The 125,276-nt window shown below is 40.0% G+C and overlaps 1 protein-coding gene, 1 long non-coding RNA gene and 4 pseudogenes across 2 annotated transcripts; 1 reads left to right on the forward strand and 5 right to left on the reverse strand.

Annotated features, from left to right (window-relative positions):
• Positions 1-17,188: 17,188 nt before the first annotated feature.
• On the reverse strand, positions 17,189-25,955 carry LOC124079004 (uncharacterized). The gene is made up of 3 exons (XR_006847117.2): positions 25,743-25,955; positions 19,586-19,652; positions 17,189-18,650 (listed from the first exon to the last, which is right to left on the reverse strand). It is a non-coding gene; the product is annotated as an uncharacterized LOC124079004 (long non-coding RNA).
• A 251-nt stretch (positions 25,956-26,206) lies between these two features.
• On the forward strand, positions 26,207-100,165 carry LOC124079022 (antigen WC1.1-like). The gene is given in 16 exon segments (XM_058572553.1): positions 26,207-26,326; positions 45,624-45,941; positions 69,171-69,479; positions 69,570-69,887; positions 87,411-87,503; positions 87,581-87,895; positions 89,051-89,113; positions 89,116-89,364; positions 95,692-95,733; positions 95,823-96,137; positions 96,356-96,388; positions 96,777-96,914; positions 97,293-97,388; positions 98,725-98,813; positions 99,721-99,785; positions 99,884-100,165. Coding segments are annotated over 16 exon segments (2,553 nt in total). The 5' UTR covers positions 26,207-26,256; the 3' UTR covers positions 99,924-100,165.
• LOC124078947 (NADH dehydrogenase [ubiquinone] flavoprotein 2, mitochondrial-like) lies at positions 32,339-35,255 on the reverse strand (annotated as a pseudogene).
• LOC124079023 (elongation factor 1-alpha 1-like) lies at positions 42,259-43,892 on the reverse strand (annotated as a pseudogene).
• On the reverse strand, positions 64,647-66,002 carry LOC124079024 (dnaJ homolog subfamily A member 1-like; annotated as a pseudogene).
• On the reverse strand, positions 73,048-83,969 carry LOC124078990 (telomeric repeat-binding factor 1-like; annotated as a pseudogene).
• Positions 100,166-125,276: the final 25,111 nt, after the last annotated feature.

The following is a 125,276-nucleotide window of genomic DNA, read 5'->3' on the forward strand; positions in this document are numbered from 1 at the left end:
ATTAAATAAAGAATATAAAATGCTTTTGAGCTCAAGGCTCGATTGAAAAGTTATACTGAGTTTCATGCAAGATTAGAAAAACTGGGCTCCCTAGTATCAGGATATCAGGGTTCTGGAATAGCAAAGGCTGTGTAGAGAGACACCTACCCCCCAGAGCAAGGTGGGCTTAATTACCGTAATATATGGTAAGCCTGGGTTGGTAAATAGGCACCTTGACTCATTAAGACTATTGTGATGGGTTAATAGACCATGCTGTTCCCAAGAGTGAGAAAGGTGGGCAGCCAATGAAGGCATCACGAAAGGCTGAAGTCAGCACCACAATGGAAAAAGTGACCCTTTGCCCAGATTCAAGATCTGGACCAGTTATTGATTGAAGGGCAGGCTAGCTCTCTTTGAAAAGAACCAATAGAATAGAGGAAGAAGGGGATTGAGAAGGAGAGATGAGGGGAGGGCATGTAAAGTACTGGGGAATGAAATTTATCAAATTATGTGATGTCCATGTTGAATATTGCTTCTATGAATAATTATAATACACTAATTACAATAATAATGAAAGAAGGGAGATCAGTAGAGTAGGGCCAGAAGACCAGGGGAGGGAGGAGGAGTGGGAAATGTTGATCAAATTATATGCCTGAACTTGCGATCCTCCTGACTCAGCCTCACTCAGCCCCTGGAGCTGCTGGGATTACAAGCATAAACCACCAGCCTGCCCAGCTATTCATTTGTTTTCCTTTGGAACGTCTATTATTTTGTACACAAGGTTTCCCAGATCTGATCTCCTAATCCATTTTTTTTAACCTCAGTTGACATCTGTTTTTGTTCTAAATGTGTATTTTTTTTTTTAGAACATTAATGGTACTCATTATTCACTTTTTGTCTTACTGATTTTTTAACTAGGAAATCATGTTTATTCATTCTAGAATGAATATGGCATAATGTAAATATGGCAAAATGAAACCCACTTGTGTATAATTATAATACACCAATTAAAAAAAAAGAACCTGTGATACCACTAGGATATTCAATAAACACTCCTCAAATCTTCTCTAAAGAGACCTATGGCCATATAGCAGAGTAACTGACTGGGAAAGGAGATGCCCAGGTCTTCAAGGAATCTAAAAGTCCATTTTGACCTTGCTTAATATAGTAGGGACTGAATGGAAGCCAGGAAGTTAATAGAATCCTGACTCAAGTCCTTCTTAGTGTGGTTGTTTCTTTCAGCCTTTAGCTTTTTCTGATTAATACAATGAGTTATTACTAAAAACATTGTTCTCTTTCAGTTTCCCAGACTGGAAACCTTAATTCCCAACTCTCCCTCACTCCCACATTCCATCCGTGATATCAGAACCTTTCAAATTCATTGTTTAATGTTACTATGTAGCTTTTGCTATATATCAATAATAGATTTAACCTAACATGTCACTTATAAAGCACAATAAAGAATGCTATCAATATAACAATAAACAAGAATGTTATCAGTAACATTGAAACTGTGCTTCCCCTGTTTGTCTCTGTGCCATTTTCTTCAGAAGTCACCACTCTCTTGCTTTTTTATAAAATACTTTTATTATACATGTATACTTCCCACATTTATCTTTGAGTTTTCTAAAAATGGCAGTATTCTGTTCTTCCCTGGATTTGCTTTTATTTATTTGAAATATTTCAAAGACTCATTCATATTTTAATGTACAGCTGGAGTTCACAAATATACCACGAATTATTTGTTCTCCTATTGGTAACATTTAGGTTGTTTCTATTTTTGGCTATGATGAGCAAATCATTGCTATGAATATTTTTGTAGCTGTTGCCTAGTGCACATGTGCAATAGTTTTTTTGGAATATACTGAGGGATGGAATTGTTTGGTAGTATACCAATTGTTTGGCTATGTACCAAGGGGAGGCATTGTTAATATTTAATTTATTAGGTGATGAAGATTTCCAGAGTGAGTATGCCAATTTCCATCCCTACCATCAGTGTATAAAAATCTCCATTGTTATATATCACTCTGACACCTAGAACTATTGAGTCCAACTTGTTATCTGACTTGGTATTGTTGGACTTACTAATTTTTTCATTCTAGTGACTTTAGAATAGGTTTTTTTTTTCATGTGTGATTTTATTTTATACTTCTTGAATTCATAGAGACTGAGCATCCTTCCATGTTTATTTCCTCATAGACCACCTTATTTCCTCTTTATTATTGCCCTTTTTTATTGAGTTGTGATTTTGTTACTAATTATTAGAATATTTTTATATATTCTGGATACTAATCCATGTGAATTACAAATAAATTCTCCCAGTTTGTGGTTTGTATTTTCATTTTCTTATCATTTTTTTATTTAAAAAGTTTAATATAGCTGAATTTCTTACTCTTAAAAAATGATTATGGCTTTTTTTGTGCATATATCAAAAAGTAAAAGTCCTTGCTTTTTTCAAAGTCATAAAAATACTATCCTATTAATTATTCAGTTAATTATTTAGCTCTTACATTTAAAACTTTAATCCATGTCAAGTTGATTTTTATTTATGATGTGAGGTAAGAATCTATTTTCTATACCTCACATTTTTTCATATGGGTAATTGTTACAGAATTATTCATTGAAGAACTTTGCCTTTTTCTAGTGCTCTGCAATGCCACCTGTATCATTTATCAAGGGTCCCAGGGTTTCTGGCTTTTTCTTTTGTATCATTTATCTTTTTTTTCTATCTTTGTGCCAATACCACCCTGCTCTTTTTCATAATCCTTGGCCTCTGTCAGAGAAAATATCTTCCCCACAGTTTACTCACTTTCAGTTAAACATTCTTTTTAAGCATATGTGTGTGTGTACACACACACACACACACACACATTTATTTGCAAAGAATTTATAAATTCCATGAAAAAGCTGAATGTGATTTTAATTGGAATTGCATTTAGTCTGTAGATCAATTTGGGGAGAGCTGGTATCTCTACAATGATTCTTTTTTTTTTTTTTAAATGTTTATTTTTTAGGTGTAGATGGACACAACACAATGCCTTTAATTTTATGTGGTGCTGAGGATCGAACCCAGGTCCCACCCGTGCTAGGCACGTGCTCTACCGCTGAGCCACAATCCCAGCCTCTCTACAGTGATTCTTATCTTCCATGAAACTTGTATATATATCTTTCAATATACTTAGATCTTTGTTATTGTTTTCATGTAAAGTTTTATAATTATTAAATTTTTTTAGGAATTTATATGCTATTATAAATTCTGTCTCTATTATATGTTAAGGTTGTTTCTTTCTGGCATATGAAAATGAAATAGCTTTTCTGTATAATATTTATATTCAGTTTCTAAATCCTTTGACAATAAATTCTTTTGGATTTTCTACATGGACAATTATATCACATAAAAACAATAGCCTTTTTACTTTGTCCTTTCTAACCCTTATATCTATTGTCTAACTTTTTTGTTCTTTTGTTTTTTGTGGTACTGGGGATTGAACTCAAGGGCACTTAACCAATAGGTCATATCCCCAGCCACCCCCCCACCTTTTAAAAAAAATATACTTTTTAGTTGTAGATGGACACAATACACCCATTTATTTATCTTTATGTGGTTCTGAGGATCAAACCCAGGGCCTTACACATGCTAGGGGAGTGCTGTACCACTGAGCCACAACCCCAGCCCCAGCCCCTCCCCAGTCCTTTATTCTACTTGCTCAGGTCATAAGTCCCTTATCCTGAGGAAGTGCTGCCACTTTGGGCCATATCTTTTTGTTCTACTCTGCGCTTAATGCTAGTGAAGTTTTCTAGTAATCTGAAGCTCTTATCCCTTGATCCTTGCCAAATAAATTCAAAATGTCACAAACATAGTTTGGGTATGTAGCTTGGTGGTAAAGCATGTGAGAGGCCCTGGGTTCAATTCCCAGTATTGGAGAAAACAAAAATTGTAACAGAAATTCATTAATATGTCATAAGGACACTTCCTGCCTCAAGTTGAGCTAATGTATCTAGCTTGTTTTTTTTTTTTTTTTGTGGGGGTGGGGTGGAGTGGGTACTGGGGATTGAATTCACTCACCACCGAGCCACATCCCCAGCCCTATTTTGTATTTTTATTTGAGACAGGGTCTTACTGAATTGCTTAGCACCTCGTTAAATTGCTGAGGCTGGTTGAACTCATGATCCTCCTGTCTCAGCCTCCCAAGATGCTGGGATTACAGGTGAGCACCACTGCATCTGGCTAATGTAACAAACTTGATAAAATAAAAACTTAAGAGAAAAATAGTAAACAATGTTTCTTTATAGTTTGAATATATGGGCTTCATCAGTTCAAGAAAATTTTGTGCTTAGTCCCCTAATAACATCTGGCCACTGCTAATAGGCTGCAAAACCTGCCAATACCACTATTATATATTTACAGTTCTCTTGCTTTTTGATGATTCTCAAAGCCAAAATATCCTGATTTTAGGGGCTGGGATTGTGGCTCAGTGGTAGAGTGCTGGCCTCACATGCATGAGGCACTGGGTTCGATCCTCAGCACCACATAAATGTAAAATAAATACATTGTGTCCCCCTAAAACTAAGAAATAAATATTTAAAAAAAAATCCTGATTTTGTACCATGTTAGAAGCAAGCACAAATCAGATAATCTCCAACATTCAAACAGAGGTGAATGCCAGTACTGTCTCATTTCACTTTAATTAGCCAGTTCAATACACCATTTTTTTTTAGTTTAAATTAAAAGCATAACCTAAATTTCTTTGTTTGAACAAATGATCCAACAACGATGCAAATATCATATGCGTATATTCCTATAAGAGGAACCAAAGTGCTTGGAACAGTTAACGTTGGACAAACAGAAGATGGCGCCATGATTCCTGGTTGTCATGTCCTGCACTGTTTATCTCCTTGATAACCGCCATATTTTTCTGCCTTACCTTGGACTCAGAGGTATGGAGCCAGCCAACCAGGGACTGAACCTCTGAACCCATGAGCCAAAATAAATGTTCCTCCTCTCAGTTGTATTTGTTAGGTCTTTTTGTCACAGCAACACAAAACTAACTAAAACAATCATTATATACAAATTGAAATAACAAAGTTACTGCCTTCTCTATTAATGACCTATTTGCTCTACTTTTTCTTTTTCTTTTTTTTTTTGAGACTACATTGCCAAAATGTCTTGAACTCCTGGGCAGAAGAAGCAATCTTCCCATCTCAGCATCCTGTGTGCTAAGACTACAGGCATGTGCCACTGTGTTCTCCTCCACTTGTGTGTGTGTGTGGAGGGAAGAGAGTAGGGAGCTCATGAAAATCAAAGTGACATCTGTTGAGAAAAGGGACCAAGGGGTAGGAAGCGGGGAGGGTAGAGGAAAGTGCTGGGAGTAATATTGGCCATATTATATTATTCTTTTGTGTGCGTGTATGAAAATGTAACAACAAACCCCATCATTATGTGCAACTACAATGCACCAATAAAAACATGAAAAGGAAAAAAATAAAAGTGAGGTCTTTAATGCCATAAAGTGTGGGTATGAATTCCAGCTCCACCATTTACTAGCTGTGTGACCTGGGAAAGTTACATAACTTCCTTGTGTCTCAATTTCCTCTTCTGTTAAACTGGGGACTCTATGCCATGAGTTTTGTGAGTATTAAAGGAGTTAATGCATGTAAAGTATTGGTATGTAATATATTGTATTATGTGTTATTATTAATGTTGATGCTGTTAATTCGGTTCCACTTCCAACACAGGTTGGGTATCCTAAACATATGGAGTTGATGAAATTTCCAGTATAAATTCAAATTCTTTATGATCTTGTCCATAAACTTTTTCCCATAGGAGTATGCTTCCCAGTTTGTAATGTTCCACTATTTCATTCCAGCAGGAGGTTCTTGACATCAGAGGTTCTCATGGTGGTTCACTCATGGACCGGAAGATTTAATATGGCAGATATGTCCACTCTCCTAATATTGATATATTCAGTACAGTATCAATAAAAATCATAAAATGTTGTTTTCATAAAATGTAACAAATGTATTCTAAAATTTATATAGAAATTCAAAGGATTAAGGATAGTAAAGATGTCCTTGGAGGACATAGTGGGAGGAAAGACTTATACCTATTCACTTTATTATAAAGTGATTGTAAGGAACACAATGTGGCATTGACAGGAGGTGGATAACAGACCAAAGAAATGGAAAAGACAACCCAGAAACAGAGGCCCTGGGCTTTATCCCTAGTACTGGAAAAAAGAAAAAAAAAAGTACCAGGCACACAGTAAACTTTAAATAAATGTGCTCTTAATTTCACTCTATGTTTCTTAAAGTAATTTATACTATTTTAGAAAATTAACAAATATATAAGCTGAGTGTGGTGGTGCACGCCTGTAATCCCTGTGATTGGAGAGGCTAAGACAGGAAGATTGCAAGTTCAAAGCCAGTCTCAGCAATGGTGGGGCACTAAGCAACTCATTGAGACCCTGTCTCTAAATAAAATACAAAATAGGGCTGGGGATGTGGCTTGGTGGTTGAGTGCCCCTGAGTTCAATCCCTGGTACAAAAAAAAAAAAAAAAAGAAAAGAAAAAAAATAATTTAGACATGAATTCCGATATTTTGAAATTTAAAATTGCCAGTACCTGAAATTCTTTTTTTTTTAATTTTTTTTAGTCAAAGATGGACACAATATCTATTTATTCATTTTTATGTGGTGCTGAGGATCGAGCCCTGTGCCTCACACTTGTTAGGCAAGCACTCTACCCCAGCCCCATGAAATTCTTTAAGAAAAAATAAAAAGATGAATGCATTTCATGATGAAAATAAGTGGATTTTTTCATTATAAGACACCATAAAGGGAATTAAAGGGCAAGATAGAGTTATTTGCAGTACATGGGAACCACCATTTGACCCAGCTATTGCCCTTCTCGGACTATTCCCTGAAGACCTTAAAAGAGCGTACTATAGGATACTGCTACATCGATGTTCATAGCAGCACAATTCACAATAGATAGACTGTGGAACCAACCCAGATGCCCTTCAATAGATGAATGGATAAAAAAAATGTGGCATTTATACACCATGGAGTATTACGCAGCACTAAAAAATGACAAAATCATGGAATTTGCAGGGAAATGGATGGCACTAGAGCAGATTATGCTTAGTGAAGCTAGCCAATCCCTAAAAAACAAATACCAAATGTCTTCTTTGATATAATGAGAGCAACTAAGAACAGAGCAGGGAGGAAGAGCAGGAAGAAAAGATTAACATTAAACAGAGACATGAGGTGGTAGGGAAAGGGAGAGAAAAGGGAAATTGCATGGAAATGGAGGGAGACCCTCATTGTTAAACAAAATTACATATAAGAGGTTGTGAGGGGAATGGGAAAATAAACAAGGAGAGAAATGAATTACAGTACATGGGGTAGAGAGAGAAGATGGGAGGGGAGGGGAGGGGGGATAGTTGAGGATAGGAAAGGTAGCAGAATACAACAGTCACTAATATGGCATTATGTAAAAATGTGGATGTGTAACCGATGTGATTCTACAATCTGTATTTGGGGTAAAAATGGGAGTTCATAACCCACTTGAATCTAATGTATGAAATATGATATGTCAAGAGCTTTGTAATGTTTTGAACAACCAATAAAAAAAAGAAAATGATTTAAAAAAATATTTAAAGAAGATTAGTTGCCTTTTCTATGATAAATCTTCTTTTAGCTAATGTTGGGAGATTGTTCCTGGGAAAGGAGAACAGTAGTTTAAGTATGTCATTGACCAATTTGTGCTTTCTTGGAGCAGGAGGCCAAATATGGGAACATCTGGAAACCATGTCATATGTCAAACGGACTATTTCCAAGGTGTGTAATTTAGAATTAGGTTTTTTTTTCTAAATAATTTTTTTTCACACGTCTGCTGCAGAGAAATGGGAAGAGATGAGTTCTGAGCTCCAAGGGGCAAAATGGTTGACTAAAGGATGGAGGTGCCGGGGAGGTTTGTGGTCAAGCTGAGTTGTCAAGCAATTTCTTCTTTGCAATGCTTTCAGGGAATGAAGAGATGGTGTTTGTAGAGGCCCTCAGTCTTTGTGTCTATCCTAAATATGCCAGATCTCTTTAGGAACTGGAGGTTAGAGAAGAGGCTGTTCATCAGCATTATGCTCACAAGGATGTTTCCTCATGGTTCTGTTCAATTCCATCTTGGTGAGAGGCACAAGGTTTCCCTTCATGCCTCAAAACATTCAAGACTGTTGAGTTGATGGGACAGATAGAGTATCCATGTCCAAGGACATCTTGTCCTTGAGAGCCTTCAACTGTGGCTCTAAATTCTTTCCTGCCACTTTGAATGGGCCTCTTCTTTCCAGGCCCTTCTTCCTATCCACTTCAAGTACCTCTTTCTTTTTCTCTTGTTCTTCTCCCTCCCTCATCAGAGAGGTAGATCAACAGAAATGAGTCTATTGAGGTATAACTCTCTTCATCTTCAGTAGGGTGAATGTTCCCTTCTTTTTGTTTCTAATTCCGCATATTTAAAATAATATAAGCGGAATAAAATTGATTTTTTTTTTTTTTTTTGGTGATGCTGGGGATTGAAGCCAGGGCCTAGTGCATGCAAGGCAAGCAGTCTACTAACTGAGCTATATTCCCAGCCCTTGGAATAAAATTGATACCATTTACATGATCTGGTAGATTAATCCACTAATATGGATTAACTAGGTGGTAACTGCAGGCAGGTAAAATGTGGCTGGAGGAAGTAAGTCACTGGGAATGTGCCTTTGGGGTTTATATTTTATCCCTGGTGATCTTCCTGGCTCTCATGTACTGAGCTGGTCCTTCTGCCGTGATGTTTTTTGCCCCAGAGCAATCGAATTGGCTGACTCTGGACATAACCTTTGAAACTGTGAGAAAATAAACTTTTCTTCCTCTGAGTTGTTTTTGTCAAGTCTTTTGGTTACAGTGCCAGGAAGCTGACTATTAATAGAGGCCTAGTTCACAGTCCTGGAAATTCAAGAGTATTGCACCTGCATCTGCTTAACTCCTTTGAGGGTCTCATGGCAGATGGCATCACAATGGTGGGTCCATGTGTGGAACAGAGGGAGAGGTCACATGGTAAGACAGGAAACAAGAGACTGGGCAGAGGTCAAGCTCTTTCTTTTTAACAACCTGCTCTTAGAGATCTGACCCACTCCCTCAAGACCACACTGTTCTGTACACAAGGGTAAAGCCCCTTGTGTACAAGGTCCCACCTCTTAAAAGTTCCACCATCTCTATACCACCACACTGGGGACCAAGCCTCTGGCACATGAACCTGTAGTGGACAAACTATGTCTACACCTAAGCAACTGTCTTGTTCATTCCCATATTTCCAGGTCCCGGAACACAGAGAACATGTTATGCTCGAATTCAGGACCCTCAAAAGACTACCAGAGACCAAGATGGATGTAAGCAGCAAAGAGGTATTTATTGCAAGCTAGCTCGGTCCTCCACTCACACACAGCAACTGGTGTTGCTGAGAGGCCCCGAGCCCAGGGTTTGCAGCAGTTTTATACACTCTTTGGGGAAGGCAGGGACTTCACATACATCATAGCATCTCTTAGCAAATCATCACATACCAGAGGAAAATCATAAAACAACTCTAAAACATAATTAGCACATTCACTGGCGGGAACAAGTTGGGCAGGGGTGATTGGTTTCTACAAGAGGGGATTCATTTGAACTGATTGGTTTAAGCCAAGAGGGGTGTTCATGCTGAACTACATGGTTTCCCAACATCATAAACTACTGGGAGGGTCATCTGGAATCCCAGGTATTTCCCTGTCTCATGCTGATTGGTGGCTGCTAGAGCTATGGGTCTCCACCTAGCCTGTCTGAGTCAGGGACACCTGGTGCAGCAGATCTCTCCTGTTATTTGTAGATAAACAACTTAGCAGGGTGGAATGTGCCTAGGAGTGCTCTGTGGGTCTTTCCAAGGACAAAGGTCTTGCCCCTTTCTTGGACAGGCTTTGCTCTGAGGTAGAGGCTGGTTTTTCAAACACTCTATAGATATTTGCTCAATAAATGAATAAGTGAAGAAAACCAACTCTTAATTGCTAGGCCCTTTCTTAGATGTTAGTGGTGAAAAAATTAAGTTGGTCATAGTGACTTAAAAGTCTGATGCTCTTACTTTAGGAACGAGGCCAGCTCTAACGTCTGGGGAAAAGTCAGTTTAGCATAGATGATATAGCTTCAAGGTTTACAGCACAACAACTAAATTAGCAACATTTTAAAACATTATATAGATTTTTTTCACTCAGAAAGAATATTTAGTTGCTAAAGAGCACCAAATTAAGTAAGACTTCTTATGCTGTGAACTCAGAAAACTGGAGAGAATAAAAGGAAAAATTCTCATCTTCTAGCACTTGGGAACTCTTAAATATTTTACCTCCTTAGAGCCCAGACTCAAGGGTGAATCCTAACTCTGTACTAACTACAGTCCCTGGACTACTCCTTAACTTGTCTGAGCCTCAGTTTTTCTCATGTGTAAGTGGGGCATACTAATCCTCAAGTTGCTCTGCTGTTGTTAAGATTAAGGGAGCTCAACATAAAAAACAATCACCATAAAGCCTGTCACTTTGTAAATGCTCAATAAATTGCAGCAATTACTAATAATGGTCACCAATAAATATTAACTCCCTGACTTTGTTTCAAGTCTCTTGGGCTTCTCTAGTCCTCCCAGTTAACTCTGGCTTCTCAAAAGAGGGACCAAGTTCAAACCTGATTGCCAAGATTGTGCTGGCTGACAATAGTTGGACTCAGTAGCTGGTTCATTTCCTGGGACAGGTGTTGCCTTTGTTCAGTCTCTACATCAACCCACTTATTTTCTGCCATTCTTATAGCACATGCATGTGCACTTGTACGTGTGTGTGCGTGCACGCAGTCTTACAGGAGAATTGGTAATAGTGAGGAAGTACATTTCTTATTAGTTACCAGAATCTTTTTGGTATTACCATACTTGAGGTGCTGTGAATGTCCATTTAATTTCTTTTCTGAATAACGAATTTCTTTCCACTTTGAGACAGTGATTATTAAGTTATAAATACATCAGGGAGGACCAGATTTGCTGAGCCACTGAGCCTCCTGGGAAAATCCTTAGAAATCCTTATAGAAATCTTATAGACACACACACACACAACAGAGAGAAGAGGATCCAGAAACCTGACTTGGATCCTCTTCTCTCTGTTGTTACCTTTCCCATAATTTATTGTGTAGAATGCTTTGGTGGTCCCTGTCTAGTCTCTGCAGCATCCTTCAAGATTCACTTAAGATGACTCTGCTTTCACAGCATGAAAGACCAACGAAGCCATTTTTCCTAAACAAAAGGGCTCTTTCTGTGTCTCCTCTCCATCATTATGTCATACAGTGTTGCCATACTTTCTAACTAGCTATTTTTCTTCCTGTTTTATTCCTCTGTGGTTTTAATCGAAAAGCAGCCAAATGATAAATTCATTGATAAGCTTCCTGTCTCCTCTGGTGTGTCTGATTAAGACTCACTAAGAGGCCCCATGTCTCCACCTGGTAATATGCTGTGGTTGTCTTGTGTATCTTTGGAGACACAGAGAGATTTGCAGCATGTATACATTTGTTGGAGATAAACTGCTTCTGTCTTTGAAAATTGGAATTAGCTTTAGTAATTCTGAAATCTGATGCCTTTGAAATGAAAATGTCAACTGCTTAAATAATGTTCTCAAGACTAGTTTTTCTTACATAATTTCCCTGAAATGTCTGGCACAGTGACATTCATTCAATCAGTAAACATAAGGTAAGTATCTATTAAGTTAGAGACACTGGGAATATAAAGTCATATCTTTCATAATGTTTAGGAGAGTAAGAGGCATATACATAAACAATTTAAGAATCCTAAGCTCGAGGGGAACAGTGTTGTGTTAGTCAGCTTTTCATCCCTGTAGACAAAATACCTGACAAGACCAACCTAGAGGAGGAAAAGTTTATTTTGGCTCACGATTTCGGAGCCTCAGTCCATGGTGGGCTGACTCCATTGCTCTGGGCCCAAGATGAGGCAGAACATCATGGTGAAAGAGCATGGAGGAGAAGCCCTGCTCTGCTCAAGGCAACCTAGAAGCAGAGAGAAAGGGAAGGAGGAGCCAGGGAGACAAGATACAACCCCCAAGGAGCCACCGCCTGTAGCCACACCCCTCCAAGTGACCAGCACAGTAGTCCTTTCAATTATTAATCCATCAAATGTGTTAATCCACTGATTAGATTACAGCTGTCATATAGAATCGTTCCACCTCTGAACATTCCCACATTAATACAAGAGTTCACATTTAAACCATAACTTGTAACACCTCATTCCAAACCATAACAAGTGTCTAGGAGGTGAGATGGGGCATAAGGGTGGTAAGGAGGTATAGTTTCCTTTAGTTTTGGGTCCTGCCAGAGCCTCAGCTGATGCCTGTAACCAGCAAGGGTATAGTGGGCAATGCCCAGATTAGGAAGGATCAATAGTAAGGGTAAAAAGAATCTGTTTACAGACTTTTTAGATGTGAAAGAGCAGATGCTCACAAAAATGCTTATTTTGGGTGTTTTTAAGCAAGTTTTCAGGCAAGATTTTTAAGTGTAGAAAAATACCACATATGGAAGACATCACCTATGAGGGATGTCTCGCTTTGAACTCTGAGTGCCAATTGTTCGTGGGCAACCTTGGGCTAGCTGGCCCAAATCAGTTCCTTTCTTATTTGAGGTTGAGCCATCTTCTGGGCTAGAGAAGGAACTCTGGTGGTTCTAATCTTGGATTTAAATACCTTAAGGATCACCAACCACAAGAACTCAAAATTCTTTGCGGTTGGTTAATAACATAATAAGCTTCTGACCAGAGATGGTTTAATCATGCAACTAAAGCAGCACAATCTTCGTGGCCCCTCATTGCAGCAGCTGCTTCCTAACACAGGGAGGAGCCCTAACACTGTGTTCACAAGGTGTATGCTTTTTGTAAACTGCAAAAGGAAGCTGTTTTAAATTCTGTCAGCCAAGACGCTTCTTTCTTTCCACTCCAGTCTCCTCTCTGCCATTCTTTCTCTTGCACTGGAGAGGGTCAGATTAGTCAAGCCATTTTTTAAATATATATTTTTAGTTGCAGATAGACACAATACTTTTATTTTATTTATTAATTTTTTATGTGGTGCTGAGGATCAAACCCAGGACCTCACATTTGCTAGGCGAACTCTCTACTGCTGAGCCACAACCCCAGCCCCCAAATCTCTTTATTTTGTTTACTTATTTTAATATGGTGCTGAGGATCAAACCCAATGCCTCACATGTGCAAGGCAAGTGCTCTGCTACTGAGTCACAACCACACCCCATGCAATGTATTCTTGATAGCAATGCTGTCAATTTTTTCCTGCCTTGGAGAAGTTTAATTTCACACTTTAGAGTTCTGTGATTGGTGGGATGGGATGGGGGAAGATGCTGAACACTGCTTTTTTTTTTTTTATCATGCATTACTACCAGCTAGCACATATATTACCTCCTAATGCCAACTCATGTAATCCTCACAAGAATTCTGTTTGTTAGGTTCTATTGTTACTCTCACTTTATAGACAGGCCACGGAGATTCAGAGAATTTAAGAAATTTGCTCAAAGTCACTCACCTAGAGTGTGACAGAGCTATGGGTCAAGGTAGGGTGGATCTGGAATCTGTTCTGACCACCAATTGCAGTGTACTCTCCCAAGTTCACCATGGGACCCAGCTAAGTTGGTGTCCTCTCCAAAATCTTATCTTTCATATATTTAATGAGGTTGTACAATGACATTTCCTTATGTGTCAAAGGTCTTACCTTTATCAAAGGAGCGAAGGGATCGCTGGACTCTGGCAACCATATCTATGTCTCACGTGTCTAGATGAATGTGTTTTTGATGATGATATAGAATCCAAAACTGGGTAAGAAATGGTAAACCAGGACCCCAGGAGGACAGTATCACCTCTAAGTGGCTGAGTAGATCTTCATCCCAGCTCCAGCACCTGGGTTCAAATTCCTGCTGTTTTTTTTTTTTTTGGTAGGTACTGGGAATTGAACCCAGAGGTGCTTAACCACTGAGCAACATCCTCAGCCCATTTTATTTTATGTTTTAAAATTTGAGACAGGGTCTTGCTAAATTTCTTGCTAAGTTGCTGAGGCTGGCCTTGAACTTGTGTTCTTCCTGTCTCAGCATCCTGAGTCACTGGAATTACAGGCATGCTCCACCATGCTCAGCTAAAATTCCAGTTTTATAATCAAATATTATAATTAATATGTTAACATTATAGCTATAAAGGAGACAGGGTTCATGGATGGCCATGGAGCTTAGGGGTGCAAGGAACAGATGACAAGTTGATGATTCTTAGAAAACTAATAGGTAATATTAGAATATATAGGGGGAAAATGCATGTGTGCAGTTGTTTTTTCTTTCTTTTCATTTGTCTGATTCTCAAAGAGAAAGACATGGGCCTGGCAGTAATGGAGAACCTGTAACTGCTGACGGGGACAATGTGGCCCCTACTTGTGGGGAGTGGAACAAGGCTGTAGGTTGACTCCAGCCTCCTTCAGTGTGTGTCCCACTGGGAACTCCAGGTGGGGGATGGGTCAGTCATGAAGCTATCTCCAACTCTGGTGGGGATCCTCTATATGAGTGTGTGTCACAGATGCTTCCTTCCTATAGCTCTCTGCTTAATTAAGTGCTGGAAGCCAGGGTGAGTGCCCTTGCCAGCAAAAAGCAATGTGAGGGCAATGTGCAAGTGCTGGGATGACTGGAGGGAAATTGTGGGACTCTGCCCTGGCTCCACCTCTAATCCAGTTCCTGGCAACTGGGTTCGATCCTCAGTTTAAATAGTAAAGGGTGGCTGACTCTCCCTCTGGAGATGGTCTGCTTTCTCCCTTGAATGCATCTCTGATCTCTGCTTTTCTAAATAAACCTTTGTCTGTGTCTTCCAAAAAAAAAAAAATAGGGAAAGGAAGCCAGGAAGAGGATGCCATAAGATGGTTTGTGTGTACTGCAGTGGTACATAGTGGGGACACTGAGTTTGAGAGGGTTTGAAGAATAGGGTGATAGCAGGTGTTGGTAATGTCGTTTTTTTTGAGGTGGAGGGGGGCTTACCTTGCATATCCTTACTTCCCTTCTCACTCTATATCTAGAGGAGCATCTGGAGGTGTATTATTTTTTTCCCATTGCTATAAAAATACTTGAAGCTGGGTTCTTTATAAAGAAAAGTTTATTAAGCTCACAGTTTTGGAGGTTCAAGAGCATGGCACTGCTGAGGACCTTCTGGCTGCATCACAGCATGGTGGATGGCTTCGTGGTGAGGGTATGTGTGAGGGGGAGAGAGCAGTCATGTGGTGTGACAGGAAACCAGAGAGTGGGGAGGGGTCAGTCTTGGTCTTTTATTACAAACCTCTCTAAAGAACTAACCAGGGTGCTGTCAAGAACTAAGTGAATCTCCTCCGAGGTCAGCACCCCCACTGACCTAATGGCCTCCCACGAGGCCTCACCTCTTCTCACTTCTTCTTCATGTTATTGCACCGAGGCCCAGACTTCCAACACATGAACCCTTGTCAGACAAACCACATCTAATCACTGCGGGCAGCCTCTCTGACCAAAGGAAACCAGAGTGAAGCAGCACTGGCCAAATTGGGCATATGTTCTACCTGGCTTTGGCCTTCCGCCTCACCCAGCCAGTCTGTCATTTTTGCCACCCACCCTTCCTCTTGGTGTTGGAACTAAATGGGTAGGTGCTGATGGTTTTGGGCAGCATCTGCTCCCCTCTCCTTTCTTTGTCTTCAAACCTACAGCCAACCTTTAGTAAAAGACTTCTACTTCTTTTGGTCTGGGGATGTAGTTCCTGTAACTTGTATTTTGCTTTTTCTGTAGCAAGGGCTTATAATACAATTGTGTTCTGATTTCTACCAGACCAAATTCTCAATATATAAAGGGGTTAATTTGAAAAGAAATCCCAGATTTTCAAAAGTATTTATTTCGTTCTTCTTCCTCCTCCTCTTCTTATTCTTTTTTTGGTACTGGGAATTGAACTCAGGGGTGCTTAACCACTGAGCCACATCGTTAGCCCTTTTTATTTATTTAAAAAAATTTTTTAGTCGTTGTTGGTACAATATCTCTATTTATTTATTTATTTGGTTGCTGGTGGATCTTTATTTATTTATATGTGGTGCTGAGGATGAAAGGAAAGTGACCACAACACTCAGAGTGACCAAGAGAGCTTTATCGTAGCAGTGCAACAGAGGAGAAAAGAGAGAAAGAGAAGAAGAGAGAGAGAGAGAGAGAGAGAGAGAGAGAGAGAGAGAGAGAGAGAGAGAGAAAAGAGGAAAGAGGAGAGATGAGGAGAGATGGAGAGGGAGAGAGCAAGAGCAAGAGAGAGAGAGCGCACACACGCAAGAGAGACAGAGAGAGCAAGAGAGAAGGCAAGAGAGAGCAAGAGAGAGAGCAAGAGAGAGAGGGGTCCAGCAGGAGGGAGTTTTTATAGCCCAAATCTAATGGAGTCTCTGGGTCTGCAAGCTGCCTTGTTGGCACAAGGGGGTTAAGAGCTTGGCCTTGAGCAAGCAAGCAGCGGGCTGAGTGTTCAGCCTTGAGCAGGGGGGTGAAGTGCTCAGCCTTGAGAGGGGGTGGGGGCTTGGGCGTTTGGGCTTGAAGCAAATAGGTGATAAAGAACCAGACAGAGAGTTTGAGTGACCAGGTCATCCTGGAGCTAACTTTGTTTGGCATGCCCTGCAGACAGCTTACTCAGCCTGTCTTGCACCTAACAGAGGATCTAACCCAGTACCTCACAGGTGCAAGGCAAGTGCTTTACCACTGAGTTACATCCCCAGCCCCCTTAGCCCTTTTTAATATTCTATTTAGAGACAGGGTCTTACTGAGTTGCAAGTGCCTTGCTAAGTTGTTGATGCTGGCTTTGATCCTCCTACCTCAGCCTCCCAAGCACTGGGATTACAGGCCACCACATCTGGCTTATTTTCTTAAGACCCCCAAATCCTGTTTTGGTATGCTAGACCTTAATGTTGACTCCTTTCTCTTTATTTCCTGGAATAATAAACTCTTTTCTCCCAATGTATCATTTGGTGACTGTCTGAAAAGGGGAATTCACATAAAACAAAAATGCAATAAAAACAAAGGATTTAGAATATTTAAAAATCCCCTCATATAGCTGTAATGGAAAGCTCAGTCCTTGTCCCTAGTGCCAATTAATGCCAATTTAATAATGAGGACACAGTTTTGAGAAAAAGGAAAAAGAAGTTTTATTGCTTTGCTAGCAAAGGAGAAACACAGGGGACTCCTGTCCAAAACACTGTGACTTTCCCCATCTGGAGGGACAGAGGGGGTTTAAAGGAACCTTAAGGGTTACATATTAGGCAAGAGACCATCCTAAGATGTTTAAGTGTGAAATAGGTATTAACTGTGATTTTAAAAAAGGGAAAATCAAAAAGAACAAACAACAATAAAACAATTAAAAAAAGAAAAAGAAAAACCAGGCAAAATTATACTTTGGCTCCTTCAGCTTCAGAAACTTGTCATTGAGGGTGCTGCCATCTTGTGGCAATCCTATAAATTGCACACCCTTGCAGCCTAGAACCACTAATTCTATAGACACAACAATTACAAACTTGTGCTTTCAGACATTGGACAAGTCCACTAATAGATTGGATTACAGTTTGACCTTGAATGTTCTTTGTAATAATTAAGTCTTTGAGCTTTTGGAACTCAGAAGTAGAACCAGTAAGGGGCTATGTAAAAACCCTATGTTACTTGAGCCCTGGGAAAGAGGGCAGAGGTGGGGATAAGGCAGAAGTCAACACAAGAATCTCCTTTGCTTAGACACACCACACTACACACCCCTGACTGATAGTGGCCTAGGCCTGGAGTGGGATGAAAGAGGCAGGTTTATTTTTTTATTTTTGGTACTGGGGATTGAACTCAGGTGCCCTGAGCAACATCCTCAGCACTATTTTGAATTTTATTTAGAGATAGGGTCTCACTGAGTTGATTAGTGCCTCACTGTTGCTGAGACTGGCTCTCTACTTGTGATCCTCCTGCCTCAGCCTCCGGAGCCGCTGGGATTACAGGCGTGGGACACCACACCTGGCTGAGACAGGATTCTTTTTTCCTCCTTCAAGATGAATCAGCAGTTCAGAGGAGAATAAGTAGATTTTCAGGTACCTAACTACATGGCCATATGATTAAAATACAGAGTTTTTGTCATTTGACTAATGGAATTTATATTTCTTCAAATAGAATAATAATAATTACATTTCTGGGTATGTATTACAAGAAATTCTGAAATATGTACAAAATTGATGTGAAAAGATTTTTATGGTAACTCTATTTATATGAAAAAGAATATAATGAATTTCCCTTTCTACCTTCTTCCTTATTCTCATTTTCTTCTTCCTTTTCCTCTCTGATAATTACTGATCAATTGTTACCTTGAGGAAGCTAACTTTTAACATGTTCTTATTTTCAAAAGGATATGAGATGTCTACAGACTACCACTTATCAGCAAATTTAAAACTTAAATCAGAAGATTTGGTAATGCACTCAAACCCTGAACACTTGATGCAGGCTGATTCAGAGAGAGCAACTCATCGTCTTGGTCCAGGGATGGGCATGAGACCGAAGCTGGGCCAACCAATGTCTTCTTCCGGATTTATTGAACTGGAGCTGGAAGAGAGAGCTCTTTACCTTTTGGGGCAAGGAGGAAAGAGAATTGGTCTGCAGTAGGAAATGTGGCAGCCAGTCAGGAACAAGGGCCACTTGGCAATGGCTATTTCTAGTTTCCTTGGCTTTACAGGCCAGTGAGTTGCCCCAGTCCCTTCAAGTAAGTCTGGCATTTAATTCATCTGCCTACAGGTGGGTTTTTGACCCTGGCAGCTCAGAGTTCTGATAGATAAAAGGGGTAGGACAACCTGATTTCTCCTGTCAGTGTTATCATCGGACAGCAAGCTTTTGCATTACCCTTCATTAGTGATTTTCTTCTTTCTATTGGCTTTATCTTCTTTCACTGAGAAAAGTATGTGTAAGACTGTGATTTAATATGTTATGTTCTTCCTAAAAGTGTTTAAAGCTGAATGCTAGTTTTAAGGTTTGAATGGTTAGTCAGTGTCAGTTTGAAATATTCCTTGACCTCAGTACCAGTTCTTTTTTATTGTTCTCATCTGCTAGAACAAAGAGGGTTTTTCTTCCATCTCGAGGTCCAACCTCTCCCTCTCATTCTAGATCTCAGTTCCCTTTACCTGAATCACCAAGTTCTGGTAACTATGACCACACCTCCCCCTCATCTGAAAAATCTCTTCTCATCTTCATCATTAACTCTTACTTTCATGTGTGTTTGGTACAGGGGATTGGACCCAGGGCCTTGCATATGCTAGACATGTGCTCTACCACAAGCTATATCCCTAGTCCCACCTGACTCCTACTTTTTTTTTTTTTTAAACTCAACTCTGAGATTAACTTTTCTTAGGAGCTATGGCAGAAACCAATAGTGGTCCTCCAAATGTTGCTTCCTCTTCATTCTTTACTATCAGAACCCCCTTCCTGTTCAGGGGCAGCAACATGCCCAGTCAAAAACACTGTGCTTGAATCCCAAAACTCCTTACCTTGAGGTTGGTCCCAAGATACAGTTCTCTCCAACAAACAGCAAGCGGAAGTCACAGGATGTGAGTTCTGAAAAAGAAGCACTCAGCTCACAGCACTTTGCTGTTCACCCCTCCCCTCTCTTTTCTTCCTTTCTGGAATATGCTTATGCTAAGAATGGCAGGGAAGGCAGAAATAAGCTGCCCAGATCCTCAACAACTTTCGGAATAGCTATACCAGTCCTAGGCTGTCCACATCCTGACTTGTTATGTGGACATAACAAGTTGTTGAACTAAAAAGAAAATATCAATTGGACAAGTTCACTGAAGTCAGGTTCTGTTACATTCAGCCAAATGCATTTCTAATTGAGAGAAAGGGTTTGCACCCCCCCCCCCTTTTAGTGCTTGTAATGTAAGTTCACTATTTGTATGCATTTCAGTCTGCTCTACTGATTATCATGCCCCTGTGATCAGGGGTCTGATCACATCTTAATTTTGTCTCATGCAATAAATGACATCTACTAGTTGTTGAATCAATGCTTATTGAATAAAATGAATGAAATCCGAAAGGACACCCTAGAGGGTTCTCACATGGGATTGATTTTCCCTGCAGAGGGTATTTGGCAACATCTGATGACATTTTTGATTGTCTTAACTGGGAGATGGAAGTTACTAGATTTCTTAGACTGCACAGGGCAGCCCTTCACATCTGAGAATAGTCTGGTTCATTAATGCTGAACTGAGAAGTCCTGCTGCATGGCAGTGCACCATTAATATGTATGTTATGGATTGGAATTTCTCTACACAAACTGCTCTCAGAAAGTCAGGGAGAGGTGAGGAGATGTTCTACATATCCACACAATAGCATATTTCTTCACTCTATTGATATACAATTTGTGGGGCTGGGGATATAGCTCAGTTGGTAAAGTATTTTCCTTGCATGTACAAGGCCCTGGGTTCAATCCTCAGCACTGCAAAAACAAACAAAAAACAAAAAACAAAAACAAAAACAAACAAACAAACAAACAAACAAAACCAAAACAACAACAACAACAAAAACACACAAAACCCCCACAATTTGTAATGTGATAAGTACCATTTGATATTTAAAGTTGGAGGCTGGAGGATAAAAGGATTTTCCTTTCTTTCTTTCTTTCTTTTCTTTTGGTACTGGGGATTGAACTCGGGTACTTGACCACTGAGCCACATCCTCACTCCTATTTTGTGTTTTATTTAGAGACAGGGTCCCACTGAGTTGCTTAGTGCCTTGCTTTTGCTGAGGCTGATTTGAATTCACAGTCCTCCTGTCTCAGCCTCCTTAGCTGCTGGGATTACAGGCGTGCACCACTGTGCCCAGCTATCAATAGAAGGATTTTCTTTCTTATTCTAGAAAGAAAATCTTTCTCTAAGCTAGGATTATGCACTTATTTTTTTCTTCTGCTCAGGGCAGAGGATGAATGCTGAAGAATGCCTGGAAATGCTTCTGAGGTCATGACTGACCTGAGAACAGAGAATGTGAAGCAGTTAAGGAGGTCACAGAAGCTTGAATGTGAAGGAAAAGAATAACCCTTCCCAACGCTATCAGCAAAGTTAGAGGTGGCCCATTTTCCTTCCAGGTACGTTGAACTGGTCAGGATTCTCCAGAGAACTAGAATTGATAGGATACACACACACAAACACACACACACATACATGAAGGGGCTTGCTTTGTAAACTGGCTCACATGATTATGGATGCTGAGAAGTCTCATGATAAGTGATCTACAAGCTGGAGAACCAGGTCAGATAGTGGTAAAAATTCAGTTTATGGAAGTGAGAGAACCAGATGGGGGTTAGGGATAGGGGCTATGTAAATTCAGAATCCTGAGTGATACTGATTCAAGTGCTAAACTTTGCTGGAAACATCCTTGAAGCCACACCCAGAAATAACATTTTTTTTCTAGCTATGTGAGCATCTCTTAGCCTAGTCAAATTGACACACAAAATCGACCATCACATGCTGCTCTTGACCTGAAATTAGTCTCTAGGTCTTCATGTCCCTACCCATCATTGGGAGGAGGCAAAATCACTGCAAGTTTGACAACCAGAGAAGGGACTGGAAAGAGAGAGGAGACTGGGTCCTAGGGGTAGGTGCCACCTCCTACATAAACCAGGCACTCAACCCATCAGGCCAATGATATCTTCTCCTTCTTTCTCCTGGAGTTTAGTTCATGGGGTTTCTAGTCACTTTTCATTCTCACATTTTGTTTTCTTTCTGGGTTTCTGCACCCAACAATGGGTCTAAGTTCTCAAGGGAATGGTTATTTTAGCCAGCAGGGCTGTTTTGACCAAGACTTTTCCTGTCGTAAATCACCTTAGTGACAGGTAAGTGGTTGGGAAGAAAAGGTGGTATATGAAGAGCAGCATTGCTAATTCTGTAGTGCTCTGGGCATATGCAAACTTGCTGTGGACCCCATCCTCAAACGAGCATATCAGTGGCACTTCACAAGAGCATCATCAGGTTGACATGGATGTCCAGGGCTGGGGCAGGGAGGGTAGACTAGATGGATGTTGCTGTGGGGGATTGTGTGCAACTAGAAAATCCCCTAAGGTAGTTCAACAGTATGAAGTGACCCAGGCTAATATGTGGATATGTGTGAGGCATCCTTAGGGATTTCCTGAAATACAGAGGCTGTGGAACTTTTTAGGATGAGGAGAACTTGTGTTGGGCGTGTAGAAGATTCCCTGCTGAAGTTAAGTTTCTGACTCGGGAGAACATCTCGGAATCCCTTATCCCTCCCCCTCCTCTCCAAAGGGGGCCAAGCCAAAGAGCGACAAATTCAAAAGTTTTCCCAACCAATCCCCACAGGACACAGCGTTTGCTTGCTGTTCCTGAGTCACCCTGCCAATCAGCACCTGCCACGTCACCTACCAATTCTTCTTAAGCCAAAGCTTGCAAGCGGACGCTCTCTGCCCTCTTCCTCTCTGCCCTCTTCCTCTTTTTTCTCTCCTCTCTCTGCTCTCTGCCTCTCCTTTTCTTCTCCTTCGGGAAGCCCCCCAATAAAATCTCTTGGTTGAATCTCTTGGGTGAGTCACTCTCCTTTCAACTTGGATTAATATGACTCAGGTATGATGTGAATATCTCTAGCCTCTTACTTAGATGTCTCCATTTCTCTCCAGCCCAACTATTACTCTCAGTGTCTAGATAACCACCAACTCTTGCCTGAGAACCACCTCCCCATCGTGCTGCTCCACTGTGTCCCCCCAAGTCCACTCCTGTCATTGCTGCAGAGTGATTCTTCTAGACTGGGCCTCCTCAGGTCAGTTCCAGCTTAGAAGTCTGCAGTGCTCAAGATGACACCCAGCTCTCAGCTCAGGAGGACTGAACTGTCCTCTGCTTATTTGCTGCCTAATTGTTCATCTTTCCCTAGCTCATACTCTATGATCTAGTCACATGAACATCCTATACCTTGGAATATGACAAGATTCTGTTCTTATTTTGGAACTTTCTCCTCTTTCTACCCTTTCTCACATGACTGTGTGGCACATCATTATAAAATAAGAACAGATATGTTTTTTTGTTTTTTTTTTTCCTTTTTGGTAATGCTGAGGATTGAACCCAGGGCCTTGTGCATGCGAGGCAAGCCTTCTACCAACTGAGCTATATCCCCAGCCCCAGATAACTGGGAATTTTTCTATGAATTTCTTTGTTACTTAGGGATATCTCATCCACAAACCTCCTTTTTATAGTGTTTTTTTTTTTTTTTTTAGTTTGTAGTAGACATCCCACTTTCCCACTTTATGGTAGGAACTGTGTTTGAAATTGTGTCAGCTATTCCTTGCATAAGATGGATACTCAATAAATATGTGTTGAGTGAATCATTAAATAAAGAAAAGAGAAGCCAGGCTGGATTACAAAAATCTCCTCTTCTAAAACCCAATGAAATGAATATTAAATGAAAGACTAGCAAAGCATTCACCAGCAGCAAACAAACGAGGAATGAAGGCTAACCCAATGCAATCCACTCCACAAAGGTAGATAACACAAGAAGCAGAATGTTCTGGGCACAGTGTGGGACCCTATCTATCCCATCTAAGGAGTTTAAAGATATTAAACATAATTATTTACAAAGACTTTAGAGTTTTCACTAAACCTCATTTGGTAGCCTTATCATTTACCTCTCCCAACTGGGCATAGGAAAAAATGGCTGCTGAGGAAAATAGTAAAAATGTACAAGAGAGCAACTGGGCTTTTCTTTGACTAATGAAATTGAAGGAATTGGAGTCCACCCTGAAATCTGTGAGCCAGAGGGAGAGGGAAGGACTGCTATTCAGATGGGTCAATAGAGTGGAGCCTTTTTGCTTTTTGACCCAAATTTGAAAGTGAGCCTCTGCAGGCAGGCTTGTTGGCTTCAGAGGGACCTAGATTAGTAGTGGTTAAGACCAGCTAGTAAAGATTGAGAGGCATCTTTGTGTGGGGTGGGGGTATAGCAAAATGGTCCAGCTAGAGTGGGCTGCAGGAGTGGTGGCCCCAAACACAACTCTGATTAATCTAGAAGGACATAGGCTGGTCCCCTGCACCCACCTCAGATTCTGGAGCATGAGAGAACATGAATGGGACCTGAGGTTTGTAGCTACCTGTGAAGGGTAGCTCTATATTTTTGGACTGATGGCATAGGATCACTCCTTGTGGCATTTTTCACTAGAACCATGAAGAAGATGGCAGCTTCAGTGTCTCTCTTGCTCTGTTTACTCTTTTCAACAAGTTCAATAATGGTTTTGTTCTCTTAGACTCTGGATCCTCTGAGGATGTATGCCCCAGTTCACTAAAATACACCCCTCAGTAATTAAATTTCTAAATTGTCTTCCAATTCTTAGCACATTTTATTTCACATAGAGCAAGAAACTCAAGGAGTAAAGGTATTGATAACCTGAAAGACTGGTATGGTTGAAGAAAGAAAAGTAACTAAAGAGAATAGAATTTCAATATGTAAGAGTTCAGAGGGAGCAGTTACCAGACACGAGAGGGTCTAGGGAAGGGCCATAGGTATGAGTTGATGCACTTGAGTTTCCTCATAAACTTCAACTCATCAAGCAGGTATCAGCTTGAATATCTCTTCTGAAAAGAAGTTTCCCTTACTGGGTTTGCCCTCCCACTTCCCCCCCCCCTCACCCCCCCCCCATTACAACTTCTCATTACCCACTGTGTTTTGCCTTTATTGCTTTTTTACACCTATTATTAGATAATTTTTATATCTGATGTTTTGTATAACATCTTTCACCGCAAGCTAGATTGTGAACCCCACAAAGTTAGAGATAGGGTCTTTTATTCTCAGCCTCGGCGCAGTCCTTATTCGCACCTGTGTAAATGTGGTAAATGGTGGCTGTGTTGAATCCTGTTGGTGTGTTATGCATGATGCCCTGAAGCTCACGAATTTGACCCCAGTGAACATTCACACTTTGTGAGTACTTGTTATTTATATCTTCCCATGGTGTAAGACATAGTTTACTAACGTTTTATGTTTTACATTAAACTTTACAATGTTTTGTAAATAGTAAAATAATTAAAAATAAGAAAAGGATGAGTACATGCATCAGAGATAGAAAGGATAAAATGGGTTTTGGGGGGTCAGAGTTCATGATATACCAAGGTATGAATTAAGAGAGTTTCCAAAAGGTCAGGAGGGCAGAGGCAGGAAGAAAAATGGTGCCAGAGAATCAGCCATTTGGAAGGAGCAAATGAGAAAGAGGTGAAGCCCAGGGACTGGTGTGGGATGAAGAAGAGGTTGGGGAGGGCAGGAGTCCATGGACTCTATGATCCACAACCACCAGCCCAGCTTTCAGGGCAGGGACCCTGGTCCTGGGCAGCTCTACTGAGAGGAGATTGGATCTTTAAATACCCAGTAGATATAGCCCTATCCTCATCTGGATCAAGCCCCAGGTGACATGTGTGCTGCACAGCATGGTCTTATTGGCTAAGAAAGATCCCCGTGGGGCAAAAGTTAGATTCTGTCAACCTGCTCCTTGCCCTCCACGCCTCACTGTTATGAGCCCCCTCTGTGCTCCAGGTTCTTGGCCTCAAATCATTATGAGAATGGGACAAAGACCCCCTGCCATCACCTAATGATTCCCACCCTCCCCACTCTGAATTCCCCTGTGGATTCTTAAGCTATTGGCTCCATTGTCTGCTGACTGGTACTTACTCTCATATTTCCAGCCTCCTCATGGTTCTCTGCTTGGGCCATGAGTTCAGTCATAACAGGCTATCATCAAAGACATCCTCCCATAGTCCAAAGGGATGAGGGTAACTGATTTGCAGCACTCTGACCTTGAATGAACCTGTAGCCTGAGTCAATCAGCCAGAGAGTTTGGCCCTTGGGAGCAAGAAAGTCACTCATGCTTTTGAATGCAGCCTTTCTGCTCTGGCCCTGATCTTTTCCGGGACCTGAGAAACATGATGTCAAAGGGCTGCGTTGCTCATATAAGGAGATATTGAAGATTCAGAACCTAATTGGTGTTTGAGCTTCAGAAAGTGGCAGACGAAGTGTCCCCGAGCACCAGAAATGGTAAAAGGTCTCTCTATTGGCTCTCAGTAAGGAGGATGTAGGGGATGTGTCTGTGTATTCCCCTCCCATTGCTGTAGACCTTGTCAGTATCTTGATGCTCACAGAGTTATTTTGCAGCTGAGGCTGTGACTTTGATGACAGGGGAGGCAGGATGGCTTTAAGCAGATATCTCATTCTCCAGGGACTATGTTTTCTCTTTAGCACCCTGGTGGGTGCTCTAGGTAAGACTCACCTCTCTTTTCTGGGGCCAACAGCAAGTGAGTGAATACCTTGGTTAAGGAACAGGTCTCTGGAGTGATGCAACCAAAGCTTCAATGTAGATCATATGTGTATGACCAAAAAGGAACTACTGTGATTGTGAATATTGGTCAGCTGGTAAGAGTGACAGGTTTTTGTAGAGAAGTGATATTTGATTTTAGACTGAGCTCAGTCAGTTTCAGTACCCTCCAATGGCTTCCTTTCTCAGGGAGCGTTTGGTCTCAGTGGCTCCCAGTTACGTGAGAAGGATCAATGACTGGCCCCAGCTCAGACTCCAGGTTGCCCCTTGCACACTGCATCACCTGGCTGTTTTTCTGATGCTTTGTAAAGGACTGTTCCATCAGGATTTCTATGTTTTATGTATTTATGCTCCTTTGGGCTGTGTGCTTGTATGTGCATGAGTGTCGTAGGTGTGGGGTGTGTGTGAGAAGTGTGTGAAAGCTTTTGTGAGGGAGAAGCGGGGCCAGAAGTGGTTCAATTGGTTGGTATGTAAAGTAAACGGTGTTCACCCCTTAAGGGTTGTGTGTGTGTGTGTGTGTGTGTGTGTGTGTATGCGTGCATGCGTGCTACTGTATGAAGATAGGCAGAGGTCCTCATGTCAGCTCTAACCGGATTATAGATAACCTTGCACCTGCCTGCCTCGTTCTGGCTCCTCTCCTTCAATTCTTCAGTCTCCTCCGCTGCAGTATAGAGCACAATTTTTCATATCTCAGTGCAGGCTCTGTGAGGAGCTTTGCCTTTGGCTTCATCTCATTCCCACCATGTCTCCTTTGTAGAAGCACCTCAGCCGTAAGATGGGACTTCTTGTTTATAGAGATGAAGTGACAGAGCATGGATTACATAAATTTCTTCCATTCCCTGCCCCAGCACTTGTGAATTATTTCCTGATCTTGCCTGGGTCCTGGCTTTGTTGCTTCCCTCCCCTGGATTTTCTGTGTTCTGTGGGGTACATTTTCTCTCTCATGCGTTCCTCTGTTCCTTTCTGTGCCGAGTCTTTCATTCAGAATGACTGCAGGCTAGGGATTGGGCTGCAGAAATTCTAGGATTTATCCTGGAGGAATAGCTCTTTCAGATTTGGGTATGTGTCCAGGCTGAGACAATTTTTTTTTTGGCTTTTTGATAACAGGGATTGAACCCAGGGGTGCTTAACCACCGAGCCACTTTCCTAGCCCTTTTTATTTTTATTTCAAGAAAGGTCTCACTAAGTTTCTTAGGTCCTTTCTAAGTGGCTGAGACTTGCAATCCTCTCGTCTCAGCCTCCCAAGTCTCTGGGATTATAGGCCTACACCACCATGCCCAGCTGACTATTCATTTTTTTTTGCACATTAAAATATTTTATTGTCATATTACAATATAGACTATTAAAGACTAATAAAGACAATTTTGATTCAGTCACCACATGACTGAAACTCTATACTTGCCTGTGTTGGACATTTTATTGTTCTTGCTATTATGAAATAGTTGCTCTGAACTTCCTTGTATTTAAATGTAAGGATCATTAATGATTGTTTCCCATAACAATACGCTGTTATAGTTTGGATATGAAGTGTCCCCTAAAAGCTCCTGTGTTAATGAAGGAGTGTGGGAGGTAAAATGATCGGATTGTGAGAGCTGTAACCTAATCAGTCCATCCTAGTTTGAAAGGACTGACTGGGTGGTAACTGTAGGTGTGTGGGGCATGGCTGGAGGAGATGAGTGACTCAGGTGTGCCTCGGAAGGGTTGTTCTTCCCTTTGGCCCCTTTTGTGTCTTCCTCTCTCTCTGCTTCCTGGCTACCATGTCCTGTTCAGTTTCTGCACTATACCCTTCCTATCATGATGTTGTGCCTCACCTTGGCCCCAAAGCAATGGAGTTGGCTTGGCCATCTGTGGACTGAGACTGCTGAAACCATGAGCCCCAAATAAATGTTTCCTTCTCTAAGTTGTTCTTGTCAGGTATTTTGGTCACAGCCATTCAAAGCTGACTAAAACATATTCTTAAAGTAGAATCACTGTTTTGTAGAATGTAAATAATTTTAGGACTTTTGATTCATGGAGATTGTCTGTCAGACGTGTTTATTCCAAACTTTACTTCCACTAACATGGTATTAGTATTTTTCACAGATCCTCATCAATATTTTTTAAACCAAGTTTTAAAATTCAGTTTATTAGGCAAAAACTGGTGCAAATTAACTAATTATTAATTTGTGAATTACTTGCTAATGACACTTATCCTTTTTAGTTGAGATGTTTATCATTTTTGTCATGATTTATACTGGAGCTCTTCATTCTACTACTATTTCTTCTTTTTTAAAAATTTTTTATTCTAATTTGTTTTATAAGACAGCAAAATGCATTAAAATTCATATTATACATATAGAGCACAATTTTTCATATCTCTGGTTATATGAAAAGTAAATTCACATCATCTGTGTCTTCATACATGTACTTAGGGTAATAATGTCCATCTCATTCCACCATCTATTTTCTTGCCCCCTCCCTTCCTCTACCTCCCTTTGCCCATGCTCCCCCTCCCAACTTCACTATTAATCAGCCTTCTTATATCAGAGAAAATACTTGGCATTTGATTTTTTGGGATTGGCTAACTTCACTTAGCGTTATATTATCCAACTCCATCCATTTACCTGCAAATGCCATGATTTTATTCTCTTTTATTGCTGAGTAATAGTCCATTGTGTTTATATACTACATTTTATTTATCCATTTATATACTCAAGGGCATCTAGGTTCCACAGTTTAGCTATTGTGAATTGTGCTGCAATAAACATTGATGTGGCTGTGCCCTGTAGTATGCTGTTTTTATGTCTTTTGAGTATAGACTGAGAAGTGGGATAACTGGGTCAAATGGTGGTTCCATTCCCAATTTTCCAAGGAATCTCCACACTGCTTTCCATATTGACTGTATCACTTTGCAGTCCCACCAGCAACGTATGAGTGTGCCTTTCTCTCCACATCCTTGCCAGCACTTATTGTTTTTTGTATTCTTAATAGCTGCTATTCTGATTGGAGTGAGATGAAATGAGTGAGAGTAGTTTTGATTTGCATTTCTCTAATTGCCTGAGATGTTGACCATTTTTTCATATATTTGTTGATTGATTGAATATCCTCTTCTAAGAAGTGTCTGTTCAGGTCCTTGGCCCATTTATTGACTGGGTTATTTGATTTTTTTAGTGTTAATGTTTTTTAGTGCTTTATATATCCTAGAGATTAGTGCTCTATCTGATATGCTTGTGGTAAAGATTTGCTCCCATCCTGTAGACTCTATTCACCTCATTGATTGTTTCTTTTGCTAACAAGCTCTTTAGTTTGGAATCCATCCAATTTATTAATTCTTGATTTTAATTCTTGAGCTATTGGAGCCTTATTAAGGAAGTAGGGGCCTACTACTACTATTTCTAATATAATAACAGAAACAAGTCTCTGTTATGTAAGTGTATATAATTATAGTAGTATAATTGCATCCACTTATACCAACTCATTTAGTTGAGTGCACAACAATCCTTTGAGATAATAATGTGTTTTTTTTTTTGTAATCTCAAAAAACTGAGGCAAATTAAGTTAAATCACTTGCTCAAGGTGAAATGGGTATAAGTGGTATAGACAAGATTTTATTCTATCTTCTTTTCTTTTTTTGAGTCTGGATCTAAATATAGTCCATGTGTTTGTTAACTTTATGCCACTATGATAAAATAACTGAGATAATCAACTTAATGTGGGAAAATTTTATTTGGTTCACAGTTTTGGAAGTTTGAGTCCATGGTCACTGGTCCTTTTGCTTTTGGGACTGTGACAGAAGCACATGACATAAGGAAACTGTTGACCTCATAGTGGCTGGGAAGCAAACAGAGAGATAGGAAGGGTCCAGGGTCCCAGTAGTCCCTTCAAGGGCACATTCCCAATGAACCTAACTTCTTTCCTTTAGGATCCACCTCCTAAAGGTTTCCCTTCCCATGTACTGCAGGCTGATGACCAACCCTTTAGCATATAATTCTTTGGAGGGGGGACATATTAGATCCAAACTATAACATTCATAATTCCAATCCCTTGATAATCCAAGACTCTTTTTTCCTATAGTTTGCATACTTTTATTTCCTGGCATTTAAAACAAAATTGAAATCAGATCTATCGTTTATGTGTTCCTGTAGTATGGGTTTTGGTAATTACACCATTTTGGTGGCAATTAAAATGTTTCTTAGTCTCTTGTAGATTTTGCAAATTGGTAGCTGGTCTAGAGTCTTGATATACTCATGTAACACTCAACCATATTAAAATTCACAGCACATTCTATCCATGCAGAAGACCCCTTTGGAGCTCTTCCCAGTCATTTCATCCCTGCCATAATCTCATTTCACTCACAAAAGCATATTTCATATTTAAGTCTTACCATATTTAGTTTTTCCTGTTTCAGAAACCTTTTCAAATGGAATTATATACAATATAATCTTTTGAGACTAGCATCTTTCATTTAGATAATATTTTCAGACTCATCTATCTTATTAATGTATGTTGAGCACATCCTTACTCCTTTTTTTCCCCCTGCTAATTCTTGGTTTGATTTAATCTTTCTTTTTTTCTTTTGTAGTTTTAGATGGACAGAATGCCTTTATTTTATTTGCTTATTTTATGTAGTGCTAAGGATTGAACCCAGTGCCTCATGCATACTAGGCAAGCACTCTGCCATTGAGCCACAACCCCAGCTTAATCTTTTTTCTTATGTTGGATGCTTAGTTAATTGATTTGGCCTTTGGTTTTTTGGAATTGGCTTATTTCACTTAGCATGATAATCTTCAGTTTCATCCATTTATCAGCAAATGACATATTGCTAATTACTTTCTTATAATAGCATGATTTTTTTATTGTAATGTCTGTTGTTTTGTTTACATATCTAAGAAACTACTGTCTATTTCAATATCACAAGTATTATTTTATGTGTTTTTTTTCCTAAGGATTTTATAGTTTTAGGCTTTACATTCAGTCTATGATCCCTCTGACGTTAATTTTTTATATCATGTGGTGAGGAGTTCCAATTTCTGTATTTTGCATATGGATATTCACTTTTACCATAATAATTGGTTGGAAAGACTATTCTTTCCCTATTGAATGGTCTTGGCACACCTGACAACTTTTTCTCTAATTGTTCTTTCTCGAGATTGTTTTGGTTGTCCTGGTTCACCTGCATTTTTATGTGAATTTTAGAATCTGCTTGTCAATTCCTTCACAAAAGAAAATTGAGATTTGCACAAGTATTGTGTTCATTCTTAGATAAATTTGGCTAGTAGTGTCACTTTAACAGTATTTAATTATTAATAGTCTTGAAATTCATGGACATGAGGCACTTATTTTGGTTTTCTTTAATTTATTTCCATAATATTTTCTGGTTTTTTTTAGAGTACAAGTTTTGGACTTCTTTTGTTAGGTTTATTCCTAAGTGTTAACTTTTTTTGATACTATATTAAATGAAAAATTTCCTTTAATTTCATTTTTAATTACTCATTGATAGCACATGGAAGCTCAGTGGATTATTATGTGTTTATCCAGAACCATACAACCTTTCCAAACTCAGTTTTCAGTGGATTGCTTATGATTTTCTATATATAAGATCATGTCTTTGAATAGAGAAAGTTTTGCTTCCTTTTTCTCGGTATAGATGTCTTTTATTTCTTTTGCTTGTGGATTGCCCTGGCTATAATCTCTAGTACAAAGATAAGGATTCTCTTTTTTTCAGATCCTCACCAACTTGTGATGTTTTGTCTTTTTCATATTAGCCAGCCATTCTAACTGGAGTGACTGGGATGAATTGATATCTCTTTATTTTTTTAGATAGGAGATTCATTATTTCTGCAGTGACATTTTTGTAGTTGAATATAAATTAAATATCTTGGTGCTTGCCCACCAAGAGATAGCTTGAATAACCAAGACTTCTGTTACCAAAATCTGTTTGTTGTGTTTTTTTTTTTTTTTTTGTCCTTTGGGTAGTTTAGTCAGAGGTAAGACATTTAACTGGTTCACGACAGAAATGCCCACTCCTTGGTACAGGTTTTGGAATTTTTCCTGCTTTAAGCTCATTTATAATTTCTTCAATATCCTTAGGTTTGAAATCCTCATGGTAGTTATTATTTATCGGTGCATTTACACAGACCACTAAACATTCCACCGCTATAAGAGTGAAACGTTTTTTGAGTGTAGTCTCTCCAACTTATTCCAAGCTTCTTCTAAATGGCCTCCAACATGCTCAGTTTCAAAGTATGCAAGGTGTGGTAGTGCAGACCTAAATGTGATGGTTTCCAACGGGCTTTCCTTTGTACATGGTATAAAAAGTCGCTGCTTCATATGTTCTCCTTGAGGTACTTGTAAAACTTCTGCAAACTTGTTCATAGCAGAGATGGGGAACCACACATTCTGCCTTTGAGTTAAATCCAGGACTGGAAGCAGAGTTGCTGCCCTTGTGTATAGTTTTTTTTTTTTTTTTTTTAAACAATTGCCTCTATCCTCTGGTGTGAAATCAAATGGAGTATCTGGGTTATTCTCAGGAATCTCTCTGTGTACACATAAGGGTGGTCCTCTCGCACCATTCTGCACAGCTGTCTTGTGAAAATTCCTTATATGTCCTCCCCACAGGGTGGTGAAGCCTGCCCCCAGCCTGGAGCAACAAGGAAAAGAGTCTTTATGGTTTTGACTTGCATTTCCCTGATGATTAGCAATTCATGGTTCTGTAACTCAATGATTTCCCAGTTTTTCTTCACATTTAGCTTAATTTTTTATATTATCAGGTCTTTAATGTATTAAACAAAAACTTTTAGTATATTTTATTCTACTTTTTATTTTTGGCAGGAGAGATAGCTTGAATAACCAAGCCTGCTGTTACTGAGAAAAGTCTTCTGGAACTTTCTACAGTAAAGAAAACATCTATTTCCATGTCTGTGTCACCAGCTAGATATAAATTCCATGAAGGCAAGAACATTGTCTCATTATGTTCTGCACTTCTATCACTTAGCCTAGGGCCTGCCTCTTTAACAGATAATTTTAGTATTAATAAAGTAGTTTTGTGTGAACTTTCAGAATCCCATTCATGTCCATCTCAATGTCAGATTTAAAAAAAAAAACTCTCCTAGGTTGTCTCCTATTCTACTATCTCCTTAACCTCTTTCCATTTATTTTTATTTTCTTTCTCAAATGGACCTGCCTAAGATCCATTTTTCTTTTCTTTTTTTTTTAATAGTGCTGAGATTGAACCCAGGGCCTTGTGTATGCAAAGCAAGCACTCTATCAACTGAGACATATTCCCAGCCCTCCCTAAAATCCTTTTTAAGTTCCGCATCTTCCTAGAAGTTTCCCTCTTTTGATGTTTCAATTGTTTTCAGTGCAAGCACACAAACCCAGGCTGAGGCCTGAGCAGTGTGAATGGGTACAGTAGAGACCAAATTCTTGCTTAGATTTAAAAAAATTCTCATTTTGCTGATCCTAATGGATATGATTCTCAGGAAAACTGACTTCTCCATTCCTGGCAGGGAAGCAGAAACCTAGGCTACCGGATAAGAAAGTGAGATGGCAAGAGTTAAGTTGTTTGGATCCTCATCCCAGGCTAGATTAATGCAACAGGATTTTTGTCAGCCAGAAGTCTTATTTGGATAAAACAATTGAGGCAGGAATATAAATCTCTGTTATGCTGTTCTGCTACTCTGGAGAAAGCCTTTCAATTAGTTATGTATTGCCCCCATACTTGACAGTTTCTGGGGGTCAGGAATCTGGAGATGGTTTAGCTGGATCATTTGGCTCAGGGTCTCTCATAAGTCTGCAATCATTTAAATTTTATTTTATATTGGTTCTTTTTAGTCCCACATAACATTAGGATTCATTTTGACAGAATTACAAAAGCATGTAATTTGTTCTAATTCAGTCCCCAGTACTTTCCCTTTTCACCCCTGTGGTGAGCCGCTTCTGCCGTTTCTGCAGATTATGGTCGCCATTACAAGATGACGCTGGCTCCGCTGTGGTCTGTGACAAACAACTCCTTATCTGGGAAAGTTGGCACATAATTTTTCACCACCCTGTGAGAAAGCTCCACGCGGCAGCTTTGCATTGGGGCTTGGGATGCTTTATTAAGGCTGGGAGGGGCATCAGAGAGAGAGAAGAAGAAATATCAAGGGCCTGAATAAACTGTTGAAAGAAGATTCCCGAGTTGCGTCTTCCTTGCGGGCAAGGGGTCGCGACACACCCCCTACCCTCTCCCTATTCCCTTTCTTTTATTCTACTAATCTTTTTGCTAATTACTTATAGTTTTTTAAAAATAGTGTCTTATGGCCAGTTGTCATGGCTCAGGCTTGTAATCCCAGCAGCTTGGGAGGGAGAAGCGAGTTCAAAGCCAGCGTCAGCAGTTTAGCGAGGTGCTGAGTGCTGCAGTCCAGCTAGGCAAAGTAACCGAGAGGTGACAAGTAACTGTGAAGGTTGAAGCAGGAACTGCTTTATTGCGGAACAGCAATATCTTACTGATTTACATAAAGCATGACTCCAAAAGCATCATCCAATCATAGCATTGCTCCCCTACAGATACAGCAATCAGCCAATAAGGAGTCCCCACCATCTTGATGGCTCGGTGGCATTGCCTCACAAACCACTCCTCCTGGCAAACTTCCAGGCGCCATCTTGACTTGGTTGTGGCCTCCAACATCTCCCGCTTTTTGTTTTATTAAACAACAAGTATGTGGTTTAGGGACCGTGCCTGTCTTAGGTTGTCCAATACTACATATGGTCCTTACCTGTCATTGGATGGTCTGACCTCAAATCGTCAGCGTCCTGGCTTAGGTTGGTACCATTGTAATTGGATCTTACCCGTCTTTGACTACCGGCCCAACATATTTAGCCATACTTGTGGATCTTGCCTTTTCTAGGGCCATCATGGCCTGTTTAATGACCATATGGTTTCTTTTTGTTGTCTGTGTAATCTACACAAACACCATAAACAACCTGCCACAAGCAGAAGGAGGAGGATACAAAATGCCACAATACCAAGCCATTGGTAAAATTGTACCACCGATGACACCGTTGGCAAAGACACCCTGGTACTATTAAGAGTTACAATTTGTTGTCTCAATAGATTAGTTAAATTTTGAAACTTTACATTCCATGTGCCATTAAGCATGGCTCCTAGTTGTCTGGAAAGATCTGCTGCTTGAGAAATATTATCATAACGCATAGAAGTGATACACAGTTCAGGTAAGTTCTATAAGTAGCTTAAAGCAGAGGAATCCATTAATATGTCTATTTCTTATTGAAGTAAACCGACTCTTTGGTTGAGCATCAGAATTCCATTTCTAAGATGATCATTAATAATGTTTTGTGTTTGTAAAGCTTTTGCTACTTGTTGAATTACATTCTTTATTGATGCAGCAGTTTGTACAGTTTGTGTGATAGCTATCGCAGAAGCTGTAGTAGCAGCAGCAGAAACAGCAACAGCTGTGATGATGGCAGCTGTAATTCCAAAGTTTCGTTTGGTTCTCAGTAATACTGGAAATTCTTCTATTTTTGTCTTCACTGGCACTGGGATGAAGGTAGGAATTCTGGCAATGATACCTGCATTCCAGCAGGCACCAAGAAAACAATTTTTCTGAACAATTTAATACATTATCCTGAACAGAATTATTAGATATAATGAAAAGGAAAGGTGAAAGTAAACAAACAGGAGTAGCTTTGAAATCTATATATTTAGTCTTATTTATCTGTACATTGGTCTCAAATGTAGTACTAGTATTATAATTGTAAGACCCATTAAACATTGATCCTCCTTTTATAAATCCTACAGGTGAAATATCCATACAAGCCCTTTGTCCACAAAGTGACCAAATATTAAATGGATCTGATGTAATGGCTTGACTAGGATTTTGATAAGTAAAATTGTTTCCTTTAAATGTTTCATTTGAAAAGGTGTTAAATCTAGGAGTAAATGTAAATCCAGGAGTTAAGTAATGGGCGGAACCTTGTTCCAAGCAACCTGACCATGTCGGTGGCCAGGTTTTTTCTGGGCTCCAACATCGCTGAGCCCAAGATTTTTGTACTGGCTCAGTGTGAGTACTCTTGCTACTAAACCTAGGAGTAACTCCTGTAATACCAGTTACATTACCAAATCCAGCATAGGTATTATTTATGGGCCAGAACTTTCCTACAGTTTGATTCCCTAATCTAATGCAAGGCTGGGTAGTATTAATAACTGTGCAATCCTATCTCCTGGTGATATTACTGAGATAACCCTTGGAGAACTAGCTATAATTTTTATCTCACCTTCATAATCGGGATCAATTACCCCAGGACTTATCATAAGTCCTTTTAGTGTAGAAGAACTGCATTCTAATAATAAGCCTACTGTTTCTTGGGGAAGAGGTCCTTTTACCCCTGTGGGAATTATTTGAACTCCCATCTCTGGAGTTAGTACTGCTCTGGTGGAGGTGCAGATGTCCAATCGTGCGCTCCCTCTGGTATATGTGCTAAGGGAGTTAATGGATAATGTGTCCTGGGCACTACCCTGATGGTGTTGCTGGGTTCCTTCAATTCCCCGTATATTTGTGGTTGTGGGCTCCGGGGCATTGGGCCCCCCTGTCTGTTTTTTGGCAACGGAGTACCCTCTACAGTAGTCTGAGAACGGCATTCACTAGCCCAGTGTTTTCCTCTACAACATTGTGGGCAAACACCTGGTATTTTTTTTTTTTTGATCATCTCCAGTTTTGTTACTTGTTTTAAACCCTCCTCCTATGGGGCAACTCCTTTTAAAATGTCCTGCTTGACCACAATTATAACATGTTTTTGGCCTGGCACCTAAAGCCTGTTGTACTCCTTGGGTTACTGCAGCTGCCAAGACTTGCCCCTGTACCACTGACTCATTAATATCTCTACACAATTTAATGTATGCATTTAAGTCTTTATGTTTCCAAGGTCGAATAGCCTCCCTACACCATCTATTGGCTTGTTCATAAGCTAGCTGTTTTATTAATGGCATTGCTTGTTCTACATCCCCAAAGACTCTGCTTGCTGTTTGCATAAGCCTATCCACAAACTCTGGGTGCGTAAAGCTCATTGGCTCCTTGTATCACCTTAGATAGCTGACCTTGTAAATCCCCTTGTCTTTGTAGGGTTTTCCATGCCTTAACTGTTGCTGAAGCAACCTATAAATATATAGCAGGATCATATCCAGCTTGTTGTTGTTGACCCTCATAAGGTCCTTCTCCTAGTAACATGTCTAAATTTCTCTGTGGATACCTGGCTGCTGCATTTTGCTTGGCAGTCTCCACACACAATTCCTGATTAGTAACTTTCCATAACAGATATTGTCCTCCACTTAGCACAGCTTTGCACATGCTAGCCCAATCTGCTGGTGTCAAGTTTAAACTTGCAATGGATTCAACCATGCTTACGGTAAAAGGGGCTTGAGGACCATAGGCTGCTACAGCTTCTTTTAACTGCTTTACAGTTTTAAAACCCAAAGCCTGGTGATATTGTTGCCCTTCCACATCCTCAGGTACAGGGCATGCTAATCTTCGAGGTCCTGTCTCAGGATCCCATCTATCAATTGCAGAAGGTGGGGGGCCACCCAGCATATGTTGTCCCCATATACATAGGTGGAGCTGTTGGTTGAATACTTATGCCCTCTGGTGATAGAAAGGGGTTAGTAGCAGCCTTTTGTTGTAACTCCTCCCCTGATAGTCCCTCCTCTTCTGAACTTTCTTCCCCTTTCTGACTAGCTCGAGAGATTTCCTCTTTTACTTGGTCTAAGATGTCTTCTTGTTCCTCTATTATAGTCTGAACTGAAGGCTTTGGACTAAGCAAACAAGATCGTATCAACGTCCATAATGTAATGTGCCAACTGGCAGAGTTCCTGGGCTTTTCTTTTCTGTCTTTTTAAAATCTTCACCATGATGGTCCCATTGTGGTATATTTAACAACCCCTCCTCTAAGAACCATGAGCTACATTTTTGTATCGTGTCAACATATGCCCTAACTGTTCTTGGTTTTACTGGGGTGCCTCCTTCCTTTAGCAATTTACTTAACACCCTTTCGGTTTGATTTTTACTAACTTCTGATCCCATATTTTCGTAACAAAGACAACACAACACACTAAGATAAAACGAAACAAAAACACACTGTATCAATTTTTTCTATTTTCTTGAAATGGCCATCTGTCCTTTTACCCTATCTGCTCCTCAGGGGTGAGCAGCTTTCCTCCCGTCCTATCTATTTCTAGGGACAGGCAGCTTACCTTGTCACTTACTCCCGAGCATCCCAGAGTTCCCTGTATGGGCCACCACTTGCCACAGTCCAGCTGGGCAAAGTAACCGAGAGGTGACAAGCAACTGTGAAGGTTGAAGCAGGAACTGCTTTATTGCGGAACAGCAGTGGTATATATATCTAACTGATTTACATAAAGCATGACTCCATTAGCATCATCCAATCATAGCATTGCTCTCCTACAGATACAGCAATCAGCCAATAAGGAGTCCCCACCATCTTGATGGCTTGGTGGCGTTGCTTCACAAACCACTCCTCCTGGCAAACTGCCAGGCGCCATCTTGACTTGGTCGTGGCCTCCAACAGCTGAGCAACTCAGTAAGACCCCATCTCTAGTAAAATACAAAATAGGTCTAGGGATATGGCTCAGTGGTTGAGTGCCCCTGAGTTCAATCCCTGGCACCTCTCCACCCCCACAAAAAGTGTCTTATGGATATACATGATGGTGAGATTCACTGTGGTATATTCATATATGTACAGAGGAAAATTAGGTCAGATTCATTCCACTGTTCTTTCCTTATCCCATCCCTCATCCTTCCTCTTCAATCCCTTAATTTATTCCATTGATCTTTCTTTTATTTTTTATAACTCCTTATTTTAGATTAGCTTTTGCATATCAGAGAAAACATTTGACATTTGACTTTTTGGTACTGGCTTATTTCACTTAGCATGATAGTCTCCAGATCCATCCATTTACCAACAAATGCCATCATTTTGTTCTTCTTTATGGCTTATACTCCATTGTATTTATAAACCACATTTTCTTTATCCATTTATCTATTTAAAGGCACCTCGTTTAGTTTCATAGCTTGGCTATTGTGAATTGTGCTGCTATAAACATTGAGGTGGCTGTGTCACTGTAGTATGCTGATTTGAAATCTTTTGGATAAATACCAAAGAGTGGGATAGCTGGGTCATATGGTGATTCCGTTCCTAGTTTTTTGAGGAGTCTCCATACTGTTTTCCAGAATGGTTGCACTAATTTGTAGTCCACCAACAATGTGTGAGTGTACCTTTCCCCCCACAACCTTGCCAATATTTATTGTTATTTATATTTTTGATAATGGCCATTTTGACTAGAGTGAGATGAAATCTCAATGTAGTTTTTATTTGCATTTCCCTATTTTCTAGAGATGTTGAACATTTTTTTCATGTATTTGTTGACCATTTGTATTTCTTCTTTTGAGAAATTTTTGCTTGGTTCTTTTGCTAATTGATTGATTTATTTGTTCTTTTTGGCATTAAGTTTTTTTGAGTTCTTTGTATATTCTGGATATTAATGCTCTATCTGAGGAGCAGGTGGCAAAGATTTTCTCTCATTCTGTAGGCTCTTCACATTCTTGATTGTTTCCTTTGCTATGCAGAAGCTTTTAATTAGATGACATCCCACTTAGTGATTTTTTAGTTTATTTCTTAAGCTTTAGGAGTCTTATGGAGGAAGTCAGTTCCTAAGCTGACACGTTGGAGTGTTGGGCCTACATTTTCTTCTAGCAGTTGCAGGGTTTATGGTCTAATTCCTAGGTCTTTGATCCACTTTGAGTTGATTTTGTGCAGAGTGAGAGATAGGGGTTCAATTTCATTCTGTTATGTATGAATTTCCTGTTTTCCCAGCACCATTCATTATAAAGGCCCCCCTAATGTATGTTTTTGGCAGTTTTTTCCAGTATGAGATAACTGTATTTATGTGGGTTTGTCTCTGGGTATTTTATTCTATTCCAATTGTCTTAATGCCTGTTTTGTGCCAAAACTGTTTTTGTTTCTATAGCTCTGTGGTATAAGTTGAGGTCCAGTATTGTGATGTCTCCTGCTTCACTTTTCTCCTTAAGGATTTCTTTGGTTCTTCCTCTTCTTCTTATTCTTTTTTTTCAAATAAATTTTATAACTGCTTTTATAATTCTGTGAAGAATATCATTGGAATTTGATGGGAATTTCATTAAATCTGTATAGTGCCCTTCATAGTGTGGTTATTATGACAAAATTAATTCTGCCTATCCAGAAACATGGGAGTCTTTCCATCTTCTAAGGTTTTCTTCAATTTCTTTCTTTAGTGTTCTGTAGTTTTCCTTTGTAGAAGTTCTTTACCTGTTTTGTTAGATTGAGTCCCAAGTATTTAGTATTTTTTTGAGGCTATTGTGAGTGGGATAGTTTTGATATATATATTTTAGCAGATTGATCATTGGAGTATAGGAACATAATTGATTTATAAGTGTTGATTTTGTATTTTGTTGTCTTGATGAATTAATTTATGAGATCCAGAAGTCTTCTGGTGGAGTTTTTTGGGTCTTCTAAATATAGGATCATGTCATCAGCAAATGGAGATACTTTGAACGCATCTTTTCCTATTTGTAATCTCTAATTTCCTTCTCTTGCCTATTGCTCTGATAGAGTTTCAAGGACTGTGTTGAATAGGAATGGTGACAGTGGTCATCCTTGTCTATAGAGGAAATGCTTTCAGTTTTTAGAGGAAATTCTTCCAGTTTTTCCTCATTCAGTATAATGTTGGCCATAGGTTTGCATATAAACCTTTACAATGTAGAGGTAAATTCCTTCTATCACTAGATTTTCTAGTGTTTAGAACATGAATGGCTGTTGTACTTTGTCAGATGTTTTTTTTTTTCTGGATGTATTGAGATAATCATGTGATTCTTGTTTTTAATAAAATCTGTTGATGTGGTGAATTACATTTATTGATTTCTGTACATTGAACCAACATTGCATCCGTGGACTGAAACCCACTTGATCATGGTACAATATATTTTAAATATGTTTTTGTATGCAGTTTGTCAATATTTTATTACGAATTTTTGCAACTATGTTTATTAAGGATGTCGATCTGAAGTTTTCTTTGATGTGTCTTTGTCTGGTTTTGTAATTGATGACTGGTTTTGTAGAATGGGTTTGGCAATATTCTTTCCTTTTCTATCTTATGGACTAATTTGAGGGGAATTGGTGTTAGTTATTCTTTAAAGGTGTGGTAGAACTTGGCTGAGCTCATCTGGTCCTGGGCTTTTCCTTGTTGTAAGGCTTTTGATAGCTGCTTCAAGTTCATTACTTGATATTTATCTCTTTAAGTTTTCTATATGTTCCTGGTTCAATTTGAGTAGGTCATATGTCTCTAGGAATTTGTCAATATTATCAAGATTTTCTAGCTTATTGGAATATAAATTTTCAAAATAGTTTCTGATGATCTTCTGGATTTCTGTAGTGTCTATGGTGATTTATCCTTTTTCGTCTCACATTTTGTTTATTTGAGTTTTTCTTTCTTTTGGTTAGTTTGGCTAAGGGTTTATAAATTTTGTTTATTCTTTTAAAAAACAAACTTTTTATTTTATTGATCTTTTGTATTTTTATTTTTATTTTTTATTGGTTGTTCAAAACATTACAAAGCTCTTGACATATCATATTTCATAAATTAGATTCAAGTGGGTTATGAACTCCCATTTTTACCCCAAATACAGATGATCTTTTGTATTTTTTAAATTCTCTGATTTTAATTATTTTCTGTCTTCTACTAATTTTGGTGTTGGTTTGTTCTTTTTCTGGGGCCTTGAGATGTAATGTTAGATTATTTATTTGTTATTGTGCTATTCTCTCTCTCTCTTTTTTCTCATTAAACTTTTGTTTTAATGGGTCTCAAAATTCTGTGACAGATTTTTGGTCAAGTTGTTTCCATTAAAAAGTACAGATTTTAAAAACTAATAACTTAAAACTGCCACACACAAAAAACCAGGATAGTTCACAAAACATTTTCCTTTCCTTCTGAAAGTTTTATGATGCATTGTTATCATTAACCAGTCTTTTACTATTAAACTTAAATGGCCAATTGAGACAAACAGTTCTGAGACCATTCTTCCACCACTGATTAAGATTGGGGTGGCAGGTATTAGGGGTAATATTCATTTAGTCTTCTGAGCTTTCTGGGCAGACTTGGTGACCTTGCCAGCTCCAGCAGCCTTCTTGTCCACTGCCTTGATGACACCCACAGCAACTGTCTGCCTCATATCATGAACAGCAAAATGACCCAGAGGAGGATAGTCAGAGAAACTCTCAACACACATGGGCTTTCCTGGAACCATATCAACAATGGCAGCATCACCAGATTTCAAGAATTTAGGGCCATCTTCCAGCTTCTTACCAGAATGGTGATCAATCTCTCAGCTCAGCAAACTTGCAAGCAATGTGAGCTGTGTGACAATCCAGTACAGGAGCATAGCCAGCACTGATTTGGTCTGGATGGTTCAGGATAATCACCTGAGCACTGAAACCAGCTGCCTCCAATGATGGGTCATTTTTGCAACATTGCCACATCGAACATCTTTGACAGACACATTCTTGACATTGAAGCCCTCATTGTCTCCAGGAAGAGCTTCACTCAGAGCTTTATGGTACATTTCAACAGATTTTACTTCAGTTGTGACATTGACTGGAGCAAAGGTGACCACCATGCCAGGCTTGAGAACATCAGTCTCCACTCAGCACACAGGGACAGTACCAATACCACCAATTCTGTAGACATCCTGGAGGGACAGACGCAAAGACTTGTCATTTGGATGAGTTGGTGGCAGGATGCAATTTAAAGCTTCAAGCAGTGTGGTTCCACTGGCACTGCCATCTTTAAGGGTGACTTTCAATCCCTTGAACAAAGGCATGTTAGCACTTGGCTCCAACATGTTGTCACCATTCCAACCAGAAATTGTCACAAATGCTACTGTGTCAAAATTGTAGCCAATTTTCTTAATGTATTTGCTGACTTCCTTAACAATTTCCTTATATCTCTTCTGACTGTAGGGTGGCTCAGTGGAATCCATTTTGTTAACACGAACGATTAGTTGTTTCACACCCAGTGTGTAGGCCAGAAGGGTATGCTCACAGGTCTGCCCATTCTTGGAGATGCCAGCTTCAAATTCATCAACACCAGCAGCAACAATCAGGACAGCACAGTCAACCTGAGATGTGCCTGTAATCATGTTTTTGATAAAGTCTCTGTGTCCTGGGGCATCAATGATAGTCACGTAATACTTGCTGGTCTCAAATTTTCACAGGGAGATGTCAATGGTGATACCACGCTCACGTTCAGCTTTCAGTTTATCCAAGACCCAGGCATACTTGAAGGAGCCCTTTCCCATCTCAGTAGCTTCCTTCTCAAATTTTTCAATGGTTCTTTTGTGGATCCCACCACATTTGTAGATCAGATGGCCAGTAGTGGTAGACTTGCCCAAATCTACATGTGCAATGATGAGAGTCTTTTCCTTTCGCATTTTGGCTTTGATTTAGCGGTGGTTTTCACAACACCTAAGTTCTGGCAGCAAACCCAATGCGAAAAAGCTCATTCTATTCTCTTAATGTGTGAGCTCCATGCTATGAACTTTACTCTTAGAACTACCTTAATTCTATCCCAGAAATTTTGGTATGTTGTATCCTTAGTCTTATTTACTTCTAAGAATTTTTAAAAATTTCTCTCTTGATTTCTTTTGCTATTATTCATCATTCAAAAGTGTATAACTTAATCTCCATGTATTAGAATGGTTTCTGTCATTTATCATTGAATCTAATTTCATTCATTGTGATCTGATAGAATGCAAGTATTATCTCGATTTTTTACAATCATCTTAAGGTTCAACTACCGGTGCATCCTACTCAAACTCAGTCACATTGTTATTGATAGGATTTAGGCCTTCATGGGTTGTTGAACTGAGAACAGTTCCTTACTGGCTGTTGGCTAGAGACCTCATTCAGTTTTTTGCCACAAGAATCTCTATAACACAACTCACAACATCACAACTGGCTTCATCAGAGTAAGCAAGCAAGAAAGCAAGATAGGTCAACAAGAGAGAAGCCAGTCTTCTTTTTATTTTATTTTAATTTTTATTAGAGCATTGTAATTATACATATAGTTGGGCTCATTCTGACAAAATCATACATGCATGGAATTTGATTTACTCCATTCCAGTCCCTGGTATGCCTCCTCTTTTCTTCCCTTTCTTCCTTCCTCCCCCTATTCACCTTCCTCTACTCTACTGACCTTCCTTTTACTTGTTAATTGGTTTATTTGTGATTGGTAGTCTATCCACATACATAAAGTTGGAATTCACTGAGGTATATTTATACATGCACATAGTGTGATTTTGTTAAATCTATTCCATATTCTCTCCTTTTTCCTGTCCCTCCTCCATCCCTCTCCATCACCAGAGTCTTTTTGAAGCCTAATCTCTTATGTGAAGTCTCATCATTTTTTCCAAATTCTATTTGTTAGAGTCAAGTTATTATTTCAACCCTCACTCAAGGTGGGGATTACACAAGGGCATAAATACCAGAAGGCTGAAATAATTGGGGCATTTTAGAGGTGGCTGCTAACTACAGTCTATTTGTTTCTAAGATAAATAAGAATGCTTCCTAAGGGATTGAAGAAGAGAGAGAAGATTCTTCCACTGGCCTGATGACTGTGTGATCTGTAACTAAGATGGGGAGGCTGGACCCTTCCCAGCTTTAGACACATTTATATCCAGAGTTTTCAGAAGGTCTGTTCCCAGTGGTGTGTCCAGAGCTGGGTCCTACCAGCTAATGAGATATAATTGTGAGGTCTTTCCAACTCCATGTTTAGTGGTGCCATAAATACTTAATGGCCACATTATGGGCATTATGGCTCATGCCTGTAATTTTAGCTACTCGGGTGGCAGAAGGATCACAAGTTTGAAGTCAGCCTTGGCAACTTAGTGAGACCTGGTCTCAAAATGGAAAAAAAAAAAAGGATTGGGGAAGTAGTTCAGTGGTAGAATGCTGTTGGATTCAATTCTGAGTATCTCTCTCATTTACACACACACACACATACACACACACAGCCACAGTGGGGATATTTACACCCCCCCCCCAAAATAAATAAATGATATATGTCAGGAATTCTTTTTTCCCCAGAGTTAATTTTAGAATATTATCAGCATACCACATATGGTCTCCTAACCTTATGCACTGTGTCTGTGTCTGTCTTGCAGGTATGGAGCTGAGGTTGAGTGGAGGCCACCGCTGTGAGGGGAGAGTAGAGGTGAAGCACCAAAAAAAATGGTGCAGTGTATTGAATCTCCAGTGGCACTTGAAGGAGGCAACTGCGGTGTGCAGACAGTTGGGATGTGGAGCTGCTGTTGAGGTTCTTAGAAGGGCCCATTTTGAGCCAAGTGTTGGGCCCATTTGGCTTCTAACTCTTCGCTGTCAAGGGACAGAGCTAACTATCAATGATTGTGCACACTTTCAATTGAAAACCTCTGATCAATATATCTTATTCCGTGGTATGGAAATTGGAGTCATCTGCTCAGGTAAGGCCTGTAAGGTCTGGTGGGGATCCTGAGTGGGAACGCCTGTGTCATTCTTGGGAAGACTATGGAATATAACACTGTTGCCTTTTGAGTATACTTGAGCCTTCTGTCTCAGAGTGATTCCTAGAGCATTATGGACTCAAAGGAACATAAGGACTTACTTAGCCCTAGATAGTAAAGATTTCAGAACTTAGGGTCACTCCCTCCTTCAAATCTCTGTGATGCATCTTAAGAGGCAGGGAGGTGGGGATCACAGAGTCTAACTTGGAAGCTAGATGATCTGTGTTGTGAAGCTGCTCTACAACTATCTACCTTAGGACATGGAGATCTCTGTGAGTCTTTTTTCCTTAGTTATTGAATGAAGCTCTGGGCCTCAGTTTTCCCTAGGGTACTTTGTAAGCATGAGGATCCCTGATTTATGGTCAAGTCATGTTTTGGTAGAAGTATTCATGGTTCTGAAATAGAACTTGTTCAGGAATATTTAGAAGATTGGACATAAAGTCATGTCCAAGCCCTAAGAATCCACAAAGGATTTATTTTATTTTTTTAATATTTGTTTATTTTTTTAATTGTACACAATACTTTATTTTGTTTATTTATTTTTATGTGGCACTGAGGATTGAACCCAGGGCCTTGCGTGTGCTAGGCAAACGCTCTACTGCTGAGCCACAACTCCAGCCCACACACAGGGTTTATTAAAATGCATTTGGGGTAATTCCTAAACATAATCAGAAGACTATAGGACATCCCTCATATCCCAGTCCTGCTATAAAACTTGTCTGTCTTCAATTTCCAGAATCATAGGCAAGAGTCTAGAGCCACGAACTAATCCAAAGATATTAGTTTTCTTTAACTCCACACATCTGAGCCCAGATAAGTAGGATGGGCTTCTGGAACCCAGGGCTTCAGGTAAAGGAGTATCTCTGTCTTTTCTAGGTTATCTTACAGGATGCAGCCATTTTAGCTTTGTGGGTATTGTTGGTAGTGGGTTCTCAGATTTAACATTTTAGGGAGTTATAGTGAAGTCAATTTAAAAGGGACAGTGTTTTTTTTTTCCTTCCTGATCCTTTGGTTTCTTGCTACATTGGCCCATTTGAGTTCCTGTAAGTGTTATGCTTGAATTCGGGACCCCCAAAAGACCACTTCTGCAGTCTGGCTGGGCACAAATCACGAGCCACTGAAGCAGGAACAAACTTTATTTCTGAACTCCACCAGCACACTCCACACACACTCCCTGGAAACTCTCCCGAACACCACGCAGCTCCTCCAGGAACCAACAACTGGAAATCCCTCTTCCGGAAATCCCTCCTCCTGCACTTCCCCAACCAATGGGAACTCTCTGGGAATCCCCACAAGAACTCCAAAGTAGCAGGCCGAGGCAGACAGTAAAAGTCTAATATACAACTGAATCAATCCAGCATCATCTTAATGGCTTGCCTCTCAACCAATACTACTGGCAAAATGCCAGGGGCCATTCTGACTTGGCTGTGGCTCTCAGCATCTCCCCCTTCTGTTGAATTAAACAACAAGCAATGTGGCTTAGGGACCGTGACTGTTAAGTTGTCCAATACACATATGGTCTTACCCATCATTGGATGAGCTGACCTCAAGACGTCAGCCTCCTGTCTTAGGTTGGTACCACTGCAATTGGATCTTACCCATCAGTGACTACCAGTCCAGCATGCAGCTATACTTGTGGATAGGCTTATGCACCAGTGTGTGTGGGGGGGTGAGGTTCTTTGCCTCACCTCTGTTGGCCCCCAAATTTGGCCTTGGTGCCAGTGGGGGGGTGAGGTTCTTTGCCTCACCTCTGTTGGCCCCCAAATTTTAGACCATCACTTGCAGAAGGGAGGAGGATACAGAAATGCCACGACACCAAGCCAATTGATGGCTCCTATGGAAAAATTGTACCACCAGTGACACCATCAGCAAAGATACGCCAGCACTACCACAATTCGCTGCACCAACAGATAGTTCACAATGCATACAAGTGATTCATAGTCCAGGCAAGTTCTGCAAGCAGTTCAAAGCAGAGGAATCTATCAATGTGTCCATTTCCTCCCAAAGTAAATTGACTCCTTGATTGAGCATTACTTTTTGAGTTATTATTCATTGATTCATCAGTTTATATAGTTTACTGTGATAGCTATCGAAGAAGCTGTAGTTTGGTTTTATCTTTGTCTTCACCAGCACTAGGATGAAGATAGGAATTCTGGCAATGATGGCTAAAAAAAAAATTATGTAACATTCCAACAGGCACTAAGAAAACAATTTTCTGAACAATTTACATTATCCTGAACAGACTTATTAAATATAATGAAAAGGAAAGGTGAAAGTAAACAAACAGATCTGTTAACCTCCTTATTTGTTCACATATTAAAACAATACTCAACAGCTGTTTACCCAATTTAAATTAAACCATTTAAATCACATGAATAAAAAAAATTTGGATCCATTTTTTCATGAGCGTTTCTCATATATGATATATGGACATACACACATACAGACATACAACACAAAACACAAGTGTGCACACATAACATACAACAATAAGACAATAGTAAAGGGCTTGTAGCTTTACACAGATGAAATCTCCATTGAAATGTTTAAAAACTCCACAGTCAAAAAATAAAACTGATCAGAAAAACATTAATCTAGGTCTGTATGAGCTCAAAAAATAAAATCGAACTTTATGATGTAGGAAAGGGCAATAATAAAATAGATATTAAAGAAACAATAAGAGAGGTAAATAGGGAGCCTACACCCTGGGAACAAATCTTTACTCCTCACACTTCAGATAGAGCCCTAATATCCAGAGTATACAAAGAACTCAAAAAATTAGACAATAAGAGAACAAACAACCCAATCAACAAATGGGCCAAGGACCTGAACAGACACTTCTCAGAGGAGGACATACAGTCAATCAACAAGTACATGAAAAAATGCTCACCATCTCTAGCAGTCAGAGAAATGCAAATCAAAACCACCCTAAGATACCATCTCACTCCAGTAAGATTGGCAGCCATTATGAAGTCAAAACAACAACAAGTGCTGGCGAGGATGTGGGGAAAAGGGTACACTTGTACATTGCTGGTGGGACTGAAAATTGGTGCAGCCAATTTGGAAAGCAGTATGGAGATTTCTTGGAAAGCTGGGAATGGAACCACCATTTGACCCAGCTATTCCCCTTCTCGGTCTATTCCCTAAAGACCTAAAAAGAGCATGCTACAGGGACACTGCTACATCGACGTTCATAGCAGCACAATTCACAATAGCAAGACTGTGGAACCAACCTAGATGCCCTTCAATAGACGAATGGATAAAAAAAATGTGGCATTTATACACAATGGAGTATTACTCTGCATTAAAAAATGACAAAATCATAGAATTTGCAGGGAAATGGATGGCATTAGAGCAGATTATGCTAAGTGAAGCTAGCCAATCCCTAAAAAACAAATGCCAAATGTCTTCTTTGATATAAGGAGAGTAACTGTGGTGAGCCGCTTCTGCTGTTTCTGCAGACTATGGTCGCCATTACAAGATGGCGCTGGCTCCGCTGTGGTCTGTGACAAACAACTCCTTATTTGGGAGAGTTGGCGCGTGGTTTTTCACCACCCTATGAGAAAGCTCCACGTGGCAGCTTCGCATTGGGGCTTGAGATGCTTTATTAAGGCTGGGAGAGGCATCCGGGGGAGAGAAGAAGAAATATCAAAGGCCTGAATAAACTGCTGAAAGAAGATTCCTGAGTTGCGTCTTCCTTGCGGGCAAGGGGTCGCGACAAGTGGTGCCGAAACCCGGGAACCAGAACTTTCAGCAGTCAGGGGTGGTGCACCAGTTAGTCCCAGGATCGCACGGAACCGTTGTGGGTCCCTGAACGCCTGACAAGAAGAGTCTTGACATCAACCGACCAGCAACAAGAGATACCACAGCAATCCCGTGATGAGGATCTTCACTCTGCTACGTGCTCTGGTTCTGGTGCTGGTGCCGATGGCACAGACGACACCAATGCAGTGGTGGGCAGTGGCACGGGCTTGGCCAATGCTGATGCCGGTTCATGGTAATTCTAGTGTCCTCCCCACTCTTTTCTCTACCTCATGTGAGATGTCTGCTCCCTGTGCCTCTCCTAGAGGGGACATGGAGAGCATTTTTATCAATCTCAAGTTAATCTCACAGGAGTTTTTTGTTTCAGCCTTGGAAACGCTAATTGCATCAGCCTTAAGACCAAAAATTTGACTAACTGGGAGGACCCATTGTGGTCCAGTCAGGTCTCAGGGAGCATTATCAGTGCCGTACTTAGCCAAGTAGTTTCGGGGAAGCAATCAGGCTCAGGGACCCCCGCAAATAGCTCTGCTTTAAACATAACTACCTTGGCTATTATCTCCAAGGTACTAATCCCAGTGCCTCCTTCTTCTAATAGTACTTACAATGCCACTCATTTCAAGGCCTCCCCTTACTGTACCCCTAATCTTGGTTTCCCCCCAACATTTACACCTTGTCAGGATCATTCTTGGGAGAAACATCAAGTTGCTAAAGGTTTCTCCCTTTCCCCCTCTCTTAAGAGGCATGTTTATAACTTTAACAACAGTGCCAACTCCTCTATAGGAGTAGGTTGGTCCTGGTTTCAATGGCTGATTTCCAATGAGAAGGGGGCTTCAGCCGATATTTCTGCATTGGCTCAATTGCTGGGAGGGAGCCAAAAGCTGGCTGGCTAATGTTTCTGGCACTGTTAGGGAGAGTGAACGAGGTAATAGACTTACATCTGTTTCGTTCAACTCTCTGCTATGTAATGCCACATTGCCCCCTGCAATGGTCTGTGTCCAATCCCCGTTCTTGCTCCTTTTGGCTAATGACACCTCGTCGGGGATGCTGGATTGTTCTAGTGTTACCTGTCTCTTATCTGAGTGTTGGAATGGTTCTTGGACTGTAGCAGTGGTTATGAAAATTCCAACTTTTGTCCCAATCCCAGTCACTGCGGACCCAGATAAATTCCCCATTGTTGAGCTACTTAGAGTCCGCAGAGATTTTGGAATTACGGCAGCTATAGTGACAGCTGTGGCAGTGTCTGCTGCTGCAGCGGTTACGGCCGGAGTGGCCATGGCCAGTCAAGTACAAACTGCTGCCACCATTAATCAAGTTGTTCAACAAACTTCCACCATACTTGAATCGCAAAATACAATTAATCAACATATTTTGTCAGGGATTTTAGCTGCCAACCAAAGAATAGATTTACTCCAAGCTCAGGTAGAAGAATTGGCTGACTTGGTGCTTTTGGGTTGTGTTGACCAACGTGCACATTTATGCATAACCTCTGTCAGATTTAATGATTCCAGGAATGCCTCCCGCATCATTGGCAAATATTTGGCTGGAAATTGGTCCATGGCAGCGGAAGACATGATCCAGTCTCAACTAACCCAGATAGCTGTCTTGAACAGTACTCGTGTCGATCCTGTGACTTTGGGTCAATTCACCGATTGGATATCTTCTGCTTTTTCCTTATTCAAAGAGTGGGTGGGGGTAGGCATTTTTGGTGCAATGTGTTGCTTCGGTATGTTCCTCTGTTTGTGGTTTCTCTGTCGCCCTAAGGCCCGCAGTGCTCACGATAAGGCTATGATCATACAAGCTCTTGCAGCTTTAGAAAATGGCAACTCACCTCAAGTCTGGCTTGCGCATCTTAAACAGTAAACCTTTGATATGGTCGTTACACCCCAAGTTATTATAACATTGCACTGGGATCGACATGACTTTCCTTGTTATTCTCTTAGTGTTGGAAAGCCCTTGCACTCTGCCGGTCTTACTGCCATTGCACGCAGATGGGTTTCCACACTAGTGCTTTTCTATCACCTTAAAGTCCGTGCCTTTCTTTCAGGGTGCTGTCAACTTGTTTGTCGTTATAAACAGCCACAGTTCAGCCTCAGCTATCCCCCTTCGTCCACCATCGTCACGATACAGGATGCGAGGCAAGGCACTACACTTGAGTGATCCTTGACGTGGACCTCAAGGAGAGCATGTCCTATTGCATGCGGGTTAGATGCGTCCACGCCCCGCCCCACGAAAAAAGGCTTCGGCTGATATGGCCTCAGATCTGGGGAAGGGCCCTCCTTAGGACTGAGCCATACTATGCAGCCACTTCTGCACAGTGGGATAGGACCTCTACTCTCGCCTGTATTGTTTTAAGAAAACAGAAAGGGGGAACTGTGGTGAGCCGCTTCTGCCATTTCTGCAGACTATGGTCACCATTACAAGATGGCGCTGGCTCCGCTGTGGTCTGTGACAAACAACTCCTTATTTGGGAGAGTTGGCGCGTGGTTTTTCACCACCCTATGAGAAAGCTCCACGTGGCAGCTTCGCATTGGGGCTTGAGATGCTTTATTAAGGCTGGGAGAGGCATCCAGGGGAGAGAAGAAGAAATATCAAAGGCCTGAATAAACTGCTGAAAGAAGATTCCTGAGTTGCGTCTTCCTTGCGGGCAAGGGGTCGCGACAAGTAACTAAGATCAGAGTAGGGACGAAGAGCAGGAGAAGAAGATTAACATTTAACAGGGATGAGAGGTGGGAGGGAAAGGAAGAGAGAAGGGAAATTGCTTGGAAATGGAAGGAGACCCTCAGGGTTATACAGTGGAGGGGGTAGAGAGAGAGGAGGGGAGGGGAGGGGAGAGGTGGGGAGGGGGGATGGTGGAGGATGGGAAAGGCAGAGGAGCACAACAGACACTAGTATGGCAATATGTAAATCAATGGATGTGTAACTGATGTGATTCTGCAATCTGTGTATGGGGTGAAGGTGGGAGTTCATAACCCACTTGAATCAAAGTGTGGAATATGATATGTCAAGAAATTTGTAATGTTTGAACAACAAGCAATAAAAAATTAAAAAAAATAAAATAAAATAGATATTGAAAAAAGACATCCTAGTTACCACCTGGGTTTGACTCTTTTTTGGATATCCCATCCTTTTTTTTAGTAACTTGCATATGAGTCTGAAGGTATTCCCACAAGCAAGCCTCAAGGTTTTTTACATTTGAAATAGGCCTTAATGGTGTTCATTATTCATTAGCCTCCAGGTGTGGGAGAATCACTGTTGCAGATGTAAGAATAGTCAAGCTGGAGCTCAGGATATCAGCTGTTATGGATTTGAGTCAAATCATCTTCTTTTTGGTCTGTAGAAATCCCTTTGGTTAATCTCTCTGGAATCCAAATCAGCTGCTGTTCTCCCTGTGGAAATACACAAACAGACCCTCGACTCCAGACAATCACTGGGTCAGAACCTTTCCATTGTCCTGTTAGAATATCCTTCCAAAGTACCTTGGGCTTATGTACATTTTTTGGACACATATGCCTTTCTGCAGCACTAAGCCCTGATGAATCCAAATTTAAAAAGTTTAGAGTAAAAAGCGTTATTTTAAGTTTATCTTTGGGGGATATATACCCCTTTCCAATTCCCTCTTTTTGCTTTAATAAGTACATTTTAATAGTTTGATGAGCTCTTTCAACTATGCCTTGTCCCTGTGGATTGTATGGGATTCCTGTTATATGAGTAATGCCAAATGATGAGCAAAATTGTTTAAAAGGGGTAGAAGTATAACCAGGGGCATTATCTGTTTTTAACTGTTTTGGAATGCCCACAGTGGCAAAATTTTTAAGCAATGAGCTAAAATATCTTTAGTTTTTTCTCCAGCATGAAGGGAGCCCATCAAAAATCCGGAAGAAGTATCAACTGTAACATGCAAATATTTTAATTTTCCAAATTCTGGCAAGTGTGTGACATCCATCTGCCAAATATGGTTAGGTATCAGTCCTCTAGGATTGACTCCAAGATTAACTTGTGGTAAAAATGTCACACAATTTTGACATTGTTTTATTATTTGTCTAGCTTGCTCCTTAGTTATTTTAAAATGCTTTTGTAAAGTATTAGCATTGACATGGAACCTTTTATGAAAATTTGTAGCTTCTTCTAGTGTAGAGAAAATATGTATGTCATGTGTAGTTTTATCTGCAAAATCATTGCCCAAACTAAGGGCTCCAGGCAATCCTGTATGTGCTCTGATATGTCCTATAAAGAATGGATCTTTTCTGTCCCAGATTAGACTTTGTATAGTGGAAAACAAAGAGAAAACAGTAGAGGAAGGGGAAATCCTATCAGCATCTTCAAGGGATACTATAGCATTAACTATATACTGACTATCAGAAAATAAATTAAATACAGAATCTTTAAAAATCACAAAAGCTTGTAATACTGCATTAAGCTCTACCTTTTGAGCTGATTGTTTGGGTACCAAAAATGTAAAAGTTTGATCAGGTGTAACTATTGCTGCTGTACCATTATTTGACCCGTCAGTGAATATATTTGTTTTTTTTTTTAATTTGTGACCTAACATTTTATTCTTTTTTTTATTGGTTGTTAAAAACATTACAAAACTCTTGACATATCATATTTCATATATTAGATTCAAATGGGTTATGGACTCCCATTTTTACCCGAAATACAGATTGCAGAATCTCAGTGAATATATTTGGAGCATTCATGATAGGGGTTTTTCTTGTCATTTTTGGAAAAACTACAGGATGTGAAGACCAAAAAGACAATAAAGGATTAGATGGTAAGTGATTATGAAATGAAACATTAGATTTACACATGATTATTGCCCAAGTATTTAACTCACTAGCTAACTCATCAATTTGATCCATAGTATATGGAGTAATAATTTTATTGGGAGAAATTCCAAACACTCTCTTTGCTGCTTTTATTCCTTTGAGTATTAATTGTCCTACAGCCTCAGGATACCTAGTAAGAATAGTGTTAGGAGAATAAGATAAATGTATCCACAATAATGGACCTTCTTGCCAAAACACTCCTGTAGGAATATTTTTTGTTGGTATTACAATAAATAATAAAGGCAAACTTATATCAATTCTATCCAAATGCATATTTTCCATATATTTTTCAATAATTTTTAATGCCTTTCTTGCTTCAGGCATCAACATGTGGGGTGAATTTGGGTCTGATGACCTTTTAGGATATCAAGTAAAGGTCCCAACTCTCCTGTTGGTATGCCTAGATAAGGCCTTATCCAATTTATGTCTCCTAATAACTTTTGAAAGTCGTTAAGTGATTTGAGTTGATCTACTCGTATTTGAATTTTTGGTGGACGGACCATGGTTGAGGATAATAGAACTCCTAAATAATTAATTGGAAAATTTAATTGTACTTTATCTATTGCTATCTCTAGATTATAATTTTTTAATAAGTTTGTAAGTGTGGCATAACATTCTAGCAATGTGTTTTTATCTTTGTGTGCTAATAGTACATCATCCATATAATGAAATATTTGTAGTTCAGGATTTTGATTTCTAAGTGGCTGGATTGCTTTGTTAACATAAATTTGACGCATAGTTGGGCTGTTAGCCATCCCTTGAGGGAGTACTTTCCATTCATATCTCTGATCAGGACCTTCATGATTCAGTGCAGGGATAGTAAATGCAAAACGTGGACTATCCTCAGGATGAATTGGAATTGAAAAAAAAAACCAATATTTAATATCTATAGCTAAAACATACCAGGTTTTTGGTAACGCAGACAATTGAGGAATCCCTGATTGAGCAGGTCCCATAATAACCATCTCATTATTAATGGCTCTTAAATCTTGCAATAATCTCCATTAACCACATTTCTTTTTAATGACAAAAATGGGAGTATTATAGGGAGATATGGAAGGTTGTATATGTCCCTCCGCTGATTGTTGTTTGACCAGGTCATGGGCTGCTTGTATCTTTTCTTTAGTCAGGGGCCACTGAGGAACCAATACTGGTCTTTCTGATTTCCAAGTAATTTTTATTGTCTCAGTGACCCCTTCTGAAAATCCAATCCATGTCTATTTATTCCTTGATCTATTTGAATTGGTGCTGCTATACCTTGTTCTTGTTCTCCTAATCTTTTTTCTTTCCTAAAACCTTGTCTAGCCATAATAGTGGGCGCATTTGGATTGATGTTATTTGTTAATGTCAAACCTAATTGATCTAGGACATCTCGTCCCCATAAATTTATAGGAAGATGATCCAATACATATGGCTGTATAGTTCCTTCACATCCTTCAGGATCCTTCCAATCTAATACCATTGCACTTCTATGGGGATTAGTTGCCACTCCTAGGCCTCGAAGCATTTGAGTGGCTTGTTGTAATGGCCAATGTTTCAGCCATTCTTGTCGAGATATGATGCTAAGGTCTGCACCTGTGTCCAGTAGCCCATTAAATTCATGTCCTTGCATATTTAGTTTTAGCATTGGGCGAGAATCTAAATTTAAAGACCACATAGCCCAATCTACACCTGTGGAGCCTAATCCCCTGGAACCTCTTTCTATAGTACAACTGGAAAATTTATCATGTAGGCTGGGTATTATTAATAACTGTGCTATTCTATCTCCTGGTGAAGTTACTGATATACCCTTTGGAGAACTAGCTATAATTTTTATTTCACCTTCATAATCGGGATCAATTACCCCAGGACTTATCATAAGTCCTTTTAGAGTAGAAGAACTGCATCCTAATAATAAGCCTACTGTTCCTTGGGGAAGAGGTCCTTTTACTCCTGTGGGAATGATTTGAACTCCCATCTCTGGAGTTAGTACTGCTCTGGCAGAGGTGCAGATGTCCAACCCTGTGCTCCCTCTAGTTCGTCTGATGAGAGATCTGATGGATACTACCCTGATGGTGTTGCTGGGTTCCTCCATGTTGTTTCTGGGTTCCTCCAGTGCCCCGTATATTTGTGGTCATGGGCCCCGGAGCATTGGGCCCCCCTGTCCGTTTTTTGGCAATGGAGCTCGATGCCTTTCTCCATAATATCGTGGGTAAACACCTGGTCCTTGTCCATTTTTTGATAATGGAGTACCCTCTATGGTGGTTTGAGAATGGCATTCATTAGCCCAATGTCTCCCTCTATGGCATCGTGGGCAAATACCTGGTATTCTTCTCCTTTGATACCTAGCTTTGTTAAACCCTCCTCCTATGGGGCAATTCCTTTTAAAATGTCCTGTTTATTCACAATTGTAGCATATTTTCAGCCTGGCATGTAAAGCCTGTTGTACTGCAGCTGCCAAGACTTGCCCTTGTTCATTAATGTCTCTACATAATTTAATATATGTGTTTAAATCTCCATGTTTGCATGGTCTAATGACCTCTCTGCACCAACGATTTGCTTGCTCATAAGCCAGTTGTTTTATTAATGGCATTGCTTGTTCTGTATCCCCCAAAACTCTGGTAGCTATTTGAATAAGCCTATCTACAAATTCAGCGTAAGGTTCATTAGCTCCTTGTATTATCTTAGATAATTGACCTTGTAAATCTCCATGTCCTTGTAAAGTCTTCCATGCCCTAACTGCATCTGCAGCAATTTGTGAATATATAGCAGGATCATATTCAATTTGTTGCCATTGACCCTCATAAGGTCCTTTTCCTAACAACATATCTAGATTTTTTGAGGGTAACTGGCTGCTGCATTTCGCCTAGCTGTCTCCATGCAAAATTCCTCATTGGCAACCTTCCATAACAAATATTGCCCTCCATTTAGCACAGCTTTACACATGCTAGCCCAGTCTGCTGGCATCATGTCTAAGTTGGTAATGGATTCAACCATGCTTACAGTGAAGGGTGCTTGAGGACCATAGGTTGTTACAGCCTCCTTTAACTGCTTCACTGCTTTGAAATCTAAAGCACGGTTAATTCGCTGCCCTCCTGCCTGCTCAAGTACAGGGCATGCTAATCTTTGAGGTCCTGTCTCAGGATCCCACCTATCAACTATGGGGGTTGAGGGCCACTCAGCTGTCTCCATAGGTGGAGCTGTTGGTTGAATTATGCCCTCTGGTGATAGAACAGAGTTAATAGCAGCCTCCTGTTGTAGCTTCCCCCCTGATAGCTGTTTCTCCTCTAAGCTTTCTTCCTTTAAATTTTCTTCCTCTATCTGACTAGCTCGAGAGACCTTCTCTTTTGCTTGATCTAACATGTTTTCTACCATAGTCTGGACCTCAAACAATTTACTTAACACTCTTTCAGTTTGTCTTTTAGTAATTTCTAATCTACTATAAAGATAATGCAATCCAACAAGATAACACAAAACAAAACCAAAACAGAATGAAACAAATACGGAACAAAAAATCGTTGTATCAATTTTCCTATTTTCTTGACATGTGCATTTGTGGTCTATTTCTATCTCTTCCTCAGCGGCGAACAACTTCAAACCTTGAGTCAACCATTTTTCCCAGTTTGCCTGAGAAAGTTCTAGAGATATGCAGCTTGAAACAAAAACAAAACAAATCAAAACAAGCACACATTGTTTTTTGAAATGGTCACACATTCTCTCGCCTTCCCTCAGGGGCGATCAATTTCACTTACCTCCAAGCTTCAGGCGTACCCCATACGGGCTACCAAATGCCGCAGTCTGGCTGGGCACAAATCAGGAGCCACTGAAGCAGGAACAAACTTTATTTCTGAACTCCACCAGCACACTCCACACACGCTCCCTGGGAACTCTCCCGACCGCCATGCGGCTCCTCCAGGAACCAACAACCGGAAATCCCTCTTCCTGAAATCCCTCCTCCTGCACTTCCCCAACCAATGGGAACTCTCTGGGAATCCCCACGAGAACTCCAAAGTAGCTCGAGAACTCCAAAGTAGCTGGCCGAGGCAGACAGTAAAGGTCTAATATACAACCGAATCAATCCAGCATCATCTTAATGGCTTGCCTCTCAACCAATACTATTGGCAAAATGCCAGGGGCCATTCCAGCTTGGCTGTGGCTCTCAGCAGACCACCAGAGACCAACATTGATGTAAGCAGCAAAGAGGTGTTTATTTCGAGCTAGCTCGGTTCTCCACGCGCACACACAGCAACTGGTGACGCTGAGAGGCCCCGAGCCCAGGGTTTGCAGCAGTTTTATACATTCTTTGGAGAAGGCAGGGTCCTTCTCCACATACATCATAGCATCTCTTAGCAAATCATCACACACCACGGGAAAATCAAATGACAACTCTAAAACATGATTAGCATGTTCACTGGCGGGAACAAGTTGGTTAAGGGTGATTGGTCAGTACAAAAGGGGTATTCATTTGAACTGATTGGTTTAAGCCAAGAGGGGGGTGTTCATGCTGAATTACATGGTTTCCCAACACGTTATCAACCACCATAAACTACTGGGAGGGTCATCTGGCATCCCAGGTATTTCCCTGTCTCATGCTGATTGGTGGCTGCTAGGGGGTTGCTATGGATCCCCACCTAGCCTGACTGAGTCAGGGACACCTGGCAGGGTTTTAGAATCTCTTAGCAACTATGAGATGTTAATGCAGGTATAAGTGGAGCAGCTGCTGAAAAGGTCTCTAAAATGTTATGGTAGTAACAAATGATAGATAGGAGCTGTGTGGCAGTTTCAGGGGTAAATCCCATTGTGTATTCCTTTACCTGGAGACTTTTGCCAATTCTTAAATGAATCCACATTAAGTACGTCTCTCTGGTTGGACAGTTTGGGCATGGCTGGAGGAAGTAGGTCACAAGGGTTGTGCCCTTGGGGACTATATCTTGCCCTTGATCCATCCCTTCCTTGTTTTTTTCCTTTTTGCTTCTTGGCTGCCATGAGCTGTAAAGCTTTCCTCTGCAATGCCCTTCTTCCATGACGTTCTGCTTCATCTGTGCCCATAACAATGAAGCCAGTTGATATGGATTCAAATTTCTGTAGAAATGAACCAAAATTATTTTTTTCCTCCTTTAAGTTGTTTACACAGGTATTTTGGTCACTGTGATGAGAAGCTGACTAAGACATAAAATTGGTACCAAGAAATAGGGTTATTGCTGTGACTGTACATGAACATGTGTTTCCAAAGCCTTTGGAACTGGTTTGTGGGAGGAATTTGGAAACTTTTGGATCTGCAGGCTAGAGAGCCTTAGAATGTTGTTTGTGGGTGGAGCTTATTGAATGATTCTGGCGTGAGCTCAGAAGACCAGAATGCTAATAGGAATGCAGATAATAAAGATTGTGCTTACAAGGTTTGAGATGGAAATGAAAATTCTAGTGGGAATAGGACTAGGCTATTTGTGTTGCATTCTGGCAAAGAACTTGTCTACATTTTATCCATGTTCAGAGACTATGTGAAACTGAATTTAAAGGTGATGGATTAATTAATCTGGTGGGGAAAATTTCAGGGCAGCAAAGCATTTGGACAGTGGCATGGATATTTCTGGAAAATTTTAGTCATATTTAAAAGGAGAACTTGGAGCAAAAAGCAGATTGGAAAGATTTGGAAAATTTGCTGTTTGGTCAGAAAAGTGGGTGTAAAATTTGGGCCAAGGAAGTTGTGGTTGCTGAGGAGATTAGAGCCATTGAAACGAAAGGATTATTTTGCACCAAGACAATAAGAAAGAAGCCCAAGGTTATCTAGAAATCAGCGAGGGCATACCCATGGAATGCTTAAGGGCCTAGAAATGAAAGTTCATTTGAAGACTTTACTTTGACAAGAGAACACTGGGTCACCCTGCTTGCACAGGCCTGCATTGGAATATGTTTCTGTAGGAATATTTCATCCATGCTCAGCCACTCAGGCACTCAGAGACCACTGCAGCCATGCCCAGGGGGACCTGGACACTGCTTGGGTTGGCAGTGGATTATCATTCATATGGTGTTGGTTTTTCAGGCATGAAGAATGCAAGAGTTATGGGATCATGGAAGCTTCCACCAAGATTTCAAAGGAAACACTGTGAGGCCAGACAGTTTGTCCCAGGGTCAGAATCCCTGCCAGGCAGCCCCCAAAGAGGGTGATGCATGAAACTATGAAAGTGAAGCTGTAATGGAGATCCTAGGGTGTTAGCAATGCCAGGAATGAGGAATGTCTGCTCAAGAAAGCTGTAGAGAGCAAGCAGAGCCAGCCCAAGGGAGAGGCCTGTGGACTGCAACCAACAGGGCCAAAGGCGGCAGAGTTGGTTAAGCCCCTTGGGATCACATCTTGCCACCAGCTGCTTCAGATGCCAGATGTGGAGCTACAGGATTTATTGTTTGCCTTGCTGACTTTTATCTTGCTTTGGTTGCATCCCTTCCTTGACCCCATTTCTTTCTTTGGAATGGGAATGTTTACTCTGTGCCATTGTAAATTAAAGGTATTACCCTTTGATTTTTTTTTGTATGCTCTCGCTGATTTCTAGATAACCTCAGGCTTTCTTTTTAATTATATATGACAGTAGACTGTATATACATGGGGTATAACTTCACATTTTTATGATTCTACATGATGTGGAGTCACACTGGTAGTGTATTCATATATGAACATAGGAAAGTTATGTCTGATTCATTCTACTGCCTTTCTCATTCCCATCCCCACTTTCCCTTCAATTTCCCCTGTCTAATACAGTGAGCCTCCACTCCTCCTTCCCTGCCATCTATGTTCTTTATGTCAGTGTCTGCATATCAGAGAGAACATTTGGCCTTTTTTTTTGGGGGGGGGGTTGGCTTATTCCACTTAGCATGGTGGTCTTCAGTTCCATCCATTTACTGGAAGATGCCATAATTTCATTCTTCTTTATGGCTGAGTAATATTCCAAGTGTATATGTAACACATTTTTTTAATCCATTCATCTATCTGTTGAAGGGCTACTAGTTTGGTTCCATAGCTTAGCTATTGTGAATTGTGCTGCTGTAAACATTGATATGGCTGAGTCACTATAGTATGCTGATTTTAAGTCCTTTGGGTATATGCCAAAGAGTGGGATAGTTGGGTCAAGTGGTGGTTCCATTCCAAGTTTTCTGCGGAATCTCCACAGTGCTTTACATAATTGCACCAATTTGCAGTCTCACCAGCAATAATGTATGAATGAACCTTTTCACCAACACCCTCGCCAACATTCATTGTTACTTGTATTCTTGATAATTGCCATTCTGACTGGAGTTAGATGAAATCTCTGTGTAGTTTTAACTTGCATTTCTCTAATTGCTAGTGATGTTGAACATTTTTTTAATGTATTTATTGACTGATCATATTTCTTTTTCTGTGAAGTACCTGTTCAGTTCCTTTGCCCATTTATTGATTGAGTTATTTATTTATTTATTTTTTCTGTTAAGGTTTTTGAGTTCTTTATGTATTCTGGAGATTAATGTTCTGTCTGATTAATGTTCTGTTTGATTTTTTTACTGGGAGATCATAGATAAGAGCTTGTCTTGAGTCATAGAGGAGATTTTGGATTTGGATTTTTGAGGAATGCTAGAACTATTAAAACTTGGAAATGGACTGAATTTTGCTTTGTGAGATGAACATGAGTTTTTTGGGGCCAAGGGTAGAATATTTTGTTTGGATCTGGAATGTCCCTAATATTTCATGTGTTGAAAATTTGACCCACAATGTGACAGTTCCAGAGGTATGGCTTTTGGGAAGTGATTAGCTCATAAGAGTTTGAACCTCATCAGAGGATTAATCCACTGGTGGATTAATAATTTGAATGTACAACTGGGAGGAAACTGTAGGTGGTGCATTGTGGAGGAAGTAAGTCACTGGGGTTGTGACCTTGACTATCATACCTTGTCCCTGGCCTCTCTCCCTTTCTGCTTCTTAGCTACCATGAGCTGCAGAAGTTTTCCTCTGGAATGTGAGAGATATTGTCCCCTGAAGCTGTGAACAAGGGAGGGAATGAGAAATTACAGAGAAGCATGAGACACTGTCTTGGGAACTTTGGGGAGAAATGCAGATGGTGTCATGTCTGTGGAAGCTATTGTGTCAGTAGTAATTGTCATGTCAGTGGAAGCTACTGTGTCTCACTACCTCCACAACTGACCTCTGCAACTTTCTGAGAATATTGGCATTGACTTTATCTTTGTCTTCCAGATCTCACCCAAATTCCTTTTAGTGGCAAAATCTAACCTGGAAAATAATTCTGGGATACTGAGACACATAATTCTGTAGAGAGGTGGTATTGATACCAAGGAGACAGAAACTAGTACAGTAGAGGGAGTTATAAGTTCATATGACAGGAACAATTATGAGCAGAACTGGTTTTAGAGACTTTAGACAATCAGTGGCCATCATTTCTCTTTCTTGCTCTTTGCTGGATAGGATTAAGTTTCTATGATTGGATCCCATCAAAAACACAAGGGGCTGGGGCTGTAGCTCAGTGGCAGAGTGCTTGCCTAGCATGTGTGAGGCACTGGGTTTGATCCTCAGCACCACATAAAAATAAAGACATGTGGTCCATATGTCCAACTACAACTACCAAAAAAAAAGAAGCACAGTTAGTAAGGAGATTGTTAGAAGATGAGGTAGAGTGATTTTGATAAGTCAAAAACCAAAACAGCAAAAATTCTTCCCAAACTCCCTTAATCCCCCATAACTTATCTCAGAATTTCTATTTGGCATAAAATAGATTTTAAATTAGATTAAAAATGGTTGCTTGAAAACCAATTTCTTGTATATATAACTGTCTAAAGAAACTTAAATATGATGTGTAAGTATAATGCTCTAATAAAAATGATTGTATTATATTCAAATCTAGAGAAGTAACAATTATTTGGCAACTCCTTTACTGAAGATTGAAACAAACTTCATGTTTCTCAAGCATAGAAGTTAGCAGTACAAATTCTGGAAGACAAACTGCTTGGTTTCTTTCTAGATATGTATCCTGGGGAAAAATTATTGGTTATCTGGCATATGATAGGAAAATAATGTTCTTTTATTTTGGCATATAGAATTTTATATTTGGAGAGGAAAAAATGTTTTAAAAGATGTATATTATTCAAATAATTAAAAGAATTTTTGCATAGATTGTATCTCCCCCACTTTTTTTTGGTAGTATTTGGGATGAACCTAGGGGTGCTCTACAATTGAGGTACACTACTAGCCCTTTTAAAATTTTTTTGAGACAGGGTCTTTCTAAGTTGTGAGGCTGGCCTTGAACTTGAATGTATAATTTAGCTTGTGGTATTAGTGAAAGAAATGATACCTTTCTAAAGAAGGGGTTTATCATAATATACTGCTTCTTAGGAGTTTGCACTTGTAAACTTGCATTCTCTTCTGTTGTGTTATCTCTTAAAAAACTGTTTCTTCTTTAAAGATGATGATTTTAAAAGATCATTGCAGGAATGGAAACCTAACTAATACACATCATTGGAAATACAATTTATGGTCAGGTGCAGTGGCACATGCCTGTAATCCTGCAACCAGGAGGCTGAGGCAGGAGTATCTCAAGTTCAAGGTCAGCCTCAACAACTTAGTAAGAACCTATCTCAAAATAAAAAAAAAATTAAAGGGGCTTGCAGTGTATCTCAGTTGTAGAGCACTTCTGGGTTCATCCCTAGTATTGAAAAGAAAAAAAAGGGAGGGGGGTATAATCTATGCAAAATTTTTAAATTAATTGAATAATACTCATCTCTTGAAAGATGTTTGTCTAAGTTTGTCCATGTGCACAGTTGAAATCAATTACGAGGTATGGCCTAACAGATGTATTTAGGGTAACTTTAAAAAAATAGTTTTTATAAATATTAAACAACTTCTTGCACAACAAAGTTATTATACATATAAGGCAAACTCAGAGCTTTTATACTTGCATTTATTTTTCATTTAATTTTTAAAACACTACTGTAATTGAATATTAAAACAAAACAATAAGAAGTGTAAGCATATTTTGATTGTAGTTCTTCACTCATTCACTACTGCATATAAAATGCCTGCAGTGGGTGTTATTTACTGGCCCTATTAAGAGGTCTTACACTGAACACCACCTCTGCCATGTTGTTCATCATACTCATATGCTTCTCCATTATAATGGCACTATCTTTCCTGATTGGGATAAAAGTCTACCAGTTCTACAGGATCCATTTCATCAGTCTCTTCTACTTCCTTCCTCTCAATTAGGAGTTTTTCTAGCAGAGTTTGTCAGGAAAGAGAAAGCCATTTTCAGAAAAGTTTACCTTAAACTTGATGATTAAGCAACGCTTTTCATATGGTCTATGATAAATTGGCATAACTTTATTTAGCACACACTTTATATCTCCATACTTAACCATCTGATCTGGATGAGAGGTGATGACTATGGTTCAATTATGAAGAGTGGATATTGGCTTCTGGAAGCCACCTGGTGCTTCAACCAGCTGTAGTCCATACACATGAAAAGGTCTTCTCCTTGTCCATTAAAAATAGCAGGATCGGGGCTGGGATTGTAGCTCAGTGGTAAAGTGTTTGCTTACCATGTGTGAGGCACTGGGTTCGATCCTCAGTGCCATATAAATTAAATAAATAAAATAAAGGTATAGTGCCCAACTACAACTAAAAATTAAAAAAAAATCTATTAAAAAATCCCCCAAACCAGAATGGTCCTTCAGATCTTACACAATGATAATATCTCCTGCTTCCAGTCTTGGCTCTTGGTCTCCTTCACTATGGAATGTTATCTTCTATCCATCTTTCATACTTTTGTCAATATGAACCTTCTAGAATCTTCTCTCCAACTATCTTCTGTTGCGGCTTTGACCTCTATCTTTAGGACTGATCTGTTCCCCATGGCCCTGGGGCTCCATGCACACAGAGTGGATTTGCTGAACCATTCCAGGTCCTAAGTGATGAATTCTTATTTGCATTCCAGTACCTCAGTAGTTGGGACAGCACTCTATTGCTCCTTTCTTGTCACCTTGGCCTTCACACTTGTCACAAATCACATTCTTTTGCATAGCCAGTTCTTTTGTTGCACCATTATTAAATCTTCTAATGTTACTGAGAGCTGATACACAACAAAATTACCTCTCCTTTCTCTCTGCATCCTTCCTCCTCCTCCTCCAAAAGCCATATCAAAGATGTCCATGGGGGAGCCAAAAACCACCATCTGCTCCACTCTCCTTAATTGCCTGTTCTCCTCCTTTGTCATATAATTCCCTTTTCTTGGCATCAGAGAGAACTTCATAAGCTTGAAAAATCCTTTAAAAATTTTCTCCTTCATTTGGATTCTTATCAGTATGGTACTTCAAGGCCAGTTTCCTATAAGCCTTTTTCAATTCTTCCTAGGTGCCATTGGGTTTGACCCCCCAAAACATCATAGTATGTGTTTTCATTCACCATTTTCTACAGCTGGGGAGCGGGCTGGGACTGGTGTGGGGGAGTGGGATTTTGTGCAGCTTGGGCAGCTGCCCCTTCTCTGCTCTCACCAAATGTTTTGAAAATTTCCAGAAATGTTTTCTCTGGCTCATAATTTTGGAGGTTTTAGTTCACGGTTGGTTAGGCTATTGATTTTGGTTTGTGGCAAGGCAGTATAACATGGTGGGAATACGTGACAGAGGAAGTTGCTTACATTGTGGTAGCCAGGAAGTGCAGGGGCCAGGGTGCCAGTACCCCCTCTAGGGCATGCTCCGGACAACCTAACTTCCTTCCATTAAGCCCTGTCTCTTAAAGGTTCCACCACTGCCCAATAGTATCACTAGCTGGGCCACTGGGGACACTTATCCAAATCAAAGCATGGTGAATTCATACTTAAGATTGTCAGTTCTGGGCTGGGGTTGTGGCTCAGTGGTAGAGCACTTGCCTCTCATATATGGGGCACTGGGTTGATCCTCAGCACCACATAAAGAAATAAAATAAAGGTATTGTGTCTACCTACAACTAAAAATTAAAAAAAAATTGTCAGTTCTCATAATACATCAAACATATTTATCCTTTTACAGTTATATATTTCAGTTATCAGCTGGTAATTTTCCAGTAATTTTATTTCTTTTCTCATATAGATATGCCTAATTTTAATATAATCAAATATATCCATCTATTACTTTGTGATTTCAATTTTGTCAGAACATTTGGAAACCCATTCCCTGCTTTAATAGTTATAAAATATTTATCCATATTTTCTTTAAAAACTGATGACTAATTTTCACTTTTAAACTTTGATTCATTTAGAATTAATTTTGGTTTGGTCAGCTTTGGTGAGGGTGGAATCTATTTTTCTAAATAGACTATTAGTTGCTAATAGTCATTTCTTTTAGAAACTTTGCTGTCATACTTGCCTCAAAGTTTGCATGCCTATACAGTCACAGTCCTTTACCAGAAAGCACTCTAGCATATGCACAGATAATCATGAGTATGCTCAGAAACCAGGAGATTGTGCTGTGTGAAAAATTTTACTATTTTTCATTGTTACCTTTCATTCTTTTCAAAATATGTTTCTTGGGTGACCAAATATATATGAAAGGATATGTATATGCATATATATACACACATACATATATACACATATATAGACATATGTATATATATGTATCCTTTAATATATATATGTGTATGTGTATATATATATATATATATATATATATATATATATATATATACACATATATCCTTTAATTTCAAAACTTCCAGCAATCATACTTTTACCTGTCGCACATCCCACCCACACTTCACTTTTTTCTTCTTATTTTCAAGGTGCTGGAGATTGAACCCTGGGCCTTGCGCATGCTAGACAAGCACTATACCAATAGTTGCCACAGCTCACAACTTCTACCACTGTTGCTTCTCACTTTTTAATCTTCTTTCCCAAGCATCTGTATCTAATTTTTTTTTTGTAGTGCTGAGGATTGAACTCAGGGCCTTGTTCATGTGAGGCAAGCAGTCTACCAACTGAGCTATATCCCCAGCCCACATCTGTATCTTTTTTTTATACTTTTATTTTTTAATTTATTTTTATGTGGTGCTGAGGATCAAACCCAGGGTCTCACATGTGTGGGGTAAGCACTGTACTGCTGAGCCACAACCCCAGACCGACTGTATCTTTTAAGATTGTTTTTATCTTGTTTAAAGTAGGAGAAATGGGAAAGGATGGAGGGGGTAGTTATTAGAAAAAAGGAGCAGAGGGTGATGGAATGTGTTAAAAATGTATTTGACAAGTATTTTTAACTAAATATTTATGTCTTTCATCCATATGAGACTTTTAAAAGAAATTTTATTGATACATTATCATTATACATAATAGTGGTATTTTTTATGCCATATTAATACATGCACATAATTTGATCAATCTCATTCCCCAGTACCTTTCCTTTTCCGTCCCTCCTCCCTCCTCTCTCCTCAATCAGCTTCTTCTACTCTATTGGTCTCCCTTCTATTATAATTGTTATTATTTTGATTAATGCAGTATAATTATATAGACAAGCAGGATTCATTTTTTGTGGTGTATTGAGGCTTTTGCAAAGTGGATTTTACAAATTATGAATTATTTATTTACATTCTGCTTTATCTCTCTCTCTCTGTCTCTCTTTCTCTCTCTCTCTGTCTCTCTCTCTCTCTGTCTCTCTCTCTTGCAGTGCACAGGTTTAATGTGAAAACTCAAATACTAGAGGGGAACACAGAGAGCATAATGATTGGATTAAAGCCAATCACTATCATTCCTTAGCAATTGCTAAGATTCCTGTATCTCAGAAGAAAAACTCCTAGGGTTAAACTATCATCAAACTCAGTGGTCTAGTATATTCCCAGTGAGAACTCACTCTCTCCAGGTTCATAGATAAATCCCAGGGTTTCAACAGAGATAGCTAGGACCACTAGCACCCTTTCTCCTCAAACACTTCGGGCTTTCTCAATATCCAGACTCATCTGTGTGCAACTTTTCCCCCCACTTACTTTACCTAAGAAGTTCATGGAATTTTTTTTTGCCATGAAAAATTATCTAAGAATGGAATGTAAAACCATAAAAATGGACTAGCTATAATATTTATATTTATTACCTTGAGTCATCAGTCTGTCTATAGTTGGATATGCATTCATAGATCCAGGTCTCTTCAGCTTTCCTTGTCCTCAGTCACTTGAAGACTGGCTTCTGGGAAAGAAAGCTGATCTAAAGTTGAGCTCCAGAAGCCTCAGGATGGCTTTCAAACCTTGTCTTACTGATAGGTCTCTTCCCTCTTATATACTGATTTCTTTTTACCTCTGAATTTTTTTTCATATCTTTGCATACAAGTTTGAAAGCCCATCAATTGTGCAGTTTCCTTGAATCCTGCAGGTTTAGGTCCCTAGAAAAGGAATTCTCTTTTCTGACCAACCCCTAATTTTATGTTCCTAGGAGTCAGCCATTCCAAATGATTTCTCTTTAGATGCTTGCCCATGGAGGTCCCATTCTGAAACCAACTTTTGAATCTGTTCCTGAGATACTGTCCATGGGAAAAGAAAAATTTCATACCATTGCCTTTTACATGTTGCTTCCAAATTCCAAGACAGACATTTACTTGTTTGTTTTCTCTCCCTTAGGATTTGTGCGTCTGGTTGGAGGATATGGACCTTGCTCTGGGCGAGTGGAAGTGAATTCTGGAGGAGGATGGACTCCAGTATCTGAAGGGAATTTCACATCACCCACAGCCCAGGTCATCTGTGCAGAGCTGGGGTGTGGCAAGGCCGCATCTGTCCTGGGGAACCAGCCCCTTAGAGAGGATAGTGAACAGGTCTGGGCTGAAGAGTTCCAGTGTAAGGGACAGGAACCTGCGCTCTGGTTCTGCCCCAGAGAACCCTGTCCTGGAGGCAACTGCCCTCACAGAGGAGCTGTGCATATTGTCTGCTCAGGTGAGATAGCAGGACTTTAACCTCTCTGCACATTCTGTTCAGGTAAAAAAAATGTCTGAGGTTTGCTGAAATCCTGTCTTCTCCTGTCAGAATACACAGAAGTCCAACTCATGAAAAATTGCAGCTCTCAGTGTGAGGGTCAAGTGGAGATGAAGGCCTCTGGAGGCTGGAGAACATTCTGTGCCTCCCACTGGAATATGGCCAATGCCAATGTTGTCTGTCATCAGCTGGGCTGTGGAGTCGCCATCTCCACCCCAAAAGGAGAGTACTTTGTGGAAGGAGGAGATGAGATCTGGAGAGACCAATTCCACTGCTCAGGGTCTGAGTCCTTCCTGTGGAATTGCCCTGTGACTGCCCTGGGTGTTTCTGCCTGTGCCCATGGAAACACAGCCTCTGTGGTCTGCTCAGGTAAGAGAGATCAGGGTTGATTGGTATTCAGTTTGCTCGTTGAGTGACATGTTTCTAAGAGCAGAGAGCATGGAGAGCAGACTTCAAAAGGGAGACATTCTGTGGTGAAATGTGGTTCTTCTACTGATCGCACGTATTTCAGTTCAAGTTAGGGAGTGTAAAGAGTGATGATATCTTTAAAAACATTACTACTTAAGTACAATTCATAGAGAAAAGTATAGAATCAATAATTGTATGACTTAATGAATCAAAATAGAATGTACCCAGTCATGTAACTCCAATCTCAATTAACAAAGAACATTAACTAGCTACAGAAGCTACCTTCACACCCACCAATTACTATACCCCCGGCAGGAAACCACTCTCCTGACTTGCAATGCCATAGAATATTTTAAACATTTTGTAAAATCATGCAATATATCTATCTATCTATCTATCTATCTATCTATCTATCATCTATCTATCTATCTATCTATCTATCTTTTTTAATGTCTAACTTCTTTGAATCATTATTATGTTTGTGATTCATCTATAGTTGTGTTGATAGAAGTGCTTCTTCATTCACTGTTATTGCTGTGTAGTGTTCCATTGAATGACCACATGGCTGCATGTTGATCCATTCAACTAATGATGGAGATTTATGTCTTTTTTCCCAATTCTTAACTATTAAAAATAGTGATGTTACAAATAATCATGACTCAATGACTCTTGGTGCAAGTATATATGTATTTATTGTACATGTTAGACACTTGGCTTTTTGTTTTCACTCTGTTAATGGTGTTTGTGGGTGAGCCAAGTTATTTTAACATCTCATCAACTCTTTCTTGTAACCATAGTACTTCTTATGTCCTTTAAAAGAAAATTGTCTGTCCCAAGATTCCGAGTAATTTCTTGTACAGTTATTTTTATTTATCATATAATTATATAATCCTTCTAAAATTGATTTTTTTTTGATATCAGGAGTTGAAACTAGGGGCACTTACCACTGAGCCACATCCCCAGCTTTTTTTTTCTATATTTTTCAAATTTAGAGATGGGGTCTCACTGAGTTGCTTAGGTCCTTGTTAAGTTGCTGAGGCTGGCTTTGAATTCATGATCCTTCTGCCTCAGTCTCCAAACTGCTGGGATTACAGGCGTTTGCCACCATGCCTGGCTAAAGTTGAATTTTTAGCAAGCTAGAAATACAATTTCATATACTCAGGACTCTTTCCTGAAAAGACTGGTTCTGCATTGCATTGCCACCTCTGTCACATACAGAGTACAGACACGTCTGAGTCTTTCCAGATGCCATTCTGTATCATTGTATCAGTGTTTATCTTGCACCAAGACCACACTACCTTTGTAGTAAATCTTGACATAGTGAATTTGAATTAAAATAACAGCTCCAACTTTGCTGTTTTTCTCCCCATTCTTGGACTTTTCCAAATAGAGTATATTTTGAATTAAGTTGTCATTTTCCACCAAAAAAAGCATGATGATAGTTTGAGGTTTGGTTTTAATCTAAAGATAAAATTCGAGAGTAATTTGCTTTGACAATATGGAGTTTTTCAATTCATCTATGTGTTGTTTGTGTCCATTTATTTATATCCTTAGTTTTTTGGAGATCTTTTACATCATTGATTAGATTTTCTTTTTTTGTTTCTGTGAGCACTCCAGTTTTTCAGTTTTGTTTTATAACTGTCTATTGCTATTAGTTGAGGTAATTTTTTGCTTTTATTTTGAATATTGAACTTGTGAGAGGTGCTATAATTAAGCCATAATTTCTAATCATATAATTGTAGATTTTGGATTTTCTATATTTGTAAATTTTCTGCAATCACGTAGTCAGCAAATTATTATAGTTTCATTCTTTTTAATTTTTATAATACTGTTTCCCATTATTTGAAGTAATTTTGAGGTCTAGTATACTACTAAGTAAAAATAGCAATAATAGATATTAATGTCATCTTTCTCATTTTAATATGCCATTCTAACAAGTGACAATTATTCCAGGGTTTTATTTTTTTCTGATAATTGTTTCTCTTCATTTTCTTCCTCATTTAATCATGTTCAAATAGGATTAATTTTTATGTCTTTTTAGAAAAATTTGGCTTAATTAATTTTTCCTGTATATTTTCCCTATAATTCATTGATTTCTATCTACAATTCTCTTTATTATTCATTACTTCTTCTTTTTTTAGTAATATAAAAAACTTTAATAGGAAATGGACAAATGGACAAGATCATAAAATATTACATATGATTTTAACGCAACTACCTCAACATTTCAATACTTGTTTGCTAAACAAATCACATAACACAAAATGCTAAATAATTCTGTTAATATTTGACTAAGATATCTAAATAAATTAATGAAAATTCAAATTGTCTAGTAAGGTATGTTTAACCTTAATTATTAATACTATGTAAAGATGATCATGGTTAATACAACTTAAGCATTTACAGAACACTATTTATGTCCAATATTGACATATTAAATCAAAACATCCCAGAGAACTCAGTATCAGGTTATAAAGAAGCTTTATTTAGCTTGGTGTGGTGGCACATGCTGTAATTTCAGCGACTCAGAAGGCTGAGGCAGGAGGATTACAAGTTCAAAGCCAGCCTCAGAGATTTAGCAAGGCTCTGATCAACTTATCAAGACCTTATCTCAAAAGTTTAAAAAAAAAAAAGGTGGAGGGGAGCTGGGGATGTGGCTTGGCAGTTAAGTGTCCCTGGATTCAATCCTTAGTATCAAAAAAGAAAACAAAAACAGCTTTATTTATCACTCTATTAACAAATGCTTTAGTAATTAAGTAGAATATTAAGGTCATAGATCAAGTTTCATATAAAAGGACTATTACTGTTCACTTAGTTAGAAAATTCATTTTCATGATGTGTCTTAGGAGGTTGAGGGTACCTTACAGACACAAAATAGGTAAATAAAAAAATTGCTTTTTTCCTCGTCAGGTTTCATTTTTTTTTTTATTGGAATGAGATTTGAGGGTGGAGTACTGAATTTGGTAGGGGTTAACATATTTTACACTTTATCCAAATTAAAAAATTCTTGAAGAACAAAACGAGGCATAAATTTTACTCTATAGCACAAATCTTTGCTAAACTAAAAATAATGCTTTAAACAAAAATTTTGAGATACATCAACAACCAATAAGTTTCAAACAAAATGTAGTGATCAAAATATTTAACTATCCTTTATCAAGCTTCAACAAATACATTCAGTTTTCACTGTCTGAGCAAATCAATTTTAGTTTCTTCATAGTCCTCCATCTGTCTTTTAACATGACACTTGTTCGGTTGTTGAATTTATAATGTGATAGTATTTTAGACCAGTTTCCCTCTCCATACTTCCTCACACCAGATCTCAAATTCTTGTCTTCTTCCCAAAGCCATGCCTGTCTTTTTCTAGGTCACTGTTTTTTAGGAGTTATGGGTTGATTGTTTGAAACATATACTCTCTTGCTTTCAGTGACTGCTGTTTTCTTTCCACTTTGAAGAGTTTTTACTCTCTCCTCTTTCTCATTAAAGTCTTGCTGCCAGCTTCCATGTTTCAATTTGGATATGAAGAGATTCTTGTGAGACCTTTTTACTTTATCCAAATTGACTTCAGTTTCCGTTTCAATATCATTACCATTAATTTTATCTTGAGAAGTTATTTTTCTTGATTTTTCACTTTCCACTACTTTTGCTGCTGCCTTCATTAGAAAAGTTGATGATTTTTCATTAAGCACATAATTCACATAACTCTTAATTTTCTCCATCATGTGGTTGTAGCTGAAGTGTTGAGAAAAAGAATGGAATGTATCTTTCTGAGGGATTATCATAAGCAATTTCCTTTCTAAAGGCGTGTGAGAATTTGCATCACAAAATATTCTTTCAAAGACTTCTTCTGCTTCCTTAAAACTGCCATTTTCCATACAAACAGCTATAGCCTGAATTTAAATTAAATTCTCTATTTCTTCATGAAGTTTGTCATGTTCTTTTTCAATTGAAGCCCAAATCATCAGGGCTGATTCCAAGGGTGTAATTCGCTCATCATTTTCTTTTTTTGGTTGTTGTTGTATATATTTTTTTATTTATTATTAGTTGTTCAAAACATTACAAAGCTCTTGACATATCATATTTCATACATTTGATTCAAGTGGATTACGAACTCCCATTTTTACCCCATATACAGATTGCAGAATCACATTAGTTACACATCCACGTTTTTACATACTGCCATACTAGTGTTTGTTGTATTCTGCTGCCCTTCCTATCCTCTACTATCCCCACTCCTCTCCCCTCCCCTCCCATCTTCTCTCTCTACCCCACCTACTATAATTCATTTCTCTCTCTTGTTTTTTTTCCCTTTCTCCTCACTTCCTCTTATATGTAATTTTGTATAACCCTGAGGGTCTCCTTCCATTTCCATGCAATTTCCCTTCTCTCTCCCTTTCCCTCCCACCTCTCATCCCTGTTTAATGTTAATCTTCTTCTCATGCTCTTCCTCCCTGCTCTGTTCTTAGTTGCTCTCATTATATCAAAGAAGACATTTGGCATTTGTTTTTTAGGGATTGGCTAGCTTCACTTAGCATAATCTGCTCTAATGCCATCCATTTCCCTGCAAATGCCATGATTTTGTCATTTTTTAGTGCTGAGAAATACTCCATTGTGTATAAATGCCACATTTTTTTAAAAATTTTTTTATTGTTGGTTGTTCAAAACATTACATAGTTCTTGATATATCATATTTCACACTTTGATTCAAGGGGGTTATGAACTCCCATTTTTACCCCGTATACAAATTGCAGAATCACATCAGTTACACATCCATTGATTTACATATTGCCATACTAGTGTCTGTTGTGTTCTGCTGCCTTTCCTATCCTCTACTATCCCCCCTCCCCTCCCCTCCCCTCCCCTCTTCTCTCTCTACCCCCTCTACTGTCATTCATTTCTCCCCCTTGTATTATTTTCCCCTCACTTCCTCTTGTATGAAATTTTATATAACCCTGAGGGTCTCCTTCCATTTCCATGCAATTTCCCTTCTCTCTCCCTTTCCCTCCCACCTCTCATCCCAGTTTAATGTTAATATTCTTCTCATGCTCTTCGACCCTACTGTGTTCTTAGTTACTCTCCTTATATCAAAGAAGACATTTGGCATTTGTTTTTTAGGGATTGGCTAGCTTCACTTAGCATAATCTGCTCTAATGCCATCCATTTCCCTGCAAATTCAATGATTTTGTCATTTTTTAATGCAGAGTAATATTCCATTGTGTATAAATGCCACATTTTTTTATCCATTCGTCTATTGAAGGACATCTAGGTTGGTTCCACAGTCTTGCTATTGTGAATTGTGCTGCTATGAACATCGATGTAGCAGTGTCCCTGTAGCATGCTCTTTTTAGGTCTTTGGGAATAGACCTAGAAGGGGAATAGCTGGGTCAAATGGTGGTTCCATTCCCAGCTTTCCAAGAAATCTCCATACTGCTTTCCAAGTTGGCTGCACCAATTTTCAGTCCCACCAGCAATGTACAAGAGTATCCTTTTCCCCACATCCTTGCCAGCACTTGTTGTTGTTTGACTTCATAATGGCTGCCAATCTTACTGGAGTGAGATGGTATCTTAGGGTGGTTTTGATTTGCATTTCTCTGACTGCTAGAGATGGTGAGCATTTTTCCATGTACTTGTTGATTGATTGTATGTCCTCCTCTGAGAAGTGTCTGTTCAGGTCCTTGGCCCATTTGTTGATTGGGTTATTTGTTATCTTATTGTCTAATATTTTGAGTTCTTTGTATACTCTGGATATTAGGGCTCTATCTGAAGTGTGAGGAGTAAAGATTTGTTCCCAGGATTTAGGCTCCCTATTTACCTCTCTTATTGTTTCTTTTGCTGAGAAAAAACTTTTTAGTTTGAGTAAGTCCCATTTGTTGATTCTAGTTATTAACTTTTGTGCTATGGGTGTCCTATTGAGGAATTTGGAGCCCGACCCCACAGTATGTAGATCGTAGCCAACTTTTTCTTCTATCAGACGGCGTGTCTCTGATTTGATATCAAGCTCCTTGATCCATTTTGAATTAACTTTTGTGCATGGTGAGAGAAAGGGATTCAGTTTCATTTTGTTGCATATGGATTTCCAGTTTTCCCAGCACCATTTGTTGAAGATGCTATCCTTCCTCCATTGCATGCTTTTAGCCCCTTTATCAAATATAAGGTAGTTGTAGTTTTGTGGATTGGTTTCTGTGTCCTCTATTCTGTACCATTGGTCCACCCGCCTGTTTTGGTACCAGTACCATGCTGTTTTTGTTACTATTGCTCTGTAGTATAGTTTGAAGTCTGGTATCACTATACCGCCTGATTCACACTTCCTGCTTAGCATTGTTTTTGCTATTCTGGGTCTTTTATTTTTCCATATGAATTTCATGATTGCTTTCTCTATTTCTACAAGAAATGCCGTTGGGATTTTGATTGGGATTGCATTAAACCTATAGAGAACTTTTGGTAATATCGCCATTTTGATGATGTTAGTTCTGCCTATCCATGAACAGGGTATATTTTTCCATCTTCTAAGATCTTCTTCTATTTCTCTCTTTAGGGTTCTGTAGTTTTCATTGTATAAGTCTTTCACCTCTTTTGTTAGGTTGATTCCCAAGTATTTTATTTTTTTTGAGGATATTATGAATGGAGTGGTTGTCCTCATTTCCATTTCAGAGGTTTTGTTGCTGATATACAGGAATGCCTTTGATTTATGCGTGTTGATTTTATAGCCTGCCACTTTGCTGAATTCTTTTATTAGCTCTAATAGTTTCTTTGTAGACCCTTTTGGGTCTGCTAGGTATAGAATCATGTCATCTGCAAATAGTGATAATTTAAGTTCTTCTTTTCCTATTTTTGTGCCTTTAATTTCTTTCGTCTGTCTAATTGCTCTGGCCAGTGTTTCGAGAACTATGTTGAACAGAAGTGGTGAGAGAGGGCATTCCTGTCTTGTTCCAGATTTTAGAGGGAATGCCTTCAATTTTTCTCCATTCAGAATGATGCTAGCCTGAGGCTTAGCATAGATTGCTTTTACAATATTGAGGTATGTTCCTGTTATCCCTAGTTTTTCTAGAGTTTTGAACATTAAGGGATGCTGTACTTTGTCGAATGCTTTTTCCGCATCTATCGAGATGATCATATGGTTCTTATTTTTAAGTCTATTGATGTGGTGAATAACATTTATTGATTTCCGTATATTGAACCAGCCTTGCATCCCAGGGATGAATCCTACTTGATCATGGTGCACAATTTTTTTGATATGTTTTTGTATCCGATTCGCCAGAATTTTATTGAGGATTTTTGCATCTAGGTTCATTAGAGATATTGGTCTGTAGTTTTCTTTCTTTGAAGTGTCTTTGTCTGGTTTAGGAATCAGGGTGATGTTGGCCTCGTAGAATGAATTTGGAAGTTCTCCCTCTTTTTCTATTTCCTGAAGTAGCTTGAAAAGTATTGGTATTAGTTCCTCTTTAAAGGTTTTGTAAAACTCTGCTGTATATCCATCCGGTCCTGGGCTTTTCTTAGTTGGTAGTCTTTTGATGGTTTCTTCTATTTTCTCCATTGATATTGGTCTGTTTAGGTTGTCTATATCCTCCTGACTCAATCTGGGCAGATCATATGACTTAAGAAATTTATTGATGCCTTCACTATCTTCTAATTTATTGGAGTATAAGGATTCAAAATAATTTCTAATTATCTTCTGTATTTCTGAAGTGTCTGTTGTGATATTGCCTTTTTCATCCCGTATGCTAGTAATTTGAGTTCTCTCTCTTCTCTTCGTTAGCATGGCTAAGGGTCTGTCGATTTTATTTATTTTTTCAAAGAACCAACTTTTAGTTTTGTCAATTTTTTCAATTGTTTCTTTTGTTTAGACTTCATTAATTTCAGCTCTGATTTTAATTATTTCTTGCCTTCTACTTCTTTTGCTGTTGTTTTGCTCTTCTTTTTCAAGGATTTTGAAATGAAGTATGAGATCATTTATTTGTTGGTTTTTTCTTTTTTTAAGGAATGAACTCCACGCAATGAATTTTCCTCTTAGAACTGCTTTCAATGTGTCCCATAGATTCCGATATGTTGTGTCTGTGTTTTCATTTATCTCTAAGAATTTTTTAATTTCCTCCTTGATGTCTTCTATAACCCATTGATCATTCAGTAACCTATTGTTCATTCTCCAAGTGATGCTTGATTTTTCCTTCCTTCTTTTATCATTGATTTTCAGTTTCATTCCATTATGATCAGATAAGATGCATGGTATTATCTCTACTCCTTTATATTGTCTAAGACTTGCCCTGTGACATAATATATGATCTATTTTTGAGAAGGATCCATGTGCTGCTGAGAAAAAAGTGTAACAGCTTGATGTTGGGTAGTATATTCTATATATGTCAATTAAGTCTAGGTTGTTAATTGTGTTATTGAGTTCTATATTTTCCTTATTCAACTTTTGTTTGGAAGATCTGTCCATTGGTGAGAGAGGTGTGTTGAAGTCTCCCATGATTATTGTATGGTGGTCTGTTAGACTCTTGAAGTTGAGAAGAGTTTGTTTGATGAACATAGCTGCACCATTGTTTGGGGCATAAATATTTATGATTGTTATGTCTTGTTGGTGTATGGTTCCCTTGAGCAGTATGTAGTGTCCCTCTTTATCCCTTTTGATTAACTTTGGCTTGAAATCTATTTTATTTGATATGAGTATGGACACTCCTGCTTGTTTCCGAAGTCCATATGAGTGATATGATTTTTCCCAACCTTTCACCTTCAGCCTATGTATGTCTTTTCCTATCAAATGTGTCTCCTGTAGGCAGTATATTGTTGGGTCTTGTTTTGTGATCCATTCTACTAGCCTGTGTCTCTTAATTGGTGAGTTTAAGCCATTAACATTTAGGGTTATTATTGAGATATGGGTTGTTCTTCCAGCCATATTTGTTTATTTATGTTACTAAACATGGTTTGTTTTCCTCTTTGATTATTTTTCCCCCCTTTACTGTCCTACCTCCCACTGTTGGTTTTCATTGTTATTTTCCATTTCCTCTTCCTGTAATGTTTTGCTGAGGATGTTTTGAAGAGATGGTTTTCTAGCTGCAAATTCTTTAAACTTTTGTTTATCGTGGAAGGTTTTAATTTCATCTTCCATCCTGAAGCTTAATTTCGCTGGAAACACAATTCTTGGTTGGAACCCATTTTCTTTCAGTGTTTGAAATATGTTATTCCAGGATCTTCTAGCTTTCAGAGTCTGTGTTGAAAGATCAGCTGTTATCCTGATTGGCTTACCCCTAAATGTAATCTGCTTCCTTTCTCTTGTAGCTTTTAAAATTCTCTCCTTATTCTGTATGTTGGGCATCTTCATTATAATGTGTCTAGGTGTGGATCTCTTATGATTTTGCACATTCAGCGTCCTGTAGGCTTCTAGGATTTGGGATTCTGTCTCATTCTTCAAGTCTGGGAAGTTTTTTCGTATAATTTCATTGAATAGATTGCTCATTCCTTTGGTTTGAACCTCTATCCCTTCCTGTATCCCAATGACTCTTAAGTTTGGTCTCTTTATGTTATCCCATATTTCTTCGATGTTCTGCTCATGGTTTCTTAACAGTCTTGCTGAGCTGTCTATGTTCTTTTCAAGTTGAAATACTTTGTCTTCATTGTCTGATGTTCTATCTTCTAAGTGTTCTACTCTGCTGGTAGTATTCTCAATTGAGTTTTTAAGTTGGTTTATTGCTTCCTGCATTTCTAGGATTTCTGTTTGTTTGTTTTTTATAACCTCTATCTCCCTGTATAGTTGATCTTTTGGTTCTTGGATTTGTTTATGTAATTCATTGTTGAAGTGATCTTTCATTGTCTGATTTTGCTGTCTGATGTCTTCCTTGAGACTCCAGATCATCTGAAGCATGTATATCCTGAATTCTTTATCTGACATTCCATCTGCTGCAGATATTACCTCTTCTAATGTTGAGTTGACCTGCATTGCTTGTGGTCCTTTCTTTCCTTGTCTCTTCATACTGTTCGCATTTCTTTCTGCTTGGTGAAACTGTTGTGCTATTGAATTTTCCCCCTATATATTTATATTGCTCTTGTATAGTTGCAAAGTCTCGCTCGCAGGCACGGGTGGCGGCTCTGCCCCTCCTCCAATTGGGGCAATGTGCTATCACGCCGGCAGGCCGCTGGGCCTGTTCTGCTCGTCGGTAGCAGGTCTGCCTACCTTGCAGGCGTGGGCGGCGGCTCTGCCCCTCTGCAGGCCGCTGGGCCTGTTCTGCTGGTGGGTCGCAGGTCCGCCTACCTTGCATGCGCGGGGGGTGGGCGGCTCTACCCTTTCGCAGGCCGCTGGGCCTGTTCTGTCTGTCGGTTGCAGGTCTGGCCTGTTCTGTTGGTGGTCACAGGTCCACTTACCTTGCAGGCGCGTGGGGCAGCTCTGCCCCTCAGCAGGCTGCTGAGCCTGTTCTGCCGGTGGGTCGCAGGCCCGCCTACCTTGCAGGCGTGGTTGGCAGCTCTGCCCCTCCGTGGGCCACTGGGCCTGTTCCATCGTTGGTCACAGTTCCGCCTACCTTGCAGGCGTGGGGGGAGGGGGCGGCTCTGCTCCTCAGCAGACCGCTGCGCCTGTTCTGTTGGTGGTCACAGTTTCGCCTACGTTGCAGGCGCGGGGCGAGGGGGCGGCTCTCCACATTTTTTTTTTTATCCATTCATCTATTGAAGGGCATCTAGGTTGGTTCCACAGTCTAGCTATTGTGAATTGTGTTGTTATGAACATTGTTGTAGCTGTATCCCTAAAATACGCTCTTTTAAGGTCTTTGGGGAATACCTGGGTCAGATGGTGGTTTCTTTCCTAGCTTTCCGAGGAATCTCCATACTGCTTTCCAAATTGGCTGCACCAATCTGCAGTCCCACCAGCAATGTACAAGTGTACCCTTTTCCCCACATCCTCGCCAGCACTTGTTGTTTGACTTCATAATGCCTGCCATTCTTACTGGAGTGAGATGGTATCTTAGGGTGGTTTTAATTTGCATTTATCTGACTGCTAGAGATGGTGAGTATTTTTTCGTGCACTTGTTGATTTGCTCATCATTTTCAAACTGTGCATCAAGGGATTTTCGTGCTGTAATTCTTGTCAAAAACTGACATATGTATATAGTTTTCAACTGATAAGTTGTAAGACTGGATAATCCATGAATTATGGCTTCGGCGCTGTTGCAGTTTGGGTGAAGTCCTCTGAGCAGCGGTCGGGGAAGACCCGGCAAAGAGAGAGGCAGAGGAAATCGAGCATACAGCCAGCAGCCATTGCCTTGGCCTCTCCCTCCTCTTCCTCAGGGGCCCCCAACTGCATCTGACACTCCTGGCACTCAAACTGTTCTAGGTCCTCTCAGGCCCTCTCCATCACCTCCCGAGGGGAGGACTCAGCATCCTCCCTGTCATCACGGCCCCCAGGCTCGGAGCCCACATTACTTTTTTGGGTTGAGCTTGATGTTCTTTTGCCTTCCATATATCTAAAATATTTGCATTTTTAATTTTCAGATCTTGTTTCTTTATTATATCCATTAAGAGTATAAATTTGACTCCAGTCACAGTTGGTTATATATAAGTTTTAAGTTGTTGTATGTTATCATCAAGATAAGAATTTATTGTAATTTCTAATGTTTTATTCATAATTTAAGTTCCAAATCATTAAAATATTTCTAGCATTTTGTTATTAATATCTAGCTGAATTGCATTGTGAGAAGAGAAACTACTCACCATGCTTTCAACCTTCGAAATTTATTTGTGTTCTAGTATTATTTTTTATTTTTGTGGTGATGGGGACTGAAACTGTGCCTTGTGTATGTTGACAAGTATTCTACCACTGAGCTACATAACCAGTCCTTGGTGTTTTTTCATAAATGCTCCATCTGAACTTGAAAATGTATTTTTTATACTTTTTATTTCAGAGTTTTATATGTATAAATTAATCAAAGTTGTTAATCATTATTAAAAAAACTTCTAGTTATCTACTCATTTTGGTCTATTTTTTCTTTCCATCAGTTATTGACAGAGATATGTAAAATTTCTTAATCTAATTGCCTGTTTCTTTTTCATGTTTTTTTTCAGTTTTATTTGCTCTCTCTCTCTCTCTCTCTCTCTCTCTATATATATATATATATATATATATATATATATATTTTTTTTTTTTTTTTTTTTGTTTGTTTATTTTTATGTGGTGCTGGGGATTGAACCCAGGGCCTCACACATGCTGGGCGAGCACTTGACCTCTGAGCCACAACTCCAGCCCCTGCTCCATATATTTTGAGGCTTGTTTTTAGTTACATACAAATTTAGAATAGGTTTTTAAGTTTTAATTCTATGATATCCCTTTATAATTTTGAAATATTTTTCTTTATTTCTAGCAACTCTTCTTTCCATAAAGTCAAATTTGTATGACAATAGTATAATCATACCAGATTTCTTCACATGGTATTTTTTCCCCCATTATTTTGTGTTTGACCTGTGTGCTAGTATTTACTGTGTGGGTCTCTTGAAATTAATCCAATATTGAATTTTGCTCACTTCTAATATACTTTGACAATCTTTGATTATAATGGATATATGCAGTTCATTTACTGTTAATGTTTTATTGATAAATTTAGAGAAAATATGGTATATTCATGTTTTTTTTCTCACCTTTCTTATGTTACTTTTTGCCTCCTTATTAACATTTTTTTTTGTCAAACCCCAAAATGTTTTATTATTGCATTTTCTTCTCCATTATGAACAGAGAAGATGCAAGAAGTTATATCAAATTTATTTGTATCAGATAAGAGTTGCTTTGTGGACTAAAATATGGTCTATTTTGGAGAAGGTTCCATGAGTTACTAAGAAGAAAGTGTGTTCAGCTGTTTTTGGATGAAATATTCTATAGATATGTTAAGTCCATTTGATTTATAATATTTTTTAGGTATGACGAGTTTTTACTGTGTTTATGTCTGAATGACCTATCTATTGGTGAGAGAGCGATATTGAAATCACTCAGTATTATCATACTGGAATTTATCTGAATCTTTATTTTGAGTAGTGCCTATTTTATGTAATTAGCTATAGCAATGTTTGGAGCATAAATATTTAATATTATAACTTTTTGTTGTATTTTTCACTTTACAAGTATAAAATGACCTCTTTTGTCTTTTCTGATTAATATTGGCTGGATGCCTGCTTCGTTGCTATGAGAGTAGCTACTCCTGATTATTTTTAGGCTTCATTTGAGTGGCATATCAATTTTCATTCCCTTTCAGCCTGTGGCTATCTTTGCTTGAGAGGTGAGTCTTGCAAACAACTTATAGTTGGATCTTGTTTTTTAATCCATTCTACCAGCCTATATGTCTTTTAATTTGAGAGTTGAGACCATTCATACCAGTATAAGGTAGGACACAATGAGAATTACTGTTGATTGGAGTTTTGCCCAGCAGATCTGATAAAAACACTCCCAGGGTGGGGTTGCTACAGATTTCTAGGAGGGGAGTTCCAGCAGCTGGATCAGGCCTTAGGGATTTTTCTGGGTGGTATCTGTTCTGGAGAAATTAGATCAACATATCCCTAGGGCCAGGCGAATGCTGGTCTGTCCTAGGAGCCTGGATCTAAGAAGCCAAGAATTCTATTCATGGGGCAGGAGAGTCAACTCTCTACAGGTCTCACACACTCTGATGCCCAGGAATATGCAGCCTTCCTTCTAATCTGCCATCTTGAAACCATGCCAGAAAGTTTTATTTTGGCTCATGTTTTCAGAGGCTTCTATCCACGGTTGACTAACTCCATTACTCTGGGCCTGAGGTGAGGCAGAACATTATGGTGGAAAGGTGTGGCAAAGGAAAGATGCTCAGTTCATGACAGCCAGGAAACAGGAACAGGAACAGAGAGAGAGAAGGTAACTAGGATAAGATATAGTCCTCAAAGTCATGCCCACAGTGACCTACTTCTCCAACCATGTGCCACTTGCCTACAGTTTATACCACCTCCCAGGAGTTTATTCAGCTATCAATAGATTAATCCACTTATGAGGTCACAGCCATAATGATTCAATCATTTCCTAAAAGTCTCACCTCTGAAAATTGTCATTGCTGCATTAGGGACCAAACCTTTAACACATGGGCTTTTGGAGGACATTCTAGATCCAAACCATAATGTATTCCCTGCCCCCACACATGCACAGCCTCCCCATTACCACCTGCCTCACCAGAGTGCAATATTTGTTACAGTTGATGAACCTACATTAATACATTATAATGACCCAAAGTTCATAGTTTACAATAGGGTTTTCTTTTGGTGTTGTATATTCTAAGGGTTTGGACAAGTGTATGATGTTATGTATCCACAATTATAGTATCATGTGGAGTGTTTTCAGTCCCCGAAAGTCCTCTGTGCTCTATCTATTCATCTCCTATCCCCAATCACTGGAAACCCCTGATTTTGAGTTTCTTCATAATTTACCTTTTCCAGTATGTCATATAGTTGGAATCAAACAATATGTAACCTTTAGAGATTGGGGTTTTTCATTAATAGCATTGCTGAAATCTATCAGGTTTCTGCTAATAGTCTTCTTGAGCCCTGTATTAGTGTGTTTTCCAGTGCTATAACAAAATGCCCACAGCTGGAAACTCGTAAAAGAGATTTATTTAGCTCAAAGCTTTGGAGGCAAAAAAAATCAAGGTCAGGTAGCTCCATCTATGGGGGCTTCATGGCAGTTGCATCATGGTGGGGTTATATATAAGAGGGAGAGATAACATGGTGAAACAAGAAGCTGGAGAGAGACTTAGGGATAAGGCTGATCCTTTATAACAATTCACTTTTGTGGGAACTAACCAGAGTCTCAAGAGAACTATACTAATCCCTTCCTCCCGAAGGCATCATCCCCAATTACCTAACCAGGCTCTACCCCTTAAAGATTCTACCACCTCTTAATACTGCCATGGTGGGGGTCAACCCTCCATTGCATGAACCTTTGTGGGGCAAAGCACATCTAAACCATAGCAAGGCCCTTCCAGCTTTTGACCCCAAAATAATAGCAATGTTTTAGGTAGCATCTCAGTTTTGGGATCTTGTGGGTAAAGTGGCTATGAAGATGCACATACAAGTCCTTTTGAAGAAAAGTATTTTCATTTATCTTTAGAAAATACTTTTTAATAAGGTCAATGTAAGTGTCCCAGTTAACTCTTGCTGCATAACAAAACTTCAGAAGCAACTTGGCAACTGAAAAGCAACCAACTAACAAATCAGCAAATACACTTAATTTTGGAAGATTTCATGGTCTAGAAATTTGGAAATGACTCAGTTTGGCAGTTGTCTCTTGTGGTCTTTCATAAGGTTGCACTTAGATATCACCTGGGGTCAAGGTCATCCAAAGACCTGGGAGTGTAAGCTGGATTGCCCACATGGTGACAATTGGAAGTTCAACTTGACCAGATGTCCTTTCTAGCAAGATAGTCTCAACAGAGTCAGATTCCCCCTAGAGAAACGGTCGTAATTGAGCCAGGAGGTGGCTGCACAACATACCAGCCCTTTAAGTAAAACAGTGTTACCACAAATGCATTCTGTTGCTTACAAGTAGCTCACTAAGGTCAGGTAAAATTCAAGGAAAAAGAGGAATAGACTACAATTCTCAATGAATGCAGTATCACAAATTTTTTGGATGTATTTAAAAACAAATCACTGTAGGTCTATTAAATATTCCACACAGTAATTGCAGTATTTCTAATTTCCATTTTAAAAATACATAATATAATTGTGACATTATGCATTTAGGACTTAATGAGCTTTATTCTGTATATTTTCTCCTGGTCCTTCATTTTCCTATTTCTATCTTGTGCTGATTTCATGTGTTTCAATGCCCATCCTTTGAGTTCTAATTTGAGGTATTGTCTTTTTCAGCTCTACAGATTTTCATTCTTATATATTTTTTTCTGCCAAAATTTAAGCTTGTCATTTAATTCCTTGAATATTTTAATTATGGTTACTTAGGTAACTCCACTACCTGAGTGCTTTGAGAGTTTCTTTATAATGCCTCGTCCCCTGCCCCCTTTTTTTGTACCAGGGATTTGAAACTGGACTGCTTGCTTAACCACTGAGCCACATTCCCACACCATTTTTTTTTTGATACTGGGGATTGAACTCAGGTGCACTTGACCACTGAGCCACATCGCCAGCTCTTTTTTGTATTTTATTTAGAGACAGGGTCTCACTGAGTTGCTTAACACCTTGCTTTTGCTGAGGCTGGCTTAGGCATCCTTCTGCCTCAGCAAACAGAGCCAATGGAATTACAGGTATGCATCACCTTGCCTGGCCCCAGGCCTTTCTATTTTTTGTTTGAGACAGGGTCTTGCTAAGTTCTTAGGGCCTCGATAAATTGCTGAGACTGCCTTTGAACTATTGATCTTTCTGCCTTAGCCTTCTGAGTCATTGGGGTTACAAGTGTGCACCATCATGCTGGGTCCCCTCTTGGTTTTTGAGAAGTCTCTCATGTCTGGGTATTTTTTTGTTCATAAAATTTATTGTAATTGAAAAGAACATCCCAGGTCTATTTCGTTTTTGAAAAATTTAATGAATAAGTTATAATTGTATATATTTATAGAATACAGTGTGATTTTGACATTATACATTATACATATGAATAATTTAAATCAACTAATTATTATATCTATTACCTCATCATATTTTTTTGTGAGAATACTTAAGATCTATTTTTAAACCAATTTTGATGTATACAATTCATTACTATTAGCTATAGTCACTGTGCTAAACAATGAATTATGAGAATTTATTCCTCTCTTTTATCTGAAATTTTGTATTCTTAGACCAACGTCTTTCCTTTCCCCATTTTTATCTATTCTCCAAGTGTAGTGTAACCAAGATGCTACTAAGTTTCTGTGAGTTCCACATTTTAAGATATGCTTGAATAGTTTTAATTGGCAGACATAAAATTGTAGAAGTCCTTTCAAAAAGACTGCATTTGCTTCCTCCTTATTTAGGGGTTGTTAACCTTATTTTAAAGGATGTGAAGTAATTAGAAGTGGATACTGTTCTTCATGAGGATACCTCTATTTTTAATTCATGCTTCCGTTCATGGTACCCATTTTTCCGTTAACAGGGCCCTCCTCTTTGGTTAACTCTCAATTAAACTTGTGTACTTCAGTCCTGTGAATCTGGCAGTACTTCTGCTGGGATGTTCAGCATCACAGTTGTTACTCCTGAATGGTCAAATGCCTCAGGGAAAAATGGCTCATCCAAGTCCTTTACTTATCTCTGAACTTGACTCCAAATTTTTTGTTGCCTTGAGAGCTCTATAATGCTTTCAGTGAGCATCGATATAGTTCCACTTTGCTAACATCGTTCTTAGTGTTAACTTAAAACAGAAAAGTCTGTCAGAGGAGAAGCAGAAATCTCCATTAGAAGATTAGCTCTGAAGATATGAAATGATTGCTCCTTAGAGCTTTCATCTCAAATGCCATCACAAGATTATCATCTAGTTTAATTCAGTTTCCTGCTTTCTAACCCTTTCCGTAGGAAACCAGACCCAGCTGCTGCCCCAGTGCAACGACTCCTGGTCTGACCCAGCAGGCTCTGCAGCCTCAGAGGGCCACACTGCCAACTGCTCAGGTGAGCAAGACCTCCAGCACCAGAGCCTCCCTATTCCCTGTGTGAATGCCCACTGACATGACCCTGTCTCTCTTCAGACAGCAGACAGCTCCGCCTGGTGGATGGGGACAGTCGCTGTGCAGGGAGAGTGGAGATCCTGCAGCAGGGCTCCTGGGGCTCCATCTGTGATGACAGCTGGGACCTGAATGATGCCCATGTGGTGTGCAGACAGCTGGGCTGTGGAGTGGCCCTGGAGGCCACCATCTCTGCTCACTTTGGAGAGGGATCAGGGCCCATCTGGCTGGATGAGCTGAACTGCACAGGAGAGGAGGCCCATGTGTGGCAGTGCCCTTCCCAGGGCTGGGGGCAGCACGACTGCAGGCACAAGGAGGATGCTGGGGTCATCTGCTCAGGTCTGTGGTGCACACTGTGCACAGGCTGAGAGGTCTGGTAGGGTCTGCAGGGTGGTGACTGAGCCCTACTTCAGGGCATGGGAATTACTGACAGGTCCCAGGGGGAGGAGGCCCCTCCCACAGTGCCTGTCTTCCCAGCAGAGAAGATGAGGTGTTTTCATTTCCTGCAGCAGCAGCTGAGCTTCTGCTGACACAGTCATTCTCTACAGTGTCCATTTGAAAGCAGATCTCATGCTTCAGTCACATGTGGGTGCAAAATCTGTCTAAAATCCACTGGATTATTTCCCCACTGTTGCTGTTACAAATTACTACAGAGTTAGAGGCTTAAACCCACCCTAGTTATCTTAGATTAGATTGGAATCCAACCCAGGTCTTCCTGGGCTAAACACAAAGTGTCAGTAGGTTGCATTTCTTTGAGGCTCTGGGAAGACTCATTTCCCAGCCTTTTCCAATTCCTAGAAGCTGTCTGCATTCCTTGGCTCATGGCCCTTTCTTAATTTTTTCAAACAATCACTTTGCAACTGTCTGACCATTCTTCCATTGTCACATTCCTCTGACTATGGCCTAAAGAGGTTATTTGTTTTTAAGGATACAGGTGTAGGGATGTGATCACATGTTTAATCCAGATAATTTGGTATAATCTCATAATGAAAAGATCCTTATCTTAATCCTCTCTTCAAAGCCCCTTTACCCCATGAGGCAACCGGGATTAGGATATTCACAGGCTTCTAGGATGAGGAAGTGAATGTTTGGGGCTCCACTATTCTGCCACTTCACTGTCCATACTGCCTTTCTTAGGGTATGTCACATGTTTACCCAGGAAACAGGATTCAGCTTTTCCTCTTTGCAGAGTACCTATGTCTATGTTCCCGCTTGTCCATTTTTCACTACATCATTAAGGTAGAAATAGAAATATGGGTACAATCTGGCAAAATCAGATAAGGAAGAAGAATTTCATTATTTTCCGTGGGTTCTTCCTCAGCAGCATCAGCATTGTGTGTTCACTACCTTTGAGATAGGAAGAAAAACAAAAACAAAACCAAAACAACAACAACAACAAAAAACAACAACAACAACAACAAAAAAACAACAGAAAGACCAAAATATGAAGAGTTGAATGCTCACTGAGCCCTGATGTTTCCCTTTTCATTTCAGAGTTCGTGGCCCTCAGGCTGGTGAGCGAGGACCAGGAGTGTGCTGGGTGGCTGGAGGTTTTCTACAAAACACCTGGGGCAGTGTCTGCCACAGCCCCATGGAAGCTGTGACCTTGTCCGTGATCTGCAGACAGCTTGGCTGTGGGGACAGTGGGACTCTGGATTTCTTTGTTCCTCTCAGGGAAGGTTCTAGACCCCGCTGGGTGGATGGAATCCACTGTCGGAAAACTGATATCTCTCTCTGGCAGTGTCCTTCTGACCCCTGGAAACAGAGATCTTGCTCTCCAAAGGAGGAAGCACATATCACATGTGCAGGTGAACTACTGTCTGTTTCTGTGTTTGTCCCATCCCTGCAGGTTACTGAAGGTATTTGGTGATAATTTTATTCAACTAAAGAAACTGGGGTTAGGAGTCATTAAATACATACCAACACCTTTAAGTTAGGATGAGTTTTGGGAATTAAATTCCACCTTGGTTCAGCTCTTAAACCTGTGGTCATTTACTCTGAAATGTGTCTATACCAGTCAGACAACTGCTCAGGTCAGTCTGTTGGCAGAAAATTGTTGAGAGCTCTGTAGGTAGAGACTAATTCCAGGCCAGAGAACAGAGAAGAGAAGAAAACATAGCTACTGCCCTCGTAGAGTTTATACTCCAGTGCTGGCAACACTTATTACACAGAAATCTGAGTGTCATGAAGAAGTGGAAGATGCTGGACCAGAGTTAGAGACCACTCTTAGGCAGACCCCACCCCCTGCCCTCCAGTGACCATCCCGTTGAAGAGGCATTTGTTTGTTTTCCTCTGCCACATCACAGGGAACTCCTGAGTGGTCAAGGGGCCCCCATATAATACTGATTGCATCTATGTCTTCTCAGAATTCCAATCATATGATATCTATCCTTTTATATGCGCCTCCATCCTACTTTCACAAACCAAATGCTAGAATTTGGAGCCCATTATCATCAAATTCCCCTATATCCTCAAAGTTATCCAAACCCAACTCTTCTCAGAAAACACTGGTTTCCCTGTCAACTGGAGGCGCTGTTTCTCTTTTAATATACTTCTCTCTTGCAAAAAACATTGCGTAGGTTTAGTCCTTGCTCTCACTAGTCATTTCAGCATCCAACTACTTTGAATGCTGTGAGGTGGTCACATCCTCTGGGTTAGTTTATTGCTATCCTCCCCATCCTCTTGTTTGTCCCAAGCATCAGGCTCACCAGAGTCTTCTTTGTTTTGCTCCAAGGACCATTAGTAGCCACTTTAATAGCTTTAAATACAACTGAGACAACACCCTGACCTCTCATTCCATTGAGTTTCTCATCTCTAATCACCTTTCCTTCTATCCCACCTCTGCCTACCCATAAACTATTGATCATCAACAACTGTCTTTCTTGAGTTCATTGTTCCATTCTCTGACCATTGTCTCTTACCCTTAGGGTGCATAACATAGAATGCTGCTTTTCTCATAATTTTCATCTTCTTTGAGACACCCAGTTGTTTTTTTTTCTATCAGTTTTTCAGGTCACTTTTTCCATGATTCCACATAATTTTAACCAGATTAAATAACATGATCCAACATTATAATCAACCTCCTTTAAGTACATTCAACTCCATTGCTTCTTTGTCTGTCTCACTCGGCAAACACAAGGATAAAGTCAATTAACTACTACTTGCTTGTACTAGACTAGTGAAAAGGACTAGAAAAATAGTGCATAGTTACATTGCTGGTTCAATTCTAATGGCCACTCCATGCTGCCCACAAATTCTGGGTGTTTTCTCTGGCATGTTTTTTTTTTGTTATCGTTGTTGTTTTGTTTTTTTTACTTGCTCTGTCTTGATGCTATTTTGCATATTGCTCTGTCTTGATGCTATTTTGCATATTCTCTGCTGCTATCACCTCCACCATCCTCTTTTTTTTTTCTTTTGTTTTTCACCATTCTCTCTTGAATGAGATCCTGCCTTACATATCACTGGGAAAACAGAAATAGTCAGCTGTGGATTCATATTCCTTTCTTCAAGTCTAGCAACTCTGTGTGTGTGTGCTCTCTGCTTGGTCCCCAGGATCAGGCCTTAATCCTTAACATTGGACAGTTCTTCTCAGGCTACAGATCCTAATCCCACTCATTTTGTGGGAAGATTTCCCTGCTTCAATTACACCCTCTTGCTCTGTATCACCCATCTCTTCCTGTCTCCTGATTCACTCCTGTTGTTATGGTTGGATCTGGAATGACCAAAAAAAGCTCCAGTGTTAAAAGCTTGGTCTTCAATGCAGTAAGGTTCAGAGGAGAGGCTTTTGGGAAACGATTGGATCACGAAAACTGTAATCTCATTGTGATCCATCAAATGATTTGCTAATTTGAATGGACTACTGGCTGGTAGCTGTAGGCAGGTGAGGTGTGTCTGGAGGAGGTACATGCCCCTGAAGTAATGCCCCTGGGGACTATATCTTGTCTCCTCTATTATATGCTGAGTAGCACCCACCTCCCCCATACCCTTTCACCATGATATTTCTGTCTTGGAGCTGGCTCAACCTCAATTGAATCCTTTTATATTGTGAACAAAAATAAACCTCTAAGTTGTTTTTGTCAGGTATGCAAGTACAAAATGATGCAAAGCTTATAATACACCCATCAATGTACCTAAGGGCTTGATTCCTGATATCTTGAGAAGCACACAAATGAGTATTCTTTCTCTACCTCACTTCCTTCTCCAGCTGCTGCCCTCTTTATCCCTCTGCCCTCCTCTCCACAACCCACATATTTACCAGTATTGCCAATAGTCTCTGTCTGGGTCTATTGTGCTGAACTCATTTCAGTTAGGTTTTAGATCTCATCACTCCTCAGAAGTGGTAAAAAAAAGATGAAATCTAAAAAATAAGCCTGAGTTTGTTATATTGTTCTTGACATCTTATCAGCATTCTTTCCTTCTCAAAATTATTATTATTATTTTTTGCTTTTGTTACTCTACCTCATTAAGTTCATATGCTGTAACTCCTTAGCTCAGATTCTAGATTTTAGACACTCTAAGGGATATGTATAAGATCTCTACTTTTTCTTAGTTGTACTCTCATCCTGAGCCATATGGACTTACACGACATCTATATGCCAACATTTCCTAAATAGGTACCTCTACAGCTTAGCTCTGCCTGTACTAAAAAAATCTTGTATTCAATTTTTGCATGACATCTTCACTTGTGTATATAATAGGCAACTCAAATTTAACTTCTAAAAAAGAATGCTTGATTCCACCCTTCTATACTTGCTCCTAACCCTTTCTACCTGCTATAATTCTCCATTGCAGTAAATGTCACTACCATTGTCCAGTCACTTAAGATCAATACATAGTAGTAGTCAACCTCATTTCTCCATTTTCCTTTTCCTCCACATCTCATATAATAGCAAACTCTGTTGCTTCTATCCTCAAGTATATCCTTAATCCTTGTACTCCTTCCATGTCATTGTCAGTCCAGGGAAGATCATCTGTTGCCTAGATTAAACAAGTGTCTCTGGTGATCACCTACTTCCACTCTCTTTCTTCTATAATTGATTGTCAACCAGAGAGGTGTTTTAAAAATTAGTATCATTTTCTCCTTGATTATAAGCCTCCTTTCAGCTGAGCTTAATATAAAATCCAGAACACTTATCCTCTTTTTAAAAAAATATTTGCTTTTCAGTTTTTGGTGGACACAACATCTTTATTTTATTTTTATGTGGTGCTGAGGATCGAACCCAGTGCCCCGCACATGCCAGGTGAGCACATTACCGCTTGAGCCACATCCCCAGCCCTATGCTTATCCTCTTGACAAGGTCCTTAAGACTTGTTCTACAGCTTTCCTGTCCTGTTACTCTTCCACTCATGTACATATTGACTATCTTTGTTTCATTGAAGAGGACAGTGGGTTTTTTTTAAAAAACAAAACAAAACAAAACAAAACTGTGTTGTTTTGTTTATTCCCCAGGAAACTTTCTTTCTAATGTGTTCTCTTCTTAGGGCCTTTGCACTATCTGTCTTCTTTGCTAAATATTCTGGAAATTTTAAAGAAAAGTTGAATAATTAAATATGTCAAAATCTGTTGCAGCCAAAAAGTAAATAAAAACAGAGAGTGCCCATTAGATTAGGTGATTAGGTAATTGTATGCCACTGAGCATCCTAGTGAGAACACATTTTAGAGTGGGGAGTTTGAATGAGGTGCAAACCAGAAATAAAAGTACCAAAGAATACTAAATAGATGAAAATTGTACAAAGTCCTTTTGAAAAGCAGAGGTATGAGGGTGAAAGAGGGAGAAATATGGTGCTGGAAATAGATTTATTTGATTACCAAGTAGATTAATGTGTTGATGTGGTTTGGATGAGTTTCCTTTAAAAGTAACACTGGCACATTTCATTGTGTGTCCCAGGTGCAAAAACAACTAGAAACCGAAATGCCAGGGAAGCTGCGGTCAGCATATTGTGCTTAGACATTGAAGGACTTCATCAGGGAAGAGGGAGGAGTTTGTTCATGAGATGTTCCAGGGGAAACAGTTGTAACTGATGCATCGAAATTGCAAGGGGGGCATACTTGGGTTTACTCTAAGAATAACTAACAGAAGAACCTCATTCCTGTGAGGTCCACAAGGAAGGGATGGCCAACCCATCTCCTCTTAAACCCTCCTATCTTTCTCTTCTTCCCCAAATAGGCCACTCTTGCTTTTGCTGGTTTTTGTGCATAGAGGTTTGTGCAAGGAGATTTATGTTCCCACCAGTTTGTATTAGGCTTAGAGAGAAACCATTTCCTTTCTATTTTACTTAGGTTACAAAAACATTATTTATCCATTATAAGCAAGAAAGACATGTAAAAATGTAAAAGGATAACTTAGTCATATCACATCATCCTTTGTCTATTAATATTACCCTGAAGTAAATAGGATAAATGAACTGGTAAGTACCATTTCCTTCATTTTCACGGAGAAAAAATTATCAAAATTGTCAGCAACTTCTACCATATCATTTAAGATAAAAATGAATGAATTGTGACAATTGCCCAAATATGCAGCTAGGAAGAATGTGATGATAAATACTTGAGAGGCAGATGTTTATATTCTCTTCTGTCTCTCTTTCCTCACCCACCCCCCGCCCCAGCCTTTTTCCTATGGCAGCTAAAGAGATATTAAGCAGTTAAAATTGTATACTAAATAATTTTTTCCTGAAATAAGACATTATGAAATGAGAGGTAGGCATGTCTACCATCCTGAAGTTGATCAACCACTCAAGAGAAGTCCTGCCTTCGTTTTCAGAGATGTTCCTGCATAAGACAGATGTGATAGGATAAAAGGACAATAATATATATCAATACTGGTTTTTAATAACAAGTGCCATGTAGACATTTATTTTCTTGGTATTATTTTGCATGTATATGTACTTCTTTTGGTTTCAGTTTTTTATAATTTTTTGTTTCTATGTTATCTCTGTGAACTCTCATGTATTATTTTTTCCTTAATGTATTTATTTGAGTTTTGTGCATATATTTATATATTTTGTTCTTCCCAGCTAGCTATTGTTCTACTGTTTTTTACCTGATTTTTTTTTTGTACCAAGAATTGAACCTATGGAATGCTAAACTATTGAGCCATATCCCCAGTCCTTTTTTTTTTGGTACTAAGGATTGAACTCAAGGGCACTCGACTACTGAGCCACATCCCCAGCCCTATTTTTTTTAAAGAAACAAAGTCTCACTGAGTTGCTCAGCAACTTGCTGTTGCTGAGGTTGGCTTTGAACTCACCATCCTCCTGCCTCAGCCTCCCAAGCCACTGGGATTACAGGCATGCACCATTGTCCCCGGCCCTAGTCCTTTTTATTTTTGTTTTGAGACAGGGTCTCTTTTAAGTTGCTGAGACTGGTTTGGACTTGGAATTTTCTTGCCTTAGTCTCCTGAATTGATGGGATTACAGGTATGCGCTACCATGCCTGGCGCTCTATTACTTTTATAGAATATAAATCTTTTATTCTTTTGATCTGTTTTACAATTTTCTATTAAAAATTAAGTGTAACATTAAACACAAATTACTTTTGTGATCATGCATTAATTATATTTTTAATGCCCAATATTTAATACCACAAGTTATTGACATCAATTTATATTTTATTTATTACCTTACTGATTAGCAAGAATGTAAAGGAATTGCTTTTTAGCAGGGTAAGAGTTCTTGAATAAATGGAGAATAAAATTTGTCCATTCAATAAATATTTATCAAGTCCCTATTCATAACGTTCATAGAAGATTCTCCACATATATGTGGATGTGCCAGACACTGTCTTGATAGTAGGATCAGCAGGAATGAGATAAGCAAGGCAAAGTCCTTCCTCTGGTGGAGTTTGCATTGTGGGGAATAAGTGAGAGAGGGCGAGTACAAGACAGCACGTTTGTGTTTATGTTTGTTCAGAAAATGGGGAGAGTGAAAAAATGGAAACTGATGAAAATAATTTCAGCTGCTGATAGGGATATGCTCCAGGAAATGTCTTGGTAAGGCAGGACCTTAGACTGTGTGTGAAGCCTGATATCTCCACCTGTCACTTGATCTGAGCCCAGGACTTTCAAGAACCTTGTCCTGGGCAGGACCACTCCAGTTGACCCTAACTGGTGTGTCCTCACTGTTTGCTCCTGCAGGAAATCGACCCAAGAGCTGTCCAGCCACTGCTCCCTGCACAGGTACCTCATCCCCTCACACCTTCCCCATGGCTTCCAGGGGCTCCTTTCCTCCCACCAGGGAGTAAGAGGAGGTGCTGCTGCCTTTTCAGACAAAGAGAAGCTCCAACTCAGGGGAGGAGACAGCGAGTGCTCAGGGCGAGTGGAGGTTTGGCATGAAGGCACCTGGGGCACTGTGTGTGATGACTCCTGGAGCCTGGCAGAGGCTGAGGTGGTGTGTCAGCAGCTGGGATGTGGCTCTGCCCTGGATGCACCAGGGGAGGCTGCATTTGGCCCTGGAAATGGAAGCATCTGGCTGGATGAGGTGCAGTGCAGGGGCAGGGAGCCCTCCCTGTGGGCCTGTGCTGCAGCACCCTGGGGACAGAGTGACTGCAAGCATGAGGAGGACGCTGGTGTGAGGTGCTCTGGTGAGTAGCAGGACCAGGAGAGGGGGCCAGGGTTGAAGGAGTGTGTTTGCATCCAAAGGGCTTCCCAGGCTATCCTGCTGCCCTGAGCCCTGGCTGTGGAAGGCTGTGCCTAATCTCCAGGCTTCTGGGACAGAACCATGTGCCAGAGGTAGTGGGTGGGACCTAGTGACATTCCCAGAACCATTTCAGTGATCTCATTTTCCTTCTCTTCTCTTCAGGTGAAAGAACTAGAGTTTCTCCCAAATCTAGAAGTAAGTGGTTCTTCTGCTCCAACCCATGTGATAAGGGAGACATATTTTCAGAGTCCTACACTATGAAGTCTACATATTTTTGACAAAATTATAGTAGGCCTGATGATCAGGGTTAGAACAGGCCATACAGTTTATTAAATTGTAGTAGCCAAGGGCTCCAAAGCCTCACCAATGTTCACTTTACAGAAATTCCTTAAAACCAAACTCAGAAGATTGTTGACATAGCTCAGAGCAGGATCTCGGGTGGTAACATCTTGGGGTTCAGGCAGATCCATTGTATCTGAGCTGGGGACTTCATGGTCCTGAAGAATCAAGAGATGGCCAGGGTAATTGGATTCTCCTGGGCTTATGGTCTTCTCCAAAGACTTATGATCCTTTACCTCCTCAGGCACCAGTTCAGTCTCAACCCCTGTCCCTGGTATCTCCTCCTTACCTGGAATCCTTTGCATCATCCTGGGAGCCCTTCTCTTCCTGGTCCTTATCATCCTTGGGATTCAGCTGCATAGATGGAGAACAGAGCGCCCAGGTGGGAATTAGGGATGTTGTGACCTGGAAAGTATTCAGGGAGAATGGTGGAACCATTGTGATTTCTTCAAAAGTATGTTTGAGTCTCCATTCTTATTATTTGGAAAACTGCTTTATGTACTTCAGCATTTAAAGCACTGGAATCCTTGGTCCTGGGTTGAATATGGAAACTCTGAAAAATAATGGCTTCTTGTATGGACAATGTCAGTGGAGACTGAGTATAGAATCCAGGTAGAGTCAGGACCCATCGTTTGAACTACCAGAGCAGAAGCTAAGGAAAGGGACTCTGGTAGCCCAGAGGAGTGTCTCCAACAGGTTTTTCTGTTGGTAAGGGAAACACCTCCAGGAGCAATCTCTGAACTCATTCTGCTTTCCCCAGACTTATCTACTTTTGAAGATGCTGTTGATGAGGCCCTGTACCAGGAGATAGATTACCTCATGAATCCAGAGAACGAGGACCTGCAGGACAGCCCAGGTGTGTTCCCTACCCTCCTTTCTGTTCACGAGTTGGTCATGGATATGGCAGTCTTCAGGGAGCACAGACCCCATCACTACCCAACCTATATGGCCATCCTCCTCCTAAGGCAGGAGCTCCAAGCCCTCTTTCTACAAACCTAAAGCTTCCATATTTCTTCCGAACCATGACATGTGTGTTTGCCTGTGATGTTTTTCTCCCTACCAGGAAATCTGTCTGATGACTCAGTGACTAAGTTGTCATATTACACACGGCACCATGAGGAGAATGGAGACCCTGAATCTGCTCCAGGTAGTAGAGACAGGTGTTCCCTTGAATGGTGGGGTGAGGAGGAGGTTATAATGTGAGAAGAACATCTTCCTGTGATTAGGATGGAAAAGATATCTTCTGTCCAATTAACAACTGTTTTTCTTCCTCTCTGACCACTCTGTCAACTCAGAAAGGGAAAGCTCAGTGCAATTCTCTCAGTATCCAAAGCTACTTCTATGGGATCATAGACATATATCAAATGTATTATTGTAAATTCAAGGGCTATATTTAAAACAATAGCATCTGAACCTGATCCTATAAAAAATTCCACGGTGAGAGAAAACACTGGAAGTATGATATTGACCCTGAGATATAGTAACATATGAATAATTTTGTGGCTTATGTGAATATTGAGACAAAAAATTGATTATTCCTGGATACACAGAATGTGTAGTGCCTATATTTATCAACTATCAGGATCTCTTTTCTATAGCCAAAAATGTCCACTCTAGACCTTTCCCCAAGTGGTAAATGTGGGCAGTTCTTGGAATGAGGCATGTTCAGGACAGCTCTGTGGAGATGGGAGCCTAAGGCCAGCAGAGCACTTAGGTGTATTGAAAACCCAGGCCTCCTGTGATTTGGATGGGTGGGATTACTTGTATGTGCAATGGTTGAAAGCCATGCTTCCCTTTATCTCCTCCTGTCTCTGATGGCACATGAACAGCCTGGGTTCTCTTGGTTCCGATTCATTGCCTGCAATTACAGATGTGTACATATTATGTGTTTCAACTCTGGGTCATATGCCAGAAAATAGTACCTGACACTTATAGTACAATAACTTTTGTTGATGTTTTTTGATATGAAACACCATTTTAGGAAAATGTTATTAATCATAATATATTGGAATATTTAGAGCATTTACAGGGTTTTTAAAAATATCGAGATCAAATGTATGCTTTTGGGACAGCCTTGGTATATTAATATGCCTATATTAATTAGCTACTAAAATCTCAGCTTTAGAACATACTTAAGGCATAATCTAGTCCAATGCATATTTTGCTTTTCCACATTATTCTTTTATTTTCAGAACAACTGGGACAGCATGTCAGTGTCACAGGATATGGTTATGATGATGTTGAAGAGTTAACTGTTTCTGAAATTCCTTCTGTCCCTGGGGTGAGTGAGAAGTATTTTTTCCTAGAAAAGGGAGGAGGTGCTAGGTATTCTTATTCAGGTGAGTGGACAGCTCTGTCTATAGTAGTCTTACTTCCTTGTCATGGGAAAGATGACAGTGAAACTATCAATCATTAGCTTTTTTTTACTAGAAAAGAATAGTCATAGAATAGTCTCTTCCTTATAATGAAGAAATTTCAACACTTAATTACAGCCATTGCATTCTGCATTAATAGAGTGTAATATCAACTTCAAATGTTTGGTTACATGGTTTCCCCAAAACAAAATTTTATAGTTCATGGATTTAACTCACATTTCTATTTAAAGACCTCCCAGATTACTTCTCATGATCTGAAAGAGTCCCTATATTTGTTGTCAGAACACATATCTTGTTTTAGGTTTAAAAAATTGAAATAAATCCAAAAAGTTTCTGCAATTCATACAAACATGTCTACATCCAACATGTGGTGGGCAGGGACTCAGGAAACACAATATGTTTCTCCTTTCAGAAGAGATGAAATAGCTGAAACAAGCCAGGAACAGGGAAGAGCTCATGTAGGTAATATGAGGATAGAAGGAAGAGACTATTTTCTCTCATTATTTCAACGGACATATGACATTTTCCTCTAAGACCAGGCTTGCTGCTTATGTATGGGTATTGGTGGGGAAATGGTAGACTGGGATGTGGTTGAGCTGCCCTCCTTGGGCATCTGCCAGAGGACCCAAAATGTTTTCATAAATACTTTGTCAAGTAGGGTCTGTTATTGAGATACTGAGGAATCAAGACAAGTCATCTACTGCCTCCATTTTTTAAGGAATCAGACCAGCCTGCTGTGGAAGAGAGTGCTCATAGCTCTTTTGTATTCCTCACTGTTATTGACCCATCTCTCTCTTGTTGATATCAAACCAGATTTTGCACAGAGCACTCAGAATGAGGCAACTCTGTCTGGCCTTTCAGACAAGCTCTGGACCCACGTAGGTATTTTGCAGCCACTCTGTACTTGTCTTTCCTTCTATAAGAGGTCTCTATTGCCTTGTCACTAATGAAACTTGGGTTTTCCTTACTGTTTCAGGCACCTCTCCGCAGTCTCCCAGAGAAGCTGTCAACTCTAGCATGGAAGGGACAGGATCCTCCCTGTTCCTGGGACAAGAACACCCTGGCTATGATGATATTGAGCTTGCTGCCATTTAGTTCTATTTTTTGGAGCAATCAAATCTTCAGAGAACTCATTGTGATATTGTTTCCCAAAACAAAAGAGAATTCTGTCTTCTTCATTACTGTATAGATTGTACATTTACCTACGATGAAAGAAAATTATTCATAATAAATGATTCCATGCATTATCTTTTCACAATCTCTTTAAAAGTGATATTGTACCTGATATGCAGGTGAAGTAAAAGAACTTTGCCAAAATATAGTTCTAGCTATTCCAGTTATTTCCATCTTAAGTATTACTGCATATTTATACATATATATATTATATTTCCTCAGAAATAATAATATATCATATATGTAAAATATATGTTCATGGATTTTGATATCTATTCTACAATTTTATTGTTTTATGCCTTAAATAATCATATGTATTTTATTTTTAACTTTCCACATTTTTTTATTGGTGTATTATAGTTGTACATAACCATGGGATTTGTTGTTCTATGCTCAAACATTCTCACAATATAATAATATAATTTGGCCAATATCATTGTCCAGCCCTTCTCTCTCCGCCCCCCCCCCCCTTGGGTCCCTTTTCCTCTACTGATCTTTGGAGTTTCATTGGATAACACCTTTATTTTAGTCATATGTATTTTTTAAAAAATGTTTATTCTTAAGTTTTAGATGGACACAATATCCTTATTTTACATTTATGTGGTGCTGAGGACCGAACCCAGTGCCTCATGCATGCTAGGTGAGCACTCTACCACTGAGCCACAACCCCAGCCCCTAGTCATATGTATTTTAAAGAAAGAGGAAAAATAAGGACTTTTTTATGTTTGCTGTTTTTAATTCTTCTAGATCCAGATTTCCATCTATTGTCATTTCCTTTTAGCTTGAAGAATTTTTTTTAAGCATTTTTGTAGTGAAAATTTGTTAACAAATTCTCTCATTTAAAAAAAATTAAAAAAGTTTTTATTGGTTCTTTTTAGTTATTCATCCTAAAATGTCTTTATTCTACCTTCATGTTTGAAGGCTATTTTCACTGTATAAACAATTTCATATTAGTGACCTTTCTTATGTCACTTTGGAGATATTATATTGTCTTCTTTGCCTTTATCTTAAAATATTTAATTGACAAGGAATATTCAAGGTATACAATGGCATGATTTGATATACGTATATGTTATGTAATGATTATTGCAACAAATTACTTAGCACATTTATCACCACTCATAATGTATATTGGATTTCCCAGAACTTTTTCATCTGATAAGTGAACATTTATCAGATGAAAAAGTTGGCTAACATTTTCTATTTTCTTTGCCTCTAGTCCCTGGCAACCACCATTCTACTCTCTCAAGTTTAATTTCTTTAGTTTCACATATAAATGATATCTACAGTACTTACCTTTCTTTGGCTTATTTCACTAGACATAATGTCTTCTAGGTTCATCTATGTTACAACAGACATGAAAGAATTTCTTTGTTTCTGGGGGATGAATAGTGTGTGTGTGTGTGTGTGTGTGTGTGTGTGTTTATTTCTCTCTCTCTCTCTCTCTCTCTCTCTATATATATATATATATATATATATATATATATTCACCTAATTTTTGACAAGGGAACCAAGAATATGCAATAGGGAAAGGAAAATGCCTTTAAGTGAAGATGTTGGAAAAACTAGACATTGGCATACAAAAGAATAAAATTGTGCTCTTGTTTTATATCATAAACAAAACTTCAGTTGAAATGGATTTAAACTTTAAATATAAAGTCTGAAACCCTAAAACTCCTAGAAGAAAACCTAGAGAAAAATCTCCTTGGTTTTGGTCTTGGAGTGATACTTTTGGATCTGACATCAAAACACAGGCAACAAGAGTAACAATAAGCAAGTAGGACTACAACAAACTGAAATCTCTGCACAGTAGAGAAAACGATGAACAAAATGAAGAAGCAGCGTGTGGAGTGGGAGAAAATATTTACAGACAATATATCTGATAAGGAGTTAATATCCCAAATATTATAAGGAAATCATAAAACTCAATACTAAAGTAATAAAAACAAACCCCCAATGCTGGGAGCCATTAGCCAAGTAGGTATGACAATTTCCTTGCCAGCGTACCCCATGTTGCTGACATGTTGCAGTGACATTGAATGTAGGTGACCTTGCTCAAGGACCAAGGCAGATTAGGGTGTTCCCGGTTTTAAGATAATCGTGTTTAGGGCGTTCCCAGTTTAGGTTCCAGGTTTAAGGTTTAAGATTATTCCTGCTGGGAATAGGGTGTATCCTGCTGCCTGAGTTCCCCTTGAGTTCTCACGGGATTCAGACAGTATATTTTGGGAGACAGAAGCCCAGTGGAGGTGTATTTGGGCAGAGAACGTGGATTTCCCCAGAACGTGATTGTAGACGGCTGGTGTGAGTTCGGGAATAAAGAGTTGCTGTTTGAATCTACAAACTGTGTGGTGGCTCGTGATTGTGTGCCCAGCCAGACTGCAGCATTTGTGCCCAGCCAGACTGCGGCACCCCAATTTATGTGTTTATCTATGATCTTAGATATTTTTACCTGCCAGTTTTATGCTTTTCTTACTCCTTTTGCTATATTTTCTATCAATCAAATGTCTTAATTGTTCTCTTTCAGTTTTTTAAATTATACATTCATTTTTCTTTTCTTTCTTTCTTTTGGGGGGGGGTACTGGGGATTGAACCCAGGGCCTTGGGCATGCGAGGCAAGCATTCTACCAACTTAGCTATATCCCTAGCCCTAATTCATTTTTTAAAAAATGTGGTGCTGAGGATCAAACCTAGTGCCTCAAATGTGCTGGGTGAATGCTCTACTCCTGAGCCACAACCCCAGCCCCTATACATTCTTTTACTATGCTTTCATAATTGCTCTAGATACTGAAACATGCATCTATGGCTTACTGAAGTTTGTACAAGTTACTGCTTTTATCACTTCACTTAACGTTAAGAACCTTAGTAGTCTTTAAAGCCTTTAAATCTAAACTACTTGTCACAGTACCATATGAAGAATATCTAAGAAGTAAGAATAATGGTTTCCTCAGTTAAGATCAGAAATGTTGGTGTCCCTCACATAAGGCACATGATGATATATAACCATGATATGGGAAAATTGATTCAGTTATTGTTTTTATAGTGGTCTTTTGGAAGGAAAATATAAGATAGTTTTAATATTTGCATGTATATATAGAAAAATGCAGAACAGAAACAATGTGTGTATATATTTATTTGTAATTGTAAATTTTTTTCCAGCTTTGTTCACTGAAAGGATCTATGAGTAATTAAATGCTGATGGCAATAAGCAAACCAAGAGAAAAACTGGTTCATTTTGGTATTGGTTTATGTGTAACACATTTGTAAGCATGCTTAATTCTAGAGCACAGAAAAATAAGATGAACCAGGATCATCTCCTTGTGCTCTAAAGTAACAAAGGAGAGAGAATTCTATAATAGTAGTGGAGAAGCTCCACAGACTCTCTCCCCAGAGAAATATTGGAACAGATGAAAATAGTTTCTTATAAAACCGTAACAACCATTTAATATTTTTGGATTTTGTTCTAAGGGCATAAAGCAAATGGAAAAACATTCAAGGAAATTGACTAAATAGGAAAGCAAGGCCTAATGCTCTTGAACTAAGACCCACATCTACTTTTCATCAGAGTATAATGGAAGTTGGTGAATGCAGCTGAGAATACCAGGCCCTCCCTCTGCCATACTCTCATCATGTATTGCAGTGTCTCCCCAGGTTGGGTGGGCTATTGTAATTTCTCATCCCCTCCAGCTAGCTCAAAGGTTGAAGTTCCATGCTGATAAAAACAAGAAAGGACAAGATACTGCAATTGCCCAGTATCCTGGTTATAAGGGAGGAGTCTAAGCCCAAGGTAAGTGGTTTTTACTCCCATCTTCTGAGCACTGGCAAGTGCTGCATAGGGGTTTTGTTCTATAAGAATAGATTCATAGTTGGCCCTAGGATAACTAACTCTGTTTGGAACAGAATGTGAAGACAAGTGGAACCATACAAAGATAAAGAGCCTTTACACAGGAAAGAGAACAGTACACCAAAGAAAAGGCAACCCAAAAAGTGGGAGAAAATATTTGCAAACCATATATCTGATAAAAGGTTAATATCCAAAATATATTGGTTATCCTCAAAAACAGTAGAGATTTTTTTTGGTAAGCAATTAAGAGGATGCTGTAGTTTCATAAGAACAATAAGTTAATCATAGTAGAGCTAGAGATTAACTAAGGAAAACAGGGCAATAGATAGCCAAAATGAGCACTCTTGGTGTCAAAGCAAATCTGAAGGAATGGTGCAAAGATGACTGTTTTAATTTAATTGGATAAGACCGTGGAGATATTTATAACTCAGGACTGTACTGTGACCTAGACCAAATTTAATTTTTTGCTGTATTTACTATTCTAAGTTCAAAATTTTGTTTTTAAAACTCTAAAGAAATATTTTACTTTCTTATTTTCTTATAAGTACTGTTGCTATTGAGAAGTTTAGAATCAACCTGATTTTTCTTGGCAGATATGTTCCCTTTTCTCTGGAAATTTTACCTTGTTATTTAAAAAATTTCTCTATATTTACCTAGACTTGTTATTTTCATTTATCTTACTTGAGAGGCAATCTACAAGTATTTTTTTTTGTTCTTAAATGGGATGTTTTTTACATGTCATCTATTCCTAACAAAATGGTGAACTAATATAACTGACTTTAGTTGTGTGTGTGTGTGTGTGTGTGTGTGTGTGTGTATCTGTGAAATTCCCATCTATCAGTTCTTCAAATTTCCTTTTTTCCAGGTTTATGTTTCTTCCCTTCTGGGGATCCTGATAAGTAGATGCTATCTCTATGTTCTTTAGCACTTCATTGGTATTTTCTACCTCTATTATTTTCTCTGGCCTTCTTGGTAGATTTATAGTTCAACGCACCAATTTGTTCTTCAGCCTATCTATTTTACCTTTTTTTCACTGTTTAGCTTCTCAACTTAGTAACCTTTGTATTTCCCCGATAAGAGTCGCAACATAGAAAGTAGTGTAGGTTGCTGCCACAAATTTCTGTAGCTATAGCACAAGTAATTAAATGAATTAGGGAAATGCAAGATCAGAACTTTCATTGTCTCCCCTACAGCCCTCTTCCGAGCTTGATGCCCTTCTCCAACCCAGCCACACTCACTGCTCTCACTTGCCAGGTTAGAGTAGGCTTCAGTCCACTCAAGGAGAGACTCGCCCTGATAGGCCTTGGATACCTATTCCCATATCACTACTATTTCTCTGGAGTTGATTTTGGGAGTGGTCAGCCCCTGTTAGTTTAGCATTTTGTAAGAAATGGGGAGGCATGACCTATAAAACACCCTATCCCATTTAAGAAGATATGTTTAGAGAACATGCTATAAGTTGTTGTCATTTTGTGAGCCAATCTACATGAAATGTTATTATTATATCAAATTGAAATTTCTCAAGTTAAATGCCCCTTTACCTCTATGATTGATCAGTGATGAAATTACTAGTTTAAGAAATTCTATAGGTGCTATGGATCTTTCAAAGCACTCAAAAACATACCTCATAGTTACCCCACAATTTTCTGCCAAATAGAGATCAGCAAGGCCTCTTGCATTACTGTTAATCAGATATGACCAAAGGTGCAGGATGTTTTTCTGCTCATCATTAGACACATTTGCATTTATGACCATAGTGGTATATAACAGGAAGGAAAATCTTGCTATATCAAAAGAAACAACAGCAGTTACTTTTGCATTCAGGAAAAGGGGGTGGGTTGTGGGTAGTAGTAGCAAAAGTTAGTGCTGTATGTTTGTTGTATTACAGTACCTCAGTCAGTGTCCAATTTTTATAATTAGATTTAAATTCCTTTTCTGAAGTCTGTATGTGAGCATGGTGCTTGTTAGCACCCACAAACCAGACTTATCTGCTAAACTGCTGTTGTGTTTCTATATAGAAATTGGGCAGTTCCTCTTGGACCAGTGCAAGGCTGGCCTCAACTCAGATTAGACAGAATGAGTAAATCCTGTTTGACAGTTTCAGATTGTGCATGAGATCTCAACTATGAGAATCAGAAAATCAGACTGGTAATGACTACTGGGAACATAACACTTTCCTGTGATTTCCTGCCCATGAGCAAAACTTACCATTCTAAGTAGACAAAATTCTTCTGCTTTGCCTCTATTTGAAAAAAAGTGTGTTTTAATGGATTATTCTCCTGTTACCTCTCTATACCTGAGGCTGGAGGGTCAGTTTCAAGAGGCTTATGTAAGCCATTTCATTGTAAAAGAAAGGAATTAGAAAAGGCCAATAGAGAGAGTGGACTAAGTAATGGTCACAGAATGAACATAGAGTTCCAAAGAGAAATTCCCTTGAGTGAAGGGCTGAAGTATAACAATAGTGGGATATTAAGATTAGGTTGATTTGCTAAGATCCATGTCTTTACTCTTAGCTCTCCTTTAACACAAAACATCAGTAAAGGTGGGTTATGTAAAGAAAGCTTTTTTTAAATTTTTTTTTTAGTTGTAGATGGACACAATATCTTTATTTTGTGGTGCCGAGGATCGAACCTAATGCCACACACATGTGAGGCAAGCGCTCAACCACTGAGCTACCACCTCAGCCCCCAAAAGCTTTTATTTATTTATTTATTTAATTTTTTAAAAAAATTTTTTATTGTTGGCTGTTCAAAACATTACATAGTTCTTGATATATCATATTTCACACTTTGATTCAAGTGGGTTATGAGCTCCCATTTTTACCCCATATACAGATTGCAGAATCACATCAGTTACACATCCATTGATTTACATATTGCCATACTAGTGTCTGTTGTGTTCTGCTGCCTTTCCTATCCTCTACTATCCCCCCTCCCCTCCCCTCCCCTCCCCTCTTCTCTCTCTGCCCCCTCTACTGACATTCATTTGTCCCCCTTGTATTATTTTTCCCTTTCCCCTCACTTCCTCTTGTAAAAAAAAAGCTTTTAAGAATAATATTTTAGAGAAGGAAGAAACAGTAAAATGTTCATATATTAGGTAAAACTGGGCAGGGAAACGATAGGAGGAATAGAGAGGAAAGGCAGAAACAGACTAAAAATTCAAGTGGTTAGCTCGTCTAGCATGCGTGAGACACTGGGTTCGATCCTCAGCACTACATAAATATAAAATAAAGATATTAAAAAAATTCAAGTGGTTAGAAGCATGATAGTTCAAACACATCTGAGAGCTGTTAGAAATATTCCAGAGTGTATATAGGGATAGTGATTCATCTTCTTGTTATCTGAAGCTGATGCCCAGAAAATGGTTGACTCTGATAATTTTCCTGTGAAGCTTAGGAAGTCTGACCCTACTCTGCGCAGTGTACTACTCTGTCCTATTGACAGCAGGACAGAAATAACCTCATTCCCCTTCCCTTCCCCAACAGGCATATGTTGGGAAGTGGGGATAAAATTAAATAAATACTTTTAGCATTTAAAACTTATCATTTGACTTTTCTGTACCTCTGGCTTGAACCTAGAGGATTACTTCACTTTCTTCAAAACACATAATTTGAGGAATATGGAATAATTTAGAGAGAGTATACTTCTTACAATAAAACTATTTCTCAAGAAGTCATACGTCAGTATCTTCTAGGATATGAGATGTATCTTCTAGGATATGAGTGGAGATGAATATCCACATTCATCCTGGTTACAACATGCTGAGGAAACAAGAATAGTCGAGAGCCCAACAGAACATCACTAACTCCATCTGTAATCCACTTCTAGGACTACTGTTACCTACCAATAAAGAGGTGAGTTTATGATCTTTTCTCATAGACAGAGAAAGTGAACCAGGAAGCAAAAATTGTTTCTCCAGCTAAAACCCAACTGTGCTATGGGTTCACTTGAATCTGTTTACATTTTTTGATATCAATATAGGGAAGGGGGAATAGCTCAGCAGCAGAGTGATTGCTTAGCCTGTGCAAGGCCATGGGTTCATTCTCAACACAGAAAAGATAAATTAAATAATAAAATAAAATGGAAATCAATATAGTTGAGAATATATGAAGGTCTTCAGTGAAAACTCTTAAGAGACAAATGCTCATTATCCATTGGCAGATATGAGGTGCTAAACCCAATAACTCCACCATAAAAAGGCAGAAATGTGCTTAGAAGTACATTGGGAAATTTATTTATTTTATATATATAAATATTTATAAATGTCTTTATATTTAAAATCTATAAATTTATTTACTTATAAAGAATCTTCACAGCTAACATTTCAAGTTAACAACTTAAAAACAGTCTGTTTATGCCTGAGTCTTGTATCTTCCTGTTCCAATTTATGTTTCTGAGAACATTTTAGATTTCCAATATTTTCGGTCAGTTTATTTTTACAGGAAATTCTGTTACACCTGCATCTGCCTTCATGAAATCAAATTCTAGTCATGATGGGGGGAGGGAACAAAATTATGCAAGAAAAGATGATGTAATAGCATAGAACATTTCTGGAATATTCAGGTGTTTTTATTGTGACATCATCTTTGGGGAGAGAAATCTCAGCTCTGGAGCGGCAGTTGGCATCTTACTCAGTCTGAGCACAGGTCACTGGTCTAGGATTTCACCCAGGAGAAAACAAACATCTCTGCATTATAGTAGCTATGTTATGAATTCTATGAAAGAAATTTGTGATGACATTTCTAGATGTTCACAAAGATTTCCTAGTTACACAGAACTGGTCTAAAAGGACCAAAGAATTTATTATTGGTAAACATATAAAAATGGACACAAGTCAGCATTATCCTATCTGGACACATACTGTGAAGGATTCTGAACCTCTACCCTGGACCACAATGTAACTGTGTCAATACAGGTACATTGAGATTTGGTATGGCATTCCACAGGCTCTGTTAACATCCTCACATATGGGGTCCGCTTCATCACATCTGAGGTCTGCTTCATTCAGGAGTTTCTTCTCATCTGAGAATGTGAAAAAAAAACAGAGATAGCAAATTTAGGGTCTGGTTATAGTTATGACCCAGAGACAAAATAAAGCTCTCTAGAGTCATCAGAATCAAGGGCAAGGTAAAAGCACAGCAACCTAGGGATACAGATTGAGATAATTTCTACCAAACTTTAGATGCATAGGACAATACCAACTATTGATCAAGAAGTCTGTAAAGAGCTGTTTCTCAGTCTGCACAATTAAGGAAATGGAATCAGAGAAAGGAATTGTGAACAACATAGTTTTCCCCTGACAAAATCTTAAGGAAATTGATTGCAGGAAGGTTAGCTCCATTACTGTCTCTTCCTTAAGGGCACAAAGTGACAAAATCTTGGCTTCCCAAATGCCCACAGGAATAATTCTAGCTTTTCCTGAAAGTTCTCAAATGGATACTGCTGCTATGATTTTTATCTTCACAAGGGACAACACCACCTTAACATAGGCTGTGGTTTATTGGTCTTCCAGCTCTGAAATTCTGTGGATCAGGTGTGGCTTCATGGGCACTGTGACCTAAGCAATTGTACAATGCCCCCTGCTTAGAAGGTCTGGTACTGGGGGAACTGTTCCAGATCCGCTTCAAAGTTTTAATAATTTTTGAACATTTTCATTTTGCATCAAGCTCTGAAAATTATGTAACCCGTACTTCTATGAGTCTTAAAGAACTTTGGAGTAATTCCCTTGCCCCAAACCTGCCCCGCTGCAAAGAATACACACTTACCAAGGTAATCTTAATATATTAATAACTATATAGTACCATAATACTTTGTAAGTGATTTGTCTTTTTAATGGTATTTCTCACTTTGGTTTTTACATTCTGAATTGGCCCCAAAATATCATAATCCATGAGATGGCTGTAACTGGGTGGGAAGATATGATTTCAGTATCAAAAAAATGCATAGGTGGATGTAACTCAATCTCGAATTTCTTCCTATTCTCCCCAAAGGTGTCAAGAAATAACACATATGACTTGGGAAGGTGATCCTGTTAAATTAAGAATCATGAACCCACCCCTATCTTGCCTTTGCTGGGAGGATTGGCAATTAATGGCTCAACCTCATCATCCCAGGAAATAAGTCTAGGCTCCTGGATACTGAACTGCTTTTTACCTGTGTAGGAGGAACTGTCCTCTTGGGTACACTGAGGCCCAGGACATAATTAAAACACAGAGCTGCCAGTTGAAAAACTAAGAATTTCATGATGATGACAGGTGATCTAGAAACCAAGCACTATGGCATGCTGTCACTAGATCACATTTCTCTGAAAGTGGCCCTGGGTGTATCCATCTCATCCATTTCACATATAAAGCTCAGAAGAATTGAAGGTCTTTCATTTTTGTAATTATATTTCCTAGTTTTTTTGATCTGTCCTCTGAGAGGAGAAAAGGGTCCCTGGTAGAAAGCATGGAAATGGGGTGGAACATTTGGATCTAAAAGTGATTTCTGTGTGACTCTGAGAAGTCCCATTACCCACTTTCAGTGACTTCATGTGTGCCAAACTATTTGGCTATGCAAGCCCAGTGATCCCTTCAAGTACTGATAATCTCAAAGTCTGAAATTAAAGATACTCTAAATTATTGGTAGATATGCCAACTTCAAAATTTTAAACAAAATGTTCACCAAATCCTTGTATCTTTTAAAAAATGATATTCAAAAAATTCTCCCACTCTAAAATTTTGTGACAGTTTTTTTTTTGTCAAACCAGATGTTTTTATTTGGGAATACAGACACATTATCTCCACAAGAGCATATATCTGAAACTATTTGAGCAGTTAAGGATATGAAGAGCCCAGACTATTTCTTCTTCTCTGGAGTCAAAAGGCAGGCACAGATCTCTATGTCTGTCTGTCTGTCTGTCTGTCTGTCTGTCTCTCTCTCTCTCTCTCTCTCTCTCTCTCTCTGTCTGTCTCTCATACACATTTAGAGTTTAAACCAACTGGAGAAATGCCCATTCATTACTTGAAGAATGGTCACCCAGGAGGCAGACTCTCCCTCTCAGAACATGGAGGTTGCAACTTCCCAAAGCTCTATTCCTTTCAGTGTCTCTTTTACATTTAGCCATATCCTATCTCTTTTCTTATTCCCAAGAGTGGATTTGCCCACATTGCATAGGACATTTCCACAAATAACAATCTCCACACTCCCATTGCCAGTGACAGCTTGGCCACTGCATCATAAGACAGTAACAAACATTCCAGGATAGACATAAGCAGAGAAGCTCACACATGTGGAAATGAGACAGATTTTCAGAACAAAAACTCAGCCTTGAAATATTTTCTTTCCAAAGAGAAGACTCAATGTCCATAGAAAGATCTATGGTATCTTGAGACTAGAAAGTCACTTCTGAAGTGGGATTTAGGAATGCCATGTGCAGATACTGGGCACACAGATCCTGTGAATCACCCCAGATGATGACTGTCAAGAGAAAGCAAGCTAGGGAGGGCAAGGAATATCCACCTGACTGCCAGCTCTTTCTCCTCCCTGGTCTCATGGTCATAATGGATGACCTCACATAATGCCGCACACAGAAAATATTCATATGGAATCAAAATTGAGACCAAGTCACTTTCTGAAACACCTTCATATAGATCACATGAGGACTGTGGGGTTGCTCTCAGAGCATCAGAGGCCACTCTATTTTTATGGTTTATGTGCATACTGAAAATTCCTGGCCAAGTCCAAACCTATTCCAGTCCTAACCTAGTTTCTGTTCTCAGCTGCCTACTGTCATCATACATGACACCATCTTTCCTTGGCACTTCTAATCCAAAGTCACTGAGGCATGGAGTTCAGAGAAAAACAAGCATCATTTCCCAGAAAATGTAGTAAGGATAGGATGCAGATTCAGTAGGCTCATCATAGTGGACCTCTTCTTACCCATGGTCTACTGCTCTCCTTATCTCAAACTCTTGGTGTTCTTCAGTGCCTACCTTGATAATTTTTCTTTCTGAACTGATGAATCAGCAGGAAAATGAAAAAAAGGAAGAGGAAAGGTCCCAGGATACAACCATATACAATTGATATAAAGAAGATCCCAGGGATAGGATTTGTGTGGATCATTTGCAAAACCATATTTTGACAATGGGAAGAACATGGAGAATCTAGCCCCTTGCTGTTACCTGTTGGTGCTCAAGCTGGTGAGGTCACAGCTTCAGGCACAATGGGAGATTGTGAGAACCCTGAGGGAACTGGATCTCAGTTCCATCTCATGCTGTCCTAGGTGTTAAATAAGAGAATGCTCATGAATACCTGGAGGCTTCATAGTTGTCACAAAGTTGCAGGTTCAGAGGCACAAATCCAGCACCTTCCCTCATCTGAGCAGGGAAGGAGAAAGCTCAGAGTAATGCATGGTAAGTGATCTGTCTCCCAAGCTGTTCTGTACTAAGTCAATCCAAGGAAGGGAAAGTTTTTCTTTTTTTTTTTTTAATTTGTTATTGTTGGTTGTTCAAAACATTACAAATTTCTTGACATATCATATTCCACACTTTGATTCAAGTGGGTTATGAACTCCCACCTTCACCCCATACACAGATTGCAGAATCACATCAGTTACACATCCATTGATTTACATATTGCCATACTAGTGTCTGTTGTGCTCCGCTGCCTTTCCCATCCTCCACCCTCCCCCCTCCCACCTCTCCCCTCCCCTCCCACCTCTCCCCTCCCCTCCCCTCCCACCTCTCCCCTCCCCTCCCCTCCTCTCTCTCTACCCCCTCCACTGTATAACCCTGAGGGTCTCCTTCCATTTCCATGCAATTTCCCTTCTCTCTCCCTTTCCCTCCCACATCTCATCCCTGTTAAATGTTAATCTTCTTCTCCTGCTCTTCGTCCCTACTCTGATCTTAGTTACTCTCCTTATATCAAAGAAGACATCTGGCATTTGTTTTTTAGGGATTGGCTAGCTTCACTTAGCATAATCTGCTCTAATGCCATCCATTTCCCTGTAAATTCTATGATTTTGTCATTTTTTAATGCAGAGTAATACTCCATTGTGTATAAATGCCACATTTTTTTTATCCATTCGTCTATTGAAGGGCATCTAGGTTGGTTCCACAGTCTTGCTATTGTGAATTGTGCTGCTATGAACATCGATGTAGCAGTGTCCCTGTAACATGCTCTTTTTAGGTCTTTAGGGAATAGACCAAGAAGGGGAATAGCTGGGTCAAATGGTGGCTCCATTCCCAGCTTTCCAAGAAATCTCCATACTGCTTTCCAAATTGGCTGCACCAATCTGCAGTCCCACCAGCAATGTACAAGTGTACCCTTTTCCCCACATCCTCGCCAGCACTTGTTGTTGTTTGACTTCATAATGGCTGCCAATCTTACTGGAGTGAGATGGTATCTTAGGGTGGTTTTGATTTGCATTTCTCTGACTGCTAGAGATGGTGAGCATTTTTCCATGTACTTGTTGATTGACTGTATGTCCTCCTCTGAGAAGTGTCTGTTCAGGTCCTTGGCCCATTTGTTGATTGGGTTGTTTGTTCTCTTATTGTCTAATTTTTTGAGTTCTTTGTATACTCTGGATATTAGGGCTCTATCTGAAGTGTGAGGAGTAAAGATTTGTTCCCAGGATGTAGGCTCCCTATTTACCTCTCTTATTGTTTCTTTTGCTGAGAAAAAACTTTTTAGTTTGAGTAAGTCCCATTTGTTGATTCTAGTTATTAACTTTTGTGCTATGGGTGTCCTATTGAGGAATTTGGAGCCCGACCCCACAGTATGTAGATCGTAGCCAACTTTTTCTTCTATCAGATGGCGTGTCTCTGATTTGATATCAAGCTCCTTGATCCATTTTGAATTAACTTTTGTGCATGGCTAGAGAAAGGGATTCAGTTTCATTTTGTTGCATATGGATTTCCAGTTTTCCCAGCACCATTTGTTGAAGATGCTATCCTTCCTCCATTGCATGCTTTTAGCCCCTTTATCAAATATAAGGTAGTTGTAGTTTTGTGGATTGGTTTCTGTGTCCTCTATTCTGTACCATTGGTCCACCCGCCTGTTTTGGTACCAGTACCATGCTGTTTTTGTTACTATTGCTCTGTAGTATAGTTTGAAGTCTGGTATCGCTATACCGCCTGATTCACACTTCCTGCTTAGCATTGTTTTTGCTATTCTGGGTCTTTTATTTTTCCATATGAATTTCATGATTGCTTTCTCCATTTCTACAAGAAATGCCGTTGGGATTTTGATTGGCATTGCATTAAACCTATAGAGAACTTTTGGTAATATCGCCATTTTGATGATGTTAGTTCTGCCTATCCATGAACAGGGTATATTTTTCCATCTTCTAAGATCTTCTTCTATTTCTCTCTTTAGGGTTCTGTAGTTTTCATTGTATAAGTCTTTCACCTCTTTTGTTAGGTTGATTCCCAAGTATTTTATTTTTTTTGAAGATATTGTGAATGGAGTGGTTGTCCTCATTTCCATTTCAGAGGATTTGTCGCTGATATACAGGAATGCGTTTGATTTATGTGTGTTGATTTTATATCCTGCCACTTTGCTGAATTCATTTATTAGCTCTAATAGTTTCTTTGTAGAGCCTTTTGGGTCTGCTAGGTATAGAATCATATCATCTGCAAATAGTGATAATTTAAGTTCTTCTTTTCCAATTTTTATGCCTTTAATTTCTTTCGTCTGTCTAATTGCTCTGGCCAGTGTTTCGAGAACTATGTTGAACAGAAGTGGAGAGAGAGGGCATCCCTGTCTTGTTCCAGATTTTAGAGGGAATGCCTTCATTTTTTCTCCATTCAGAATGATGCTAGCCTGAGGCTTAGCATAGATTGCTTTTACAATATTGAGGTATGTTCCTGTTATCCCTAGTTTTTCTAGAGTTTTGAACATAAAGGGATGCTGTACTTTGTCGAATGCTTTTTCCGCATCTATCGAGATGATCATATGGTTTTTATTTTTAAGTCTATTGATGTGGTGAATAACATTTATTGATTTCCATATATTGAACCAGCCTTGCATCCCAGGGATGAATCCTACTTGATCATGGTGCACAATTTTTTTGATATGTTTTTGTATCCGATTCGCCAGAATTTTATTGAGGATTTTTGCATCTAGGTTCATTAGAGATATTGGTCTGTAGTTTTCTTTCTTTGAAGTGTCTTTGTCTGGTTTAGGTATCAGGGTGATGTTGGCCTCGTAGAATGAATTTGGAAGTTCTCCCTCTTTTTCTATTTCCCGAAGTAGCTTGAAAAGTATTGGTATTAGTTCCTCTTTAAAGGTTTTGTAAAACTCTGCTGTATACCCATCCGGTCCTGGGCTTTTCTTAGTTGGTAGTCTTTTTATGGTTTCTTCTATTTCCTCAATTGATATTGGTCTGTTTAGGTTGTCTATATCCTCCTGACTCAATCTGGGCAGATCATATGACTTAAGAAATTTATCTATGCCTTCACTATCTTCTAATTTATTGGAGTATAAGGATTCAAAATAATTTTTGATTATCTTCTGTATTTCTGAAGTGTCTGTTGTGATATTGCCTCTTTCATCCCGTATGTTAGTAATTTGAGTTCTCTCTCTTCTTCTCTTCGCTAGCATGGCTAAGGGTCTGTTGATTTTGTTTATTTTTTCAAAGAACCAACTTTTAGTTTTGTCAATTTTTTCAATTGTTTCTTTTGTTTCGATTTCATTAATTTCAGCTCTGATTTTAATTATTTCTTGCCTTCTACTTCTTTTGCTGTTGTTTTGCTCTTCTTTTTCAAGGATTTTGAGATGAAGTATGAGATCATTTATTTGTTGGTTTTTTCTTTTTTTAAGGAATGAACTCCAAGCAATGAATTTTCCTCTTAGAACTGCTTTCAATGTGTCCCATCGATTCCGATATGTTGTGTCTGTGTTTTCATTAATCTCTAAGAATATTTTAGTTTCTTCCTTGATGTCTTCTATAACCCATTGATCATTCAGTAACCTATTGTTCATTCTCCAAGTGATGTATTCTTTTTCCTTCCTTCTTTTATCGTTGATTTTCAGTTCCATTCCATTATGATCAGATAGGATGCATGGTATTATCTCTACTCCTTTATATTGTCTAAGAGTTTCCCTGTGACATAATATATGATCTGTTTTTGTGAAGGATCCATGTGCTGCTGAGAAAAAAGTGTAATTGCTTGATGTTGGGTGGTATATTCTATATATGTCAATTAAGTCTAGGTTATTAATTGTGTTATTGAGTTCTATAGTTTCCTTATTCAACTTTTGTTTGGAAGATCTGTCCAGTGGTGAGAGAGGTGTGTTGAAGTCTCCCATGATTATTGTATGGTGGTCTATTAGACTCTTGAACTTGAGAAGAGTTTGTTTGATGAACATAGCTGCACTATTGTTTGGGGCATATATATTTATGATTGTTATGTCTTGTTGGTGTATGGTTCCCTTAAGCAGTATGTAGTGTCCCTCTTTATCCCTTTTGATTAACTTTGGCTTGAAATCTATTTTATTTGATATGAGTATGGATACTCCTGCTTGTTTCCGAAGTCCATATGAGTGATATGATTTTTCCCAACCTTTCACCTTCAGCCTATGTATGTCTTTTCCTATCAAATGCGTCTCCTGTAGGCAGCATATTGTTGGGTCTTGTTTTGTGATCCATTCTACTAGCCTGTGTCTCTTGATTGGTGAGTTTAAGCCATTAACATTTAGGGTTATTATTGAGATATGGGTTGTTCTTCCAGCCATATTTGTTTATTTATGTTACTAAACATGGTTTGTTTTCCTCTTTGATTATTTTCCCCCCTTTAGTGACCTACCTCCCACTGTTGGTTTTCATTGTTATTTTCCATTTCCTCTTCCTGCAATGTTTTGCCAAGGATGTTTTGAAGAGACGGTTTTCTAGCTGCAAATTCTTTAAACTTTTGTTTATTGTGGAAGGTTTTAATTTCATCTTCCATCCTGAAGCTTAATTTTGCTGGAAACACAATTCTTGGTTGGAACCCATTTTCTTTCAGTGTTTGAAATATATTATTCCAGGATCTTCTAGCTTTCAGAGTCTGTGTTGAAAGATCAGCTGTTATCCTGATTGGCTTACCCCTAAATGTGATCTGCTTCCTTTCTCTTGTAGCTTTTAAAATTCTCTCCTTATTCTGTATGTTGGGCATCTTCATTATAATGTGTCTAGGTGTGGGTCTCTTATGATTTTGCACATTCGGCATCCTGTAGGCTTCTAGGATTTGGGGTTCTGTCTCATTCTTCAAGTCTGGGAAGTTTTCTCGTATTATTTCATTGAATAGATTGCTCATTCCTTTGGTTTGAAACTCTGTCCCTTCCTGTATCCCAATGACTCTTAAATTTGGTCTCTTGATGTTATCCCATATTTCTTGGATGTTCTGCTCATGGTTTCTTAACAGTCTTGCTGAGCTGTCTATGTTCTTTTCAAGTTGAAATACTTTATCTTCATTGTCTGATGTTCTGTCTTCTAAGTGTTCTACTCTGCTGGTAGTATTCTCAATTGAGTTTTTAAGTTGGTTTATTGCTTCCTGCATTTCTAGGATTTCTGTTTGTTTGTTTTTTATAACCTCTATTTCCCTGTATAGTTGATCTTTTGCTTCTTGGATTTGTTTATGTAATTCATTGTTGAAGTGATCTTTCATTGTCTGATTTTGCTGTCTGATGTCTTCCTTGAGACTCCAGATCATCTGAAGCATGTATATCCTGAATTCTTTATCTGACATCCCATCTGCTGCAGCTATTACCTCTTCTAACGTTGAGTTGACCTGCAATGCTTGTGGTCCTTTCTTTCCTTGTCTCTTCATACTGTTCGCGTTCCTTTCTACTTAGTGAAACTGTTGTGCTATTGAATTTTCCCCCTATATATTTATATTGGTCTTGTATAGTTGCAAAGTCTCCCTCGCAGGCGCGGGCGGCGGCTCTGCCCCTCCTCCAATTGGGGCAATGTGCCTACCACGCCAGCAGGCTGCTGGGCCTGCTCTGCCGGTCGGTAGCAGGTCCGCCGACTTTGCAGGCGCGGGCGGCGGCTCTGTCCCTCTGCGGGCCTCTAGGCTTGTTCTGTTGGTGGTCGCAGTTCTGTCTACTTTGCAGGCGCAGGCAGCAGCACTGCCCCTCTTCAGGCCTCTGGGGCTGTACTGCCAGTGGGTCGCAGGTCCGCCTACCTTGCAGGCGCAGAGGGGGCGGCTCTACCCTTCCTCAGGCCACTGGGCCTGTTCTGTCTCTCGGTTGCAGGTCTGGCCTGTTCTGATGGTGGTCACAGTTCCGTCTACCTTGCAGGCGCGCGGGGGAGGGGGCGGCTCTGCCTCTCAGCAGGCCGCTGCTCCTCTTCTGCAGGTGGGTCGCAGGCCCGCCTACCTTGCAGGAGTGATTGGAAGCTCTGCCCCTCCGCGTGCCACTGGGCCTTTTCTGTCAGTGGTCACAGTTCCGCCTACCTGGCAGGCGCGGGGGGTGGGGGGCGGCTCTGCCCCTCAGCAGGCCGCTGGGCCTGTTCTGTGGGTGGTCGCAGTTCCCTCTACCTTGCCGGTGCAGGGGGAGGGGGCGGCTCTGCCTCTCAGCAGGCCGCTGCTCCTCTTCTGCCGGTGGGTCGCAGGCCCGCATTCCTTGCAGGAGTGATTGGAAGTTCTGTCCCGCCGCGGGCCACTGGGCCTTTTCTGTCGGTGGTCACAGTTCCACCTACCTGGCAGGCACGGGGGGTGGGGGGCGGCTCTGCCCCTCAGCAGGCCACTGGGCCTGCTCTGTGCGTGGTCACAGTTCCCTCTACCTTGCCAGTGCAGGGGGAGGTGTCGCGACCCCTTGCCCGCAAGGAAGACGCAACTCAGGAATCTTCTTTCAGCAGTTTATTCAGGCCCTTGATATTTCTTCTTCTCTCTCTCGGATGCCCCTCCCAGCCTTAATAAAGCATCTCAAGCCCCAATGCGAAGCTGCCACGTGGAGCTTTCTCATAGGGTGGTAAGGGATTGCGTGCCAATTCTCCATATAAGGAGTTGTTTATCACAGACCACAGCGGAGCCAGCGCCATCTTGTAATGGCGACCATAGTCTGCAGAAACGGCAGAAGCGGCTCACCACAGTTCCCCCTTTCTGTTTTCTTAAAACAATACAGGCGACAGTAGAGGTCCTATCCCACTGTGCAGAAGTGGCTGCATAGTATGGCTCAGTCCTAAGGAGGGCCCTTCCCCAGATCTGAGGCCATATCAGCCGACGCCTTTTTTCGTGGGGTGGGGCGTGGACGCGTCTAACCCGCATGCAATAGGACATGCTCTCCTTGAGGTCCACGTCAAGGATCACTCAAGTGCAGTGCCTTGCCTCGCATCCTGTATCGTGACGATGGTGGACGAAGGGGGATAGCTGAGGCTGAACTGTGGCTGTTTATAACGACAAACAAGTTGACAGCACCCTGAAAGAAAGGCACGGACTTTAAGGCGATAGAAAAGCACTAGTGTGGAAACCCATCTGTGTGCAATGGCAGTAAGACCGGCAGAGTGCAAGGGCTTTCCAACACTAAGAGAATAACAAGGAAAGTCATGTCGATCCCAGCGCAATGTTATAATAACTTGGGGTGTAACGACCATGTCAAAGGTTTACTGTTTAAGATGCGCAAGCCAGACTTGAGGTGAGTTGCCATTTTCTAAAGCTGCAAGAGCTTGTATGATCATAGCCTTATCGTGAGCACTGCGGGCCTTAAGGCGACAGAGAAACCACAAACAGAGGAACATACCGACGCAACACATTGCACCAAAAATGCCTACTTCCACCCACTCTTTGAAGAAGGAAAAAACAGAAGATATCCAATCGGTGAATTGACCCAAAGTCACGGGATCGACACAGGTACTGTTCAAGACAGCTATCTGGGTTAGTTGAGACTGGATCATGTCTTCCGCTGCTATGGACCAATTTCCGGCCAAATATTCGCCAATGATGCAGGAGGCATTCCTGGAATCATTAAATCTGACAGAGGTTATACATAAATGTGCACGTTGATCAATACAACCCAAATGTACTAGGTCAGACAATTCCTCAACTTGAGCTTGAAGCAGATCTATCCTTTGATTAGCAGCCAGAATCCCAGATAAAATGTGTTGATTAATTTTACTTTGAGATTCAAGTATGGTGGATGTTTGTTGAATAACCTGATTAATAGTGGCAGCAGTTTGTACCTGGCTGGCCATGGCTACTCCAGCTATAACTGCTGCAGCAGCAGATATCGCCACAGCTGTCACTATGGCTGCCGTAATTCCAAAATCTCTACGGGCTCTAATCAGTTCAACAATAGGAAATGACTCTGGATCTGCAGTAACCGGGATCGGGACAAAGGTTGGAAATTTCATAACCATTGCCGTAGTCCAGGAGCCATTCCAACACTCAGACAAATAACAGGTAATATTAGAACAATTAAGCATCCCCTGTAATGTAACATTAGCCAAAAGAAACAGGAACGGAGATTGGAGACAGACTGCTGCAGAGGGTAATGTAGCATTAGATAATTGTGAATTATTTGCAGAAATTTTAAGCCTCCTACCTCGCTCCGAGTCTTGGGTACTGCCAGAAACATTAAACAGCCAACTTTGGACTCCTAATATTTCCCTGGGGAAACACAAGCGCGGACTAGACTAGCCCAATCTGAGGGAGTCATGCAAAATCTAGTAAGTCCCTCCACCTGAGTGAGAGTGAAAGCGGCATCTATGCCATAAGTGCGGACAGATTCTGCCAAGGTTTTAATTATCTTAAAGTCTAAAGGCTCATGATATCTTCCCCTGTTATTGTCCTGAAATACAGGGTATGTAAGTCCCATATCTGTATTAACTGTCCTCCAAACTTGTGCATGAAAAGATCTCCCAGAACCTTGGCTCCCCCCACATACGGAGGTGGGGCAATCGGCATTATATCTTCTTCTAGATATTCTACCTCCTCCTCCTCAGAGTTTTGTTGACCGATGTTAACTCCCTTCCCCTTCTTACAGTAGGCCTGCATGCCCTGTGTCTCCTTTTTCTTCTTTTTCATTTTTATCTTATGTAGTTGTTGTAACAATATATCAAGGTCCTCAGAACTCTCTGAGTCGCTTGTGTTCTCCGGCGTTTTTAATTTGGTCACGTCTGGGTAGAGCCTTCTCCTATTTTTATCTTCAGGCTCTTTTGCCTTCTCACTACTGTTACTTTTAATACTCTCTGCCACTTCACTACATGATCCTTCAGATTTTTCCTCATGCAGTTGCTCAAGAATAGCTTGACCCTCACTCACAGCTTCCTGGCATTTACCATCTGTTATACATCCTCTAACTAACTTCCAAAGTGGTATAATGCCACCCTGAAAGGTACCTTGCTCATGAGCGAAATTTAGATTTTTCCCTAATTTGTCCCAGCTGGGAACCGTAAGACTCCCTGAAAAAGCAAACCAAGGAGCCGCTATATCAGCTTCTCTTAAAAACATCTGCAAAGTACTCTGCTTTATCTTAAGTCCTTTTGAATGTAACAACCCATCTAGGGCCAACAAAATTGGGCTTGAAGAAGCAACGCCCATAATGTTTTTAGAGCTATAAAGAAAGTGAAAGTACAAAAGTCCCCGCTCTCTTCCTTTTACAGGGGAGCGTCCATGTCGTCACAACAACAAAAGAAGCACAAAAAACAAAAGCGAAATGACACAACAAAAGAAACACAGAAAACAAAAGCGAAAGTACACAGTGCAGCTGCAATAAAATGTAATGCTCTCTCTTTCTTTACAGAGGAGCTGCCCCGCTTTGGTCGCGGATCCCACTTACCTGGGACTAACCGGTGCATCACCCCTGACTGCTGAAAGTTCTGGTTCCCGGGTCTTGGCACCACTTGTCGCGACCCCTTGCCCACAAGGAAGACGCAACTCAGGAATCTTCTTTCAGCAGTTTATTCAGGCCCTTGATATTTCTTCTTCTCTCTCTCAGATGCCCCTCCCAGCCTTAATAAAGCATCTCAAGCCCCAATGCGAAGCTGCCACGTGGAGCTTTCTCATAGGGTGGTAAAGGATTGCGTGCCAATTCTCCATATAAGGAGTTGTTTATCACAGACCACAGCGGAGCCAGCGCCATCTTGTAATGGCGACCATAGTCTGTAGAAACGGCAGAAGCGGCTCACCACAGGGAGGGGGCGGCTCTGCCTCTCAGCAGGCCGCTGCTCCTCTTCTGCCGGTGGGTCGCAGGCCCGCCTACCTTGCAGGAGTGATTGGAAGCTCTGTCCCGCCGCGGGCCACTGGGCCTTTTGATCATGGTTTCTTAACAGTCTTGCTGAGCTGTCTATGTTCTTTTCCAGTTGAAATACTTTGTCTTCATTGTCTGATGTTCTATCTTCTAAGTGTTCTACTCTGCTGGTAGTATTCTCCATTGAGTTTTTAAGTTGGTTTATTGCTTCCTGCATTTCTAGGATTTCTGTTTGTTTGTTTTTTATAACCTCTATCTCCCTGTATAGTTGATCCTTTGCTTCCTGGATTTGTTTGCGTAATTCATTGTCGAAGTGATCTTTCATTGTCTGATTTTGCTGTCTAATGTCTTCCTTGATACTCCAGATCATCTGAAGCATGTATATCCTGAATTCTTTATCTGACATTCCATCTGCTGCAGCTGTTACCTCTTCTAAAGTTGCGTTGACCTGCATTGCTTGTGGTCCTTTCTTTCCTTGTCTTTTCATACTGCTTGTGTATCTTTCCTGCAGGCGCAGGCAGCGGCTCTGCTCTTTCCTTATTCCAATTGGGGTGTCGTGGCTACCATGCCGGCAGGTCACTGGGCCTGTTCTGGGTGCTGGCGGCGGCTCTGTTCTGCCCCTACACCAATTGGGGTGACGAGTGTACCACGCCGGCAGGTCACCGGGCCTGATCCGCCGGTCGGTTGCAGGTTTGCCTACCCTGCAGGCGCGGGCGGCGGCTCTACTCTGCCTCTACTCCAAATGGGGTGACGTGTCTGTCGTACCGGCAGGTCACTGGGCCTGTCCCGCTGGTTGGTCGCAGATATGCCCACCTTTCGGGCACGGGTGGCGGCTCTGCTCTGCCCCTACTCCAATTGGGGTGTCGTGACTACCCCGCCTGCAGGTCGCTGGGCCTGTTCCTGGCACGGGCGGCAACTCTGCTCTGCCCCTACTCCAATTAGGGTGGTGTGTGTACCACGCCGGCAGGCTCCTGGGCCTGATCCGCTGGTCTGTCGCAGGTCTGCCTACCTTGGAGGCGCGGGCAGCGGCTCTGCCCTGCCCCTCCTACCACGCCTGTGGACCCCTGGGCCTGATCTGCAGGTTGGTCACAGGTCTGCTCACCCTGCGGGCACGGGTGGCGGTTCCGCTCCGCCCCCACTCCAATTGGGGTCACGTGGCCACCACACCGGCAGGGCCTGATCCGGGTGTGGGAGAAGGATCTGCTCTGCCCCTACTCCAGTTGGGGTGATGTGTGTACCACACTGGCAGGCCACTGGGCCTGACCCGCCAGTCTGTGACAAGTCTGTTTACCTTGCAAGCGCGGGTGGTGGCTCTGCCCTGCCCCTCCTACCACGCCCATGTAGCACTGGGTCGCAGGTCTGCCCACCTTGCGGGTGCGGGTGTCGGCTCCGCTCTGCCCCCTCTCCAATTGGGGTCACGCGGTCACCACGCTGGCGAGCCGGTGGGCCTGCTCCGGGCGCTGGCGACGGCCCGGCTCCTCCCCTCTGGCTCGACGACAAATTGAGGAGACTCGGATGTCTGTGCCTCACCCCCCCTACCAGGAGACCAACTGTTTCTGTCGCCGCTGGTATTGATGAAGTTCTCTCCTCCGTCGCTTTCTGATGACATCAGATCTCTGCCATGTTGGTATCCTATGCGAATGGCAGCATTTCGTTCCCCTTGCCGGGCAACCAAAGCAATGGGTGAGTCCTGACCGGCCCTCAGCAGGACCCGGACCGAGAAGCAGTTTCCGTGGGCTCCTAGCCCTGGGCCAGGGCAGTTCCTGGAGCCGGAACTCGGCCGCTCCGCGCTCGGTGTAAGCTCCGATAAGAGTAGGCTCCAAGAAGCAGTCCCCGTGGGGTCAGTTCCGGGAGCCGGAATTCGGCCGCTTAGTGCTTGGTGTATGCTCTGATAGGAGCAGGGTCCAAGAAGCAGCCTCAGCAGGCTCCCCAGCCCTGGGCCAGGGCGATTCCGGGAGCCGGAACTCGGCAGCCCAGCGCTCGGTGTTCGCTCCGATAAGATAAGGTTCTAAGAAGCCCCCAGGTACTGAACCCTAGCAATCTGTCTGCAAGCCGCAGGCGAATGGCAGCCTGAAATTACCTGTTCTTTGGCTGAATGAGCTGCGGTCAGTCGAAAACAGGGATGGTGACATCAGCTTTCCAACATGGTGGCTGCTGGCCTCCTCTGTGGTCTGACTGGTGTGGAGAACCGAGATGGACCGCTTCCTTCCCCCGTCTCAAACCCAGAATTCAGCCCTGAGTACGGTGCTTGCACGGCTGGCAGAAACTGCAGCGCTGTATCCCTGCGTCGCTATCTCCTTGTTTCCGGGAAAGTTTTTCTTAGGAGAAACTGCTGATCTTTCATTTTGAAGGACTAAGGGTCCCTCAGCGTATATACAGACCCATATGTTCTTACTGGTTGGAAACACAGCACAATATCATTGTTACTAACTCAGCTTATATATATTGTGCCCTGGAGGACAGACTCCATCCATGTGGGTATCATCTCTAAGCTGGTGCTTCAGCTTTACCTTCAACAGGCTGTTTTTTATCACTTGGTTAAAATGGCAGATGTTGGGTAGATGGTAGGATCTTGGGTTCCATGATCATAAAACCTCTGCTAAATATCCTTTGCTACAAAGTAGACTCTTGGTCTGAAGCAAAGTGGTATAGGATCACTTATCAATGGAATACACCCTTAATAAATCCCCTCCAAAAAATGCAGTGATGTTGTCTGATATCTTGCAGGCAATAAAGGCCAACCTACACATAAATAAATGCAGGTTCTACTCATACATTGCTGATGGGACCGCAAATTGGTACAACCACTCTGGAAAGCAGTATGGAGATTACTAAAAAAACCTAGGAATGGAACCATCATTTGACCAAGCTATCCCACTCTTCCGTATATATCCAAAGGATTTAAAATCATCATACTACAGTGATACAGCCACATCAATAGTCTATGGAGCCAACCTAGGTGCCCTTCAACAGACCGATGGATAAAGAAAATGTGGTACATATGTGATGGCAAAACCAGACCTGGTTGTGAAATGAAATTATAAAAAAGGGGTCAGTTCCCCTCCCCTCTCCAGCCTTTCCCCAGGAAGCCTGACTGTGGGTCTCTACCTTTTGGATTGTAGATAACTTACCTTGGGAGTCCGATTACTCTCCTTTGAAGTATAAATGCACCCATGGAGGCTCCTGAACCAAGGTTAGAGATTTAT

This window comes from Marmota monax, unplaced genomic scaffold (genome assembly GCF_021218885.2).
Source record: "Marmota monax isolate L192 unplaced genomic scaffold, Marmota_monax_Labrador192_F-V1.1 WCK01_AAM20220418_F8-fsc00186, whole genome shotgun sequence".
In the NCBI taxonomy this organism is placed as follows: domain Eukaryota; kingdom Metazoa; phylum Chordata; class Mammalia; order Rodentia; family Sciuridae; genus Marmota; species Marmota monax.